The sequence below is a fragment of the Meles meles genome, chromosome 15, assembly GCF_922984935.1.
Source record: "Meles meles chromosome 15, mMelMel3.1 paternal haplotype, whole genome shotgun sequence".
Lineage (NCBI taxonomy): Eukaryota > Metazoa > Chordata > Mammalia > Carnivora > Mustelidae > Meles > Meles meles.
Genome location: NC_060080.1, coordinates 21,060,957 through 21,188,833, shown reverse-complemented (window position 1 = coordinate 21,188,833; position 127,877 = coordinate 21,060,957). Strand labels below are relative to the sequence as shown.

Below are 127,877 nucleotides of genomic sequence, written 5' to 3'. Positions count from 1 at the left end.
TCCTATCCAAGGTAGCTCTCTGAAAGGAGAGAGTTCCTTGTAGAGGATAATTCCCAGGACAAATCAAAGGGTTAGAGAGTGAAAATCCAGGCTATACTTTTTGCTAGCCACAGAGTTGGAGAACAGAAGCTGTTCCTAACTGTTTCCACAGGGGGTCTGGGTGCTATAAAGACAATGGAAAAATTCAGATTCTGTTTATTTTGCTTCCCCATTCTGAAGTTCCAGCTCAGGTCCATGGTTATAGGTATAGACCTGGGTAGTATAGACTGCCCTGAGTAATCCGGAGAAGAGATTCTGTCCTTCGCTACATATGGGATAGAGGACCACTTTACAAAGAGTCCCAGCATACCCTTCACCCAGATTCTCCACATTAACATTTTACAATGTGCCAGTTATCTATTGCTACAAAACAAACTCCAACTTAGTGGTTTAAAACAATAACCATTTCGTCCTCTCCATTTCTGTGGGATGGGGATTCAAAGAGAGCTCAGCTGGGTGATTCTGGCTGAGGGTTTCTCTTTGAGTCCAGACAGACGTTGGCAGCAGCTTAAACAGCAGGGGGCCAGCTAGACCACCGGCTCTGCTCTCATCCTGCTGTCTCAGAGCTAGCTTTCTCGCCACATGGTGGCTTCAGGGCCATCGGACTACTTACATGAGAGTCGAAGTTTTCAAGCATGAGTATAATAGTGACTAAGTGAAACGAGGCATTGCTTTTTTTTTTTTTTAAGATTTTATTTATTTATTTGACAGAGAAAGACACAACGAGAGAGGGAACACAAGCAGAGGGAGTGGGAGAGAAGCAGGCTTCCGGTGGAGCAGGGAGCCTGATGCAGGGCTCCATCCCAGGACCCTGGGATCATGACCTGAGCCGAAGACAGCCGCTTAACGACTGAGCCACCCAGCAGCGCTGATGCATCGCTTTTTATAACCTAGCCGCAGATATCGCTTTTGACATACCCTTTTGTTCGGAAAAAAAAATCACAAAAGGCTATTTAAGATCAAGGAGAGGGAGCATAGACCCCACCTCTCAATGGGAAGAATGTCCAAGTCCTATCATAAGAGCACGTGGATGGGAGAGACTGTTGAAGTCATCTTTGGAAAAGACAATCTGCCACACCCTATACTCTGAGGATGACAATCCTCATCCCATTCAATGCAGAATATATTCATCCCCTCCCCCAAGACCCCAAGTCTTAATCCATGACAGCACCAGCTTACCGTCCAGGATCCCATCAGCTAAATCAGGTCCCTGTGTGGGTATGGCTCTTCAGATCCAGTTCCTTGGGCACAGCTCCTTGAGTATCAATCGTCTTGATCTGAAGACCTTGCAAAGTAAGGAAACACACATGTGCCTCACGTACACCTAGCATACACTCACGGCCCGGGCTGGGATTATTTCTGCGGGCATTATCATCTCCAAAAGGAGAAAAGCAGAAGGCAAACACATCAGTGACAGTTCATGGCAATTCTGAAATTCAGTCAGGCAAATGTTGCCAGTTCCTGGTTTAGGGCTCAGACCCATTCCCATTTACTTACATTAGCATCGACATGGATCTTTTTCTCCCAGTGCATTATAATCCTGTCCTATGATGATTTGTTTTGATGAGCAATTTGTCACAGATTTGGCCAGTGGAAGAAATTCCAAGTCGGCTCTTGTGCCCTTTGGATTTGTTTTCATCATTCTTTGAACATTTCCTTGCTTTCTTACACAAGAGGTTCTAGGCTCATCTTGTACCTTTCCTGCCCCACCCCTGGAAATGGCCATTCACCAGGGAACCATGGGTCCTCCTGACTTCTTTTTTTTTTTAAAAAGATTTTATTTATTTATTTGGCAGAGAGAGATCACAAGTTGGCAGAGAGGCAGGCAGAGAGAGAGAGAGAGAGGGAAGCAGGCTCCCTGCTGAGCAGAGAGCCCGATGCGGGACTCGATGTGGGACTCAGGTCCCAGGACCCTGAGATCATGACCTGAGCCGAAGGCAGTGGCTTAACCCACTGAGCCACCCAGGCACCCCACCTGACTTCTTGATGTTCCTTTTTCCATTCTCCCTTGCTCCCTAAATCTGCCCTTAGACACTGGGCAGTGATTCCCTGGGATCCCATCTCATTTTTCTCTCTCCTTCCTTTATACATACTCCCTGAGTGGCCTAATTTATTTTTGCGACTTCTGGGGCTGTATCTCCAACCCAGGCAGCTCTCCCAGCTATCAGACCTGTAAATCTAATTGCCTTCTAGATATCTCCATCCCTAGGTTCCATAGGCACCTCAAAGTCAGTGGGCTTAAATTAAACTTATTTACCCTTCCCCCACCAAACCCACCCTTCCTATATTTCCTATTATTGTTAATGGCATCACTAAGAAAAACCCCAGGATGATTTGATCCCACATTCTTCTCCCCAACTCCTTATACCAGAATAGTTTCCCAATCTTACGAGTTCCATTTCTGAATGTCTTTCAGCTATGACCCTTCTTTATCTGTGTTACTTTTATCATCTCTTGCCTGGGTGATTGCAGAGTCTCCCTGCTGGTGTCTCTCCTTCCAACGTCTCCTACCTCTGATCCATCCTCAACACCTCTGCTGAAGGCTCTTTCTAGAATAACAATCTTACCACATACTTTTTCCTGCCTAAATCCCCCTGGTCGCCCTTCTCAAACTGGCTAAGTCAACTTCTGGCCATGGGGGGGTTCATGTAGGGAAACGGGAGGGGAGCAACTATAGAATGGTTTACAGCTGCCTGGAGTTTAATTTTTATTTGGAGATTCAGTAAAAAAAAAAAAAAAATTTAAATGTGAAGACAAATAGACATATGATGAACGAGAATATGAGAATCACATGATCTTATTTTATTTTTAGGAGATTTTATTTATTTGTTTGCTAGAGAGCACGTGTGCAGGAGTGTGCAAGACGTGGTAGGGGGCAGAGGGAGAGGGAGAAGCAGGAAGCAGACTCCCCATTGAGCAGGAAGGCACGCTGTTGAACTCCATCCCAGGATCCTGGCATCATGACCTAAGATGCACAGGTTCCATCCCACACCCCTGGGATCATGACCTGAGTGGAAGGCAGATGCTTAACCGACTGAGCCACCCAGGTGTCCCCAAGACAAGTATTTGAACTCAAGACACCTTCACCAGTGGCCAATTTAAGAAACACTGGCTAGGATAGAAGGATAAAATTCAGTCTCCTCTACAGGGTGGGCAAGCTGTATTAGAATCTGGTCTTTAACAGCCTTTTCTACTTCACCTGCCTCTCCTTTTATGCCTCCCAGCCTCATCACCTCTTGCCGTATATGTCAGCTGCAAAGAGCAAAGACTTGCAGTAAACCGAGCAAGGAGTTATTCTTTGTGGCCAAGCCTGTGTGATGAGGTTCGGCCTGCTTGGAGCCCCTCCTTTCTCTTTATTAGGCAAAGTCTTATTCTCCCAGACCAGCTTCACTCAGCATCATCCCCTCTGGGACACCAGGACCTCTCCCAGAGAGCTGACCCGTTCTCCTTGGTACCAGGCACATTCTTCATCACGGCCACGCCTCTCACCTTGTATTACCACGTTCTTCTCTCCTTGCCCCCACTGATGGTCCTCACGCTCAAGAACCATGTTTTATTTACCTTTGTGTTCTTAGCAACTAAGACAAAACTAAAAACATCCAAGCAAGCTAAAAACAATCTGACCCTTCTGCCCTTCTTCCAGGGTGACTGGGAAGCCAAGTGGTGGCAGCAATCTAAGTAAATGGGTTAACTGGGGCTGGTGGGGGGCTAGATGTTGGGGGGAACATGCAGGGCTTTTCTGCCTGGTGGTGAGGTGGGGGCAGGGAGTTGTGATGCTGGTCAGTGTCACAAACAGTATTCGTGATTCATTTGAAACTGGTTAGAAGTGGAACAGGCTCTCAAATGGGACCGATTCCCACATATAGGAAAACTTTGACATGCTTTTGAGATTTACAACTGTGTAAAGCAATATGTAATTTTGCTGAGGGATGAATTCTAATCACATGCCGTGAAGCAGTTGAGTCCTTATCTAGAGAGTGACTAAGCCTTCGACCCTGGGGGCGTTGCATAAGCACCAGGGCTGATCCTCCCTGGCTGTGTGACTCTGGGCCTTGGTTTTCCTCATCTATTGTTGTGATGGTTCCATGAGATAATGTACGAAAAATGGCTAGCAGTGCGGCACACACAGTGAATACCCAAATAAATGGTAACTATGGGTAATAACCAAACTTCCACGAGGGTCACGAGGTCACCCGATCACCCCCTCAGTTACAGCCTATTAAGTCATATAGAAGCCAATACGCAAGTGTAGAATTTGCAAAGGTCTTAAGACAGACCTCCTGCAAACATTAGTGACACGTTGTAGCCAGAAGGAACAGGAACTCTAGACCAGTGGCTTCGATTGCAAGATGTTATCCTGTGTTTTGTGGAAAATGCCCACCATGATCAGGTGGGTAATCAAGGCTGGGTTTCATTGGATTAACTTCCTAGAACCTCCCTGATCGCCTCCTGAAGTTGGTATCATTCCCATTTTCACAACAACAGCTGAGGCCCAGAGAGGTTAATGAACTTGCGTCAGATCACACAGCTAGTGAACATCGGAAGCGTCGTTTGAACCTAAAGCCAACACCCAAACCCGAACTTCTTCCATTACCCCGCTGCTTCTTACACTTTTTGTACTATAATTATTTGCCAGTATGTCTTTTCCCCAAACTAATCTGTAAATGCAAGAGCCACACTTGCTTCCTTTTGGTATCTAACACATACCTGGCACGTATTCATAAGCATGCATGACGTGGAAGGTGGAAAATGGTAGGTTAACCTAAACTAGAGTTGTCAGAAGAATATGCAAGATGCCTCGTTAAATTTGAATTTCAGTTGAACAATAAATACTTTTTCTGGTATAAGTATGCCACACACACTTCTTGAAACACATCCACATGAAGGAAAACCTAAAAACGATTTGTTATCTGAAATTCAAATTTAATTGAGCATCCTGTATTTTTAGTTGCTAAATCTGGCAACCTTAACCTAAACCCTGAGACTGGCCCCAGGGGTCCTCCCTCACACTCAAGACTGACCTGATCCCCAGCTGCTCTGGGTTTGAGGACTGGGATTGAGGCCATGGTAACCTGCACGGGTCTGCCTCTCCCAGGCCATATCTGTTCCCCTAGGTTAGGTCAGTTTGGCGCCTTTAAGAGGAAAAAGCCGCCACTGATGAGCTTAACGCGCCACCTGGAGGCCATTCGGGGTACTACTACCGTGGTCAGGGGTATTCCCGTGGACCCAGGATTTTAGGGAGCTGGTAAAGGCGGAACAAGGCAGAGACAGGGTAGAAGGAGGCCAGTCTAGCAATGCAGAGGGGCAGGTGAAGGTATACTCTCCTGTCATTTTCAGTTTACAGCTGCTGCTCTGGCTGCCTAGGAACTGAAGGCACTTGCCCTCCGAAGGAGGTCATTGCTTGGAGATTCACTTTCCCACCACCCTCTGCCTTTCCAACTGTTCCTTGCTCCTCCCCAGGCTGCAAGTCATTGGTTTATGAGAAGAATCATAACCTCATTCTAGAGGCGTGGTGCCACGTTTTAAGATGAGGGTAAGCAGCATGGAGAAACTGCCATGGGAGGAGAGCCGAGGAAAGGGAGCTGTTTGCTTAGACGTGGTTCTCAGCACACCTGAAAACTTTTTTTTAAGAGTTTGTGATTTTATTTTATTTATTTCTTTATATTTCTAAAGATTTTATTTATTTATTTGACAGAGAAAGGGAAGAGGAGCAGGGGGAGTGGGAGAGAGAGAAGCAGACTCCTCACTGAGCAGGGAGCCCGATGCGGGGCTCGATCCCACGATCCCAAGACTCTGGGATCATGACCTGAGCCGAAGGCAGACGCTTAATGACTGAGCCAGCTGGGTGCCACCCAGGCGCCCCAGCACACCTGAAAACTTGTTAGAAATGCACATTCTCGGCCCCACACCAAACCTACTGAGTAAGAAACTCTGGGGGTGAAGCCTGGCAAGCTGTGTTTAAATAAAGCCTCCAGATGATTCTGGCACAGGCTGACGTTTGAGAATACTTAGAGGAAAGATGTGTGCGGAGACAGAGGAGAAGCCCACAAAAATGTGCAAATATGAATGAGATGGCTACTTGTTCTGTGTGCCCCCGGACAGAAAAGCGAGGGGAGAGGAGTACAAGTTGCAGAGAGACAGAACTCATTTCTTTCTTTCTTTTTTCTTTCTTTCTTTCTTTTTTTTTAAGATTTTACTTATTTATTTGACAGAGAGAAAGAGAGAGGAAATACAAGTAGGGTTAGAGGGAGAGGGAGAAGCAGGCTCCCACTGAGCAGGGAATCCTGACATGGAACTCGATCCCAGAACCCTAGAATCATGACCTGAGCTGAAGGCACATGCTTAACCCACTGAGCCACCCAGGCGCCCCAGAACTTGGTTTTACCTAAGGAGGTACTACTGAACAAATAGAACTTCTGGGGTGTGTGATGTGTGCCTGGTAAAGGCCCTGCTCTATCACTGGGCCTGATAGTCAATCAGGAATGTGGTAGAAATCTTCGCAGACTATAACTTAGATGTCGGGAATCTCCAAACTGTGAGAATCCACCAGGAATTCTTGCACATCTTCTCTTCTTCAGCTCTCTTTTATCAAGAGTGAGAGCAAGGCTTTCTGGTTGTTCCGCCATTTCTGACAACGGCTTCCCACTAAGTATTTACAGCACACGGTTACAAAAGAGCAAATGTGAGGGCAAACGGCTTTTCATGTTTCCTATTCGGGATTTTCTCAGGATGGCTCTGTCCGGACCGGTTGTTCTCTAGGCTGCGGCACATCCATTTTCTGGAGGTTTCCCTCTACCACCATTCCTTACCCTCCTACCCAGGCACAATCTGCTATTTCCTCCATCCCATATTTTTCTATTTTTTATTATTAGTTTAATATGTTAAGGCACACCGTCAGGGACATTCCCAAGACAGATTACAAGTGAAGTCACTCTTTTCAATCTTGCATGTCTGAAAGTGACTTTTCATTGACACTTGGTTGACAGATTGTTTGGGTATAGAACTCCAGGATGGAAATTATTTTTCCCTCAGAATGTGGAAAGCATGCACCATGATCTTCCATCTCCTAATCGTTTCCTTGTTAAGTCAGGTGACATTCAGTTTCCAATTCGTTGTATGCAACTAGTGTTTCCTTCTCTTGCTAGCTCTCAAAGCATTGTTTTCATTGTTTAGAAGTGTCATGATGATGTCTCTTCAATCTGGAAACTCATACCTTTCAGAAAACCTGGAAATTTTCTTCTATTATTTCTTCGATAAACTCCCTTTCTTTGATTTTTCTGTACTCCTATTTCTGGAACTGGTGTTAGACTGATTGATTGTCTAATCTTCTTGCCTTTCCAAATATTTTTTTCCTGGTCTCTTTTTATAAGTCTGTACTCTCTGGAAGATTCATAGAATTGGATTTTTTCCCCAATTCTAAAGAATTCCAAAAATTCTTGGAATTTTTCATTTACCCCTTGATTTACCTCATTTTCCTCTGAGATCTTTCCCCTTCCTGGGTTTTAAGAAGCCTCCTTCCTTTACTGGCCATAAGGCAACTTCTGGAGAGGGTCTTAGTTTATTCCTAATGGATCAGAGAAAGCCTATACTTTTGATTGTTAAGGAATTGAGATATGATCGTCACCAAGCTGTCACCTGGTGAGTGCTTAACCTCCTTCCTTCCGGCATGCAGAGTCTCAGTAAATGACAAAACCTAATTTTCAATTCTGTCTTTTATTTTCTGCAACATTTTAACATCAGTCATGGTGGGATCTGAAACAACATGGCTCTGGATAGTGGTGGCAGGGGGTTGCCGGATGAGGCCCGGGAGTACGCGTAGTAAAGCCCCATTGATGGCTTACTCTGTAGGCATCTTTCTTACCTTCCCTCTGCTGTGCTTCAGCTCCACTCCTGGGGTGTTTTTAGTTAAAAAACTTTGCCATACAAGGTAAACATCATAAATGAAGTTACTTCTCCCTTTTCTTAAGATTTTCTCACATGATTTAAAAAAAAAAAATGATTGAATGCCTGTTTTCACCCTTAGGCTAGACCAGGGTTTTTTAAGTTTGGTGCTAGTGACATTTTGGGTTGGACAATTCTTTCATGTGGGGGGCTGTTCTGTGCACTGTAGGATATTTAGCAATATCCCTGACCTCTACCCACCGGAATCTCTCACCCGCCCAGTTTTGACAAACCCCAAATGGTGTCCAGACATGGCCAGATGTCTCTTGGGGGACGAAATTGCCCTTGGTTGACAACCACTGAGCTGGACTGACATAATGGGTTACTTCAGCCGAGCTTGGAAGGGAGCCCCGCCCCTGCTCAGATCATGTTAAACCATTATAAACCCCAGCCTACCCAATCTGTTTAACAGCAGAGATGCCCCAAAGTTCATTTTGTCTTGATAGTTCCTGTGGTCATGATTCCCAGTGGAGGTGTGATGGCTATGAAAAGGGGAGTTTCAAAAAGAAAGTCCAAATCCTTTCATAGCTCTCCATCCAGATACCCAGGAGAAATTATAAAACCATATTATGGACATCAAGTAAAAACTATAAAGTGCTCCTAAGGTATAAGCTTAAGCCCTCACAACCTAGATAAAGGACAGGCCCTGACTGTCCAACAGCCCACAGTGGGAAAAATATAACTCTAAAAGCTTGGCCATTGGAAAAGTGAGTGAATAGCCTTTAGCAACATCATGCATGGTGCTTTGTCCTAAAACACTCTTGACAGAGCTTCCAGAACTCTCTGCAGGGATCTGGAATTCTGCTGTTATACAGCTGAGTCTCTAGGGGTCCGGCCACTGACATCTCCTTTCCTTTGGGGCTCGGAGGGCCAGTGGTCCTCCTGGAAGACGTTGTTCCCCAGCAACTTCTGCTCCCACAGCAGTAAAGGCATCAAAGACTAACAGCGGACGTCCAGTTCACTGGAAGGGGCTGCCCCACTACCTTGAAACTTGGTGTCTTTTGGAACTGATCAAAAGGAAACAACTCCCCTCAAGGTAAAGGGACTGAAAAGCTTTAGAGGACAGTTTAAAACCAAGAATTCTAGCAAAGCAAGAGGCACTGAGTAGCCGATGAAATTTAAACATGCATCAAGGTAAGCAATTGTTTTCCATTTTGAGGCAATCTTTAATTTACAGGTGGAGAATCTGTCTTCTCCCAAAGGGGCTTGGAGGGTTGTAATTCACATAACGGGTTGTCAGAAAGAAAATTGTGTTCAGAAATCTCAGGGTCTCAAGAACCATCATTTACTTCTAATAGTAAAAATGTGAAGAATTTGCATTTCCAGGAAAATATTCAATGCATTTGTATGATTCGAGCCAGAAAGGCAATAGGACAGCGTGCCCGTTATTGAGTAAAGCTAAAAACTATGAAAATTAAGATTTTTTAAACCAAATTTTTAGCATAGTCTTAAGCTCAAAAAGAAAAATTCCTCATAAGAACAGGTCATAGGGCAAAGAAGAAAAGGCAAAGACTTTTCTAGAAAGTTGGTAGCCGACCCAGTGATTTCCACTCCCTTCGTTGTTAAGAGGATCATTTATAACTCTTACTGCTGTTTTAAAATGCAATTTCAAGAGGCGCCTGGGTGGCTCAGTCGTTAAGCGTCTGCTTTCGGCTCAGGTCATGATCCCAGGGTCCTGGGATTGGGCCCTGCATGGAGCCCTGCATGGAGCTTTGCATGGAGCCTTGCATGGAGCCCTGCATCGGGCCCTGCATCAGGCTCCCTGCTCCTCAGGAAGCCTGCTTCTCCCTCTCCTGCTCCCTCTGCTTGTGTTCCCTCTCTCTGTTAAATAAATAAATAAAATCTTTTTAAAAATGCGGTTTCAAATTTGGGAATTCAGGATTAACTGCCTCTCAGATTTAAAAGGCATTTAAAACATACTGTATTATGTTTCAGCTGGGAAATTCAATGAGTTCGGTTTTTTTTAAATGTAATTTTGCTTCCCCACCCCTTGAGGTGATAATCTACAATGCGAAATCAGGGATTTTGAATATGGCATAACTGATTTCAACATGAATTTGAATTTTTTCTCTAAAATGAAACAGCTAAAGCATTTTTTGTAAATATGATGCAAGACACCCAGTTTTGATAGTAATGAAAGATATTAAGACTGAAATGTGCTACAAGTGGAAAAACGTCTTTTACCAATTCATTCGCTAAAACTCAGATAATCTAGGGGCGCCTAGGTGGCTCGGTGAGTTAAGCCTCTGCCTTCAGCTCAGGTCATAATCTCAGCGTCCTGGGATCGAGCCCCACGTCGGGCTCTCTGCTTGGTGGGAAGCCTGCTTCCTCCTCTCTCTGCCTGTCTCTCTGCCTACTTGTGATCTCTCTCTCTGTGTCAAATAAATAAATAAGTAAAAATCTTAAAAAAAAAAAAAACCCTCAGATAATCCAAAGTTAAATAAATCCATAGAAAAGTGTCAACTTCCTGTATAGCATTAAAAGGTTAACATATGTTGGGGTGCCTGGATGGCTCAGTCCATTAAGCATCTGACTCCTGGTTTTGGCCCAGGTCATGATCTCAAAGGTCGCGAGTTCAAACCCTGTGGCAAGCTCCCCACTCAGTGGGGAATCTGCTCGATTCTCTTTCTCCTCCTTGCCCCTCCCCTCTCTTCTAAAAAAAAAGAAAAGGATAATATGTTTCCCCAACATTAGCTTATTAAATTCATCTGGTTACTGTCCTAGAATTTCTCACTGGGTTTTTGGAAGTTTGAATTCAAACATTAAGATAATAGATACGTTGTATTTATCCAAAAGTATTTATCCAATGACCTCATGAAATTGGGGTTATAGAATGAAAATAAAAATAGGGGGGACTGGGTGGCTCAGTGGGTTAAAGCCTGAGCTTCGGCTCAGGTCATGATCCCAGGGTCCTGGGATGGAGCCCCACATTGGGCTCTCTGCTCAGCAGGGAGCCTGCTTCCTCCTCTCTCTCTGACTGCTCCTCTGCCTGCTTGTGATCTCTGTCTGTCAAATAAATAAATAAAATCTTAAAAGAAAAATGTGTGTGGGTGTGCGTGCATGCATGCAATCGTATGTGCGTAAATGTCTACATTTTGGCGCAGGAGTCAAGAGTTCAGATAAAACCTCAAGAGCTTGTGTTTAATGTGAAGATGTCTTGCTAATTGTGTGCTGTTCTAAGACACCAGTGTCTTCTGGATCTCCCAGAGTCAAATTAAAGACTTTGCAACTGATACTGAATAAAAAAGAAGTCACAGCTAGGAGAGTCATTTAGCAAATGCCTACAAAATTTAGTACAATACATAGTGTGCCATATGTATTTAGTTGCTTAAGAAAGTTGCGTTTAAAAAAATATTTTATTTATTAAAAGTTCTTTTTTTTTTTTTTAAAGATTTTATTTATTTATTTGACAGAGAGAGATCACAAGTAGGCAGAGAGGCAGGCAGAAGAGAGAGGAGGAAGCAGGTTCCCTGCTGAGCAGAGAGCCCGATGTGGGGCTCGATCCCAGGACCCTGAGATCATGACCTGAGCCGAAGACAGAGGCTTTAACCCACTGAGCCACCCAGGCACCCCGAAAGTTGTATTTTTTAAAAAAGATTTACTTATTTATGTGTGACAGAGAGAGAGTGTGTGCACAATCACGGGGAGTGGCAGGGAGAGGCGGAGGGAGAAGCAGGCTCTCTGCTGAGCAGGAAGCTGGATGCGGGACTCAGTCCCAGGGCTCTGGGATCATGACCTGAGCCAAAGTCAGATGCTTAACTGGCTTAGCCACCCAGGCACCCCCGAAAGATGCATTTTATAAAAAGAGGAGCTTGGAGGTCTTAAAAGGGAATGGTGTACATTTAAAAGGCAAAGCCAGACTTTATGCTGGTGATCGAGGTCACCACCAATAGCAATAAATCATGCTTCCAGTACTGCCTTCAATACGACGTGGTAAAAAACAACACGATTTATTTCTGTGGTCCTTCTCCTAAAAACCCTTAATACCAGACTAACCATTTATTTGAGGAAAAACAGCAGACCAATTCTAATGGGGGAGCATTCTACAAAACACCTTGACCAATACTCCACAAAACTATCGAGATCATCAAAAACAAGGAAAGCCTGAGAAAGTGTCACAGCCAAAAGGACCCCAAGGAGACGGGACAGCTAAATTATTGCGGTTTCCTGGGGGGGTTTTGAAACAGAATTAGGACGATAGATAAAAACTAAGGAAATCTGAATAAAATATGGGTTTTATTTTTTTTAAGATTTTATTTATTTATTTGAGAGAGAGAGTGTGTGCACTGGGAGGGTGGGGCAGAAGGAGAGGGAGAAGCAGACTCCCCGCTGAGCAGGAAGCCACCTTGGGACCCGATACTAGGACTCCAGGATGATGACAGAAGTGGATGGCAGATGCTTACCCAACTGAACCACCCAGGCGCCCCTAAATGTATGGGTTTTAGTGAATGAGAATGCATCGATACTGGTTCATTAATTGTAACCAAAGTGCCACGTGAATGTGAAATGTTGGTAGGGAAAGCTGCGTGGAGGGTATGCAGGAACTCTCTGTACTATCTTTTCAATTTTTCTGCAAATCAAAAACCGTTCTAAAAAAAACGAAGCCTATTTTTAAAAGATAGCTCTACAAGGCCAGAATTTGTTAAGTTAAAACGTAAGGAAATCTTAAAATACAAAGGATCTAATGTATTCCAAAAAATGTGAAAGGAGGCAGAATTCATTTGGCTGGAACTTACATGGAAATCTCGCACTAATAACTCTGTGGTTGGTGTAGATGGACCGGAGAGAGGTAAAGTGAAAATCTGGAACATCACTTTGGAAATCTGAGCTACGTGAGTGGGGCGAGGAAGTAGGCCCTCCTCCCACCCTCTTAGGAGCCAGGACTTCCAGCCAAAGCCCAGTGAGAACTTAGATTTGGCACAAGGATACAACTGAGAAAAGGAAGATTTAACGAACCCAAACCATAGTATTGATAATTTTGTGTTGAGAGAATCTGTACATATTAGGTATTTTGCATACTTGTAAAAATAATGGGGGCCTGTTAAGAGTGAGTACCTCATAACTAAAATGTGTACCTTAAGATTTAGGATTTTGCGAGATGAAATCTGTTTAAGTTTGGCTGTGAAACATCTAATGAACCTCTAAGCTCACATATTTATGGGCTTCATTGATTAGATTGGCAATAATCATTTAGCACTTAGATTTTTTTTTTAAAGATTTTATTTATTTATTTGACGGAGAGACCACAAGTAGGCAGAGAGGCAGGCAGAGAGGAGGAAGCAGGCTCCCTGCTGAGCAGAGAGCCTGATGTGGGGCTCGATCCCAGGACCCTGAGATCATGACCTGAGCTGAAGGCAGAGGCTTAACCCACTGAGCCACCCAGGTGCCCCTTAGATTTTTTTTTTAAAGATTTTATTTATTTATTTGGCAGACAGAGATCACAAGGAGGCAGAGAGGCAGGCAGTGAAAGAGAGAGAAAGGAAAGGAAGCAGGCTCCCCGCTGAGCAGAAAGCCGGATGTGGGGCTTGATCCCAGGACCCCGAGATCATGACCTGGGCTGAAGGCAGAGGCTTTAATCCACTGAGCCACTCAGGCGCCCCTAGCATTTAGATTCTTAAAAGGAAGTAGAATTTCAAAGGTAGTTAGAAATGTAAAGTGTTCAATTAAGGGGATCAATGGGATCAAAGTCCCTTTTAAAGTTAATGGTAGGGGTGCCTGGGTGGCTCAGTCGTTAAGCGTCTACCTTCAGCTCAGGTCATGATCCCGGGGTCCTGGGATTGAGTGCCATGTTGGGCTCCCTGCTCAATGGGAAGTCTGCTTCTCCCTCTCCGCCTGCTGTGTTCCCTCTCTTGCTGTCTCTCTCTGTCATATAAATAAATAAAATTTTTTAAAAAAGTAAATGGTAAAAGTTGATAGACTGGCCATTTTTAATGCAACAGAAAATTTATAAGCTAAAGTGAAGAGTTTAGGGAAGTGGCCCTGACCTTCACCACTCGGATGTATCCACAGCCACTGAGACCTCCTGAAACTTCCCAGAGCTGTGAAGACTCAGGGCTTGTCACAAGATACCCTTGTCCCTACTCACTGCAGAAGAACCCATTTTCCCCACCTCCCATGATGCCCTGCCCCTCATCCTTCAGCCGTGGGAAACTTTTTACCTCTGGGACAGGCATATGAATGGCCAGGTGAATACACAGGTCTGTATGAGGTGGCCGTGCAATTTACTGCCCAAAGCACGACATATGTGAAAGGGGGGGGCATGATTCATAATTATTCTGGAGCAATAGACTTAACCCAGAACTGTCCTGGGACAACCAGGACAAGATCCCTGCAGGTATAAATGTGTGGTTCATAAATAAACCAGGGGAGGAAATGAAGAAATGGGCTTTCATTGTAAGACAGTTATCAGTTCGATCCTTTCATGTTTTAGTGGGGAAGGACTAAAATCCTTTCAAATGTGTTATCAGCAACACTATCAAATCATCTTTTATTAATCTAGTACTATAAGGTCTCCCTTTGTATCATGAGCTTTGTTCTTTATACCTGGGGTGTCATGAGACCCTCCTGTCTCCACCAACTGCAAGGCAATTCTTTTTTTTTTTTTTTTTTTTTATTTGACAGACAGAGATCACAAGTAGGCGGAGAGGCAGGCAGAGAGAGAGAGAGGAGGAAGCAGGCTCCCTGCTGAGCAGAGAGCCCGATGCGGGGCTCGATCCCAGGACCCTGGGATCATGACCTGAGCCAAAGGCAGAGGCTTTGCCCCTGCAAGGCAATTCTTAGTGTTAGGTTATACTTTTGCAAAAACGTCCTCCTGGGGGCACCTGGATGGCTCAGTCCGTTAAGTGGTTGTATTTGGTTCAGGTCATGATCCCGGGGTCCAGGATGGAGCCCTGCATCAGGCTCCCCTGCTCAGCGGAGAGTCTGCTTCTCCCTCTCCCTCTGCCCCTCCCCTGCTTGTGCTTGGCTTTCTCTTTCCATCTCTTTCTCCAACAAATCTTAAAAAAAAGTCCTCCCGTAATTCTGAGTAGAGACTTGAAAGTGAAATTTGCCTAGCGGTTGGCTGGTGAGGTTTCCCTGAATGCAGATAATCCTATAAATGGTCTTAATAAGTTGCCTTATTTTAAAGTCTGTGGTCTTTTATTTTCTCACAACTACATACACACAAAGGCCTGCTGTGTCTTTCTGGGTAGCTTTTATTTTTTTCTCTATCAACCACCCCATACGGTACACATGGCCTGGCAAACATATGGCCACGTTATTTCTCATCCAAAGGCTTGAAACCGTAGATTTTTGGCAGTTGATCAAATTCTGGTGTGTTCTCACGTTATGGGAAATCAGGGTAACAGACACTTTGGCCCAGTCCCATCCCAGGGCCTCGGCATCCTTCGCAAGCCAGGTAACAGTGTTTCCGTCTGGCTCAGAGAGCCCCTGGCCCCCCACCCTGCCCTGGAGCTAGCACAAACAGCTCATTTCATGAAAGCCAAGTGTTTTGCCCCAAATGCAGCACCCAGGTGTTACTTTCAGTCATGGCCTTATTTGCAGGGTGGTTTATTTGGTGAAAGCTGGGAAAATTCCCTTGCCGCCCACGATTTTATACATTTGCCTAAAATTCCCTCATTAGGGTTTTGATCTTTGGGGCCTAAGAAATAAGGACAAGTGACTCTATAGTACTTGGAAACAACAATTTCACTCTTCGGTATGGGCGAGTTTGACCCAGTAATGCCTTCCAACATCAGGCTGAGATCTAGAGAGAAGGCCGTCTTGGTGCAAGTGGAAGGGGTTGGAGGGTCCAGTAGGCCAATCCAAAATGGGGGGGGGCGGTGCTTCTGGAGAACCAGAGAGCAGCCTGAAGGTCCTGCAAAGACACACTGGCCTTGCGACGGCCCTCTGTCCTGCGATCTTGTGAGGCCACAGCTCCATCGGCCAAGAGTTCCACTGTGTGAAGAGGGGTCTATGGGTTTCCAAAATGGTAGCCAAGAACAGAGAACAAAGGGTAAGTGGGGAAAGCCCTTTTCCCCCCAACCTTTTGTAAGTAATGCTTTCCCCCAGTTACCCCTGTTTCTGTTAACTCAGCAGCCTTGTCCTGGTTATGTGACCCTAAAAGCCTTGGTTTTGCTCCCACCAGGAGGAGGACTAAGCCCTGAGTGCTGGGCACGGAGGCTCCCACCTCTCAGCTGTTTTTCTCTGCAGACTCTGCTCTGACCTCCCCATAAGAGGCTACCTGCCACCCAGCACGAGTGAAGAACCAAAGCTGAGTTTTCTTAGCAACCGAAGCCTCGCCCCTGGGACCGGGGCGGGGGGTGTGTGTGTGTAGTGCCCCCTGCCAGACTCCCTCTTCTTTGAAGAAACACAACTGAGACCAAGTGAGAAGTAGCTACAGTTTAATACAAACCTGCACCAGAACACAATGTGTCGGGCTGTTTTGTCTTTGCCTCAAACAGGTGGCCAAAGCACAGGACCATGTGTCGTCTTGGGGTTGACACGGTCGTAGCACCATGACATTTACAGAGTGAGAAGTCACTTGGGTGCTGGAGGCCCCGACCCGACCCCAGGCTGTGCCTGCCGCCCGGGCAGCTGGAGGGGTTTGGGTTTTCGCGTGCTTCTGTGGTTTCTGGGTGAGTACTGGAAAAGCCCTCCTCACGGCATTGGCTTGACAGAGACCTACTGTGGACTCCTAGCACTACACACACGCACACACACGCACACACGGGAGCACAATTTTCTGGTAACTTAATCCCACAAACCTAGAGAGCAGCTAAGGCAAGAACAACAGTATTTATTCAGCAAGTACAAGACCAGTTTGAGAGCTGCATTCAGTGCAACCAAAGACCCTTGGCATTCCAACCAGGAGCAGGGGGACCGCAGAGGAGCTCGCTGGAGCTCTGCACGGGGGCAAGGAGTGGGGCCACAGAGGGGAGGGGGCTGACCGTTCCTTTGGTCCCTTGAACCTCCTTCTGATTTTCATCTAGAAGCTCCTGGGCAAGGGCGGGGTCTGTGGAAGGATCGGGGGGGTCTATGTGTGTGTGTGGCGGTGGGGGGGGGTAAGATGAGCTGGAAGGCCTATGGGGGACCGCTCCAAGATGCGGTCTCCCAGAGCCATCCCATGGACCATGCATCACTCGGGCGGAGGCACTCAGAAAATGTAAAGCTTTCTTAGCCCAAGCAAGGATGCTGTGCCTGCTGGCTGCCACCACTGCTCGGCTCTTTGGCATCTGCCCAAGGCCCATGACCCAGCAAAGGGCTGGGATGAAGATGATGACGTGCATTGTACCGAGGGGTCAGTGTCACGGCTTCCGAGGCCCAGATCCCTACCTATTGTCCCCGTGGTTGCCACCCGCCCCACGAGTGCCTTTGTTGCCTCTGCTCCCTGGGGTGCCGCCTCTGTCCTTTCAGCTCCTAAGTGAGAAAGACGAGCAAGAAGGATCAAGTCATGTGGTGGCAGTTCAAGCCATGTGGCAAGCCCCCAATATTTAACAGGTTCTGGCTCCGACTGAACAGGCGTTAGCGGGTTTATAAGAAAGGTGAAAGGTCGATCTACCTGTGCAAAACAAAGCAGAATGCCTACCAAGGGAGTTAAGTCTTCTGGATGGTTCCATTCCCGGGTGGGATCTACAAGAGACGCCACCCCACTCTTCCTTTCCACAGCTGGGGTAGACAGCCAAGCTCTTAAGGGTCGGCATGGACACTCGTGGGGTCAGAAGGCCTGAACTTTCTGGGCCTCGTCTGTGAAATGGGGAGAACAACACATGTTCTGCAGTCGTGCGGGGCATTGGAGAGCTCGTATACGGAAGTGCTTTGAAAGCATGTGACGTAGTGAAGACATGGGCAGGGCAGACCACTAGCCCGAGGCCCCAGCGCAAGCCCGGGGGTGCGCAAAGCGAATGTGCAACATGAAATCACCTCCCTGACCGGAGGGCGAGGCTTAAGAAGGGCGGGTGGCTGGGATGCCCCCGGCTCACTCGGTGTGGATGGAGATCACCCAGCCTCTAGCGTTTCCTTGGAAACCTCCCCAGCCTTCCGAGGCAGGGAGAGCCCAACCAGACGTGGGAGGAGACGGAGGCCACGGGCAGAGGACAGGGAGGTGCGGACCCCGGGAGGCCACAGCACCCGTGCAGCAATGTGGGTTTTCGGCCTGGTCTCCTTCCCTGGCATCTAGCCTGCTCACTCCTGAGTCCCGCTCTCCCTCTCTTAGCAGGCATGAGGCCTCTTGCCAATCACACGGGAGGAGCGGCTGGGCCTCGGTCCAGCAGGGGGAGTTTACGGGAAACAGGGGGTCTGGGGGTGTGAGTGCTGGGAGTGCCCGGAGCCAGAGAGGGGAAGGCTGACTCTTGCTCCCGGAGATCCCCAGGCCTGGCGTACCAGGCGCCACCTCAGAAGGTAGGAAACTACCCCAGGAGGGGAGGGGACAGGAGGAGGGCCTGGGACAGGGCCGCGGCAGCCTGGAAGATTCCAGGCGGGAGAGAAGAAGGGCCCGTGAGTCCAGCACCCCACCCCGCTCCTGGTCTGTGCCCTAGGCTATCTGGTCGGCGTCGAGTGCAGCGTCTCTTAGGTCCACATCTACTCCTGTTTCTATGCTATGCTAGTGACACGAAGCACCGTTATTGTTCACAGGGTGCACAAACAAGTCAAACCAAACCACTGCGCAAACCAAACGTGCAAAACAAAATCATGTACACGCGCCTGGCACCAGCCCCATGCCCCGCCCAGCGAGCCCCTCGGAGCCCGTGCCCTCTGACCCGAGGCTGGGGTGGGAGGAGGAAGAAGTGTCCCTGCCACACCCACACAGGGGCCAGCGCAGAGTCGGGAGAAACAGGACACCCTGGGCATGGCTGGGAAGCCAACACCTGTCTGACTTGGGAGAAGTGACTACAGGGTCTCCTTAGGGGGAGGGGGTCCTTTTCCTCCAACACGCATCTGCTAAAGTGCTCCGGACAGCTGGCGGGTGGGCCAGGGGGCGGGGCACTCAAGGCCGGGCTTTCCCAAGGCCAGCAGGTGGAGGCTGGTGTGAGAGGAGGGGCTGGGCCGGGCTCTATGCATCAGGCTCTGTGCATAGTGTGGGTTTGCTGGGCCCCCAAAAGCCTGCCGGGGCCAAGGCAGGAAAGGACTGCAGCGGGAGGAACACATCTCAAAGTGCCTGTTAGGGGTTGGCTCGAAGCACAGTGAATCACGTGTCAGACATGGGGAGGGCCCCCCCCCGCCCCGGGTCCCATGGCCCCCCTCAGGTGGTGCGCCGCCCAGCCCAGCCTCTCCCGCCCCCTGCAGCCGTGGCCAGAGGGTGTGCGGGCTGGTGGCAGCGGTGCGTCCTCACTTGGGGGGCTGATCGGTGCCTTTACCAAATGCCGCTTGACCTGCCTCCAGGGGGAGCGAGGATCCGAGCCGAAGCTCGCTTTGGAACATGGTCATCGATTTGAGAACCTGCGGGGAAGGACACAGAGGGTGAGCTTGGGGGGGCTCTCGTCTGGGCTGTAAAGGCACAGCCACCATCTAGCGGGGGGAGCTGGTTAGCCCTCCGTGGGTGTGATCTAACTGAACCTCACAGCTCCATCCCATTTTCCAGATGAGGAAACTGAGGCTCAGGGAAGTCGAGTGGCTTGCCCAGGGTTGCAGAGTGTGTACGCGGTAGAGCCTGGATTTCAACCCGGGTCTTTCTGCTTCAGGGCCTCTGTGCTGAACTGCTCTACTATGCTCTAGCCTGGGCACGTGGGCTCTTGTGGTGCACACAGACCACAGACCACGAATCAGCCCATCAGCACGTGGACCTTTGCAGACACGCCTTGCTGAGTAAGACGGGGAGAAGGCTGGGCATTCCAATTGTTCTGGAAAACCAAAGAACCACACCCCAAAGGCCCGGCATCTTGAAATCCCAAGACTTAGAAAAAGAGGCTTGGTGTCTCGGGGAGGGAGTGGGACATTCTTCAGTCCAGCGCATCCAGAACAGACAAGGTTGGGAGGAAGGAAAGTGGGAGGACGCCTGCTATTTGCTGAGTCTGAGAGGAGTGGTGCCCTGAGACGTGCTGGAAGCAGAAGCCACTTGCCAGCGGGCCCAGAGTTCTGGGTGCCCTGAGGCTTCCCGTGGGGCTGGCTGCTGCGGGAAGGGCCGTGCCCAGGCAGCCGTGGGAACCGATGGCTCCCGGGAAGGCATTCTACACCGCAGATAGGGTGCTGACTCCCAGCACACGTCTTGTCACTGGTGCAAGCAGCCGTGGCCCTCAGGGTGGGCAATAAGACTGGCTCTGAGGATGGAGAGGACCCCCTCCCCGACTACAAGGTCCTCAGAACAGGAAGCATATGTCCTTTGACCTGAGCTGCCTCCAGCACATGGCGGGCACAGGGGAAGCTCAGTGGGCAGCCCTGCTCCCTGGGTACCCCTTGGCCCCTCGTATTAGGACAGCCTGTAGGCGCTGATAAATGCTACACCCTGTGTGGAAAGTTCTGGATCTTGCTCCTTTCTCTGTTCAGGCCCCAGTGTGGCCCTCACAGAGTGATGCCAGGCCTCCACCTGGTCTGGTTCTGAAGGCCGCTCAGCGTGTTTGAGGAGAGTCCCTCCCACCTTCAAGCGGGGCTCCCAGCGTCCATCAGAGCTGCCCGCAGGACTAGGCCACATCACAGCCTCGCTCATTCCCCGGTGGGGGCGGGGGGGCGCTACCGTTTTCGTGGCAACGACCCCCACCTTTCACTGCTGCAGAGCTCCTGGGATAAACAAAGTCCCAGAGCACAGACACACCCATGTACCATATGTGATACTACATATACTAAAACTGCTGGCAGAAAAGGGGGCAAACATGGGTCTGAGGTGAGGGAGGAAAGGGAAAAAGGGAAACACCTCTTTCAGAGGCTGTTGGGGAGCAGGGATGGGGATGGAGAGAATGCAGTGGGGGTGCAGAGCCCTCAAGAGGTTTCAAGGGAAAAAAAAAAAAAACCCATCTGGACTTAGAAGCCATGGGGAGAGCACCCGACCAGCCATGGCCTCTTGGGGTGGCTGGTGCCCAGGGACCGGGAGAACCCTCCCGCCCCTCCTAATGTTGGTGTGTCTGGACTGCGGGACACGGCACTCATCTCTAGACAAGGCGTGGGGGTTGAAGATGGAGAGGAGAAGCTGCGGAGAGCCCCTGCCTGTGGGGGCCTCTGCTCCCACTACCCCACTGGGGGAGAGACGCAGGTCCCTGGCAGAGCAGCCCCTGTTCTTACCAGAGAGGCTGAAGCTGGACTCGTGAAGGTCTCTCATGCCCCCGTGTCGGGTAACAGGCCGGGTGGGAGTGTCTGCGAGGGGTGTTCCCATCTCCTTCTTCCCAGGATGCACGACGATGGCGACATCTCCCAGGTAGGGAGTACGGTCCACTCCCTTAACCTTTAAGGTCTAGTGAAGGATGGAGAAGGAGAGAACGTGGAAAAAGGACACCGTCAGAGCCCGGATGCCAGGGCCACCAGAGCCCCCTCCACAGCTGACAGGAGGCTGGATGTCGCCACTCTGCTTAGGGTCCAGATGACAGGCTGTGATGAAAACGCCCTACCTACATCTGGAGCTCAGGGAGTGGAGAACCCTCTTACCTCCTCAACAATGTGTGTGGGTATGTGTGTGTGAGTACATGCGTGTATGCTTGCACACGGGGGCCCCTGCCTGCTCCCTCTCAGTGTTGGTAGGGTAACAGGGTAGCAGGCAGATTTCTGGCGTACCGCCCTCGCCTGGAACAATGCTATCCCCTCACTCGCCAGGCTCTCCAGAAACCATGCCTTTTACCGTGACCCGACCACTTTGTGGGGAACGAAGCAAAATAAAGCTGATTTGGAGATGAGACACCCTCCCACCCGCCCGCCCCGACGACACTACTGGTCGGTTTCATGCTCACAAAGGCAGTCACGCTAAGAGCCTACGTTCTGCGTCCAGACCGTACGGGCTCCAATCCCAGCTTTGCTACGTGGAAGCTCTGAGACCTTATGCAAGTTACCTAATCTCTGTGTCTGTTTCCTCTGTGTCAAATTAGGATGATGACAACACCTATTACATATAGAACTGTTATGCGGTCACACGGATTAATACACACGGGCTCTCGGAACTGCTCTGGCCCGATGCAAGGGACATAAGGACCAGCAGCCCTAATCATGGCAGATGTCCTTTCCGTGCGGTTGTGCACGTTAAAAGGTGCTACTGTGAGGGGACCGAGGGAGTTGGAGTGTGCACACAGGGTCTGAAGCAACACTGTAGATGGTCTACACCCCAGGCACCCACCAGGGACACAACTTCCACCTCCTTGCTGCTGGCTGCTTACTGGAAATCTTGTTGCAACATACAGAGAATTTCTCAAAGGAACTTCAGCCTACGTATGTATTCTACGGGCTTCACTTTGGCATCCTGGCTTTTGGAGGCCAGGGTCACGGGGGTGGGGGGTGGGGGGTGGGGGGTGGGGGGTGGGGGCGGCGGGGAAGAGTGGCAGCTCGGGCTGGCTGAATCCTGAGTGAGTGACCCTGGCAGGCTACACCCCGGCTTCCGGCAACCCCCTCGGTGCGGGCTGCACACCCAACCCTCACCCGGAGATGCCTTTTTTTTCCCCCTGAGGGCCCAAGCTCTTTAGGAGCCCATCATTTGGGGAAAGGAGATTTTTTTGTTGGTTTCCTTTTTCTGCATGCATGCATTCTTTTATAGAAAGGCTGTGACAACAGGCAACAGAACAGGCTTTCACTTGGGAACCTTACATTGTCATTGTAATAAGTGCTTCAGATAAAGAGACTCCGGGGTTGAATTTACATCAGTTCTGGAAGCTGGCTCTCCTCCAGGGCCGCTGGCCCAAGGATCGGAATGCTGTGAACTGGTGTTCATCTTACGTCTTTGTGAGCTTGGCTTTTAGAGGGCCTTACAGTACTTCCTCTGCCCTCTGTTGACCGTATTTCCTGACTCAAGTATCCTTTTTTGGAAAGACCACAAAACTGTCATCAAATATTCTCCCCCACACCCCCAAACTGCAACATAATTCATCAACTATGAAACTTGTCATTTTAAAGTATTCAGGAGTGTGTGCGTGGCTCAGTCAGTTAAGTGTCCAACTCTTGATTTTGGCTCAGGTCCTGATCTCTGGGGTCATGAGATCGAGCCCCATGTCGGGCTTGTTGCTCAACACCAAGTCGGCCTGTGATTCTCTCCCAATCTCTCTGACTCCCCCTGCCACTCACACACACTCTCTCTCTTCCTCAAAAACAAACAAACAAAGTAGACAATTCAGTGGTGTTTCGGTGGCGTATATTCCCAACATTGGGCTGCCCCCACAACCATCTCATTCCCAAACATTTTCATCACCCCAAAAGCAATCCCACACCCCCTCCCCAACCCTCAGCCCTAAGTAACCACTGATAAGATTTTCTGGCTACGGATTTCCTTCTTCTGGATATTTCATATAAATGGAATCCTAAAATATGTGGTCTTCCGTGACTCGATCCTTTCACGTAGCATTAGGTTTTTAAGGCTTCGGTAGTAGGGTGGACTATCTGTTAGTACTGTTTCCTGTTCTGGCTCAGGAACACGGATGGATATACCTCACTCTGTTTATCCATTCAACAACTGTTGAATGTATCCACTTCTTGGGCTCTACAAATAAAATTTCGTGTACATATATATTTTATTTCCCTTGAGGACATACTCAGGAGTAGAACTGCTGGCTTATTTGGTAACTCTATTATCTAACTTTTGGGGAACTGCCAGTCTGTTTCCAAAGTGCCTGCGCCATTTTACATTCCCGCCAGCAAAGGATAAGCGTTCCAATTTCTCCACGGCCTAACCAACACATTATTTTCCAGTTTCCTTCTTAAAATGACAGCCACCCTTTGTCAGACATTCCAGGGTATGAATGCCTCCCTCTTCCTGCTCTTGCCAGTACACTCTCCAGAGACTGGCTGAGGCCTCCGCCATTATCCACATCCAAGGAGCAGAATGGAGATGGGACCATTCACCTCCTGACAGACCCTGAGTTTGCTTTTGGACTGAACACTGTGATAACTGAGGTCACTCTTACTTCATCGAGACTGGGAAGGAATTAGGCAATGGTGGAACCCTGAAGGCCTGACAGCCAGCAAATCAAGAGGAACCCAGAGGTCACGGACACACTCTTGGGCCTTTAGGAACCTGGAACTTCCGGTTTGCCTGATCACTTAAAATTCTATCTGGAGGGGCGCCTGGGTAGCTCAGTGGGTTAAAGCCTCTGCCTTCGGCTCAGGTCATGATCTCAGGGTCCTGGGATCGAGCCCCGCATCAGGCTCTCTGCTCCGCAGGGAGCCTACTTCCTCCTCTCTCTCTGCCTGCCTCTCTGCCGAGTTGTGATTTCTCTCTGTCAAATAAATAAAATATTAAAAAAAAAAAATCTATCTGGAAATCAGGGGTGCCTGGCTGGCTCGGTCAAAGGAACATGTGACTCTTAATCTTGGGGATGTGAGTTTGAACCCCACGTGGGGTGCAGAGGTTACTTAAATAAATAAAGCTAAAGAAAAAGAGAAAAAAAACACACAAAACTTCTGATAATCAAAGATGGGGAATGGAAACTTGCACTACCCTGTTCTGTCTGGCATTTCCCTTGTCCCCTCACACACATCCCTCCCAGCCCGTGAGGGCGGCACCATAGTTTGTGAAAGAAAGCTGTGGTTTTTGTGAATGAACTTGTACAGACAGCCTCTACTGAATAAGGAAGTCTTGGTGAGGGCTCTGAGAGTTCGGGAAGGCCTACTGGCCTCCCATCCCACCTGGTGGAACCTTCCTTCCCGGGCTGGGGCCTCGCGGGCCAGCTGGAGGAGTGGGTGTCCAGGGAACAGCTGGGAGGGCACAGGCTGTGGCAGCTGCTCCTGGAAGCCTCCAGGTGGTTCCAGGAAGGAATGAGAAGGGGAGCAAGGAGGGGAGGCCTGAGGCACCAGATAAAGAAGCTTGGCTTTTGCATAAAGGACTAGAGAACCAAGAGACTAAGAGTTCGGCTGAAGGGGAGAGGTCATACCATCATTTCATGGCAACTGCGCCAAGCCCCAGGCGGCTCTTCAAAGGCCTGTTCCTGAGACACTATGGACTGGAAGCCAAAGCTGATGATGAGTGGAGAGCACGGGGCCTGTGAGTAGGAAGCTGATGCTGGTCTGGGACAGTGACCACAATGTGGGGGGGCAGGGTGGAGATGGGGAGGTCACCTGGAAGGGTCCAGAAAAGGCACCCTCACCAGTGGCTACTTAGGGCCTCTGGCTGAAAAACACACAGACCATTTCACTGGGTCTCACCCCTGCACAGACCAGCGGCTGACGGACAAGGCTGAGCTGGGCAGTTTACCAGAAATCTGCAGGGAACTACCTTCAGAACACACAGCGAGCACCTGCTGTGTACAGAGGACTGTGTACAGAACAGAAGAAGCTGGGTGAAGAAATTAAAAAAAAAAAAAAAAATCACCATCTTTCAAGTGTGCCATGATTCCAACCCCGGCATCCCAGAGTCTAGGCAGGAGAGCTGCTGGACCCTCAGTCGTGAGAGAATGCTCGCCCTATCTAGACAGCAGCCTCTGAGGCCACACTAATGCTGCCTTAGGCCACAGGAAGGGGAGAGGAAACCGCACGACGCTTTCAGCTGTCACAGCGTCAGAGCTGTTCTCTCCTGAGGATCTGCGATCTCCGCCCAGAGGCCAGATCCTGCCTCCCAGGACCTGGAGCGGTCAGCAAGAATTTGGGCCAGATTCTCCAGGCCAGCTCTCAAACATAAGGCTGCACAGTCAACCCTTGAGCAATCAGCGTACAGCCAGTCTTCCTTAGGGTGACTGTGTCTACTCAGAGGACAGAACCCCTGGGGACGAGGAGAAGCCCAAAATTTTGGTGAACAAAATTTTGGACTCCAAGGACTGGCCGGGACCCTTGAGATATGAACTGTTCCAGACCTGGCCTGACCATTAGCAGTGTTGGCGGGGCGGTGGGGTGGGGCAGTCCAAACTACCTGCAAATCCCACCCTCCTTACTAACAGTCACAGGGAGGGGGAGGTTTCAGGGAAAGAGCGACTCTAGTAACCCAGGCTGAGCCAGGAATCCCATCGGAGGATGGGCAAGAATCTTCCAGACGCTAGATGTTGCGGACATCTGTGAGCACCTTGCAATAAGTACTCCCTTAGCTCCAGGGGAATCAGCGACTGTGCTCTTTCCGTTGTTCCCACGTGACCGTTCCAGGCACTAGGACTCAGTGGGAGAAGAGAGTGAGAACATCTCTGAGATTTAATACAGTCATTATAGAATTCCTCAACAGGGGACTTCTACCTTGTCCCATACCCTTCTTCTCCTTCCCTCATCTTACCTTTTCTCTCTGGACTAGCTTCTTGTAGACAGTGTCCGGGAAGGACCTCAGGGGATAGAACTTGCCAGTGCCCTCCGCACACATGAAGACACCGTTCTCGTACACGACTCGCCCCCGGCTGATGGTGACCAGGGGGACGCCATGGCAGCGCATGTTCTCATACAGGTTGAAGTCTCCTCCCTGCACCTGGGTGCTGGCTGAGATGGTCCTGGGGGAGAGGCAGCGGTGGGAGAGAAAGCTTTGAGAAGATGTAAAGAGGTCTTGGCTCAGTGGGAGGGGGCGATGCTCCATGGGAAGGAATAACCCCCAAAGCTGGTGGTTGCAGGCTGAATTGTGTTACCCCCCAAATTTATACGCCGAAGTCCTCACCCCCAGTCTCCGAATGTGCCTGCATTTTACAGACATGGCTCTAAAAGAGCTAATTAAAGTAAAATGAGATCATACGGGTGGACCCTAAACCAATCTGACTGATGTCTTTATAAGAAGAAATTCAGACAGCAGACATGGCCACTCAGAGCAACGACCATATGAAGACAGAAGGGAAAGACAGTCATTTACAACCCAAGGGGAGAGGCCTTAGATGAAAGCAACTCTCCTGAACCCGGCAGACACCTTGATCTTGGACTTCAAGCCTCCAGAACTGTGAGAATATTAATTTTTTGTGTGAGCCACCCCCTCACCCGTCCTGCCCTATCTGTGGTAGGGTTAGGGCAGTCCCAGGAAATTAATCAACTGGGCTAGACTCTAGCATTGTTTTGTTTTTGCTTTCAGATTTATCTATTTCTGAGAGAGAAGGAGAGTGAGAGCGTGAGCAGGAGGGGCAGGGGGAGAGGGAGAATCTCAAGCAAACTCCATGCTGAGCACAGAGCCCAATGTGGGGCTCAATCTCACGACCCTGAGATCATAACCTGAGCTGAAACCAAGAGTCTGACACTTAACTGATTGCCCCATCCAGGCGCCCCTAAACTCTAGGGATTTTTCTGCCAATAGCGATCAATGGCCACACCTCTACAGCAGCAGGGACCTGCCCCCCCCCCCCCCCCCCGGGCGTCAGGATGCAGAACACGGCTTCTCGAATGCTCTTTGGAGAAGAGGGTGTGGGTATCCTGGCACCAGGGCGGGTGGTGGTACACAGGGGGGACCTTCTTTTCAATTCAACTTTTTATTTTCAGAATTCCATTCAGTGTTTGCCTGTCTTGCTCACTTCTGGCTTCTGCCCCTGGCAAAGTGCCTGGCAAAAGGGGCACTTAAACAAAAAGTTGAGTGACTGAGTGAAATTTAATATGAAAAAACAGTTTCCATCTCCCCTGCCTGGATCTCTGAGTAAAAACCACGCTCTGTATCCCAGGGCATGGTGACTCCCGACACACTTCGTATTATCACTCGGCTCGTGGTCGCTAGTGTGTGGCTGTCGAGCACCGGGCTCTCTGGAGTACCCAACACCCTCCCAGAGGGAAGCAGGGGGCGGGTGGGAGAGCCCGGAACGTCAGGGTATCTGTCCTGTTCAGCTGCTTCTTAGCTCTGTGATTGGGGGGGTGGGGTGCTCGCTACTCTCTGGTGTTAGTTTCTTCCATAGGAAAATGGAAATAAAAACTCCAGCACGAGTGTTTCTTGGGGATGGATATCAAATGAGCTCATTGACGTGAAGATGCTTTGAAACGCCATGCTGGACCCACAGGGAGGCTCTGTAGCCGGTCTTAAGACTGTCTTGTTCGGAGCGCCTGGGGGCCTCAGTTAATCATCTGACTCTTGATTTGGCTCCGGTCAGGATCTCAGGGTCATAAGATCGAGCCCTGCGTGGGGCTCTGCGCTGTGTGGGGAGTCTAAGATCGTCTCTCTCCTTCTCCCTCTGCCCCTCCCTGCTCGCTCCCTCCCTCTCTCTCTCCCACAAAAAAAAGAGGGTCTTGTTCATTGCCATGTTCATTGTTCCTAGTGCCCAGACCATGGCAGGTCCTTGAATAGCTGTTGAACGGAGCCACACCTCAGGGGCGGACTTCTCTATGCTAGACGAGGGCAAAGACGAGAAGCTTGCAGAGTTTGGTAACATAAGTTCCTTCAAACCCCATATCCCTCCAGGGCTGGAAGCTAGCTGCGGGTTTTACTTTGTGGCTTCGGGGTCCCACACCACCACGTCGGCGTCGGCTCCGGGGATGATGCGGCCTTTGCGGGGATACAGGTTGAGAAGCTTCGCTGCATTGGAACTGGTGACGGCCACGAAACGGTTCTCGTCCATCTTTCCGCCAACCTGAAACATTGCAGAAGTGCCAAGTCAAGCCAACACTGCCTGTGCCTCAAACCCCCGGTCACCCTTCCCTCTGGCCAGTGGACTTTTAGTTGGTCAGCGCAATGGAGCCAAGGACAATGACGCGGGCACCATGGCAGACGAGCCAACCTAGGTGACTCGGTCCCCTTGCTCACTCCTTGCTCCTTCATCCAGCAACAACGGTGAGTGGGCCCTTTGCACAAGGCTGTCTAACCCGGTGGAAACCGACCTCCTGTTATACAACCAGCTCTGCTCACGGGCTCACTACAGAGGGGTGGGTAGCTTCCCTGCCCCCAGGAAGGGACATATATTCTGTTCTCTCCAAAAACATCCTCCTGCCTCAGCCACCAGTGAGAACACCCTGGACTCTCTTCAAGGGGGATTCCTCGGCCACTCCTGCGTCCCCCTGAGCTGGTGGCCTCATCTTGAGAAGGTCAAATCTCCTTCGGCTCCTACTTTGCTGTAGCTACTCTGTGATAGGTCAAGACCAAAAATACTTATCCTTCATGGGGAGAACGGGTGCTATTTAAATGAAGTTCTAGTCCCTATCTTTTCTGAAAAGCAATTAGGCAAAATATATGAAGAGCCTTAAAAATGTTCATATCCTTTGGGCCAGAAATCTGCTTCTAGGAACCTATCCCAAGGAAATAATTAGAAATGCTGACAATATATATACTTATGAACAAAGAAATTCTCTGCATCATTCTTTGGGAGTACAAAGATTTGAAATAAGCTCAAAGTTCCAAACCTCAGAGAAGGATGAACAAATGTGGTACTTTCATTGGAGGAAATGTTATTTAGCTGTTCAAAAAGATGTTTTATTATTTGTTTATTTACTTACTTATTTTTAAAGATTTTATTTTTTTATTTGACAGAGAAAGATCACAAGTAGGCAGAGAGGCAGGCAGAGAAAGAGAGAGGGGGAAGCAGGCTCCCCACTGAGCTGAGAGCCTGATGTGGGGCTCGATCCCAGGACCTTGCGATCATGACCTGAGCTGAAGGCAGAGGCTTAACCCACTGAGCCACCCAGGTGCCCTTCAAAAAGATGTTTTAAAAAGAATTTTTACCGATACAGGGAAAGACTCTAGACTGTCACATAAAAAGAAAATGAACCCAGTTATTAAAATAATATGTAGCACACACAGAACTGGGAAGAAATATATCAAAATATTAATCATTTAATTTCTCAGTATGGAATTATGGGGATTTTCCCCCTTATACTTTTCTGTATTTTCCAAATTTCTAGAATAGGCTGCACCACCTTTCTGTCTGGGGGAGTGGGTGGGGGGTGGGAAGACCTTTTTGGTTTTGTTTTTGAATGAAACAGGGAGCCATTGATTCAGCCCTCCATAGAGTGAAAACTCTTGCTAGGACTGGAGCGGAGACGGGTCCCCAGAACATACCACTCCTCTCTCCCAGATGACGCTCATGCGGTCTTGCACGCCACTCACTCCATGCGGGATCTTGGTGAAGTCCTCCTTGCCCATAGCTTTCTGCTTCGTAGTGAAAGGCCGGTGATCCGATGCCACAATGTTCAGAGTATCACTGGAGAGAGAGAAGGATGTGACCGCTAAGGGAGGGAGGCTAGGGTCCCGGACGGTGGGGACAGATGCAGGGGAAAAGCCTTCCCCTGGGACCCACGCAAAGCTGATCTCTGAAGTATGATCTCTAACAAGTTACTTAACCTGTGTGAACCTCAGTTGACTCATCTGCAGAATGGGAACATGGGTGGAGTGTGACACCAACTGTCAGCGTCACAGGAGACGCGGAGGAGAGCTTTTGGGACATCATCTTTTAAAAATGAAGACTGCAGGTGAAGAAAGACTGAACTTAGCATTTTGCTCATGTAAGGCCCAGATGCCAGCTTCCTCTCATCGCCTTCCTCAAGCCCTACCAGTCCCTGCTGGCAACAAGCCTGTGCTGGGCAAAACATTTACAGGTTCAATGCTCAGCTTTGCTAAACAACTTGCAGCCGTCGCCTTTCTTGGATGTGGGGCTCTAACAGCACCGAAGGGGAAAGGAGGGACGAGACAGAAGAGAAGTCTGCCTTCATAAACCAGTCACGATGCACAAGTCAACCCGTTCGTCACCCCTGCCCTCCATGAGCATCAGAGGGTTACTGAGGCTGGCCTCCATGCGAGGCTGCGGGAGGCTACGGTGTGGTGGGGGTCTCCGGGGGTTCTGGGCTCACTGGGAACTCCGGGCAGAGACTCAGGATGGTGAGACGCCAGACTCTGCCAAATGAGGGTGGCAGAGCCGGGCCACATTCTGAGATCTCTGCAGCCGAGGGCTCAGAGGTGGTGAGGGGCGGAGGGGGAAGGGTGCCCACATTGCACAGGCTGGGGCAGCCTTAGGAAGAAACACTGTTGGAGGGCAGGCAGGGTCCGAGCTGGAGGACGGAAGTCATGTGAGAGAGGGGGACAACCGCTGGGACCACACAGCAGGAGGCCTGAGAATCTCGTCTATTTGTAAGAGGTGATAAAGCCTTGGGAGTACCTGTAGGCTGCCCGTGTCAGAAGGGGGACCTGGGAGCAGAAGGCATTCTCTGGCTTGGTGACCTGATCTGTAAGGCCCCCAGACGACGCGGGGTCAGGCAGCACACGGGGCACTGGGCTGCACACTGAGCCCTGGCAGGGCTCATCGGTCACAGCTGCTGCCAAATGACTACTGTCCTTGGCCAGATCCCCAGTGAGATGACTTAGCTCTTCCTGAGTCAAAGCTGCTGCTCCGGGCCTCCTTAGAGCCTGCAGGAGGGACTCCCCACACAGTGGATGGTTTGTTCGAGGGCCCTGGGGCTGCCCACATTCCCTGGGCCTGCAGAACCCAACAGAGTTTCACCTTCTCCTTAGGGGCCTTCCAGACACCCAGACAGGGATCAGATCAGAAGAGGGAAATGTTAGGGTCACCCGCAGAGGGTTAGGGACCTCAACTCCCATTCTTTAACCAGGTCTTACTGAGCACCCACTTCAAAAAAAGACTCCTACACAAGTAGGTGCCCCTGGGGCAGGTGTGAATGAATGTGGTGACATTCCAGAAGGGCTTTTTTTTTTTTTTTAAGATTTCTTCTGTATTTATTTGAGAGAGCAGGGGTTGGGGGAGAAGGGGCAGAAGGAGAGGGAGAAGCAGGCTTCCCGCTGAGCAGGGAGCCCGAGGACACAGGGCTCCATCCCAGGGCCCTGGGATCATGACCTGAGGTGAAGGCAGACTGAGCCACCCAGGCGCCCCCTCCAGAAAGGCTTTTGAGGTCCCCTAAGTGTCTAGGAGATAGGACACACCCAACCGTAAAGTTTAAAACATGACTGGCTTTGTGAAGTCCTTTAAAATTTTCCATAGTCAAATGAAAAAAAAAAACAAAAAAAACCCTTCTGGCCCCTTTAAGAAATTAGATTTTGCACAGAGAACAAACTGGTGGTTGCCAGAAGGGAGGGGGGTGGCGGGGCGGGCACAATGGGTGAAGGGGAGGGGGCGGTACAGGCTTCCAGTTCTGGAATGAGTAAGTCACCCGGACGGAAGGCACAGCACAGGGGGTCTAGTCCGTGGCACTGCGACAGTGTTGTAGGGTGACAGATCGCAACTACACCTGTGAGCCCAGCGTAACCCACAGAGCTGTCGACTCGCTGTGACACACCCCAAAGTAATGTCACCTTCTGCATCAACTATATTTCAATAAAAAAAGAAAAAAGAAAAGAAATTAGATGTTAAATAAGGGATAAATCCTTCCACCCATAGATTGTGCTTTTTACCCTGACATATAAGAAATCAGATCCTAGGGGCACCTGGGTGGCTCAGTGGGTTAAAGCCTCTGCCTTCGGCTCAGGTCATGATCCCAGGGTCCTGGGATCGAGCCCCACATCGGCCTCTCTGCTCCGTGGGGAGCCTGCTTCCTCCTCTCTCTCTGCCTGCCTCTCTGCCTAGTTGTGATTTCTCTCTGTCAAATAAATAAAATACTAAAAAAAATTAAACAAACAAAAAAAAAAGAAATCAGATCCTAAAGTAGATCGCGAGGAAGCTGCACGGATTCGCTTATAGGAATGTGATAATCGGTGTCTGAGTTTCCAATCAAATATTTTGTATAATGTCAGTTAGCACCAGCAAGGCCTCCTAAAGACAAAAAGTAACCATAAATTCCGCAAATCAGGGAAATGTTAAAACAATGCTCCAAATTCTATAAAATTGCACATTTTTACAATACGCGCTGATTTTAAAAAAGGATTCGAACTACTCTCATAATAGTTCCCATGAAATTACAATTCGACTTAAGTGAATTTATTTACATAATTGAAATTAAAAATAGGCTAGACATAAAAACTTACATTATTCAATTAATAATACTCTTTTACCCCCAGCCTATTTGGATTTGGGTGCGTGGGGGGGAATTACCACCTTTCTGTTCTTTCAGTAAAATTGTCTGTGGCAAGCAGAGGTGTTTTGAAAGATTCTTTGACCTTGGAACTGGGCTCGAAGTATTTTAGTGGGCCCTTGATACTTGTTTGTTTTTGTTGTGTTGATAATGTTGAAAAGGAGGCTGGTTTTTCCCAATGAAAAGCTTTTTTTTTTTTTTTTTTTTTAAAACTAGGCTCTACGCCCAGTATGGAGTCCAATGCGGGGCTTGAACTCATACAACTCTGAGATCAAGAGTAGGACGCTTAACCGACTGAACCACCCAGGCGCCCCTGAAAAGCACTGCTAGAAGTATGAGCTAATCCGGCATTTCTCCTCCCTTGTGCTCCCTACTTTATATCAGGGATGGAAAATAATCACTGTACAGTGCTGAGCACAGACCGCCCCTCCAGGGGCCTCCTTCCCCCTGAGACCTTACCGACTGTACCCCACGCACATCTTTAAGGTGTTATTAACACAGCAGGATGTTGAATGGGAATTTTCCAATTGTTGGCAACCAGGATGGAAAAAGTAAGGATGTGGATAAAATAAGGGTCCCATTATCTAAAGACGGCCACCTTTGGTCGGGGCTGGCCATGTCCCTCAATCATCCAACCATCACCCTAGAAGAGAAGAGGCTTATCACCACCCCCCCCCCCCCACCACCATCACCAGGTGTATAAAACCAGAGGACAACAGGCAGGGAGACTGAGGTGTTACAGAATGGAGAGTCTGTCATCTTTCCTCCCTCCTTCTTTTCATGGTTTGAGTGGGCTTCCCTACTCTCTCTCCCAGCAGTCAAGGGGGGCACATCTCAACAGGCTCACCCACGGAGAACAGAGGCGATCGCAGTGGGCCTTTGCCTGGGAGGTGGATTAGTGGATGTGCCAGAGCCTCTGGGTCAGGAGAGCCCGTGGGATGGGGACAACCTTCCCTCCCACCGTGGAGAGTGGCAAAGCTGGGTGAGCTTTTGCTGGGCCCCAGACATTATAGAAGGTGGCCAGGCTTGAGCGGACTTCCAGGGTCCCAGTCTGCAGAGACACCGCTAGCTCTGGAAGCTAGAAAGGTGCAGGAGGAAGAGGTCAGGCTGGGCTCCATCTCCTGGAGCAGGGGATTGTTGGAGGGGGGCACAAGAGAGCCCGCACTGGGCATATGCCCTGCCCAGGGAAGGCCCCAAAGGCCAGTTGCTTTCTGCCTGAGAAGCAGAAGTACAGGCTGGTGCTTGGGAATGGAGACGAATCCCCAACCTGAACTGGGCGTGGGGAAGGAAGGAGATGGACATTTAAATTAGACTGGATTTCAGTAACTAAAAGAGAGAGAAAGTAATGGACTCTACCCAAGATGTTACTAAAGGAAAGAAAGAAGCTGCAAAAAGTTTGGGATGAAACAAAAGCTTTTCGTGTTTGTGTCCCTCTGAATTCAGCCTGTTGGTTAAAGCCTTGCCTTTAGATTCGGATCACATGCGAAAAGGTGTTAGAAAAAGAGGAGCTGGAGGAAAGGGCATCTGGAAGGGTAGGATGAGGAGAAAGAGGGGGAGAGGCGAGAAGGCAGAGGGAGAAGAGGAAAGAAAGGGAGACACATGGCGGGGAGAAGAACCAAATGCAAAACAATGAGAGGAGGGAGAGGTGAAGAACAAAGAGACAGAAAGGCCCACGTATATTGTAGGTCCTGTCAGAGGACACATTCCACAGCCCCGCCATGGTCTTCAGCATAAAGAAGCAATGTCCCTTGAAATTCTGAATCACCACTGTTCACACTTTTCCATAAGTTCCTGCTCTCACTCTTCAGAAACTCTCACTGCAAATCGAGTGGTCAGAGAAGCCCCAGGGGATGGCAATTATCTGACAGGCTCCAGAGAAAGTCACCAAAGCCAAGTCATCCCACAGACACAGCAAAATTAGGTCAGGTCCGGGGCCACTAGGACATCACCATGAGGACGTGTAAATTCCCGGGAAGGTGCTTATTATGAGTTAATGGTGCGCTCTGGGGCCATGGGGTTCCGCTGAAGCGCCTTACTTGGCCAGCAGGCTCATGAGGTAGGTTGAGGTGTTGGTGTCCAGTCTCAGCGGAGGCACCGTGACGTAGGCGGCCGCGTGGGACCAGTCCTGGTGGTAGTAGTGTAAGCCGGTCAGCGTGGCGTGCGCTGTGGTGGTCTCGGCCAACACAACCTTCCCTGCAAGCAGAAAGGCCAGACCTTAAAGTAGGAAGTCACTGACCTGAGAGACCATTGGTCCGAATGGCCCTAGGTGAAGGAGCTGAAGTCAGAGAGAGGAAGGGACTTGCCCGAGCTCATGAGGACGTTTGAGAGCACAGTTGGGTTTAAGGTCAGAACGCTGCCTCTCGCCAGGCTGGCTCCAGGCAAGAAGAAAAGGGCAGGGGCACCGAGGGGAGGCGGGCAGCGGGGTGCAGCGCTTGGGCTCGGCTGGGCCACAGGCTCTGTGCTGCGGGACACTGATGGCAGGAAGGAGGGGCAGCAGTACAGGTGAGACATGCCGGGGCTCCCGCGAGAGCAGAGGCGGGATCCCGGAAGCCTGGCGGCCCTTGCTCTGATTTATACTCCCAGGTCAGTGACCATGCCTTTGTTTCTCCTGTCAGCAGGACCTCACTGGCACCTTGAGCCAGCCGAGACCACAAGCACATATAGAATCCTCCAGACGCTGCCTGGTGCTCAGCCACAGCAGACACACAGGTGCCCCGGGGCTCGTACACCAGGGGGCTGGGAGGGAAGTTGGGCTCAGATGCTGTTATCCCTCCAGGGACTTCCCAAGCATCCCCTGAAAGGTCCATTGGAACTGGTCCAGGATTTTATGTCGGTTACTAAGGCAACCGCTAGTAAAATGCAAGAGGCCAAAAAAGACAGCAATTAATGAGTTGCCTGAAAACTTGGAAAATTTCACCAGACCCAGGGGAGGTGACAGACACTTCCGTAAAGCTGTTACGCAGACAAAGGAGCAGAGGAAAACACTGGTTCTAAGGCACTGAACCGATGTCAGAGCGGGGCGCTTCCAAGGGTGCCAGGAGAGAACAGCGCATACACAGCGCTAGCGGCCCTGTAGGGCGGCAATCCCACCACGCATGCGCACTGTCCATTCCGGCCCCAGAACTCACCTTGCATCTTAGCAGCTGCAATAACATCACCGGCCGAGATGCTGGACACGTTGACCAGGTAGATCGGGCAGTGAGTCTAGATAAGGAAACCCAGCGGGAAGGAGAGCGCATCAATCCCGTGAACCAGCCAAGAACGAGCACGATCCCCGCCACACCAGCGCTGGCCCCAGCACCTCCCCCGCACCTCTCAGCCCCACTCTCAAGGTGAAGGTCTTCCACCAGGAACATGGGGCTGGAGAGAGTGGCCAGTGGCTCTCGCCAGAGCCAGAGTGTGTGAAGCGGGGAGGAGGCGGGGAGCACCCAGCCCCAGAGCCAGTGGGAATATCAGGGTAAGATGTCAACTGACATCAAGAGATTTATAACCTAAAATGAGGGGCTGTTTTCTGTTTGCGAGTGTGATGACCTAAAACAGTCGTGGATTATACTCCGTATCAAAAACGACAAAGCCTGGGTGAGGGCTGCTTTATCAGTAGACGGAAGGCATCCTGGACAAGAAACAGAATACAGGAGGTTCAGGGCTCAGAGTCTATGTCAGACAGGACTGGCCTTGCAAACAGACACCTGGACTATAGTCGATGAGCTTCTCCTCCACGGAGCTGGACTACAAAGGTTCACAGCTTTGCCTCTCTGGGCATATGTTTGAGCTAAAAAATAGGAAGCCGGCCTTGTGTTGTTCAGATCTCTCCTCACTATGGAGTAAGTTTCCATCAGGAAGTAATTAATATCATAAGTATCATTATGTCAGTAAAACAATGTCCCAGACTTGTAAACTGCTAATGGGAGGCCTTCCTCAAATGTTTTTCTGATTCTCTGAGAGGACAGAGAGCTTAGGAATGGGCCTGATTTGTCATGTGCCTGGCACAACTTTACTGTTTAATTCTGAGATCCACTGGACCTCCAACCTGTGTGTTTTCCCTGGTGTTCCTAACACCACCCTTCAGGTTTACACCCTTAGAGGCAGTCCACGTCTTTCCAGAGGAGAGGTTCTGGAGCATGAGCGCCCTCTGGAATCAGTGGTGGGCTTTTTAAAACAGATGGCTAGGGGTGCCTGGGTGGCTCAGTGGGTTAAGCCTCTGCCTTCGGCTCAGGTCATGATCTCAGGGTCCTGGGATTGAGTCCTGCATCAGGCTCTCTACTCAGCAGGGAGCCTGCTTCCTCCTCTCTCTGCCTGCCTCTCTGCCTACTTGTGATCTCTCTCTGTCAAATAAATAAATAAAATCTTTAAAAACAAAAAATAAAATAAAACAGATGGCTGGGTATCATCCACCATTTCTGATTCCACAGGTCTGCATGGGCCCGAGAATCTGCATTTCTAAACTTCCAACAGATGTTCCTGCTGCTGGTCCAGGCATTGCACTGAGAAAACGGCTGCGCTAGAGGCGACGGTTCAGATTCTCTGAGCTAATCGAACTTTCTACCGATTGTTTATGGGAAAGAACCTTGGTCTAGTGCTCTGCGGTTTATAAAGTGCCTTTCCTTCTCTGTCTCCTTAGCTTCACAACCGTGCGGTGAGGAGTGCTATTACCACTCCAATTCCAGATAACAAAAGAGTGGATCAGAGCGGTTGAGTGACTTGCATATGCGGAGCTTGTATTTGGTCAAGGCCTCACATGCCTTGCTCGGTTCCCATCAGCACACGGCACCTGCACCCCAGACCCTGAGCGGTACCAAGGAAAACTTCTAAGGGGTCCAGAGGCAGAGGTTTAAGCAAACACCTACCCAGTTCCTCTACAGGAAACAGAGTTCAATTTCAGGGAGGCTCTGTGGCCCCCGGACCCACCTGACTCCCATGGGAGCCATTTCCACTTGAGCAGTGAAGGCAGGCTCAGCAAGCTCAAGGCGGGGGACAGAGAGCTGGCAGCAAGGATTCCGCCAGGTCTGTGGGAATACCAACATTCACCCAGCAGACGGTTCTGGGGTCCTGTGAAGTCAGGCATGGGGTTGGCAGCCAGGGCAGAATGGGACCCTGCTGTGTAGATGGCAGAGTCTGACTTCTGATCCCGGAGTCCAGAATGGGTTGCAGGCAAGCCGGGGTCTACTTACTCTGTTTGCAATGGTGATAACTCGGTGAGTGGCTTCAGCTTCCAGCTGTTGGTAACAAAGGACAGAAAGAAAACAAGCTTCACCCTCTTTCCCAAGCAAGCCCACATCTGCTCAAGAGCCCACTCTGTAGAGAATGCTGGAATATCCAACACAGAGCCGGAAGGGTCCACTGTACCCCTAGGGGCTGCCTCCCGGGAGCACCAAGCTCCAACCACTCTGCTCCCCAAGAGAATCTGAGCACTTAGGACGCCAGGCATAGCCTTATGGGATGCTCCTCAGGCCTTCAAGAAAAGGCAACAAAACAAAAGCTAATGGAAACCTAGAGTCCCATCTCTCTGTGTTTTCCGGTGTAGTCTCTCCACAGCCACCTCAGCATGGTAGCGAAGGAACGATACTCACTAACATCAAACAGGAAATGACCCCAGACCAGGATTTCCGAACCTCGGCACTGTGGACATTCTAAGGTAATTCTTCGCGGTGGGGGCTGCTGGGCACCACAGGGTCCTGAAGCAGCCTCTGTCACCTCCGCCCATGAGATGACAGCACCACCCCCCGATGTGGGACAACCAAAAACATCGCTACACATTGCTGACGTTCTTCCAGAGAGCAAAATCTCCCTTGGTGTGGAGACTTTCACTGCTAGACAATGATGGTGATGACTCACCAATGTGGTCCCTCCAGAGCAGAATTCCTTAGCAGGGAGGGGGACTACCGGGGATGTGTGGATGCCATGCAACACTGAGCAAGGATAGAACCAAAGGGCAAGGATGGCATGGCCTTTCATCACTGTCAGCAGGGGTCACAGGGTAGTAAAGGGCGGAGAGCGGAGACATGGGTGTGCCTCCGATTTCTGGTGGGAAGGGTCCAAATTTTCCTCAGATGCTGAAAGGGATCTCGTTCTGAAAATGCTTAATCACTGACATACAGTCTGGAATTTCTTCTAACTCCTGAAGGCCCTTTCACTCTGCTTCCCCGTCCCCCCACCCCCATTCAATTCTGGGGAAAGCAATTCCCACTATTCTCACATTGTCTCCCTCGGATCCCTGAAATCAGAATTAAATCGTGGGTCTGGTTTCCCCCAAATTGTCTTTCCCAAGGAAGCTCAAGGCTGTGTTAGCCTCAGCAGTGAGGAGGCCATTCCCTGAAAAGTTTCCAGATGTGAATTTCACCCATGGAGAAAGTGATAATATACAACTTCTATTTACTGATGTCTCTTCCATTCTAAAGATCCTGTGAATCTATAGGAAAGAAGCTAACAAGAGTCAGGGAAAGTTTTCCTCACCTCCTCTGGGCGGCTGATCTCGATTCCTTCTGGGCCTGTGATACCCAAATCTAGTGCTTCCTTGGCACCCTGAATAAAAGACAGAAAATTGAGAGAACCATGCAGATACAAGCAAATCACCCAGGGACACTAAAATATGCTGGACACAGCCCCCCTCGTAGGCTTGCTAATTTTTCCACTTCTGCAGCATTCTCCCAGAGAGGGCAAAATCAGCACAGGGCTCCCTTGCAATAGGGCTCTCTCAAGCCTCACTTCATAAGGACTGGACATATTTTTTTCCTCTTAAAATTGTAGTTCTTTAACTAGCCAAGAGGCTTGGGACATCCAAGACAATTGGTCTGAAAGTCTGAAAGTCAGAATTGCCCCCACTCAAAGTCTAGTCCAATCTCTAGCTTCCAGAAACACCTAGATGAAGCCTTCCAAAATATCCTATTTAATTTCCAGGAGTGCAAAGGGGCTCATCGGTCAGGGAGGAGATTGCTAATAATATCTCGGCTCCTCTGGCAGGGTGTGGGGGGGTAACAGGAAAGCAGAGATGACTCTCATTTATTCTGATGTCAAATCTCATTAAACATATTTCTTAGAAGTGCTCCAAATTCTTTCGCTGTAATGGAATTGAAATATCCTATCATTAGGACCAAGACATCATTATCTAAGACTCAGAAACCATTTTGGACTGTAAAGAGATTTTTGTTTCACAGCCAGTAGACAAGTTTGGATTTTCTGGATTTTCATCTGGGGTGTCAACATATCATACTTTCTTTTATAACTTATTTTATCTGAACAAAATCGTGGGATGGGTGATGGGGGTGGGTCGGGGATCCCCCTGAGAGTTGCCTGTACCGGCGCCCCAGCCTCCCTCCCACCAATATTCTCTATCGCCTTGCCTCGGCCACGAGCTCCCCGTTCTCGGCATGGACTCGGGGGATTGCTCCAATGTCCTTGCAAGCGTGCAACACCTGGTACAGCTCACTGTCCCGAAGCATATACAAGTCTTTGTAGGTCGTGAACATCTGGAACGAGTTGACACCCTTCTCCCTTACCAGTGTCTCCATTTCTGCTTTCACCTGGAGGACAAAATGCAAAATGCAAAGGCAATGCCACGTGAGTACAGATGTTCGAGAGGCTTGCTGGCGGGTGCCGGCCGAGGTCAGCGAGTGACCTTATGACCACCTGCCACCTTGCAGAATCTCACTTTCCCATAGGCTGGTGGGAGGTCACGTGAGCAAACGGAGGCAGAAGTACTTGGAAAACTGTCAAGCGTGACACAAATATAGGCTATACGGTTACCGTCCAGGTGTGTTTCTGCTACCCCAGAGGCCTGTCCTGTGTTTCTGACTCCGAGTCAGCCTTCTCGGTAAAAGCATTAACAGCTTTTACTCCCAGGGCTTGTGCCCCTGCTTCCCTAACGAAAGTAGCATTACAAAGAAGGTACAGTAGTGCTAAAAATCCTGAGCACGGCGGTGCCTGGCTGGCTCAGTCAGTGGAGCACCTGACTCTTATTATTGGGGTTGTGGGTTTGAGCCCCAGGTTGGGCATGGAGGTTACCTAAAAATAAAATTTAAAATAAAATAAAATAAAATATCCCAAGGACCTGGGGAAAATCCAATTTCAGAATATGAACAAAGCTATGTGAATAAGGAGTTTTATCCCAACATTATTTATATCTCAAAAACAACCTGAGGTTTTGAAGGGGTGGGGGGGGTGGGAGGTTGGGGAACCAGGTGGTGGGTAATAGGGAGGGCACGTATTGCATGGAGCACTGGGTGTGGTGCAAAAACAATGAATACTGTTACGCTAAAAATAAATAAATAAATAAACAAATAAATATATTCTCTGGTTTAAAAAAAAAAAAAAGAAAAGAAAAAAGAAAATGGAAGCAACATTGGTCTGACAATAGGAAAATAAATTGAAGTTTATCTCCATGAAGACCATGTAGCCAAATCAAAAATCTTCTCACTTAAATGAAAGAGTTACTATGTCAAAAGCACTTATGAAAAAAAGACTGGAAGGAAATAAGCTAAAACAACAGTGGCTGTGTTGGGGGTGGGTGGTGACCAGATGGGCTTCTTTCCTACTTTTAAAATCCACAGTGAGAAAGAAATGATTTGATACTAACAAAAAAGAATTTGAGAAGCGTGGAGGTCCCCACAACTTCCAGGGACCTAGAGATGGCTGGCCTGGCCTCAGTGTGGCTGAGAATTGGAATGGACACTCTATTCCAGGTCAGCTCCCATGGGAGGGGAGAGAGAGAGGCTCGGGTTAGGGTCTTCCATCCAGAAGGGTGTCCAACACAAAACCCCCACTTGCGGTAATGACTGGCTGACCTTCAGGGTGGTCTGCGCCTTTACCCAAGAGCAGGAGGGAGGGTTCTATGGTGTGAGGCTTGGGGGGCTCCAAGGCCTTTCCTGACGGCCGGGTCGGAAATAATGGAGGAGAATGGGTGACCCCCATGCTCCCAGCTAAAACCCAAGAGCAGAAGTGCAGGAGGCTTTTAATTCCATCTGAGAAGGGAGTTAGGCCCTTTAGGCCAGGCTCCACAGCTGAAGAACTTTGTGAAATGTCTTAATGCTTGTCGTTTTGTTTTGTTTTGCTTTAGAGTAGACTCCATGCCCAATGCGAGTCTGATCTCATGGCTTTGAGATCAAGAGTTGCGTGCTCCTCCAATGGGGCCAGCCCGGCGCCCTAATGCTTGTTCATTTTCATGACTCTAGGCACTCACACAAGTACTGACACACAGTGGTTAATACGGAATTGATGAAAGAACGAACGCCCAGCCTGCTTCCCTGGGGTAATAAGCACTAAAACTCTAGAAACAAGCAAAATCTGAAGGCTTATCTATCTGTTTTTAGGAAGAGCCAGGAGGTGGGAATCCAGGACCTGGGGCAGTGGGAGGATGAGAAAGCCATGAGTGAGGGCCAGCCTCTGAGCTCTCAGAATGGGGGGCTGGACCCCCAGAGGGAAGAAGGGACCCTGTTCATTTGTTCCAGGCAGCACCGAGTCAAGATAGCAACCTCTATTCTGTTCTGAGCCCGCAGGGCCCTGCTGTCTCTTCCATTGTGAAAACTACACGACCCCTGGAACGTGACTCTTGTCAACCCCACTACTCAGGGCTCCCCCCACACCTCTGCCTTAGGTCCTCTCTGTCTGCTGGAAAACTGGTCCTTTAAATTAAGCAGAACAAGCCTTCTCATCCCCTTGTGGAATCATGTGATTTTTTTTCTTTTAGCATTTTGGGGGAGGCTAGGATGGCATGGGATGGGGGTGTCCTTAACCCTAGCCGACTCTGACCAAATGACCAATCTGCCTCAAAGAGCATTCATTCTTTTTGGGGGATTCCAGCCAGCCCCGTTACCTTGGGTGCCCACCAGGTGATCCCCACGTGCAGGGCGTAGTCACAGCAGACCTTGGGATCGGCCAGACCCCGGCACTTCTCATACGCCTCCACGAGGGAAGTCTCCTTATCGGGCAGGACGTGGCCAATGACCATGGTGGTGCCTCCAACGAGGGCCGCCTGTGGGGGACAGGAAGAGCAGTCTTGTCACATCCCTTCCCATAGCCGAGTCCCCGATGCAGGGAGACATTGGGTAGACATTTGGGCCAACCACAGACTCTATCAAGCAATAGGCTGTGAATCCTCAGTGCGGCAACACACGGGAAGCTGGAAGGAGCTGGACACGCAGGGGCCGGTGGGTAACTCATCACCATTGCGGGTCTAGTGCATGAACTTGCTTCTTCCTCATCTGGGGTTGTGGTTTGGCGCTTTGGAAAAACCACTTGGCATTACCTGAGCCCGAGGCTAACCTCTCCTTTCCAAAGAGCAGAGTCCCTCCACCCCCAACGATTCTGGCCAACTTGAATCTATAGATGACACAACCAAATGTTTCATGTCATATGTCTATTTATAATATTTATTTAGTCACCAGACGTATTTAAATACTACTGAAGGAAAGCTTAATTTGGATATATCATTTTGTTTTATTCTCTCATATTTCATGAAACAATTTTATTTATTTATTTAAAATATTTTTTATTTAAATAGAGAGCGCCAAGCAGCAGGGAAGGGGGAGAGGGAGAAACAGACTCCCCCACTGAACAGGAAGCTCCACGTGGGGCTCGATCCCAGGACCCCGGGATCATGACCTGAGCCGAAGGCCGATGCTTAACTGACTGAGCCACCCAGGTGCCCCTTCATAAAACAATTTTATCCAAAGTTTTCATATGCACCTTCCACATGGGGGTTTTGTCTTCAGTTTTTCAAGCACACTGAGTTCATTTCCATTTCTCTTGTTTGAGATAAGGCAGTTTCTAGGTTCCTGTATGACTTACCAATGAAAAATTACTCTATCCACAACCTCCACAAGGTACCACTTAAAGAGAAATCGTTAGAAAGCCTCACTTGTAATAATAATAATAATAATTTAAAAACGCATACCTCCAGAAATAATTACTAAATCTGTATTCAAGATCCACCTTCCCCGCATATGCTTTTTTAAAAAACCAGTTTGGTCGGGTGACCTGCACAAGCTTCCAGAACTAGCACTGACCAAAGGCTGTTCCAGGCTAATGTGTTGTTCCCAAACAAAACTTCATCAAAATAGAATAATTAAGAGAGGGCTCCACCACTCTGTGAGTGCTCTGATAGAAGATGACCCTCTCTTTCCAATGAGTAAAACCCGTCCTATTTGGGCCCAAATTTGAGCCCAAATAGGAAACATTAGAAAATAGGAAAATAGAAACATTGCTGGGGAATGGGGAACTGAAAAAAAAAAATTAGTTCAGTGGCCAAACAACAATTAAAATGAAAACTCTTGCAACACAGATTTCCCACGCTGACCCTGGCAGGGCCAGGGAGACAACTCATGTTTTGAAAAGTCAGGGGTCCCAGTTTTTGCACGGCTTAAAGCAACCAATAGAGGGCGGTAGTTTTGCAGTACACAAAGGGGGAACAGGGATGGGGGGGCAGGGAAATGAGAAAAGGGGATGAGCAGCAGATTGTAGCTTTACTAGTTGGCTTCTATTTGTGATCCGGCTGGGTCTGCCAGGCTGATTCACCCTTAAAGCAGCTGGTTGTATTCTATTCTGCCCTGAAATGAATTTCTTGTCTTTGCACGTGGACATGAGGTGTGTCGAATATTGGGATTTCATATACTAAATTGTTTTATTTTATACACTTAATTATCTTATTGGTTCTAGATTCCTTTCCTTTGCACTTCCCTCAGTATGTCTGTGGCCTTGAATAGAAAAAGGGGGACCTGGAGGGGTGCCTGGGTGGCTCAGTGGGTTAAGCCGCTGCCTTCGGCTCAGGTCATGATCTCAGGGTCCTGGGATCGAGTCCCGCATCGGGCTCTCCACTCAGCAGGGAGCCTGCTTCCCTCTCTCTCTCTCTCTGCCTGCCTCTCTGTCTACTTGTGATCTCTCTGTCAAATAAATAAATAAAAATTAAAAAAAAAAAAAGAAAGAAAAAGGGGGACCTGGAAACAGCACTGTCTAATAAGAGAGCCAAGACTCTTCCTAAGATCTGTGGGTCCCACACCGAGAGTAGAAAAGGAGGTCCATGTGCTGAACCTCTAAACAGTTGAAAGATACAGATTCAAGCTGTTACGCGGAATATATTCTATCCTCCTACTACTGACAAATATACAGCCGAGAAGGCCAGGTCTGAATTTAGAGCTCTTGGGAGTCCTTGCAGCTCTGAGCTACACTGTAGGGGATGTTGGCCTTCAGCCTTTGCACCTGCCTGCAGCTCACACCCGTGACCCTGGGTTCATCCTGCAGCCTGTGGGTCGAAGGTCTGCTCACTCCCTGCAAAATGCTGCCCTTGGACCAAACACGTCTAGCCCCCAGGAGGACAGAGTCAAGCTTGGCCCTCAAAGTGCTCAGGACCATTCGTTAGGGAATCCCAGGGACCCTGAGTCTAGAAGAGGCCAGTGGGCTCTGGGCAGACACAGCCCCTCTTGCCTGAGTCTAAGGATAGTAACTGAAGGGTTCTGGTAGGTGTCTCTGGACGGTGGTGCTGACTTTCCCACTTACTGGCTGGAATCCCGGGCCAGCTGTGCACCCGTGCTGCACCTCACCTCGTGGGGGCCCAGAGACGATCTGGGGGCAATGGTGTGAGAGCATCTGCAAGCTGGGAAGGGGCACATAAATATCTGAAGTAATTATTTCTGCTAAAACCTCCGGTCTGAAAACACAAGCTTAACAGGATCAGCAAATACTCCCCCAGCTGCAGGCTCAGGAGTCCAGCCCAGATGCTGGATGTACCAGGATGTACGAGCACTTGTTTCCTCCCAGGCAAGACAGACACAGAGCTGGCTTTGAAAATATGTACAGTTCCAACCCACGGGATGAACGCCCACAAGCTCCGATTCCTGGGAGTGTGGTGTCACAGATGTGACAGACCTTTTTACTGTCATCCCACACAAAACAGCCTTGTAGAAATCAACAGAGAGCACGACTCACTCCTGTTCCTGAGCCTTTCAAAGGGATTATGTTTATGAATACGGGGCTGTGTGACTGCTGAACGTTCCTGGTTTGAGGCAAAAAATGGTGTTGGTTAAGCAAGCTGTGGATGATGCTTAATGGAAGTCAACAGAAATGACGTTCATGGAGTCTAAGTCATAACATGGAAAAAGGGTGATACTATAATGAGCGAAAAAGGCAGAATTCAATATGTGTACCCAAGATGCTGAGAAGTATGTTTAAACACACAGGCACCCACACAAGGAAAAACATGGGAGGAAATAGACCAAAACATTAACAAGGACTGTTTTTGAGTGATGAGAGTCTGAGTTACTTATTTTTTCTAGTTTTCTCAAATCTACTTAATAGATTATATTATGTTAGTTATAATATCTTTTTTTAAACATAAATTTGGGGGAAGCTAAAAATTATTTAAAATTTAGTTAACCACATGGGGCGCCTGGGTGGCTCAGTCGTTTAGGTGTCTGACTCTTGGTTTCGGCTCAGGTCATGATCTCGGGGGCCTGGGATCAAACCTCATGGGGCTCCCTGCTCGGTGGGGAGTCTGCTTGAGATTCTCTCTCTTCCTCTCCCTGTCCCTTCCAGACTCCCCTCCAAGCTCTCTCCCTCTCAAATAAATAAATCCTTAAAAAAATTTAGTTAACCATGCTTCTGTGTTCAAAATACTTTCTTCTAAAATTACAAAACATTTCAAATGTACAGTAAAAGTATAGAAAATAATACAACACCCAGGCATGAGCCTGCTAGTCAAATGTAACAGATTTAACACTTTTTGCTGTTTTATTTATTTTTTTTTAAAGATTTTATTTATTTATTTGACAGAGAGAGATACAAGTAGGCAGAGAGGCAGGCAGAGAGAGTGAGAGGGAAGCAGGCTCCCTGCCAAGCAGAGAGCCCGATGCGGGACTCGATCCCAGGACCCTGAGATCATGACCCGAACCGAAGGCAGAGGCTTTAACCCACTGAGCCACCCAGGTGCCCCTTTGCAACTTGCTTTTTAAAAACTCAACATCTTTAAGATCTATTTCATTCCCTTCAATGAATGGTATGAATACTCCTCCAGGGCAGTATTCAATTCCGAGTTCACGGACATTTACAACGCTTGAGTATTTCCGCTCACGCGGGAACAGTTCCCACGGTCAGTGTGGACATTACCCGGAAGTGGTGGTGTAGCTTTGCGGCGCATGCGCACCTCCAATTCTACTGGCCTGGCCCAGGGACCAGCCCTCTCATTGCCGTGTCCTGGAGCCTCGTGGCTGACCAAAACTGCACATTTACCTACACCGGTCCTTGAGTTTTTACCTAAACTGCTCTCTAGCCAAGCAGCCTTACCGAGTCTGTGACAAATGTTTTTATTGTGAATGTGAGACTTCACATCTCTCACTGTTAAGTTAATATGGATATTGGGACTATTTGTTTAACCGACAGACACAGCATCATGATACACATTTGGCAGGAGAGGAAACATAGCTTGAGTATTTCACAGGGTTACGGTGATTTTATTTTTAATTAAAAAAAATGTTTTAATGATTTTTATTTATTTACTTGAGAGAGAGCATGAGCACGGGGGAGGGGCAGCGACAGAGGGAGCTGCAGACTCCCACTGAGCAAGGAGCCCCATGTGGGGCTTAATCCCAGGACCCTGAAATCATGACCTGAGCCAAAGGCAGCACTTAACCAACTGAGTCACCCAGGCACCGCCGTGATTTGTTTCCGACATTTGTGATACCTTGCGGGGTAAATCTGGAATTATTTGATGCTCAGTAATGTCAGTTCCATTTGTTTCCTAATAAAACCCAATATACTTAATGGTAATCCATTTTATGACCCACTTTCCCGGCACACACTGGGCCAGACCTTGTACTGAAACTCGAACTAAACCTGATAGAAATGTCATCTTTATGCTTCAGAAGTTCATCAGATGACTATGGGACATGCAGAGTCTCCATGTGGACCAGAGTCATGCTCAGCGAGTTGGAAAGAAATTTCAGAAAAAATACGATTCATTTGCTGGCATCACAGCATTGGAGAGAACAGTGTATTGGCCCTTCCTGCCTCTCCCAGGACAAAGCTCTTTGGAGAGTCACTCTCTTACTGTCTTCTGCATTGCTGCAACTCGAATCATGTTTTTCTGGGATCCCAGTAGCAATGGTTTTTTTTTTTTTTTTTTTTTTTTTTTTTCCAATTCCACACTCCTCCCTGCCCCCACCCCATAACCTTTCCCCCAAAGAAAGAGCTTGTTCCAAGGCTGAACCAGTAGGTCAAGGCACAACCTTTGTGCTCTGCTGTTGAGAAGGCACTTGGGGCCAGAGGTAATCTGTGGGGTTTTTCACTGAGGAAGGGTGAAGGGCTCCCAGGAGGGTATAGAACATTCTATATAGTGCATAGAAAAGGGGGTTTGTTTTCAGGGAGGTGACTGGAATCAGAAAAAGAGGATCTGCTACTGCCTAGACCTGTAAGATCAAGGGCAACACAGTCTTTGAGGGAATGCTCCAGCACGGAGAGTCAAATAACAAGTATCTGGATGTGTTTTGTTGACTGGCGAGCGCGATGCACACATTTCTACATTTCCTGATGCAGCTGGAAAAGGCAGCATCGGTTCAGCTAGATCTCCTCTTGGAATTGCTGAACCAGTTCTTTTTCTTTGCACATTAAAATGATCTTCTATCTTTTACTCACAATCTCCCAAAGTACAAGAGAAAAAAAAAATCACTAGCTTGGTGGTTTCTCTCTTGCTCTGAGTAACTTCCTTCACCATCAGGAATCTGTTGGGGGCTTACGGGCCCCTGGAAGGCCAGCTCTTACGCACCACGTGTTGGGACTTGAGAAACTCTCCAAAAGAAGGACCTGAGCATTTCATCAAGTGAGATGACACATGTACGGTCCTTAGAACGATAGCCGGCGGCACTCCGTCCAAACCTTTCGTGGCCTAAGCGGTCCCACAGTGCCTTGCACGTAGAGAGGCTCTCTACTTGGGATTTAAATGTTTGCTCTCATCATCTTAAAATTCTTCCTAATGTTAGAACAAGGAGTCCCACATTTTTATTAGCTATACTCACCTGATGGGGGTTATCTGGCTCTTATGGATTTACACTAAGCTTCACCACCAACTCAGCCAGCTCACACTGGGGTCTCAGGACATGGATTCTTGATCTGACAATTCCCTTCCAGGCCACTTGAGGGCTGACCACTGCTCTAGTCTCTTTGGCGGTGACCCCAACCCCTTTCTATCAAATGCCTCCTTTCTCTGAAAAAACCAAACCGAACCAAAACCCCCTAGCTTTTCTGCAGGTCACCCAATTGACGTGTGATCAGTTCCCTGGGGCTACCCTTTCTGTTCCCATGGCTGCAGACAGCTCTCAAGCCTTTTCTTGACCCGTAATTTACAGCCTGTGGAGCTCATCCTGCAGCTGACTGGTTTTCTCTAAATTGTATATTTGCAATTAATTGCACTCCCAAACTCCTTTTACTTTCCACTCCTACCTTTGTCCACAGCCTCTCCCACACCTTCTGGGTGGGGGTTGGGGGCAGCTGGTCCCACGTCTGACCTTGCAATGCTCTTACTCTAAGCATTACCCTAAAACTCACATTTTATCCTTTGAATTTTCTGCAGAAGAAGCAGGCAACCTTCAATCCACAACATATTTTGGGAAAAGGACATTCTCCCCCACACTTACTCTGCCTGCCGTTTACAGGCATTTTAATGTTATATTTAGAGGCAAATAGTATAGTGACAAGAATCGGACTTTAAGGCAGGCAGATCCAGGTTTAAATCCTAGCTCCATCACTTACTTGTAAGAACTTGGGCAAGCTGTTTAATCTCTGAGCTCCTTTTCCTCAATTGTAAAATGAAGATAATATATACCCATGGGGTTACTCTAATTAGATGAGAAAATGCATAGAAAACTCTTAGCACAGTGTCTGCACATAGTGGGAGCCCAATAAATAGTGTTTATGGCCAGTAAGTATAATTTGCAGATAGCATTAATAATCACACTACGTGCCCTCTATGACACGTATGAGATGATCCAGAAGGAGCAAGAAAGGTAAGCAAGAAATGTGGTTGGCAAACAGGACAAGAAAAAGGTTCACTAGTAATAGAGATGACTTCGAAGTACTTTGAGAGTACAAGGCATCAAAACAAAAGTAACATTCCTCTTGGGGCACCTGGGTGGCTCAGGCAGTTAAACATCTGCCTTTGGCTCAGGTCATGATCCTGGGCCCTGGGCAGGCTCCTTGCTCATCGGAGAGTCTGCTTTTCCCCCCTCCCTCTGCCCCTTCCCTGGCTCATGCTCTCTCTCAAATAAATAAATAAAATCTTAAAAAAAAAAAAAAAAAAAGGAACATTCTTCTTGGCGGCAGCATCAGGTACAAAAGGCCAAAGGAAGGGAAGGATATATTGGATAGGCAGGCTAAGAGCTGGAAGGTGGGCATGACAGCGTGGGCAAAGTCGGGCACAGCCAGAGGACAGACGGTAGACCTGTCTGGTTTGGGCCGAGGCAGGTCTGGTTAGGACCAGACTGGATTCCATGAGGTCAGCGAAGTTTAGCAACTTGTGTGCTGCAGAGGCAGTGGCCCTGAGGGCGTTGATGAGAGCACATTTACAGAGAGGACGCTGTCACGCCCCAGCCCCGGATAGGTCTGTAGTCATAGCGGGCTGCGGGGCAGGGGGAGATGATGAGGGTTCACTGCCGATACCCTGGCTGTGGAGTGCCAGCTGCAGGGTCATGGTCCTGAATTGGGGGCCGGGGATGGAAGGGACAAATGTGAAAGCTGTTTCTTGGAAGAAGCGGCCGCAGCCAAGTTTGATGCTAGAAGGGGCAGTGATATCAATGATGAGGGAGGTTTCATGCTTGTGCGGCTGAAAAAACAGTACGAGGAGAGGGAAGGGATCTTTTGTTCCTCGTATGAGAGATCTGATTGAAGGACATCCAAGTGGAGATGAACATCACTAACGATAACCAACGCCCCCAAGCATGTGCCCCTTTAACTCTCACAACGACCCTCCGAAAGAGGGACATTACCGTCCCCATTGCTTCGATGAAGAAACTGAGGGTTGATCTTTATATCTATTAGGCTGGGAGGGACCCCTCTTCCCAACCATTCAAGAGGGGTGGGGAATCGAGAAAGGAGGAGATGATCAGAGGGTGCCTGGACCCTTGATCCCAGACCGCTTAGCAAAACAGGAAATGGAGTCAAATTCCCAGGGGCAAGGTTTGGAAAAATTAGAGGAGGGTGGCACTGAGCCAACACTCCTAAGGGAGTTGCCTGCAGAATCATGCATGAGGGGCCGGGGGAAGCTGGCAGCAAGGGCAGAGCAAGCAGCCCCAGAGAACTGAGGCAGTGAGGAGCCTGGGGTAGGGGGTCGGGGGGAGGGATGGCCCACAAAAGGGTCCAGGCAGAGAGCCAGCATGGCAATAAAGGGGAGGCATCTCAGGCTGGCCCAGAGTTTGGCTGGGGCTTAGGGCTACATTTGCATTTTTAGCTTGTTAGCAGAGTGTGCAGGCAGGCAGGCTCTCGGGTGGGAGAAGCCTGAACTCTGGAGCCCCGCAGACCTGGATCCGACTTCTGGCTGTATTGCTGAGTCCTATGGTCTCGGGTGAGCGAGCTCCTGCCTAAGAGGATGGGGATGCCATTCCCAAAAGGCGGGATCCCTGATAGGGGAGCAGGGTTGCGGCGGGCATGCTGAGTTTGGGGGAGACACACAGAGAGGATGAAGATGGAGACAAGACCAGGAAGGACACTGGGAAGACAGCCAAGAGGAAGGAAGTAGCCCAGGCTGGCCCGGGGTCGGGGAAGCCCAGCAAACCCTCTTACCAAAGCACGAAACTCCTCTGGTCAACAGCTCCAAGAGGGCGCTGGCCTAGAGGTTATGATCCCTCCCACCCCCAGAGGCCTAAGCACCCCCTCCCCAGCAGTGAACAAACCAGAGCAGTTTTAGGGTCTCAGGGACAGTGAACAGACACACCTGCTCCCGAAGCCCTGCTGTAAGCCTGTCTGGGGCTCACTCAACAGGTGGACTCAGGACACACACAGCACCCCCGGAGCGGCCCTGCAGAGAAGGCCGAGAAGCGTCTGAGCCTCCGTGTACGCCAAGTCCTCGTCCCCCTCCTCCCATCAGCCCGACGGCTCTGCTCGGAGCAAGTTGGGGACGCACAGGTCAGGAGGCTGGCAAGAGCTCGCCTCCTCCTTTCCTTCTGTCTCAAATTCCTAAGTACAAAGGGGTGCTTGCTGAGTCTCTCGGGTGGCTGCTCGCTCAGAGAACCCTGCAGGGAAGGATGGTTCCTGAGCTCTGGGGTCCTCACCCCTGGAGGCACACCAGGCAGCACAGAGTCACCGCTATGCTAGGGACTCTGCATGAAACGAGACCCAAAGAGAATCTCCTGGAGAGCTGCACCCCAGTCCAGGGACCTCTCTGCCTCAATGCACAGAGTGCTCCAGGAGTGGGTCAGTCTTCATGACCACCACGTGGGACAGTGGTCTGCCTACCTCAGTGTCTTAGAGCGGGGCCAAGACTGGGGGCTGGATAGATTTACTCCAAATCCCATTCTCTTCTGTTAATGCTAAGAACACATCTGATACCTATGAAATGGTAACTAAGCCCAGAACCTCATTGCCTGCGGCGATCTCGCCCAGCTTCAGGGGCTCCTGCATGGAATACTTAAAATAGACAACTGACAAGGAAGTATATACATCAGCCCTAACATTCTCTGGCTTCTGGAACGAGGAAGACATGCATACCAACTGGAGGGAGAACGTTAAAGCATGCATGAGACGGTGCACATTTTCACGGTTAAGACGTTTCCTTTAAATCCTGGAATGAATTGTGTTAATTCCCAGGCCTGGCAGATGGGTGTGCTGCAGGGACGGAGAAGCAGCTCGCTCAGAAGAAAGTGACATCACTGTCACTGAAGCCAGCCGAGGCCGCTGGGGCAGTTCGCTCCCGGGCTGAACGCAATGTCACGACAGGGAAATCACATTCGCTGATGGCCTACTACGTACGGGTCGTGTTCTTAACATTTCCTATCTTGTTTGATGCTCAAACTGAGTCTGTAATTGAAGAAGGATTCAGACAGATATGTGTGTCCTTAGCAGCATTATTCCTAACAGCCACCCCGGGGATCCAGGGATGCACAGATAGGTAAATAAACTGTGGCTTATACGCACATTATCCGGCCTTAAAAACAAAGGAAATTCTGACCTATGTGACCACGTAGTTGAAACTTGAGAACATTATGCTCAATGAAATAAGCCAGTCACGAATGAACAAATACTGTATGAATCCACATAGATGAGGTTCCTAGGGAGGTCAAGTTCAGTGACAAAAGATGGAGTGGTGATTGCCAAGGGTAGGGGGAGGGGGGAAAGGGGAATGGGGACGTCCTATTTAATGGGTACTGAGTTTCAGCTGGTTAAGATGAAAAAATTCTGGAGATGGATTTTTAAAAGATTTTTTTAAATTTGAGAGAGAATGAGCAGGGGGAGGGGGAGAGGGAGAAGCAGACTGCTGGCTGAGTGCAGAGCCTGACGTGGGACTTGATCCCAGGATCCCCGAGATCATGACCTGAGCCGAAGACAGATGCCTAACGACTGAGCCACCCAGGTGCCCCTGGAGTTGGATTACTGCAGCGACAACATTGCATATGTACTTACTGTCATCGATCTATACACTTAAAAATGGTTCAAATGGCAAATGTTATGTTATATTTTAGTCCACTGAATTTTTTTTAAAAAATATGATTCTATAGGGTGGAGGTTACTCTGCTCCTTTTATAGATAAGAAAAGGGACTCAGAAGAAATCGCACAGCCAGACTGAAAAAGGGTCCATCTGCTTCTAGAGCCCCCACGTCTCCTTCACAGTATATGCTGCCCTTTCTAGAGCTCAGGATAGTCCTGGCCTGACAGAGGCGCTCCCTGTTTCCAAGATGCCACCGTGAAACGATGGAGAAAAGCCCCAGTGAAATTGGACCTAACTGCAGTTTGGAAACAGGGGGGTAGGTATGACTTGAGCTTGAATTACAGGGCTAAATCTGAGAATTGTGCCAACATCCAAAATTATGAAATGAGGAGCTCCAGGCTTCTCTCTAATCCAGAATGATTATCTTTGCTGCCGAGCATCCAATTTAAATTCATTGTGTTTAATACAAAGCCACAGTAGAGAGCAGGCTGTCTCCCGACATGCAGTTACCATGGAGACCGGAGATGATCCTCAAAGGGGGTTATGTGGCGGAGAGAACGTGGCTGCCAGCTTCTAAGAAGCCAAGGGGCCTGGGGAAACCATTCTAAAACAGAGTCGCACAGAGGGGCCCTTTGTCATCGTGCTCCTTAGCAAAGCCCCTTCCAAGCCCAAAGCGGAAAAGTCTACAGGCGAGCGGGGCAGGACCGTATTTATTAAAAGTCCAGGCTGCCCACGGATGCCAGCGAGGAGGGATTTATCAACCATCCAGAAATAAACCCTGTGTAACCCGACTTGCCCTCCTGTCTACCCTGCCGTGGGCGAGTCCTCATGTTCGTCCCAAAGCTAAGTGATAACAATACCACCAAACTGCCGAGGGACGGGGCCCTGGGGTCTCCCTGGATACAAGGAACTCAGGAATGGGCTGGAGTCAAGGCCGGGAGGCAGGCAGACCTGTGCCCGCACTGATTAGAGCATGGCAAGTATTTCACTTCTTTCCCTACCTGGAAAGAAAAGATAATAAGAGAACAGAAAAACCTGTCCGAGGGGGATGGTTTAAAGATAAGAATAAATGAATGATGGATATGTAGGTGCTCTGACCAGTGGGCCTGGACAGCTCCACACACCGCGCTTGTAGGAGGCAGGGGACAGAAACTCCTCTGTGGTCCCGTGCAGAGCCACTGCGCCGGGAGGAGCCGCCTGGGGGACTGGGATCCCAGAAGCCGTCAGAGGCTCAATATGCTCCATTCTGAACCCTGTACTTTCCACGCGGCAGGAAAAACATACTCTTTGATGGGCCACTGAGTCTAGCAAGTAGAGCTTTGGAACTAGCGTGCGCTCTCAAACATGGGTTCTAGAGAATCTTAAGCCTGTCAAGTGACTCGGGGCACCAGCCTGGGAGAGATGCTATAGCCCAAGCCTGGTGGTAACAGGGGATACTGGAAAAAAAAAAAAAAAAAAAAAGGAAACCTGACAGAGGAGCCAGGAGAGGATGGCAATGGCTCAGCGGTTAGAATTCCAGTCCACAAAACCTTTATCATCCTCTAGGTCCATCAGCTCGCCCAGGCCACCCCCTATTCGCCAGGGACGAAGTGTTGTAGAAACGGAGCAGGTGGGCTCTTCCCCATGACGTTCTCACAGTTTACTATAGAGTGAGGCACAGGCCCCATGAAGACAGAACAGTCACATCAGTCTGCAGCCTGGCACTGTGCAGAACAATATCCTCAAGGACCCCCCCCCGAACCCCCAACACCCACCAAAGTTTCTTTTAACACACACACTCATACCTTTTATTCCCTCGCTCCAAATAACTTGAGAAAATTTTAAAGAAAAGTCTTAACTTTTATGTAGCAGAAAGGGACCATGCTAAGGGCAGAGAATATTTATCAAGGGTTCGGTTCATGCACTCAGTTGACAGTTTCCATAAAAGTTTCTAGCTAATAGCCTGCACTAAAAAAAAGTTTGCTCCCAAAGACGAAATAGCCAAAACAACGTTGAAAAAGATGAACAGGGTTGTGAGATCGAGTCCTGCCTCACGCTCTGTCCTTGGCATGGATTTGGCTTGAGATGTTGTCTCTTCTCTCCCTCTGCCCCTCCCCACTGCTCACCGCCTCTCCCTCCCCGGGCCAAGTAAATAAATAAAATCTTTTTTAAAAAGGAAGAACAGGGGCGCCTGGGTGGCTCAGTGAGTTAAGCCTCTGTCTTCAGCTCAGGTCATGATCCCAGGGTCCTGGGATCGAGCCCTATGTCTGACTCTCTGCTCAGCAGGGAGCCTGCTTCCTCCTCTCTCTCTGCCTACTTGTGCTCTCTCTCTCTCTGTCAAATTAAAAAAAAAAAAAAAAAGGAAGAACAAAGCTAGAGAGGGCTTATACTACCTTCTTTCAAGTCTATTGTAAAGCTATGAAAATCAAGACATGGTGGTATTGGTGTGAAGACAGACAAATAGACCAAAAGAAAAGCGAGTCCAGAAATAGACCCACGCATAGACAGCGAACAGCTTTTCTACAAGGGATAATCTTGTCAACAAATGGGGCTGACAACTGGACGGCCTTACACAAAAAACCTGACCCTCAACCCTTACCATACACTATATACAAAAACTAACTTAAACGGATCACAGACCTGCATGTAAGGACTAACTAAGATCATAAAACTTGTAAAGGAAAATATAGCCGTAAATCTCAGTGACATTGGATTTCAAAAAAATTTCTTGGTCCTGGCACAAAAAACAAATTATGAAAGAAAAAAAATCAATAAACTGGACATCAAAATTTTAAACTGTTGCTCTTCAAAAAACACTGTTAAGAAAATGAAGAGGTAAATCACAGACTGTGGGGAAAATATTTGCAAAACATTTACACAATAAATGACTTATAACTAGAATATATAAACAGTAACTTTGATGACCCATTAAAAGGACTAACAACTTGGGGTACAGATACCTTGCTTGAGTCTTAGTCCATGAAACATGCAACTCTTTGGGTGCCTGGGTGGCTCAGTGGGTTAGGTCTCTGCCTTTGGCTCAGGTCAAGATCTTAGGGTCCTGGGATCAAGCCCCCCATCAGGCTCTCTGTTCAGGAGGGAGCCTGCTTCCCCCCACCTCACTGCCTACTTGTGATCTCTCTGTCAAATAAATAAGTTAATTTAATTAAATTAAAAAAAAAAAAAAACAGAAACATGCAACTCTTTGATCTCAGGGTTGTGAGTTCAAGCCCCGTGCTGGGTGTAGAGATTACTTAAAAAATAAATTAAAAAAGACTTAACAACTCAATTAAAAAATGGACGGAAGATGTGAACACTTCACCAAAGATATACAGGGTCTATATACATAAAGACATTCAGCGTTAGCCATTAAGGGAAATTCAAATGAAAACCACAACAGAGAGCTTCCGGGTTGGTGAGCACGTGGAGACGGGGGCGGGGGGCAGTGGTGCATCTGGAGGGGGCATGCAGGCTCCACTTCACCCCGCCTCGCCCTGTGCATCTCTTCCATCTGCTTGTTCCTGAATCATATCCTTTATAGTAAACCAGTGGTCTAGTAAAAAAACCCAAAACCAAACACACACACACAGTGAGGTGCCTCTACACACCTGTTAGAATGGCTAAAATTAAAAAGACTGATCCTAACAAGTGATGGTAAAGGTGTGGAACCTGGAAGGAACATAAAATATGACAACCACTTTGGAAACCGGCTTGGCAATTTCTTAAAAAGCTCAATATATATCTGCCATGTGACCTAGACATTCCATTCTTAGGTAATTATGTAAGGGAAATAAACATACGTCTGCACAAAGGCTTGTACCCAAGTGTTCATAGTAGCTTTATCTGCAATAACCAAAAACTTAATAATGCTGAGTGGAAGAAACCGGGCCATAAAAGGAATACATACTAGATTATTCCATTTATGTAAAAATGTCGGAAAATGCAAACTAATCTATTGCGACAGAAAATACATCAGGGGCGCCTGAGTGGCTCAGTGGGTTGGAGCCTCTGCCTTCGGCTCAGGTCATGATCCCAGGGTCCTGGGATCAAGCCCCACATTGGGCTCTCTGCTCTGCAGGGAGCCTGCTTCCCCCTCTCTCTGCCTGCCTCTCTGCCTACTTGTGATCTCTCTGTCAAATAAATAAATTAAAAAAAAAATAAAAAATAGGGGCGCCTGGGTGGCTCAGTGGATTAAGCCGCTGCCTTCGGCTCAGGTCATGATCTCAGTGTACTGGGATCGAGCCCCGCATCGGGCTCTCTGCTCCGCAGGGAGCCTGCTTCCTCCTCTCTCTCTGCCTGCCTCTCTGTCTGCCTCTCTGCCTACTTGTGATCTCTCTCTCTGTCAAATAAATAAATAAAATATTTAAAAAAAAATAAAAAATAAAAAAGTCTTAAAAAAAAGAAAGAAAATAGATCAGTGATTATCAGGCATAGAGAAGGATAAGGGACACAAAAAAACTTTTGGGGGTGATGAATATGGTTGTTAATGATGATGGCTTCACAGTGTATACATAGGTCAAGACGGATCAAACCATACACTTTAAGATTTTATTTTATTTTATTTTTAAAAAGATTTTATTTATTTATTTGAGAGAGAAAGAGACAGAGATAGCAAGAGAGAACACAGGTGGGGAGGAAAGGGAGAAGCAGTCTCCCCGCCAAGCAGGGAGCCCAATGTAGTGCTCGATCCCAGGACCCTGAGATCAAGATCTGAGCCGAAGGCAGACGCTTAACTGAGCTACCCAGATGCCCAACATTTTATTTTTTTAAGTAATCTCTACACCCAATGTGGGCCTCCAACTTACAACCCTGAGATCAAAAGTCAGTCGCACACTCCACCACCTGAGCCAGCCAGGCGCCCCTCAAACTATATGCCGTAAATACTCACGATTTACTCTATGTCAACTACACCGTCATCAATTTGTTGAGAAAGAAAAATTACATGGATTAAAACAAAAAAGGTGGTTTCCTAGATTATCTAATCACGACCTTCTTCATTCCATTCATACTCCTCCCCCAAAACAAAGATTACTGACATATATTGTTTAATTTTTTTTTAGTTATTTATTTGAGAGGGAGACAGAGAGAGAACAAGCAGGGCGAGGGAGAAGTAGGCTCCCGGCCGAGCGGGGAGCTGGACCTGGGACTTGATCCCGGGACCTTGGGATCACAACCTGAACCAAAGACAGATGCTTAACTGACTGAGCCACCAAGGTGCCCCTAATTTTATTTCTAAATATTAATTGAGAATACTGTGGAGAGTTCGAAAGCTATTTATAGATTAGGAGTTGGATTCATTAATCTTTAGTGGTACTTCCAGCTCTAAAATTGTGTGTGTGGTTGAGCACGTGTGAGTGTGAGAATGTGAAAGTGTGTGAATGTGTGTGAGTATGAGAGACAAAAACTCATCAGTGAGCAAGTTCTTACTATAGTTGGCCCATAGTTTTGCTTCATGTAGTCACTAATTAAGGATCATTATAGCTCCTAATTTTTAATTAACAAGAAGTATAAAAGGATCCGAAGGAGAAAAAAAAATGTGCTTGGCCATGCTGATCACTTGAGGGAGTCACAAGGCTGAAACCACCAGGGGGAAAAGATTCGGCTTCTATACACATTCCTACCTGTCCGACTGGACGTCATTCTAAGACATGTGCCTTACACTCAACACAAGACTATGACAACTTCACATCAGAGGCAACTGAAGCAAGGTTTGAGAAAAGAGATATTCACAATTAAGATTTTTGAGGCATTTCACACGGTTATGTTCAAATATTTCTTGAACTATTAAAAAAGACTTTTTTTAAGAAAAGAAAAAGGTTAAAGGAAGAAGGATCCATCATTCATGTACTATATGTATCACTGAAATATACATGCAGTACATGTGTTTTTTCTTCTTTATTTTCTCTTTTTAAATCCCAAAGGACGACAGTATGAAAGCAGAACTTCTTATATGAGGTATGAAAGGTTTCCAGTATGTCTGGGATCACAGAGGGGGCGTTCCTTTCTATTCTTTTTTTTTTTTTTTAAAGATTTTCTTTATTTGACAGACAGAGATCACAAGCAGGCAGAGAGGCAGGCAGAGAGAGAGGAGGGATGCAGGCTCCCTGCGGAGCAGAGAGCCCGATGCCGGGCTCGATCCCAGGACCCTGAGATCATGATCCAAACCGAAGGCAGATGTTTAACCCACTGAGTCACCCAGGCACCCCCCCTTTTTTTTTTTTTAAAGATTTTCTTTATCGTTCCTTTCTATTCTTGAACCAAAGGTTTTAAGAAGCAATAATCTCTGCAGAGGTGAATTTTTTGCAAACACTCTTCTAGAAATTGGCAAGCTACTTGGTCACCATAGGAGATTTTTTTCCAATACTAGATGTAAAATTTATAAGAAACAATTGATCTCCTCTTACATTTGTTCTAAGAAGGGTCAACCTGGCCTACATTTTGACTGGCCAATTAATGTAAGTGTAGAATGAAAGTTGCTGGCAAGGTATTGTTAAGGTAACTGATTTGAAGCGGGACATCTTTAAATAGCTCCTGGTGCCTGCAGAGTTTATGACTGGCTATTTCTGCTTTTAAGGGAAAGAGAGAGGAGAGAAAATTATCTAGAAATCATCAGCATTACTATTAGACTCCGTTTGAAATCCAAAACACATATAGTCGACTTAACAGTAGGAAGAGAATCCAACTTTTTGGTTCCTATTTGATGCCCAACAGTTTAATATGTAGTCATGAGGAAATGGTACAAATGTGTTTTCTAGGGCTTGGGAGGATGATCAAGTGATTGATTGATTTAATGGACCCTCATACAGGGCTTGGTAAGCACCAAGTATGATTTTAAGTTCTTTACAAACAGTAACTTGATGAAACACATAAGATACTATTATAATCTCCATTTCCCAGAGAAGAAATTGAGAGACAGAGAGAGATTAATTTGTCCAAATCATACAGTCAATATAGAGCTAAATTCAGATTCTATAATGGTCTCCTCTGGTCTGTGCCCATCACCACCACACTGTGCTGACATCCACCTGCTTCCTGAACATCTACTCTATGTTTCAAGCTATGTGGGTCTGTGGTGGGTCACGAGTTAAATGTAAATCATGGTCTGTGCTTCACAAATACTCTTCAGTTTGGCCGAAAGACAAACTATGCAAGAAACAATCCGAAAGCCCCAAGAAGACAAATTATTTCAGCTGGGGAAGAGAAAGCAGGATCCTGGATTTGAATTAGCTGCAGGGAGAACATGGCGTGGGCTCGGTAGGGTAGCCTTGAAGGGTGCCCTTGGATGGTGGGAAGGGATGGCCACAGGAGCGGGGGGGGGGGGGGTGGCGTTCACAGGGAGAGAAAACCCCCTTGCGGATGCCTGTGCAAGGGTTAGGAATGAGGACTGGAGGGAGAGGCAAGGTCGGCTGGGGAGCTGTCCAGGGTGATGACCCAGAAATCCCAACTTGACATCTTAAACAACAGGGAGTTCCAACAGGTTCTCAGTCAGGAAAATGACAGGTGTGGAGAGCTGTGAAGTGTGGCCAGGGTGATTTTGAATTTAAAAAAATGTAAATATGGAGCCTTCAAAAGATTTAAGTAGTTGAAGCAAAATTGGTGGAGTGGAGACAGACCAGGGCAAAATGTCTATACACTGGCCATAGTTTTAGCACGGATGCCCCCAGCCCAATGGTAGGCACATGACTCCCAGGGAACCACGCCCTGTACAGTCCCCTCCCATGAGTGTGGAAGGGGCCCTGTGAATATGATGGGGCATCATCACCCATGTGTTTTGTTATACGGAACAGGTGACTTTAAGAAAGGGAGATGATCTCCGTAGAGCTGAGGCTCATCAGGTGAGCACTTAAAGGGACAGGGTTCTTTCTTTCTGGCAAAAGAGATTCTAAGTCCAAGGGATTTGAAACAGAAGAGGGGTTCAAAGTGAAAGAGCCTCTGTAGTGGCTTTGACGATGGAGGGGGCACATGGCAAGGAACTGTGACAGCCTCAGGAGCTGAGATGGGCTCTCAGCAGATAGCCAGCAGGGACTAGGGGACCTCAGCACTCCAGCGGCCAGCAATTGAATTCTGCCATGAGCATATGAGCTTTGCAGAGGACTGTGAACTCCATGAGAAAGCAGTCCAGCCAACACCTTGACTGTAGACCTTGTGAGACCCTGAGCAGAGAACCTAGCTAGCACGTGGGTATCGTCTTAATTTGTACGGAAGCAGCAGAAGACGAAAACAGCCCTGCACAGGTGTTGGGTCCCCCTGGGTGAGGCAGGAGAAGGGACAACCTCCAGGGAAGCCACTCCATGAGGAGCCCATGGACATCTTCAGTGGGACTGTGGTGATTCCGAAAGGGGAGAGGAGCCTAGCTGTCGGATCCCCGCGAGCACCACCGTGCAGGAAGGGTGGCGGATCTGCGGGACGGGCAGGCATGGTGTGGCAGCAGCCGGTCCAGGAAAACAAGCTGGGAGGAGGGTAGATTCTGAGAGAAGGTGCATCAGGGTGGCCTGCTGGCAAAGCCAGGGACACAGGCAGCACAGGCACTAGATGGACAGTAGAACAATTTCGTTGCAAAGCCAAGGTGGGTGGATCTAAGAGCCTACAGACAGAGCCACAGGTGGGCCCAGGGTGGACGCGGGTCATCACAGCCTGGGGACCGACACAGATCGTAGGCATACGCTGTGCTGGGCATAGTGGGAAATGTTTTTCATGTATCCTTATTTAATCCCACAACACCCATTTATAAATGGCAAAAACTGTCAACATCTAAGAAGGATGTTATTCCTCCTGGGAAAAGCGGTCTCTGCTAACACCACCATTTCAGGGAGGCAAAGAGCTCGCTCTACTGTCTGCCCAGTGCATGTCAGTTCTGGGATGACTTCACCTGGTCCAGGCAAGTGTAGAGCTGTGGTGTCCAGGAGACCCCGCATGCAGCCCACCAGAGGTCATAGGCTGTCTGAAAGGGGTGACTGTCCTGCTCTGGGTTTTCAGGAGAACCCCTGAGGGGCATGGCGAAAAGACCCTCAGACAGAGAAACCTGCATTCAGGTCCAATTATCACTGGGACCTGGGGCAAATCATTCATTTTCCATCAGTGGGAGGGTGGAACTCGATTTCTAAGGTCCCTTCCAGCTTTTTACAGGAATGAAGGCACAAGTGAACTTGAGAACATTGGTTAATAAGCAAGACCGCAGAGGCGCCCGAGTGGCTCAGTCGGTTAAGCATCCGACTCTTGGTCTTGGCTCAGGTCATGATCTCAGGACCTGATCTCCATGCTGGGCATGGAGACTACTTAAAAAAAAAAAAAGTAAGACCATATGAGTCTGAGTCCTGAAAATTTTTGGAGACCTAAAAGACTGTAAAGACATTTTGGCCAGAATTAAACAGAAATGTACAGAGTACTAGAGTCAAAAAAAAAAAAAAGAAAAAAAAAAGGGAAGTGAGCAACATTTAAAGGGTTAATTCCAAAAGAGCCAATTTCAAAGGCAAAGTAGAAAAACAATCTGCGCAATGGATAAATGGGTTCCTTGGTACGGATGTTGGCAGGCTGGACAGCGAAGGGAATTTATTTATGTCCCAGGCTGTCCTATCTCAGGACTCTGCCAGACAGGACCCAGTCCTCTGCAGTGAGAGAAGGAAGGGAGGGTCAGGACCCTCCACTGGGGGTGGGATGGGGTGGGATGCGGCGGGCTATCCAAACCCATGCCACAGAACAGCCCCTGGGCTTGATCTCATGCTGGCCAAGCACTCCTCTTGGATTTGGCTTCCCTTGTAGGGAGGAATAGATGTCCTGCTGATGCTGATTTTGAGTTAATGGGCGGCTGTCTCTGTGACAGATGGCCCTGGCACAGATGAGAGGGGAGTCTTTGGGCCCTCAATGAAGAGGGACAGACCCAGCCGGACTTCCGTTTAATGACACCTCTACCATGGCCAACTTTTCACTCCCTGATGATGTCACTGGGATACAGACAGGAGGGGAGAACACAGGGCCAGGGAAATCTAGCAAGTACAGGGGCTCTTGGACCCAGGCTGGGATCTGGGAGCCCGTTGATCGGATCCTGGACTGTGAATAGAAGGAGAGAAGCAAATAAATAAGACTGGCGCAAGGACAAGGCAAAGTAGCCCAAGCTTTCAAAAGGGATTCAGATGCCAGCCTGACACACAAGGCGAGGGTCAGGCCTGCAGGAGTCACAGCCAGGACAACGTGATTTTAGGAGTGAATAAAGTTCCTTATTAATCCACCTGCCCGGGTTAGAATCAGCAGGGATGCTTTCTAAAAAAAAAAAAATGACGGAGGGGCACCTGGGTGGTTCAGTTGGTTGGGCAGCCAGCTCTGCATTTCAGCTCAAGTCAGGATCTCAGGGTCATGGGATCGACCCCCTGTCGGGCTCTGCACTCAGCAGGGAATCTGCTTGGGTTTCTCTCTCTCCCTCAGCCCCTCCCCATTTGCACCCTCTCTCTCTAAAATAAATAAATCTTAAGAAAAACAATATCAATGGGGGAAGAGGCAGACCCACAGACACAGATTTCACCGATCTGGCATGGGTCTTGGACACTGGTGTCTTAAAAAAAGAAAAAATCCCCCAAGTCATTATTATTTTTCTAAGATTGAAAGAGAGAGAGAGAGAGAGAGAACCCAAGGAGGGGGAGGAACAGAGGGAGAGGGAGAAGCAGACTCCCCACTTAGGAGGGAGCCCCATGCGGCACTCAATCCCAGGACTCTGGGATCATGACCTAAGCTGAAAAGGCAGATGCTTAACAGACTGAGCCACCCAGGCGCCCATCCCCGCGTTGTTCTTCCTTTTTTTTTTTTTTTTTTTTTAAAGATTTTAATTATTTATTTGACAGACAGAGATCACAAGTAGACAGAGAGGCAGGCCAAGAGAGAGGAGGAAGCAGGCTCCCTGCTGAGCAGAGAGCCCAATGCAGGGCTGATCCCAGGACCCTGAGGTCATGACCCAAGCCGAAGGCAGAGGCTTTAACCCACTGAAACACCCAGGCGCCCCTCCCCGTGTTGTTCTAATGTAGTTTGTTTCCAAGGGTTGAAAACCACTGGCCTAGACAGTGGTTCTTAATATATTTTTGGAGGAACAGGAGGCAGAAAAGGCATCTGGGAAGCTTTTCCCCATTGCCCGTGCCTGCCCCCTCTATCAGCGTCTTAGTGAAGGGGCTGTACCTATAGGTTAAAAAGCCTGATTCTGATCTTCCCACCTCGCTGCGGAGAGCCATTGGTGTGGTGGAGCTCCAGGGCGGGCATTAACATTCTTTATTATGTAACATCAGCTCCACACAAGAGAATAAATGTAACTTATAAGTATCTTAAGCAGAATAATAATAAAAGACCTCATGACCCCACTGAAATCCTGGACCTTTATAGACACAGTTGGTGTTACTTGGCCTCCCTCCTCCTTCCCGCCCCCTGCCTCCCCCGACGGGAGATAAACGCCTTCTTCAATGGGGTCTGCGTTATTAACAAGCAGGTGGTCTTGACACTTTGCTTCCAGGAAACGCAGGTTGGGGGGGGGGGAGGGCAGGGCCTGCAGGTTGGGAGGGTGTGAGGAGGCGGGGAAGAGGATCAAGGGCCCGGCTATGAGCACGGAGTGCAGAGCCCCAGAGCCCGGGGAACCAGGCAGAGCCTGCCACAGCCTCTGAAAGCAGGCAAGGCGTTTGTTAAAGTGCTAGAGAAATCCCTTTAGACCCAGTACAATGGAGACCCAGATGCTCTCGGAAGAGCCAGGCTTTCAACTGTTTTGTTTTCCCAGCCTCGGCTGCCGCTGCCAAATTGACAGGCACGCAATAGCTCAGGGGGTGCAGGGTTCAAGGCCCCGCAGATCTGTCGGACAAGAACAAAAAGATGCAACTTGATCTCTCTTTCTCTCTAGGCTAATCACTAGGGTGAGCCGTTCCTTCGGATTAATATTCTATTATAAACCCAGATGCTTAAAGTGAATCAACCGCTACCTTCCTTCTAACGTATACAAAGTAGGTCAGCGTCAGTCCAGCAGGGAGCACAGCCTCTGAACGAGCGCCACAGGCTGTGTGAATAATTAAATGGACACGGGCCCCTGGAGCGGCACTGCAACAGGAGCATGTTTTCTGTCCCCAGGAGACTGTGGGTGCCCCGAGGAAAGAGGGTGCCCAAGTGCCCGGCTGTGGGAGCACCAGGGGAAGGGGAGATCGGGAGTGGAGGGGTGGGAGTACCAGAGCAGGAAACCAGCTCTTGGGAGACCAGGAGACAGAGGCAGAACTTGGGGCAGGGTCTATGGATGGGATCCAGGGGAAACTGAGTCCAGGGGAAACTGCGGGAGGAACCACGCTCAGTCTGAGGGCTGGGGCACAAGGACATCACGATCCAGTCTTGCTTGGAGGATGGAGATAACAAAGGATGGGTTTAAGTGACACCGGTGTCCAGGGGCGTGGCTTGGGACCCATGAGCCCTTAAACACTCCACAACTAGAGCCTGATATGCACTTGGAAGGGGCTAAAACCGCACAGGGGCTTTTCTGAGTTTTCCGGAGGCTGCCGCTCCCGGGGATGAGAACCCTGAAAAAGATCAAGAGTTACCCACCACCTTGAACAGAGATGCACGTGCTGAGGTTTCCATCAGCTGTAAAGAGCTAAAGACTCTCTGGGGAAAAGCTGTCACTGCTGGCTAATGAGGTCCCAGCAGATGACAATGGGAAAAAATAAGACGAAGAAGGCCAGTGTGCCCAATGAGAAGCTGGTAGACAGCATGGTGACAGCGTGGCATCTGACCTTGGACTAAAGGTCTCCCAGGCAGGGACAAAGCCACAATTTAGGGTGCCAGGTCTGAGCGCACTACAGAATAGCTCCCAGGTGCCTGAGGGGCTCAGTTGGTTAAGCAACTGCCTTCGGCTCAGGTCATGATCCCGGAGTCCCAGTATCGAGTGCCACTTCCGAGCTCTAAGCTTCACGGGGAATCTGCTTCTCCCTCTGACCCTCTCCTTGCTCATGTTCTCTCTCAAATAAATAAATAAAATCTTAAAAAAAAATAAATAAAAGAATAGACCCCAGGAGGGACCCGAGGGGTAATCAGAGTGATATTGCTGGTAAATACCGTGGCCTCTCTTACTTTTCTCCTGGGAGTAGACCTGTGACCAGTTTGGAAAACAGTTTGGTGGGATCTCTTAAAGCTGAGCACACGTGTACCCTAGGGCCCAGCAATTCCACTCCCGGGAATGCCCCCCACACCGAAATGGGTGCATCCATTTGCTGGAAGAAGGAAGGAACATTCACAGCAATGGTGACTAGCAACCCCCAACACGCATTGGTAAGTACCATGTGGACATCAAGCTGCAAAACACTAAAAGCGAGTAAAATACAACATGAATGAATTGCACAAAAAATAACGTTGAGCTAAGGAAGCTAATGCAAAGGTACAAACCACTTAATTTCATTTACATAAAGTAAACAGTCAGAACCCATCTATGTTGAATATACCAAAAACCATTGACTTCTACACTTTAAATGGGTAAATTGTATGGTGTGTGAATTATAGCTCAACGAAGCTGTTTTGGTTTCTGCTTTTTAAACTGTGATATTACAAGTCAGGGTAGTAGTTATCCTTGATAGGGTGCAGTGACTGGGAGAGGAGCCTGTAAAAGTTGATGGGGATGGGATGCCCCATTTCATCAGTGAAGCATTACCCACAGGTCCTGGGGAATTCTCAGAAGAGAAAGTAGGAAGGGTTTGCCTATGGCCTCTCTTCTCTGGGCTCCGCCAGAGCAGGTGGATTGGCCCCACATGCTACAGTACTAGTCCGGGGAGCATCTTTGTCTCAGAACAGGCTAGGTCAAGGCCACTGTGACTCCTCCCAGCCCAGCCATTCAAGGATCTGGTCTGTTGCTCTTGGACTAGGAAGGAAGGATGTCTTCAGGGAGATCTAAGTGGCTACCTGCCTGAGGTGGGCCAGCCCTAGAACAGTGACCCCAAGGCCAGCATCTGCTTGCCCCAGCCAAGCTCCCCAAGGGTGGGTTTGGAGAGCCTTGTCAGTCACTGGAAACTGAACCCCCAGGAAAATGGATCCTAGCAGGAGACACCTGAGCATGGGAGAAGGGCTCCCTGAGAACTCCAGATAGAACAGAGGTGGGATTTTTAGGTGCAGAGCCACTGGGGATTTGAGGCTGTGGACCAAAGTAGGAGAGAGGACTAACTATAGTATAGTTAGTCTCAGGGAGTGTTAGAGGCCAAAGCCTTTGGAAGTCAGACAGTGTAAGGGGCTGCCTCCAGGGTCAGGGACTTGTAGTCCTTGAGATTCTAATTTAATTCTGCATTTTGCATTTAACTGACTTAGTGGCTCAGTCCGTTGACTCTCTGACTTCGGCTTGGGTCATGATCTTGGGGTCTGGGCTCGAGCCTCATGTCAGGCTCCCTGCTTGGCAGGGAGTCTGCTTGTCCCTCTCCGTCTGCCTCTTCCCCAGCTCATGCTCTCTCAGTCTTGGACTCTCTCTCAAATAAATAAACTCTTTAAAAAGAAATGTTTGTAGTGACTCTGACGCATAGCTGCGCACAGAGACCCAAATAGATAAGCATCATTCACTTATTCACTCAACAAACATTTACCGCGTAGCTACTCCGGTTCCTGGTCAGGGCCAGGCTCTGGGAAGGCAGAACAATATTGTCAGGTCTTAAGAAGCCCACAGTCCAGTGTTCATGGAGAGTCTGGCATGGGACAGATAATCACAACGCAGAGGAATGGCAGTGATAACAGAGGTTATGGGCACAGAAGAAGGATAAACGAACCCATGTGTGACTCTTTTTGCAAATTGTAATTTCCTCCTAATTCATTTGTTTCACAGGCCTGAATTTTTGTGTTTCGCATTCAGGAAAGTCCAGCAGCTCAATAATTGTAAATATTGGTCCATGGCCACTCCCCCGAAAGAGGCCCACCACCAGTTTCGGGGTTTTTTTCCAGCTGTTTTTAAAAATAATGAACAAGCTAGGAGAGATAATACAAGATAGCTCGCTATGTCTGTTTCATAATTAACTGCCACTAAAATCGTCTAGAAGAGGCATATCTCTTTGTCTCCATCTTTGGGGAATTCATTTAGCTTATCACACATATGGGAGTCCATCAGATCCATACCTCACTCCCGCCATACACATGCACAATAACAAACACCAGTGAATTCTCTTCTTCTCAGCCAGCATTACATGACACAGAAACGTAAACATAAAATCAGCGTCCGGCCTCAGTTCATAGGTAGTAAGTGATGGGATCAGTAAAACAGACCCGCATTTTTCGGCCTGACTCCTTTTCGGTAGTCATGGAGATCTAGGATATCTAGCCTGGAATTTCCATGTCAGTTGCCACAGTGGCCCCGGGAGAGCACCCTTCTCCTCTTAGCAACACAGAGGGGGGCCATCCTGTTCACATGCGTCTTAGGCTGGAGCAGCCCCACAAACGGAAGAAGTCAAAGGGAAGGCACCTTCAGCAAACAGGAGCATTACCTTGGTCCCATGGTAGAAGTCGTCCACACACGTAGCATTCATGAAGGTCTGATGGAAGTGGGTGCTGGTGTCAATGCCTCCAGGGATCACCAGCTTCCCAGTGGCATCGATCACCTTGGCCCCACCAGGGATCATGAGCTCACGGCCCACCTGCTGGATGATGCCATTCTCTATGTAGACATCAGCCTCATGGGTGCAGTCATCATTCACCACCTTGCCTCCCTTGATGAGAATCCTCACGCTGCCTGAATTGGCAAGCATGTTCCTACGAAAGGTAAGAGGAAGGCACTGGTCAAGGTCAGAGTCCCTTTTCACTGTAACCAAGGTCCCACTTCTTCCTTTCAGAGCCCAACTCCATGGGCAGAGTAAGTGAGCAGGGAAGGGGAGGAAATTTCTCCACGGCCTAAGAACATTGGTCCTACAACTGGATGGGGTCCCAAGTCTCCCGCTGGGATTTACTGGGAAGCATGACACAGTGGCAGTGAGGAAGAATCTTGGGCCCAAAGAAACATCAATGTAGGTTCAAAAGCATTTCCATACCCACTGGGTTGTTTTATTCTCGAAACAACCTGAGGAGCTGCATTTTACCAATGAGAAAGTGAAAATTGCTAAGTAAGGAATCAATGGCTTCTAAGCAGCCAAGTCAACCCAGATGCTTTGTATGACCAATGTCCCCATTATACCATATGGTCCCAAAGATAGCAGGGGCTCCTGAAGGATGCCTCTGTGAGCCAAATTCTCTAAGCCTTCCCGTTGTTTAATTCATGTCATTCTTCAAATGGATTCTGCTTCAGCTCATCCTCCCATCCTTCCTCAAGGCTACTACCACACCAAACCCCACAGCTGGCTGCACACTTAATTAGCTCATCTGTAGAGCTTTGGAAAAGCACCTTCACTCAAGCCCCATTCCCCAGAGATTCAGCTTTACTTGCTCCAGATTGGAACCCCCAGAACCACTATTTTTAAAAAAGCTAGAGAACTTTACCATATGCTTAAAGAATGAATGCCAATCTCTTGCAGAAAGGAGAAGGAAACATTCCCAACTCATTTTGCAAAACCAGTATTACTCTGATACCAAAGCTAGACAAAGACAGTACCCAAAAAAGAAAACTATAGAGTAATATCCCTCATGAATATAGATACAGAAATTCTTAACGACATATTGGCAAGTGGAGTTCAGCAATATGTATAAAGAATTCTACACCATGCAAATGGGGTTTATTCCAGGCATGCAGTGTCGGTTCAATATTTGAAAATTTAATCAATGTAATCCACCACATTAACAGGCTAAAGAAGAAAAATCACATAATCGCATTGCTTGATGCAGAAAAAGCATTTGACAAAATTCAAACATCTATCATGATAAAAGCTCTCAGAAAAGGAGGAATAAAAGTTAACTTCCTCAACTTAATAAAGAACATCCATGATGTTCTTACCTAGTTAGCTAACATCAGACTTAATGCTTAAAAACTGAATGCTTTCCCCTTACAACTGGGAACAAGGCAAGGATGTCCACTGTTTTCACTGCTGTTCAACAAAGGGAGTTTTAGCCAGCTATTAAAAAATGAAATGAGGGTGCCTGGTTGGCTCAGTCTGTTAAATGTCTGCCTTCAGCTCAGGTCATGATCCCAGAGTCCCCGTATCAAGTCCCACATCGGGCTCCCTGCTCAATGGGGTGTCTGCTTCTCCCTTTGACCCTCTCCCCTCTCATGCTCTCTCTCACTCACTCTCTCTCTCTCAAATTAAAAAAAAAAAAATGAAATTAAATAAAAGGCATAAAGATCAAAAAGGGGGAAAAAAAACTGTCCCTGTTTGCAGATGACATGATCATCTTTGGAGAAAATTCCAAAGAATCTACCAAAAAAAAAAAAAAAATTCTCTTAGAACAAATAAATGAGTTCGTCCAGAATGCAAGATACAAGACTAACATACAAAAAGTTAGTTTTTCTATATACTAGCAATGAATACATGTGCATGCAAAAAAATTAAAATGCTTAGACATAAATCTAAGAAAACATATACAGGATTTATATGCTAAAAACCACAAAATGCTGATGAAAGAAATCAAAGATCTAAGTGGAAAGACATACCATATTCATAGATTAGAACATCCCACAGAGTAAAGATGTCAGTTTTCCCTAAATTGATATATACTGCTTAATGCAAAAATCTTTTGTAGATAGAGGCAAGTTTATTGTCAAAGTTTATGTGAAATGACAAAGCTAAAATAATTTTGACAGAGGTGGTTCAGTTGGTTAAGTGTAAGCCTTCAGCTCAAGTCATGATCTTTGGGCCCATGTCTGGCTCCTTGCTCAGTGGGGAGTCTGCTTCTCCCTCTCTCTCTGCCTCTCCCTCTGCGGGGTGTCTTTCTCTCTCTCGCAAATAAATAAAAATTAAACAATTTTGACAAAGAAGAATAAAATGGGAGGAATTTGTCTACTACACGGCTACAGTAATCAAAGCTGGTTGGTACAATGGGGGATAGATACAAAAGCACCGGAACAGAATAAAGATCCAGAAATAGCTCACGTGAGTATGGGCAACTGATTTTTGACAAAGGTGCAAAAAAATTCAACGGAGGAGAGAGTCTTTTCAGCAAATGATGTTTATCTTACGCAAAAATCAACTCAAAATGGATCATCCCCTAAGTGGACCTCTTTGACCAGTAACTATCTCTTGGAGCTGATTCTCCAGGACCTAATCCAATTATCCCCCTTTCTAAGAAGCCTTCCCTGACTCTCTGACCTTCACAGACTTCGTGGTCCTGGAGTCTCTCTGCACCTCTGCGCTAAGGTTCTCAAGGTCAAAAGCCTTATTAGTGATCATTGTTTCTGCTCCCTCTTCAGTCCCAGCCTCCAGTACAGGATACTCGAAACCAGTGAACAAATGAAAGAACGGCCTCATCTACTTGTTGTACCCCAACACGATCGAAAGGCTTCAAGCAATGAGTAGTAGGCCGTTCCGTATTCGTTTTCTGGGTATGTCTGGGACAATGCTCAGCTTTCATCCCTTTTCCAGAAATTACTGTGGACAGAGCAGTGGACCCAACAGAGTTCCTCTTATTCTTGTCATTTCATTTGCCTGCCACCAGGCAAGCTGTGAGGAGGCTGTTTCCCAGGATGAAAAGGCCTTAGAACCTGTTGAAGGAATATCTCTTTTTTTTTTTTTAAAGATTTTATTTATTTAATTGACAGAGAGAGAGAGATCACAAGTAGGCAGAGAGGCAGGCAGAGAGAGAGGAGGGAAGCAGGTTCCCCGCGGAGCAGAGAGCCCGATGCGGGGCTCGATCCCAGGACCCTGAGATCATGACCTGAGCCGAAGGCAGCGGCTTAATCCACTGAGCCACCCAGGCGCCCCGAAGGAATATCTCTTGTAAGGAGGTGGGTCAGCTACCTGGTGATCTTAGCCTGCTCTCCTGGATACACCTGGTTAAGCAATTTTTGTCAAGCTGACCAGCTGGAATGCATGGAAGTCCTGACACCAAGAAAGTTGGCTGTGCCCATGCAGGGTAGACCCTGAGGCTCTCCTGCTGTTAGGAGAGGCCGGTCCCTTGTGGGGCTGTTGCTGGGGAACAGGACAGGTGGTGGGAGTGAACCCTGTTCCCTTACACAGCAACAGCTGTTTCCCAGGAACACCTGCTCCCCTCCCCACAGGTGTCAGTCCAACCTCTGGGGAGAAGGGGCCCCTCCCCTAGTGAGGAAGGTGGTGAACAAAGAGGCAGTGGGGAGGAGTCAGGTGACAGAGACAGTCACTGCCACAAGCTCATTGTCCGAAGTCCTAAAATCTGAAAACTGGAGTTTTAATTTAATACGCAATTAGGAAATGAATTTCTTCACAGGTGAGGGACACAACCACCCTGGCCAAAGGAAGCCCAGAAAGGCTGACAGATGCAATCTCCCTCTCTCCCATTACACAGCCAAGGCCAAGGGTGACCGTGAAAGGAGACTTCTCAGTTTGCACTAGAGGGAAGTGATGGTGGAGGTAGGGGTGGCCGAAAGAAGACAGCCCCCAACTCCCAGCCCCTGTGCAAATACATAATCCTCACCTTTTAAAGCTGCTCTAGGGCAAGAGGAAAAATAGCAGTATTCATGCTGGGAAACCGCTTATTGTTTATGTCAGTGTTGTAAAGGGAATATTGATTTGCTTTAGAGCGCACACCTGAAGGGGGGGTGTCCTTGAAGGGTGATGTGATAATGAATTACTGGGAATTCCCATCTGAGCTTTGATGCTGGTATCAAACGCGGAGGGTGTCTTCTTCAGTAGAAATGAGAGCAATCGCTCTTAGTAAGCTAACACCCTGTGCCTGGCACTTCACTCGCGTTCAGCCACACACCGACTAACTCCGAGAAGTAGGGACCTTAGTCTCCTTTTTAAAGAGGCGGAAACAGAAGTTTTGGAAATGAAAGACCACGTAACTCCGCAAGAAGGATCAGATTCATATTCAGGTCTGAGTTAACAGAAAGGTTATCAGAGTTGGTTCTGGGTAGAAGAATTACAGGGATTTTTATCTTCATGGTTTTCTGTATTTTCAAACTATATAGGATAAAATTGGGTCCCCCACCCAAACTATCTTTTTCTTCTTTCTTGTAGAAATCCCTGACAGTTAACCTAGCTCTGAAGAGACTAGATCCCCCGGATAACCTCAGAGGGAACTCCTTCTCAGAACTTACGGGACCCTATTAATGTTAAAAATCAGTGCACACCTACTGTATACTGGGGTCCTCATTAAACCCATCATTTGCCTTATCTTCTTTGATCCTTACAATGCCCTGGGATGCGCAGCATGATTGTGCCAATATCGTCCTGGGATCGCTGAGGCTTAGAAAAGTTAAAGGAACCATCCTCAAGGTCACACAGCAAGTTTGCAACACAGTAGGGACTGAAAGCCAGATGATGCCTAGAGCTATTGTGAACTGAATGTTTTGTTCTTCCAAAATCACACCTGAAGAGCCCTTACCTCAGGCGGTGGCATTTGGAGGTGGGCTGCTGAGGAAGTCTCTCAGGTTAAATGAGGACATGGGGTGGGGCCCGGATCCCACAGGATTAGTGTCCTTATAAGGAGAGATGCCAAAGGGCTCAGTCCCTCACCCACCACCACCAGACCTTTGCGTAAGAACTGAAAAAAGGCCAAGTGAGAAAGGAGCCATCTACCAGCCAGGAAGAGAGATCCCCCAGGAAACGGACCACAATGACACCCTCATGTCAGACTGCCAGCCTCAGAACGGTGAGAAAATACATTGTTTTATCAGCGCCCAAGTCTGTGGCATTTTGTTATGGCAGCCCTAGCGGACAAGAGCTTACGCTCCTGGCCACCGGCCATATTGCCAACACGGAGGGGCGCCGCCTGGTGGAGCCAGTTCTGAGGGTGCTGGGAGCTCCAGCCCCACCCTCTGGCAGACGTCTAGCTTCAGAACACGCTAGAGTTACGTGTGAACGAAAATGAACATCTGTGTGCCCTAAAATAGTCTGGAACCTCACTCTCATCCAGTGGCAAGCACCAGACCCAGCCCTGAGGAAGACACAGGCCTTGCTCTCAAGAGCTTCAGTCTAGTGGGTGACAGAGACCCAAACTGTGTTACAAAGTGACTAACGGGTAATGGGACGCTTCTTGCCTAAAAACTAAGTTACCAGGGATTGTTTTAAACCGGGTGTGTCTCACGTAGTACCAGACACCAGAGCGGAGAGTGAGCGGAGTAGTTTGGTGATGATGGTCATGCTACACCAGTATACCTGCCCCCACGCTTCTCTAGATTTCCAGATTGTCTGGCTGGCCAAGAAATCTCATTCTGCCCACTCCCCCTCACCAGTGACGTTGGCTCTCATTACGCTTCTCACCTCCCCCAGTAACCTCATTAGCACACAGTCCTCCAGCTCTCCGTTAGTCTTTGCTAAACTAGATGAAGAAAAGAGGTTCCTGGCATCTTTTTCTGCAGCGAGCCTTCTGTCTGTGCACGTACGTTTGTGAACATAATGCGGTGAGGGGGTGGGTGAGTGGGGAAGACACCTTGGCCCTGTTAGAGAGTCCCTCGGGAGGGAAAAGATTTGAACACATTGTTGAAATACACGAAATACATACTCGTGAGCTCCGCAAATGCCACTAGCTATGACTGTCTTTCCCTCCATATTCAGAAAACATTCTTGTCAGGTGGTCACCGTTGGTATCTGTTTTACTAATTTACGGTGCTTCAAATCACTCATCTATTCCAAACACAGGTACCGTGTAGACAGAGCCAGTATCGGCCCCTTGGTTTACTACATAGGCTGTGAACTGAACGTTCGTATCAGCCCCAAAATTCCTATGTGGAAGCCCCAGTCACAGTGTGATGGTATTTGGAGCTGGGTCTTGGGAGGGAACTAGGTCATGAGGGCAGAGTCCTCAGAAGTGGGATTAGCGCCCTTGGAAGAAGTGACAGGTGATCTCTCTCACCACCCCCCTCACCTCCTTCTCTCCCCTCTCCATCCCGCTCCCCAGACCTCCCACCCCTGCGAGGATACAGAGAGAAGGCAGTTGTCTGCAAGGCAGTTGTCTGCAAGCCAGGCGGAGAGTCCTCACCAACAAGTGAATTGGCCAGAGTCTTGATCTTGGACTTCTCAGCCTTCAGAGCTGTGAGGAGTAATTTTCTTTTTTTTTTTTTAAAGATTTTATTTATTTGACAGAGAGAAACCACAAGAGAGGCAGGCAGAGAGAGAGGAAGGGAAGCAGGCTCTCCGCCGAGCAGAGAGCCCGACGCGGGACTCGATCCCAGGATCCCGAGATCATGACCCGAGCCGAAGGCAGCGGCCCAACCCACTGAGCCACCCAGGCGCCCCGAGGAGTAATTTTCTATGGTTTAAGTCACCCCGTCTATGGTATTTTTATTACAGCAGCGTGAGCTGACTAAGATACTACATTAGACAGAAGTGAACATTATAATCAAATCATCATTAAGTAACCACTGTGCCTTAAAATAAATGTCACCTCCTTTAAGGACTTCTGGCTGTATCCCACATCCCCATTTGTCGAATCCGAAACTTTGATCACCCAGCTATTTCGTCTATGCAAATGAAAGAATTCAAACCACATGGCTGTCCTCCCAGGCAGAAATGGAAGCATGCCAGGGAGTTAAATGGTATTAGAAGGAATAACTCAGAACTATGGAATTCTAGAGCTGCGGAGATTCCTCAAGTCTACCCTGACCACTCCTTCAGTCCTTGGTCTCCACCAACAGGGACCCTGAAAAGGAGAGGCAGGCCAGGACCGAGAGGATGCAGGTACATTGCAAATGTGCAGATCTTAAGAATTCTACAGTTTATGTGGGGAAGCAATGATGCCTTCCACAGCGAGATGGATATCTTTGATACGCCAAGATTTAGCCAACTGTACGCGGTGTATATCCCCCAATTTCCTAATTCTGTGGCATGCAGTCTTTATGCTCCCAAACCCCTGCTGGGTGAAAGCCAAGGTGATGCGCGAGTTGCGGGAGCAGCACTGTATGACCTGGGAGCGCAGTGTCTCCCGAGAAAGCCTCTTTATGTTTAAAACAGTGACAGTGACTGCTGTTTGCTATCTAATAACTGTTTTGCTGGATAAAGGACAATTTCCCGTACTGCCCACCCTCCTGCTTCTTACCGCAGTGAGCCGCTCCAATGCAAAACTGCACAGGGGGCACCTTGCCGGCTGGAGGGTCAAGGTCATGGCAGCTGCTGCTTCTCATTCGTGAAACGCACACAAGCCCAGGCTCCTAGAAGGTGCGCAGCGTGGTCCTGCCAAGGAAATGCCAACCCGAACACTGCCTCTTGCATTTGCATTTGCCTGCTTCTGTCATCACCTTCCCCAGCTCCCCTGTGCCTGCAGTGAGGTGTGAGATGCAGAGAGCCTGCAGTCTGGCCCGCACAGTTGCCTCCTGCCATCAGCTCAGCTGGAGGGGGCCCGGGGGACTCAGGGGCTCCACAAAGACTCATGGGGCCAGAATGGTGCAAAAGGGATGCTTCCTGCAGAGAGACCTTAAAACGAACTTGATAGGAATCGGTTTGTATGGGACAGATTTCCTTTTGAATAGGCATTGATTTAAGACTCTCATTTCCTCATCTGGTCCAGCCCCGCAGAAGGTGTGATTTTACAGACAATCGGTCATTGTGATATCAAGGCACACACAAGGCAAGCGCACACGACGGATCCACGCCCTTGGGCACGAAGGATCCACAGCGGGTAAGCCAACCCTAATGGCTGATGGGCTGCTAACTGGTGGGGCAGGGGAAGCCGGCTCTGGTCACTGGGGACACACTGAATGGTGTGGCTTTTCCTTTGCTCCAAGCAGGTAACGTTTGCCAAAGGACCAAAAGGCAATATTGGCAGCAGTTAGTAAAAGAAAAGCAAAACATGCAGCTATTTTTCTTCCTCTGATCCATACATAGGAAAGGGTAACAGAACGGGGCTGGGAGAGCCGACCCTAAAAGGGGGTTGTGGGAGCGGGGGAGATGGGAGTGCTTGTCCTTGTACTTGTAGCATCCTCGATGACTCCCCCGAGATGAAAAATGAGAACAGATGAAAGGTTGGCCAGAACACAAGAGCCAAGAAGGGAAGTTTGAGGTGAGTGGGCTGCAGTGAAGGCTTTAAGTTAATACATATAATTTCTTAATAAAGTGAACTGCCTTTCTAAACAGTAAAGCACTAAACAGTTCTTAACTAATATTAAGGCAAATACAATTTCATACTTCTGAATTGGCTTTATCAACTCTTGAGTCGATTTAAAATGGTATTTATAACATCCATGTCGGGTATAAAGCAAAATGACAGATACCCGTGAACTCGCCATCGTCACTACCCTTGCCGTCCCGCACCTCTTTCGTTCCAGCCCATCCCCACCGGCAGACACAACCACTGCCCTAGTCAATTTGTATGAACTCATGAAAATAACAATTAGGTGTCAAGTAAAAATTAAAAAAAGAAGCTCACAGTCATTTCTGCCGCACGACCTCTATCTAGCCATGTCCCTGTCACACTTTACCTGCCTTATGACTGACTTCTTCAGTACCTGGGTCCCTGCTTTCGAGGGTAAGCAGGAATCCAGGAACTATTCTATGCCAATGAGGGTGTGAGGGCATTTCACATCCAAATGCCCATGGACCATTCCACGGGAATGTTCCACGGGCACAAACATGCAGCCTGTCCAAAACCAGCTGCGCCATCCCTTATCACCCCACCTGGAAGCCTGAGACTCTTCCTCGTGTCCTCTCCAACCAGGCCAGCATTGGCATTGAGGGCTGATCTGAGTGGTGGGCCTGGTTTGGGTCACACAGGAGTTCTGTGCAAAATGCTTTGAGAGATCCCGGAGGTAGAACCCAGCTGTGAGGAGAGAACTGGGGAGGGAAAAAGGGCAGGTCTGTCCTTCATGTGGGGCTCGGGCGTCTTCTGGAGATCCAGAGGCAGAAAAAAGGGCCTGTCAAGCCAAGGGTCCTCCATGAGGGGGCAGACGCTCCACGGGCTGGGGTCGATGTTACATCCCCAAGAGATACCCTGGACCCTTCGTCCTGCAGCCATAAGCCACAAGAGCCCAGCACCGAGCCCAGCACCGAGCCCACACTAAGAGGACAGGCCTGCAAAGGTGACCCGATCTGGCCGTCAATGTGGAGAACAAGGGATTGTTCTTGAAGAAGCATAAAAAAACAAGGACAAAGGAGCTACTATCAGTAAAGCCCGAGATGCGGATAGGCCTGGCTTCCGGGAAGACGTCTATGGACCCAAGTAGGCCAAGTCCTTAGGCTAAGATGGAGTAAGAAGTCTTAATCCCATGGCTTCACCGGGCCTGGCCTGGCCCAGCCTGGTGGGACTCCACCAACAGGGCACAGAGAGCAAGAGTGAAATTCCAAGGGATTAGCCCAAGAGAGTGGTAAGAAATGGAGCTGTAGACCATCTGTTCGAGATTAGCCGTGAGAGAAACCGACCGCTGTGGGAAGGCCAGGCGGACAGTAAGGGCGAGCATGTGTGGCGTCGAGATCGAAGAGGCCGGCTGCGTGGTGACACGTGTGTGCACTCAGCGCGTCACGGCCCCTGCGTGCAGCCTTTGGGTCTGGCCAGAAACCTTGCTCCTTTCAAGTGCTCCCTGGCCCTGGAGGCTTTACGTTTGAGGCTGGGGGAGACTGAGTACCAGCCAAAACCAGTAAAGGGGAGTAAATCCCTTTCTGTGAGCCCAGGGCAGGGAGGTGTAAGCACAGCGGAGATGAGAATCCCAGCCTGCAACCGAGTCCTCAGCCAGAAGACACCAGGCTTCTGTGACTGGTCGTCACCATCACCACCATAACCCTTCCCCGGGCGGACCTTCTGGCGGATTCCTCAGCCCCGCTGTGCTTTCCCCGCTCTCGCCAGCTGTCTGCAGGCCCCAGAAATAATTCCGTCAGCTCTCTTGGAAGGACCGCAGCTGCAGCTCCAGGACTCCAGCGGCCCAGAGTGGCTGCTTCGTAGAATGCCAGCCAAAGGGTGGAGGGGCCAGCGCCCACTGCAAGCAAGAGGGAGGGGCAGCGATGCTTCTCGATCTGAGGATCTGAGACCCATCCCCCACCCTGTCCCACCCCACCCCATTCTCAGGTCGGGGGTGGGAAAAGTCATAAGTAGGGGAACAGAACGCATTTTCTAACTATAGAAGCGTCCCAGGGGCGCTTGTCTGGCTCAGTCATGGAGCATGTGACTCTTGATCTCAGGGTTGTGAGTCTGAGTCCCACATTGGGTATAGAGGTTACTTAAAAATAAAATCAGGGCGCCTGGGTGGCTCAGTGGTTTAAGCCGCTGCCTTCGGCTCAGGTCATGATCTCAGGGTCCTGGGATCGAGTCCCGCATCGGGCTCTCTGCTTGGCAGGGAGCCTGCTTCCCTCTCACTCTCTCTGCCTGCCTCTCTGCCTACTTGTGATCTCTCTCTGTCAAATAAATAAAATAAAATAAAATCAAAAGAAAAGTGTCTCAAACCTGGGCTACCTGATAAGGTCGAGATTTGGGATAGAAACTGAGTGGAAATACATAAAAATTCCACATTTTTTCTTTTAAACTAAAAATGAGTATGAACTAACGACAGCTACATACAACATCTCACAAAAAACTGAAGCCACAAAATAGTAAATACAGGACAGGTCCAGAGAACATTCAAAACCAGGCAAAACTGAACTACAGTGTTTAGGAGGTATATAGTCATAGGAAGAAAAAACCCAAGAGAATCAGGAAAGTCAGGGTGACTGGTTATCTGTGGGAGGCCAAGGCGGGGCTGTGTTTGGAAAGGGGCACATGGTGGGAAGCTTCTTGAGAAAGGCAAATACCCAAGTCTCTTCCTTGAAAAGGATGGGAGTTACACAGGTATTTGCTTTAAATTACTCTTTAAATTAGACCTACTTTCTGTACTCTTCTGTATGTATCTCATAAAACACTAAAAAATTTTAAAAGAAGAATCACATGTCACTACACGGAAATGATATGCTACGTGTTGCTATAATTATGTAAAAACATCGCACACAAAAACCAGACCAGGTGGGAATAAATAATGAGGTCTGTGTTGATGGGGATAATAGGTGATTTCACTCCTCTAATTTTTCAAATTTTCTGTATCATATTATATTGATTTTATAATGTAAAATAACTGTAGTAATTTAAAGCCACCCAAATAGCTTTATCCTGTTTGGGAAAAAAAAAGAGAAATAAGGTGGAAAACGTTCCATCTTCTTTTTAGGAAATCTTGCTGTCCTCCTGCCATCTCCTGGAAAATTTCCTAAAAGGACTGGGCTTTAGGACAAACCAATTTCCTTCCTTATTTTGACTCAAATAGATTTCAGAAAGACACAGACTCTTCTCCCCTGTGATGTAAGACTCCTTCAAAGAGGTACTGGACACTTCATCTTGGGCTAAAAATGTGTTTCCACCTCTCCCTCCCAGATGCAGTGTTTTTACCTGCCATTGACTTTTATACCCAAAATGCTTCCGCCTGGTCAATGTCATCCCCTTTCCTGTGCCTGCATCTGCCAGCTGCCTTCTTATGAACCTGGCACACCTCCATCACTAAAGCAAATAGGTATTTTCACTTTAACCCAGAATTCTGGAGCCTGAAGAGCAAATCTCACCAGTGTTGGCAACAATACATGACTGATGGGATCCAGCTTTGGGGAGCTGGGCACCAAGTGGGGGAGCACGGTGAGCTCTGTCACCTCCTACAGGAGACACATTCTCATGGGCGACACCCCCAGGCACATGTGAGAAGCACGGTGCCCACCGGGAGTGGCAGATCAAGTGGACACTCTCCGGAGACTTGAAGGCAGGCCTGGGGTGAAAATGGGCAGCTTCCTCCACCTGGGCAGTGAGGCTACTAGCCTGACTGTGTCTGTGTATTCCAGCGGCCCGTTTTAGAACAGCAGATGGGGCAGGAAAGGGTGCGAGGGGGTAAGAGGAGGATATGGAGCTGCCGAGGGGAGGAGCGGTGCCCTGAGCACTGAACTTGGCTTTGCCCCTCTAGCCACATGACTGACTGCCCCACGCAGCGTGTTCTCAGCTGTCAAGTGGATGTCAACACCATCAACACCACGTTGTCATCACTGAGCTGTGTGTGTGACAGACTCAGACGCAGTTTCGAAGAAAGCTTAGAGCACCCCAGTGAAGTAGTTCGATAGGATAATCCCCATTTTATGGATGAGGAAACTGTGTTGGAATCCCTCCATATTAGACTGGGGCTCCTCGACGGCAGAGGCTAGGCTTCATTTTACCCTCGTAAGTCCCTGGCACACAGAGGGGCTCACTACATGCTAGCTGAAGGAAGCGAGGACTGGCCGAAGGAGATAGTGGGCTGAGCGTGTACAAGAGTGTTAGCCACAGTAATGGGCTGTGAGCCATGGGATGGAAGGCTTCTCCAAAGAGAGTTCCATGCGGGCTGTGAGAGGGTCTGGTGCAAAGCCTAGGGCAGAGGATCCAAGCTGGCATTGTCTGGGTTAAAAAAAAAAAAAAAAAAAAAGTGGCAGAATAAGCAGGTACAGGCTGGGAAAGGCCAAGAGGCTAGAATGGACTGAGCAAGCAGCTTGGGGAGCCAGGAGATGAGGTCTAGGGGTGCAGGGCAAGAGGCCCAGCCCTCTGAATGAGACCCACTGGGCACAGGATGAGCTGGAGCACTCAGAGAGGGACCCCGAGGCTGGTCAGGGGATGGGCACGGGATCTGGGGGCTGGGCTTCCTGCCTACAGCCACGGTGGTAATCCAGGCAGGAGGCTGCAGTGGGTTAAACGGGTGGTGCCAACGGAACAGAAGAGGAAGGCGCAGGGCCGAGAAAGGGCTGAATGCTGGTAGGCTGTCTGGAGGCAGGGGAAAACAGACTGGGAAAGACAGGAAGAATGGAAGCACGAGTGAGCAGAGCAGAGAGCTGGCGGGGACAGATGGAGACCAGCTGTCAGGGCATGCCTGGCGTTGACAGAAACCCAGTGATGAAAGCCGATTTCAGCTTCTCTCTCGAGGAACCCTTCAGATCAGCCAGACGACGGCAACTGACCCAGTCACCCACGGAAGGGGATGGCAGGACCGGAGAGAGAACACCTACTAAATGGTAGTAGGCGCCAGGGGCCGTGAAGGCTCTTATCACCGTGACATTCAATTGAAACAACCTCACCATTGCCCTTGGAGATGCTGGGCCAACTCTACTTGACAGACGATGACTGGAGGTCATGACCAGCCAAGGTCATACAGCTTCGTGGGAAGGAATAGCAGCAGACGTTTATTTAAACACCAAATAATACAAAAATCAAAAGGTCTGGACTGTGCTGATGGGCTGACATTCTGATTTTGTGTGCTGAACACTTAGGAGATGCCTCAGACAAAACATTGTACTCGAGCACTATCTGTCCTACTTACTAAATCTGTTTCTTATCCATCCTCTTTTCTCCAAACCGACTGCCTCAGTTTGGGCCTTACCATCTACCTGCATTTAGCTATCACTCTTGCCTGGAGACTTCTAACTGGTCTCCCAGATTCCACACTGTTAGCACATTGAATTTGCTAAGATGCCAGTCGGATCACAGAGGCGGGCTTGGCACCCACACTATGTGAAGTGCCAGATACCGTACCACGCCCTAGAGAGCTCACAGGGTTGGAGTGGAAAGACAGGCATAAACCAAAATCTGTGAGTTAAGGAGAAGCCTGTGTCAGGATCAGGAAGGGGGGCGGGGGCGGCACTTAACACAGACCAGGATGGAGGACTGCTTCTCAGAGCAAGTGCCTTTGAGAAGAGCCCTTACGGTTGTCTAGGAGTTTACTAGGAGTTTACCTTGCTGGAGAGAGGGAAGACACACCTGAGCATTCCAGCCGGAAGGAGAGCGGTGTGGTCTAGCTGGGGGCATTCAGGATGGCTGGTGTGTCTGATGAGCTGAAGGGAGCCCAAGCCATTCAAGGCCTGGAGGGACGTGCTCCCAGTGGGGACCAGAAGGATTGCAGGTAGGGCAAGCCAAGAAGTGACATCATTAGATTTGCATTTTACATAAAAATTCAAAGGGTAAAGTACTAGAAGAAAACATAGAAAGATATGTTTATAAATTTGGATGGGTTAAGGCTTTTAAGGCATAATCCAAAGCCAGAAACCAGAAAAGAAAAGATCGGTACGGGCAGGACTACATAACAAAGAAAAACTGTAATATACCCAAAGATGCTGCAAAATACATTTAATAAAGACAAAAGCTGGTTAGGACATGCTTGCAGCATCCAACCAGGGATGAGTATCTATAGTATGTAACAACGTTTAAAAATCTTAAGAGAAAGACAAGGACTCCAGAAAAAATAGGCAAAGGATGTAAACAGGCAACCCCGGGGATGGGGAGGACATAAACAGCTAGGACGCAAATGAAAAGATGTTTGTCTTTATTAATAATCAAAGAAACGCAAATGAAAACAATGAGATTACATGTTTCACCTATCACAATGGCACAGAAAAAGAGAAGAACAATGCCCAGAGGGAGAAAAGCAAGCCTCCCATACCCTGTTCCTAGGAGTTCGAACTGATGCAAGCTCAGCGGGAGGAAATCTACAAATCTACACGAAAACTTAAAATCTGGGTTTTACATCTAAGAATTTCTTCTAGGAAATAATTGGACCATCGCCCAAAAATGTATCATGAGGGTATTTTGTTGCAGTGTTGTTTATAATAGCAAATACTTTGAGAACAAGCTTAAGGTGTGTCAATGCGAGGGCTGTTTAAATAAATAACGGTATATTCACACAATAGAAGGCTATGCAGCCATTGAAAAAGTAGATCTTTACTTTTGAAAAAGATTTTTTATTTACTCATTTGAGAGAGACAGAGAGCACGAACAGGGGAGAGGGGCAGGAGGAGAAGCAGACTCCCTGCCGAGTGGGGACTGGACTTACGGCTTTGATTCCAGAACCTGGAGAAGACGACCTGAACCAACCTGACCCGAGCCTGAGCCCGAGGCAGATGCTTGACCATCTGAGCCACCCAGAGGCCCCTCACATAGATCTTTAAGTACTGACATGGGACGTTATCCACGACACAGTACTAAGTGAAGAAAACAGATTACAGAACGGGACCCGTGGTATGTGTTGTGTATCTACTTCTGTATACATAAGTGAGATATATATAGCTGAATATATATGAATATGAAATCTCACTTATATATAAACCTTCATCTATATATGAAAACTCACTTATATATAAAAACGAGCCTTGGCATAAAACACTGGGAAGGTTATTCGCCAAACTGTTAACCACAGTTGTCTCGAAGAATTGTAAATTGCAGCAGGAATCAATCTCTCTGCAGGGTTCGACTGTAAAAAATATGCATACAGTAGACCAGCTGTGATGTCCACGGTAGCTCTGGTCAGGGGGCAGGAGCACCAGAGTACACAGGGTGGGCTCTGAGGAAGCCCGCCCCAGCGCAGGCAATTTACTAGCAAGTCAACATCACTTGGGCATTTATTTAACCATCAATGTGTATATCTAATAGCCTATTAGATCCTTCTCCTTTAACGTCTCACTGGCCCTTCAAAATGATCACATCTAAAACTGAGCTCATAACACTCCGTCTCCACTCAGCTCCTCTTCTAGTGTCCCCCATCTCAGTGGAAGACACACTACCTCCCATGCCAGGACCAAGCATCATTTTCTTTCTTTCTTTCTTCTTCTTTCCTCCTTCCTTCCTTTTTCAAAAGAGTTTATTTATTTATTTATTTGAGAGAAAGAATGGGAGCAAGGGGAGCAGTACGGGGGGAAGGGGAGGGTGGGGGAAAGAATCTCAACCTGACAGGGGGCTCGATCCCACGACCCTGAGATCACGACCTGAGCTGACACCAGGAGTTGGACACTTAACCTACTGCACCACCCAGGTGCCCTGCTAGGGCATCATTTCTGATGAGGAGCAAAAGAGATAGCTCCCCTGGCGATAGGATAGAGCCCCCTTCCTCCTCTTTGTCCCCTGGTGCTCCAGACCAGGCAGCGTCTTCTCAAATGGCTGCATAAAGGGGCAGAACACCCCCTTTACCACGGCCCATCTGGTTGCTGCCTTCCTTGAATAAATGATTGGAGACAAGGAGCAATTGACTGATTGGGCTCAAAAGGCTCTTCCTGGCAGCTGAGTCTAAAAACGTGGAGGTAATTCATTCACTTAAACAAAAAGAGGTAATGAGCCCTTCCCTGGAGCCCTCGCTAGGCAGGGAGCATTTGCTGAGTGACTGCCAAGAAAAGGGACGAGGTCAACATCTCTGAAAACAAGTAAATGGGAGTAAATGTCGTCTGCCCACCTGGTTCATCCCGGAAGCCAGCATTTCCTTTTCTTCTTGTTCACCTGCTTCTGCTAGAAGAGAAGCGGGGTTGGAACTGACGACAGACACCAATGACTCTGATAAATACAGTTTCTTCCCCTTCTACTTTTCAGAAGAGCTGGCCAGATTCCCTTGGTTCCCAGTCCCTGGCAGCCTCGTCCCAACCCCAGCCCAGGCCAGGGACCTAACCCCGAAGGCAAATCTAAAGACTAGAGTCCCACATGCTGAAGCTGGAGGTTAGGACCCCGGACCCCACATCGGGGACTGACGCCCTGCGCCCACACCTTGTTTGGTCAAGGGCCTACTATCTCATTGCCAGGAGGCTGGCACACGCTTCCTGGTCGTGGAGGCCTGCCTGTCCACATCTGAGGCCTCTCCACCTGCTGACACATTCTCCTGACAGCAGCTGCCTCCTCTTACCCACACTCCCATCTGGACTACTCGGGTATGTAAGTATGTCCAAACCCTTTGAGCTGTGCACGGAAATCCACGCGTCTACTGTAGGTAAACTGCACCCCAACAAGGCTGGCTTAATAACAAATAAAAAAGGGTACGTGGCGGGCTCAGTCCATAGAGCATGCAACTCTTGATCTGGGGGTGGTGAGTTCAAGCCCCACACTGGGTATAGAGCTTACTTTAAAAAAAACAAAACAACAACAACAACAACAAAAAACAAAGCACATTTAAAAAGGAGGATTGCTAGGGCACCCGGGTGGCTCAATTGGTTGAGCATCTGCCTTCCGCTAGAGTCATGATCCCAGAGTCTTGGGATCGGGACCCCCACTGGGCTCTCTGCTCAGTGGGGAGCCTGGTTCTCCCTCCGCCTGCTTGTGCTCGCTCTCTATGCCAAATAAATAAATAAAATCTTAACAACAACAACAAAAAAGAATTGCTAAAGGTAGACCAGAGAAAAACGAGATAGAACTTAGTAGGAATTACATTTAGCACTAAGCTTCCTGGCAATCCAAGCAGAAAAGTAAATGGTTTGGGAAGGAAAACTTCCTATTGCTGGATAAAAGGGAAGCTCTGATTACCCAGGAAAAGCCTTTTAAATTCCAAATAATTCATTACTCCCCTCCATCCAACTGACCATTTAAGAGAAGGCATCAGTCTGAATGTTTTAGAAAAAGCAGGTTTGCTCTCTAAGTAGGTAATTCCAGAAGGAATTTACTAGATTACTTTTTAAGGAGTAAGAAACATGCCAGATATATTTGACTGCAATTTTGCAGAAGGTGCAGAAATATTCTCCAGTGACTATTTTTAATATAGAGCGATCAACAATAAAGGGTTGAGGAAATAACACTAAATTTTTACTTAGTGATGACATTTCTACAGGGTGTTAAAGTAATATAGTCCAATTATCGGTTTATATTTGGTGCTCTAACCTGTACTATAAAGAGAGTGCAAATATGTCTTGTCCATCCTTTAACTGGTAATGGTTAGAAAGGTATCTCACTATTAGTCCACTAGAGGCACCTGGCTGGCTCAGGCGGTAGAACGTGTGACTCTCGATCTCAGGGTTGTGGGTACGAGTCCCACGTTGGGTGTAGAGGTTATTTAAAAATAAAACCTTAGGGGCGCCTGGGTGGCTCAGTGGGTTAAAGCCTCTGCCTTCGGCTCAGGTCATGGTCTCAGGGTCCTGGGATCAAGCCCCGCATCAGGCTCCCTGCTCGGCAGGGAGCCTGCTTCCCCCTCTCTCTCTCTGCCTGCCTCTCTGCCTACTTGTGATCTCTGTCTGTCAAATACATAAATAAAATCTTAAAAAAAAAAAAAAAATAAAACCTTAAGAAAAAGTATTACCCCTCTAGTGGGGCCACCGCAACTCAGCCACCACCTAAGCCAAATTCAAGTTCCTCCTTGATTTCTTCTTCCCTTAGCCTCGTATTCCAAAACTGAGGAAAATGTGTACAGGTGACTTTAAGAGGTATATTACTTGGACATAAGTGGCACTGAATCACAAGCTCTCTTTCTGTACTTCTGATTACATTGAGGAAAACCTCTCAGGGGATGGGTGTGTATCTGCCAATACTTAGCACTTGTTTTCTTCTTCTTTTTTTTTTTTAAAGATTTTATTTATTTATTTGACAGAGATCACAAGTAAAGAAAATTGGTAAGGTAGTAAATGTAATAAAATTAGTATTTTTTCTCCTATACTAGCAGTCAGCCAGCCAGAAATAGAAACAGGAAAAAAAAATGTGTTCACAATAGTGAAAAACACTGTGTAACACTTAAGCATAAACAGTAAAACACTAAGAAGGGTTCAGAAAAGGCAAATCTAAATATAAAATATTTTCTCTATTTTGATAGATTTTGTGTAGTGGCTGCTCGGAACTGGGGTTGGGAATGGGAATGACTGCAAATGGGCTTAAGTTTTCTTTTTGGGGTAGTGGAAATTTTCTAAAATTAAATTGCATGATTAAATTGCACAACTCCTTAAATAATACCAGTGAATTGTATGAAGTGGGTGAATTTCATTGTATGTAAATCAATACAGCTTCATAGGGGCGCCTGGGGTGTTCAGTTGGTTAAGCATCTGCCTTCAAGCTCAGATCATGATTCCAGGGTCCTGGGATCCAGCCTCTCCACTGAGCTTCCACGTCAGGTTCCCTGCTTAGTGGGAAGCCTGCTTCTTCCTCTCCTGTTCCCTCTGCTTGTGTTCTCTGTCAAATACGTAAAATCTTAAAAAAAAATACATATATATATACATATATATGTAGGGGCGCTGGGGTGGCTCAGTGGGTTAAAGCCTCTGCCTTCAGCTAGGTCATGATCCCAGGGTCCTGGCTCTCTCTCTGCTCGGCGGGGAGCCTGCTTCCCCCCTCCCTTCTCTGCCTGTCTCTCTGCCTACTTGTGATCTCTGTCAAGTAAATAAATAAAATCTTAAAAAAAAATACATATATAGCATCTCTCTCTCTCACACACACACACACACACACACACACACACACACACAGCAAAGGAAGGCATAGATTCCTCTAGAGTTTCTCACAGTACATAAAATAGCGGGGCTCGATCCCAGGACCTCGAGACCATGACCTGAGCCGAAGGCAGCGGCTTAATCCACTGAGCCACCCAGGTGCCCCAAATAAATAAAATCTTAAAAAAAAATACATATATAGCATCTCTCTCTCTCACACACACACACACACACACACACACACACACACAGCAAAGGAAGGCATAGATTCCTCTAGAGTTTCTCACAGTACATAAAATAGGATCTAAACAAAACGAAATAAATATATTCCCAGATGGGAAAAGCTAATATCATAAAATGTGAATTTTCCCAAAATTAATATATAAATGTAATACAAATCTTATTAGAGTTCTTAATGTATTTATTTTGAAATGGATAATAATGGAATTAAAGAGAGTCAAGAAAATGATGAAAAGGAATACTGTGGGATGGGGAAAGGACTATCCAAGGAATATTAAAAGATGCTATATGCAATTACTATAATTAAAACTATGGTGTCAGCATATGATTAGACAAATGGATGAAAGGAGCAGAATAAGATGCTTGGTAGTGATTTCAATTAAATCTAACAAAAGTGCTACTTCAATTCAGTGAAGATGAAATGATTTACTTAATAGATGGGGCGGCATCAGTGGTAATTTGTCTGGAAGAAAATTAAGACAGCCCTCTACCTTCCAGCATGTAATCTGTAATCCATCTGGAATTTATTTAAATGTAAAATAAAAAGCAATAAAAATATTAAAAGTAAGCCCAGGAAACGACATGCACAATTTAGGATTGGGGGAGCCCTTTTAACTCAGTATGGAAACCCAAAAGTCATAAAAGAAGGATCACATTTCTGGCTTTACACACGTTAAGAATTTGGTAAAGTAAATGATACCACAGAAATAGAAAAAGTCAACAGACAAACAATAAATATCCTGAGAAGACATGCAGTGCACGTGACAGCAATGAATGCTAACAAACTGATGGGAAAAATACAACCAAGAGAAAGATGGGCTCAGGATATCACTAAGTGCTACAGAGAAGAGCACATCGAAATGACCCACAACATAGGAAAAGATGTCCAACCTTTCCTCTGACCAAGAAGATGCAAATGAAAGTCACAACCAGGTGGCCTTCCACATCCATCAGGCTGGCAACAATTCCAGGGTGACATCGGACCTTGGCAGGACTGGTGGGGGCAGGGGGGAGAAGGGTGTTGCTAATGAAAGCATGAATTATCCAAGGCTTTTAGAGAAGAGTCTGAAAAGTTCTCTATTAAAATTTTAAAAAGCTCTCTGACTTGGCCATTCCATTCCCAGGACTCTATCCATCAGAACAGAAGCAAGAGAACAAAGGAGATGGGTAGAGAGAGGTCCATGGCAGCAATGTGGATAGGACGAGAAGCCACCAAAAACCTGGAAACAAACTGAATGCCCATCAATGGGGGGAGGGGGGGGTGAATGGTACTATCTAAAGGAAGACTGCTCCTCCACCCACAACATTTCTTTTTTTTTTTTAGAAGATTTGTTTATTTATTTATTTATTTAGAGAACACGAGTTGGGGAGGCACACACAGAGGGAGAGGGAGAGAGAATCTCAAGCAGACCCCGCACTGACCGTATCGCTGAACATGGGTCTCGATCTCATGAGCCTGAGATGATGACCTGAGCTGAAATCAAGAGTCGGATGCTCGGGGCACCTGGGTGGCTCAGTGGGTTAAGCCGCTGCCTTCGGCTCAGGTCATGATCTTGGGGTCCCGGGATCGAGTCCCACATCGGGCTCTCTGCTCAGCAGGGAGCCTGCTTCCCTCTCTCTCTCTCTCTGCCTGCCTCTCTATCTACTTGTGATCTCTCTCTGTCAAATAAATAAATAAAATCTTAAAAAAAAAAAAGAGTCAGATGCTCAACCAACTGAGCCACTCAGGTGCCCCTCCCACAGCACTTCGGATGCTAACCACTGGGAGTTAGGGCAGACACCCCCCACCCCAGGCTGAGGGCTCAGTCCCTGCTGAGACTGCTTTCCCCACTGCAGACGCCAGTTGTCTGGACCAGGCTTCACCTGTACTTCTGACCACCTGATTATAAATCGGGTGTTCCCATGACTCCATCCTCAAGGTCGATAACCAGCTAGAACAGCTCACAAAGCTCAGAGAAGCACTTCATTTACTATGACTGGAAAAAAGTCAGGAACATCCAACCAGAAGAGATGCATGGGGGCCAGGGAAGGACAGAGCACGAGCATCCATGCCCTCCCTAGGGGCACCACCCACCCAGCATCCAATCTGGAAGTTCTCCAAATGCTTCTGTTTGGGTTTTTATGGGGATTCCACTACAAAGACAGAATTGATTCATTCATTGGACATTGGTGATGAACTCAATCTCCAGCTCTTCTCCCCTCCCAGGAGGAGGGGTAGGGGATGCAGGCTGAAAGTTCCAACCCTCTAATCACCTTGCGGGTGCCCATGGCAACCAGCTCCCATCCTCCACCCCAGCTGCCTCATTAGCATAACTCAGGTTTGGGGAGGGGGGCTTATTATGAATAACAAAAGATGCTCCTTTCACCCTTGTCACTCAGTAAGTTATAAGGGCTTTAGGAGCTCCAGGGCAGGAACTGGGGATGAAGACTAAATACAGATCTCCTAGGATTTCACGAGATCACATCATCCATGCCTTAAATATCATGCGACTCTTAAAAAGTCAGATCAATACCAATTGCCTTAAAGCTTCTTCCATGGGTGGGGCGCCGAGGTAGGCCCAGTGGGTTCAGTGTCCGACTGGTGGTTTCATCTCTTGGTTTTAGCTTAGCTCTTGATCTCCGGGTCCTAGGACTGAACCCCGTGTGGGGCTCCACGCCCAGCGCAGTCTGCTTGTCCCCTCTGCCCCCACCCTGCCCGCGCTCTCTCTCAAATAAATAAATAAATAATATTGAAACAAAACAAAACAAACCTAAAACCCTCTCCCAGGAGTGTGTGGCTGGCTCAGTCAGTAGAGCATGTGACTCTTGATCTTGGGGTTTTAAGTTCAAGCCCACGTTGGGTACAGAGATTACTTCAAAATCAAATCTTTAAAAGAAAAAAACACTTCTTCCAAGTTGTAATGATAAGACAAGTCTTAGAGGTAATATAATTTACCAAACTGGAACTCCAATGCATGTACCCATACACACACACACACACACACACACACACACACACACACATAATAGGATCCCATTTTGATAAAATGTACAAGGACAAAAAATATCTTTGTATCTTATACACAATAATATGTAGAGAGCAAAATACAGGTGAAAATACCCATTTGTTTATACTGATTACAAGAGGGTGAGAGGTGGCATTTAGTTGAAGAGGGTGGAAAAGAGTCGGGGGAAGAGTCTATTAAAGAAAAAAAAGAAAGAAAAAAATGTCAACAATTAAGACAGGATGTGTGTGTGTGCGTGCGTGTGTGCATGTGCGTGCGTGTGTGTGCGTGTGTGTGTGTGTATGAAGATGGTCCCCAAAACATGAACGCTGGCTGTCTTAAGGTGGTGGGACTTCAGGTGACTTTTACTTTATTTCATTTACATTTAATTATTGTTTAAATTTTTCACGGTGAATATGTATTATTTAGAAAACCAAGGGGAGAAGAAAGCAATAAAACCACCGTCACTGAAGCGGAACCTACCTATCTGACCTTCAAGGCCAGTCAAACGTACAGAGCCCCTGTTCTGTGCCCTGCACTGTACCAGACCCTTCGTGTCTAAGCCTCGCAGCCACACCTCAAGGACTCAGGACAAAGGGGCTCGGCAAGGCTGGGCAGCTTGCCTGGCATCACGTAGATCATCAGCAAGTCTGGAAGGTAAGATCCGCACCCAGATTTAACTCGCAGATGTTCTCTTACCCTCCTCTGCACTGCACTCTCACAGTGTGGGCTCTGCGGGTCACAGGATGTCTACTTTGAGTCTGGCCAACCCATGTGCCAACCCCTCTACTCCCTTGCCCCTCACTGTCCTCGAGGGCAGCTGCAACATGGGCACAACCGAATTTCTGCCTCTGAGAGTCTCAAGTCTAGCTCTGTGTTAGCATTTCAGCCTGGGGCTGTTGGAGGAACTAGGACTGGGCAATCCAATTTCCATGTGAACAGCCGGGTTCCTACTGGGCACAAGGCCCTGTCCATATTCACTACTACTTCAGAGTTGAAAAACACAAACAGAGGAGCCCTGAGCTATGTTTTCCAGGCTCTTGAAGTTCTCTTCGCCCGCAGGGTTTTTCCGCATGGGCCATACTCAGTACTTTAAATTCTCTTTTGCTTTTTTTTTTAAGTAGGCCCACACCCCCCATGGGGCTTGGATTCACGACTCTGAGACCACAAGTCTCATGCTCTACTGACCAACCCAGCCTGGCGCCCCAACCTTAAATTCTTATGCAAGGAAATACTCGGATGACTCCAAGCTTACCATAAACTTAAAGAAAAACATAAACCTATTTACACATCTTAGCTGAGAACAGAAGATTCCACAAATGGGAGGAAAGAGTGCATTTTCCGTGCTATGTACTGGCTATTTGGAGCATGAAAGACATACACAAAAGGTGGTCACAGAAAGGAGGAACAAGAGACCGGCCTTTTAGCCCAACCTTAAGAGGAGAAAAGGCGTTGCATTTATTCACATGATTTTCTTACTTTACAAACACGCGCATTAAGTGTAATGTATTTTCAACCTTGTCATTGTATTGTCACTGGTTTTCATTAGGAAAGAAAAATCTCCGAGGGTGGTCTGGAGGCCCAGGGAACTGGTCAGACTGTGTAAACTCAGGCAGATAAAGGCCTCATTTTCCACCCTCTGGGCCCCCTCTTTGACACTCCCCTGAGCACACAGGGCCCCAGAGGGGAAGAGCCGGTAAGGGACAGAAGTGTGGGGGTAGGGATGCGTTCAGTTGCCCAAACAACCTTCAGCCTGCCCCTCCCCCTGCTGCCCAAGCCTCCCCTGGGACGCAGGCCACACACATCCCCTCCACCTCCTTGGCCCCAACCTCTTCCCCAAATCCTACACCAACACCTTGTCAGAAAAGGCCTTTGATGCATCCTAACAGCCAGATCACTCTCTCAGCCAGATGGCAACGTTAGCTACACTCTGCCACTTCCGCAGACAGTACATAATCTGCAAGGCCAGGTCTCCCTCCATCTTTTTCTTCCCACAGTACTTAGCATGGTGCCTGCTGAGCGGCAGAGGCACAGAGAACGTTCATCTTCCCCTTTAACCATCTACCCAAATAATCCAACTTTGGGATTTTTATTTGCTCTAGACAGAAAGATCTAGATGAGGTCAGAATTATCTAGGCCTGCTCTTTCAGACCAGGGCCCAAAGAGAACAGCATGAGTGAGCCCCAGGGCCCTACAGGGCACCTCTTCCCGGAGCGCTTTGGTGGGACTGAACGTTTTAACACTATGTAATTTCCAAAATTCTTTATAACTTCATGTCAACACAAGGAAAAGGTATATTGTGAATTAAGAGTGTAGACACTGCATTCATTTTTCTTCAGATTAAAAAATGAGCAATCATGAAAGGCCACACATGATTCCATTCGTTTGAAACATCTGGAACGGGCCAATCTGTAGAAAGTGGATTAGCCGCTGCCAGGAGCCGGGGGTTGGAGGGAATGGGGAACGACTGCTAATGGGTAAGGGCTCCTTTCTAGGCCGATGAAAATGTTCTGAGGTTAGAGCATAGTGAGACTACAACTCTGTGAATACACTGAAAACCACTGCATTGTATCCTTTCCAGGCATGAACTTTATAGTATGTAAATTACACCTCAATAAAGCTGTCAATAAGGCTTCAAAGATTTCAAACTTGCATCCGGGTGCTTCAGGCTAAGCCCACAGGACAAGCTTTAAGAAGCAGTAATAGGGGAAGAATGGAAATTCCAGGCTGGTCTGCAAGTCAAGAAACAGGTTCCCAGGAGGGCATCTAGAGTACAGATGTCAAGAAATGTCCCCACGGCTCCTGATCAGCAGCTGGAACTGAACCAGTGTCAACCAGGACAAGGAAGCCGATCCGTAGCCTGTCAGAGCTGTGGCTTTCCAGAGCTGAGAACCAAAGGGGTGGGATGGGCCAAGGGCAATGCAGGTGGCTGGCTTGGTGTGAACGTAAAGGGACATTCAGGTGACATTTGGGAATTTGCCTTGAGCTCTCGCAGGTTGTTGACAGAATTCATTTCCTTACAGTTGTAGGCTTTCAGCTAAAGGCCACTCTAAGCTCCGAGAGGTCACCTAATTTCTTGCCAAGTGGGCTTCCCCAACAGACACACTTCATCAAGTGAGCAAAGAGAATCTCCAAAGTATGCTAGCAAGAGAGGTTCGTGTACATTACATAGTCATGGCAATGACATCATCACCTTTGCCATCTTCTATTGGTTAAAAGTGAGCTGTAGGAAGAGATTACACAAAGGTCTGGACACCAGGAGTTGGGGATCCTGGAAAGGGACACACCAAGAGTCTATCTTCACAGTCCTTACAGAGAAAACATCCCCACAAGTAACCAAAACATTAAGCAGAATGGAATGAATTCTACGGGATGATCTGGGGGCTTCTTAATCTGTCATTTGCGACCAAAGAGGGCAAAAATCACCAGATGCTTTCTCTGCACTGAAATAGCTCATGGGAAGTTAAACTGCCCTGAGGTTCTTTCTCTGTGAGATGATGAAATGCTGCCAAAATTTCTTCTCAGCCCCCAATGTCCTATGATGCCACCGGGCCCCCTGTCGGTGTTCAACAGCACCTGTGCCATAAAGGAAGGGATGAAGGAATGAGCACTCACACACACATGATGGTGGTGGGAGGTTCATGAGGCCCAGTTAGAGCTTCTCATCTTCTATGTCCTAAGATTTACACCACATTTTCCTGAATAAAAATGATGAAAAGGGGGATTATTAGAAATGTTATGTGTTAATTGCAAGAATGGGTCATCCTCACTTCCTGGTCCCAGCACCTTTCTTTTTTGAGAGGGTTACACATTCTGTCTCTTCAGTGGCTCAAAAGCCCTACTCTGCATGCTCATGTCTTATTTTGGGGGGCTCCTCCACATGGGGGGCCCATTTGAGAACAGAAGCCATGAGCATGGGGCCGAGAACTAAACCTTTTTCACGTTTTCGTGAGTCCCTAACAGGGTGAGCCAGAGCCAGCAAGGGCTGCCAAATTATTGTTATTATTGTTTGAACAGGTAAAAAATATATGACAAATATTTAAGACCATATAAACAGTCCCCTCCTCTAGAGATCAGCACCATCATAGGTTTCTTTGCACGGACAATCTATACATATTTAAGCATCTATGTATCTATTTTGTTTGCACAAAGAGCAGCATGCATTAAATACTGCCCTGCTTGCTTTCTTTCCATCACGATATAAATTGGAGGTTGCTGTTTATCAGAACAGAAATATCTGCCTTGTTTTCTTAATGGCTGCATAATAACTTCTTTGTAAGGATGTATCAGAATGTATTTAACTAGCTCTCTAGTGATGGAAATCGAGGTTTGGTCTAATTTCTCGCTAGTACAAATAATGTTGCAATAATAGTCCTCTGTATTTCTCATCCTGCACGTATCCTTATAGATCTTTGGGATAAATTCCTAGAAGTGGTCTCGCTGGGTGAAAGAGTATGTGCTGTTTTAATTCTGCTGGATAGTGCCCAACCACAGCCAGCAGGTTTCAGCTGGTAAGACATCGTGACATTCCCCACAGAGACACAGTACGGCTGTCACAGAACATCAAAGCTGTCGGTCAGCATCTAAGCTCCATTTCCTCACTGTACATTGGGAACAAAACCATTTTGACGGGATTTTCTATGTGGTCTCTTGTACCTCTGTATCCGTGATCACATCGTCCAGCCCGTTCATTTGACAATCCTAGAGCTTTGAGCATGTTTTCACATATCGCAGAGCACCGAACCCAGCACCTAGAGACTTCCAGTAGCTCTGCTTACTGAGTGCTCACCACGCACCCACCAGGCTCCAGGCACGTAAGCTCTAGTCCTCCTCACAAACACACGCTCTTTTAAATCACGAGAAAATCGAAGCTTGGGGAGGTGGACCGTCCTAGGACTCTCACCCGAAGAAGGCAGCAGAGCTGCGATTCAGACACACCTCTCTCCCAAGGGCGAGCTCCTTCCGGGAAATCGCTCTGCGCCTCGCGGGCACCCAGGAAATAACGCGAGATCAGAGGTCGGCGCTTCATCCGGAATAACACCTTCAGCGCAAGTCCAGTCCGGTTGTCGCAGGTTAGTAAACCTCCCAATTGCCTGACTGCTCCAACATTCATTTCCGGTTCCTGGCTCTTTGCGTTCTACTCCCGAATATTTAGAATTTAACTAAGTACGGAGTGCTCCCTATAACTTTGGATCTCTCCACGACTTGGAGACCATGTCCTGTCTTTCACAATGGCCAACTATGGGTGCTATTTGCTATTAAGAAACAGCACTGTTTTATAGGATTTATTGATAAAAATCGGCTTTACTTGGGGTCCTTTGCCCTCCAAATTTGTGAAGTCCTGCTTTTTTTTTTTTTTTAAGATTTTATTTATTTGACAGATCACAAGTAGGCAGAGAGAGGAAGGGAAGCAGGCTCCCTGCAGAGCAGAGAGGGACCTGAGCCAAAAACAGAGGCTTTAACCCACTGAGCCACCCAAGGGCTCCCAGAAGTCCTGTTTTTCAATCATCTCAGACGATTTCCTGCCTACATTTACACAAATTCTTTGACTGACTCACTAACTAAGACTGATTACAAAGCAATCAGGGAACTTTGTGAAGTTGGTCCTGGAATCAAGGGGTTTGCATACGTTTATGCATTTGTCTTTAAGGGCAAACTATCAGGTACTATGATTAAAATTGTATTATTAATATCGCACACCAAAAACTCTTTAAGAGAATTTCAGTTCTCAAAAACATATCAACTGGGTGATAAAATCATGTATGTGATTTCACAAAGATGTGAACAGTATTTAAAATAATAGAAAAGAATTAGACATAATCTAAATGTTTATTAATAAGTAAATGTTTAAATACAATAGTGTACCCAGGCGCCTGAGTGCCTCAGTTGGTTAAGTGTCTGCCTTCAGCTCAGGTCATGATCCCGGGCTCCTGGGATGAATTTCCGTATCTTGCTCCCTGCTTAGTGGGGAGCATGCATCTCCCTCTACCTCTGCCTGCCACTCCCCCTGCTTGTGCTCTCTCTGTCCATCAAATAAATAAGATCTTAAAAAAATAATAATACAATAGTGAACCTTCTAATGGAATGGTAGGCAGCCATTTAAAAGTTTACATTTCTAAATTAGAAACATAAAAAAGTTCTTTTTTAATGTCAAATGAAGAAACAATATGAAATAATATCCATGTTGCGTTACAGCTCTGTAAAAATTATGTGAACATATGGACGAAGGTTTGATGGAACTAGCAATCATTACAGTAGCTTTTTAGCAAAATGGTCTATAGGTGATTTATAATTGATTAAATATTGGAATATTGTGCATTTTATTTATTTTTAAAGATTTTATTTATTTATTTACTTATATCTTTAGGAGAGCACGAGCAGGGGGGTAGAGGCAGAGTCTGGAGAGGGAGAAGCAGGCTCCCCGCTGAACAGGAAGCCCTACGGGAGGCTTGATCCCAGGACCCTGAGATCATGACCTGAGCCAAAGGAAGATGCTTAGTCAACTGAGCCTCCAGGTGCCCCAGAATATTATACATTTTTAAAATACAAATTAAATCCTGTATTATATCTATGAGGTTTTTTTTTAAAGATTTTATTTATTTGACAGAGATCACAAGTAGGCAGAGAGAGGAGGAAGCAGGCTCCCCGCTGAGCAGAGAGCCCGATGCGGGGCTCGATCCTAGGACCCTGGGATCATGACCTGAGCTGAAGGCAGAAGCTTTAACCCACTGAGCCACCCAGGCGCCCCATATCTAAGAGCTTAAAGGACTTAAGAGTCCAAGCAGTAAATCTAGGTTTTAAAGCAATGATGAATTTTGTCACGTTCACTTGCTTGTGTAAGAACCCATACAAACACGGTGGGTCACATGACAGGAAAAAAGTCTTTCTTAGGGACAACTTGGGCTCTGAATGGGTTCCGTATGGAAAAACCTGCGGAGTTAGGAATTCATGACTGCCTTGTCCTGCTCCTTTGGTGGTCCAGGCTTCATTATCATCATCCCGCAGTCACACCTGAACTGCTGCCCGTGATCTACACGGGCCATGTTTACCGCTGCCATCTTCCCTAGATCTTTGTTGATGAGATGGGTTTGCCCTATCTCCACAATCTGAAGGCTACTGCTCTTTGTGCCTCATCTCTATTGGTTTTCAGTAGTTGCAGAGGCTTTTTTCCATTATAGTCCAGTTGTAAAAAATCATGTCCATTTAAAATCTTTTTAGAAACCCGCAAAAAAAAAAAAAAAAAGATATATGCCATAATTCTAATTCCCCAAATAAGAAATCTAAACTCTGTGATTCCAAGCTGCTGCCTTTTGAGAGATTTTTGTAAGCCACAGAAATGACAGGATGCAAAATTGCATGTATTTGACTCGATACAATATATTTGACTCAATACAAGAAACCCAAAATAGTTAACAGAGAAAAAAATCACTTGTTAATCTTGCTCAAGGCTGATAGGGCATCTCTGGAATGATCTTTGGACCCATGCTGCAATTATAATCTGATTCTCATCTTTTCCTTAAGGAACAGGAGTAAGGGGGCGCCTGGGTGGCTCAGTGGTTTGGGCCACTGCTTTCGGCTCAGGTCATGATCTCAGGGTCCTGGGATCGAGTCCCGCATCGGGCTCTCTGCTCGGCAGGGAGCCTGCTTCCCTCTCACTCTCTCTGCTTGCCTCTCTGCCTACTTGTGAGCTCTCTCTGTCAAATAAATAAATAAAATCTTAAAAAAAAAAAAAAAAAAGGAACAGGAGTAAGGAAATTGCTGTAGCAAGACTATGGCTGAACCACAATCATTAGTTTAAAAATGTTCATTTCAGCTACTGTGGAATCAGACACAGCTTCAAGTTCTATTTTTTGCTGAAGAATAAGAATTGGAAACCAAACTCTGATCAAGCCACGACATGATGCCAGCCTCTTGGGTTTCTAAAAATGGTTTAATCACAGCAGTGCATCTCTAAGAGTGTCTTTTTAAAAAAATCTTTTAAAAAATGTTTTTAAGTCACCATTAATCTTACTTATTTGGCACAGTCTACTAAAAAATAGCATATGCAGGGCACCTGGGTGGCTCAGTTGGTTGAGCAACTGCCTTTGGCTCAGGTCTTGATCCCGGAGTCCTAGGATCGAGTCCCGCATCGGGCTCCCAGCTCCACGGGAACTCTGCTTTTCCCTCTGACCTTCTCCCCTCTCATGTCCTCTCTCACGGTCTCTCTCTCAAATAAATAAACAAAATCTTAAAAAAAAAAAATAACAGGGGCGCCTGGGTGGCTCAACGGGTTAAAGCCTCTGCCTTCCGCTTGGGTCATGATTCCAGGGTCCTGGGATCAAGCCCCGCATCGGGTTCTCTGCTCAGCGGGGAGCCTGCTTCCTCCTCTCTCTCTGCCTGCCTCTCTGCCTACTTGTGATCTCTCTCTGTCAAATAAATAAAATCTTTAAAAAAAAAATAACATATGCAAACCCTTGACCCAGCAATTCCACCCCTAAGGCTATACCCAACAGAAACATACATATGTTTGCGAACAAAACATGTACTAGAATATTCACAACAGCACTATTCAGGATAGCCCCAAACTGGAAACGACCCAAACACCCATGAACAACATAATGGGTAAAGGAACTATGGCACAATGGAACAATACATAGGAATGAAAATGAGCAGATGAAATCCAACAAACGTAACATTGAGCAAAAGTAGCCACTCATGAAAGAGCATCCGCTATGATTCCATCTGTGAAAAGTTCAAGAACAGGCAAGACTTATCAAGTCAGGATGGTGATTACTGATACCGGAGGAAGATCAGTGACTGGGAGGGGACTGAAGGGGGTTGCTCTGGGAGCGCGCCTGGCTGGCTCAGTAGGTGGAGCATTCGACTCTTGATCTCCCGGTTGTAGATTTGAGCCCCATGTTGGGTGCAGAGATTGAAGGGGGGAGAGGGGTACTGGTAATCTGTTTCTTAGTCTGGTGCTGATTACATGGATATGTTTAGTTGCAAAAATTCATTAAGTTACACACGTATGATTTGTATATTTTCTTTATTTCCGTTATATTTCACTAAAGAGTTTAAAAATAAAAATATTTTAAAAATACACCCTCACCTATCCCCCCCACCCCCCGCAAAGTCACCGTCTTATGCATATGTATTGCTCACACACTTGGTAATAGGCAACCTTAGAATAATCCAAGTAACTTCATTAAAATTGAGTTTCACATGTGTTGGAAACAGAGCTTAAGAAACATTCAATGAAAAAATCAGAGGCTGTGTTTGAATTTTATATGACAGAATGAACCTATCAATCTGCAAAGACAGAAATCTAGATGAAGTAGTAAAAATGAGAAAGGAGAGGGCTTCTCCATCAATGGTGGGTCATGCCCTGCAGAGGGACAAAGGCAAGGACAGGACCAGACAAAAGCAGGGAGAATAAAGACCCAAAGCCTGAGAAATTAGAGGGAGCCCATAGTGGATTTGAAATCAACAAAGGGCTGCCTGTCAATGGACACGGAGGGGACAGAAAGATGGTGTGGCTGAGTACGGAGCACTGCTGATGTGTGGGAGACACATTCACAGGGAGCTAAGGCAGCGACAGATTTGAAAAACTTTGCCGAGCCGATGAGAATGCACAGGTGTTGGGCGTGGGGAGTGACACCCTGCTCAATGCTGAATGCAGAATCTCTTTTTTTCCCAAGAGAATCTAGTCATTCATAAAACTTCAACTGCACTTGAGCCAAGTAATTTTAAATGTAAATGGGTAGCCAGAGGTCTCAATGACTGAAAAATCCTGTAAAATATCCTCAAAATCATCTAGTTATTCTATAAATATTATTGAATGCTTACTGTGAGCAGTACTCCGTGCTGGGAGCTACATGGACCAAAAAACAGGTCCAAATATTATTTGAAACAAGATGAGGAGAGCCATTTTATAATGGAATAGCCCATTAAAAGTTCTTTCATTTACCGGAAACTGTACACTCACTAGGTAAGGTTCTTAGCTTGGAGTCATGTTCAAAAGCATAGGGGTCCCTGGGTAGCTCAGTCATTAAGCGTCTGCCTTTGGCTCAGGTCATGATCCCAGAGTCCTGGGATCGAGCCCCACATCAGGTTCCCTGCTCAACAGGAAGTCTGCTTCTCCCTTTCCCACTCCCCCTGCTTGTGTTCCCTCTCTCCCTGTGTCTCTGTCAAATAAACACATAAAATCTTAAAAAAAAAAAATTAAAAAAAGAAAAGCATAGACTCTGTGATGGTTGTTTTTTATGTCACGTTGGCTCAGCTATAATGCCTGGTTATTCAATCAAACACATCTATCGATGTCGCCGGGAAGGTATTTTGTAGATGTGGTTAACATCCATAATCAGTTGACTTTAAGTAAAGGAGATTTTTCTTACAATTATGGGTGGGCCTCATACAATCAGTTGAAAGGCCTTAAGAGAAAAACTGAGGTTTCACTGAAGAAGAAGAAATTCTGCCTTGAGACCTCAACATCAGGGGCACCTGGATGGCTCAGTCAGTGACGAGCCCAACTCTTGATTTCAGCTCAGGTCATGATCTCAGGGTCGTGAGATGGAGCCCCACATCAGGCTCCGTGCTCAGTGTGGAACCTATTTAGGATTCTCTCTCTCCCTCTGCCCCTCCCCTCCTTCTAAAAAAAAAGACCTCAACATCAGCTCCTGGCTGAGAGTTTCCAGCTGGCTGATCTACCGTGTATGTAACAGATTTGCCAGACTCCACAATCGCATAGGCCAATCCTTATTGGTTCTGTTTCTCTGGAGAGCCCCGACTTACGCAGTCTAAGCAGACTCCCCGGGTTTGAAACTTGGCTCTGCCACTTCTCTAGCTGGGTCCTTTCTGCACCTCTGTTATTTCAACTGTAAACTGGGGATAATAATAGCACTGAACTCATAGGAACTAGAACAACCCCTAACACGGAGTAAATGCTTTGAAAGTGTTTGTTAAATAAGTGATGCTGTGGTGCCGAGTTTGTTTCTTAGCTGAAAAACCTGAGCTATTTTAATTCCCAACAAATTGCCATCAACCTTAGAGTGCTCCTTCCCACATGAAAACCAGAACAACCTCGAGGCAGCAGCACCCGACCAGTTACAGATTCTTTTAGATGGTGTAGGAGCAGGTGAGATGCCAGGCCAGCCCCACACATGGTGATGATTTGGCAAAGCCAGAATCAGAGCACTTCTGGAACATTCTTAACTGCAGGTTCTCAGCTGCTGACAACAGCTGTGCTTAAAGAGGCTCAGATTCAGCACAGAGCTATTCCTACTATTTGCAAGGGTGGGAGTTCATAAAGGGGTTCTAATCATTCTTTCGGTTCCCACTGTTGATACCCTACAGCAGCCTGTCTGGCCCCTTGCAATTAAAGATTAAATGGAGAAAAAAAGTAACAAAAAAAGGGGCGCCTGGTTGGCTCAGTCAGTAGAGCATGCAACTCTTGATCTCAGAATTGTGATTTGAGCTCCCGTGGGTACAGAGATTACTTTAAAAAAAAAAAAAAAATCAGGGCACCTGGGTGGCTCAGTGGGTTGAGCTGCTGCCTTCGGCTCGGGTCATGATTCCAGGGTCCTGGGATCGAGTCCCACATCTGGCTCCTTGCTCAGCGGGGAACCTGCTTCTCTCTCTGCCTCTCCCTGCCACTCTGCCTGCTTGTGCACTCTCTCTGACAAATAAATAAATAAAATCTTAAAAAAAAAAAAAATCAACCATATATTTTGAAAAAAGAGATTAAATGGGGAATCAAAATGTTGTTTTTGTGGGCATATTCTGGGGGAGATTGTGATAACAATGTTCACTTGGTAGGTGCTGGGCACTCCCAGTGCTAAGTAAACACTAACTCGTATAATGCTTGTTGTATAGACGATGATACTGAGTCCCAGGAGAAAAGTAATTCGCCTAAGGATAGACAGACAAAAAGTGGCAGAGTGGGGATCTGACCCCTGCCTTTCTGGCTCAGGCCCAGGCTCTTCCTCCTGGGCACACTGCCTCTGAGTCTGGACTGCAAGGAGGGGATCCAGGCAGGAACACAGGAGCAAGCACCAAATTAGGCTGATTGATGGGAGGGCATGAGGGGGCACCTGAGTGGCTCAGTCTGACTTCTGTTCAGGTCCCCATCTCAAGGTCCTGGGATCCAGCCTGGCTTTGGGCCTCCAAGCTCAGTGGAGAGTCTACTCGTCCCTCCCACCTCCCCGCTCCTATGCACGGGAGCGCTCTCTTTCTCTCCCTCTCTCAAATAAATAAATACAATCTTTTTTAAAAATGGGAGGGCATGAGGGCTCAGGGGATTCTACAGTTAAATTTATTTAAGTTAAACAAGTTCCAAAGACTGAAATAGAAGAAATCGTAAATATCCCTTCATGAATTTCTCTTGTTAAAGTCTATAATGTGTTTGCTTTATACACAAATACCAAACTTCATTAAAGATTCTTATAACAGTATTTGAACCTTTCTTTCATCTTCATATAAAAACCTTAAGGCAGCTGTGCCGAGGTGGTGGCTCCGTCAGTTAAGTGACCAGCTCTTGGTTTCGGCTCACGTCATGGTCATGATCTCAGGGTTGTGAGATCAGCCCTGCCTGGGGCTCTGAGCTCAGCACAGACTCTGCTTGAGATTCTCTCCCTCTGCCTCTTCCCCCACTCAACCTCAAGCTCTCTCGGATATAAATTAATTGATAAAAACCAAACAAACAGGGGCTCCTGGATGGCTCAGTGGGTTAAGACTCTGCCTTCAGCTCAGGTCCTGATCCCAGGGTCCTGGGATCGAGCCCCGCATCAGGCTCTCTGCTCAGCAGGGAGCCTGCTTCCTCCTCTCTCTGCCTGCCTCTCTGCCTACTTGTGGTCTCTGTCTCTGTCAAATAAATAAATAAAATCTTAAAAAACAAACAAACACATTTAAGGCAAAGTGATCCTGAAGTTATTACTCATTTATTCACTAGCAGTGCAAAATCAAACACCTTACTTGTTATTCTCACTTGATTTTTTGTTACGTCGACTTCTTCCTACAGGTTTTCACCCTGCCAGAGATTTTCTGTATTATTGTTTTCCTATAGGATCCTGTGAACTAAGTCTTAGAAGACTTTTCTGAAATTCTTTTCTTATAGTTCAGAAAACAAAAAAGAACAGGATCAGATTCTATCAGAATTTGGTTAATTTTGGGTGCCTGGGTGGCTCAGTGGGTTAAAGCCTCTGTCTTTGGCTCAGGTCATGATCACAGGGTCCTGGGATGGAGCCCCACATTGGGCTCTCTGCTCCGCGGGGAGCCTGCTTCCTCCTCTCTCTCTGCCTCTCTGCCTACTTGTGATCTCTATCTGTCAAGTAAATAAATACAATTAAAAAAAAAAGAATTTGGTTAATTTTTACAGCAGATAGAATCTAAGATTTTTTAATGTAATTAAATTTACATTTAAAAATTTAAAAATTACATTTTTTAATTACACCCAAAGTGGGCCTTGAACTCCTCATCCCAAGATCAAGAGTCACAGGCTCTACTGACTGAGCCATCCAGACATCCTAGGGTCTTAAATACTTTTTTCTAAGAGTACTTTATTACTACTTCTTAGATACTTTTTTCCTAATAATACTGACTTCTCTGGCTCTGTATAATTATCTAAATCCTGATTTACCCCAGAGAGGTATCCACTTGTGATGGCCTTTGGCCTACAGTTCTCTGGAGCTAATGTAGGATCATGTTGATTCCTGGGTCAGAGGAGCTGTTATGGAGGGAAAATTCCCAGACATCCACGGTAGCAGAACAGAGAGAGGTGGAAATACCACAGATGAAGCCTACATTAAGTCCCCAAACTTAACTGTGGCCAGTTGTGTATGCTTGCCTTGCTGCAGAGCTGTTCCCGTAGGTGGAAACACCCAGTGCATTCAGCATATTGAAACTATCCTGGCTTACGTCTCCATTTTGGAGAGGCTATGCTGAAACAGCCAGGTCTTCATGTCCTATGAGCAATTTTTTTTAAGATTTTATTTATTTTACAGAGAGAGAGAGAAAACACACGCGCAGGCAGGAGATGGAAGAGGGGGAGGAAAAGGGTGTGGGAAAGAATCTCAAGCAGACTCGTGCTGAGCCTGGGGCCTGATGCTGGACTTGATCCCATGAACTGGAGAGCATGATCTGAGCAAAACCAGAAGTCAGATGCTCAACCAACTGAGCCACCCAAGCGCCCCTATGAACATCTTGTATACTTGATCTTGTATACACCTAGCTGAGGTCTCCAAGGTCAGGGAGATGGGAGTTAACAATGGCACCCCAGAATTCTGGGGTCACCTGCCTCTCCCTTCTGGGCTGTCTCCCAGACATTTTCAGAGGAGCTAGGAGGGATTCTGCTTTCTCTCCATCTTCCCTGTAGGAAAGGCGTGATCATACTGGCATTCCACATCTCTGGACTCCCCAGGAGGAAAACATTGGGATGGATGTTCACACCGGGCTCGACAGGATCCCACCCTTAAACAAATCCATAAAATTCATTCAAAAAGAATAAACCAACAAAACATTCCTTTCTGAAACTTTCCCCTCTTGGTTAATAACAGAAAAACATTTCCAACTGGAGTTTTGTCATAAGAAAAAGCCCTTCATGTCGGATTTTGGATTTTCTAATACTGAGATCCCTGGTTTGCATCTAGAGATAGGCTAGTCTATTAACTTAGCTTCAAACATCCAATGAACAACATCTCAGCTAATCCTCTCAGACCAGTTTTGTAAATTCTGAGAGGCACCGCCTCAAAGCAACATCCCTGAAAACCAGCAAGATAGTCAGTCTACTTGCCTTTCTGTGGCCACTCAATATAGCCCAGATAGGAGGACTTGAGGTTGGCAACTATCAAACGTTCTGGGCAAGAGCCAACAGTGACATCACAGCCTTATGCATCAACCTGGTTAAGAAAGAAAATCCTGGGTTTCAATGCTAGACAGAGCCAAAGGCTCATCCAGTTAACTTACTGGCAAATAATAAGTTACAATGATTAGTCCTGTGATGCTGTCTTTTATCCACGCTTCCTTCACTCTTGGAATAAAAACGCTCTGCCTTGCCCTCCCTCCCCACCTTTCCGTTAAATGAAAAGTATAAACCTTATGCTGAAGAGTCACCTTTAATATAACCCAAACAATGATGAAAGAAAACCTCGAAAACTAAATTTTAGTATTAGGCAGTCTTTTCGCATGTCAAGATGCTGGAGGCCAGCATGAAAGATGCTTACACTCCAGCAAGTGCATGGAGAGCTCTGCTGAGTCCCTGTTTTGTGCTTCCATTTCTGTTCATCTGCTTTCCCACCGGCAAGCAGCCACCTCCTATCACAGAGCCATCCCCATCTTAGGTCAGCAGACAATATGGGCAAAATCGGCAAAGGATGGACATGCTGGCTTGGGTGTGGTCACCAGCAACGGGAAGCTTTGGTCCCCGGGCTGTCAGCTCTAAAAGCCAGAAGCCGCACCCTTGGAGGGTAATCTCCAAACCACTTCTCTGGATTTTAGTACACAATCCGCACCAACCCTGACTGCTCCCTCTATGAACACACAGCAGCCCTTAGAGCGGCCAGCCTCGGCAGACAAAGCCGACTGCTCAGGGAGCCACTCTGCACCGAGACAACCTCCAGGTCGCCTCCAGGCCACCATGCCTCGTCTGGGCTGCTTGATGGTCAACAGCAAGGGGCGGGAGGCGGGCGGCCCCGAGGCCACCAGGCACCAAAGCCGGTGTCGGCGGCTTTCTGCCCGCCCCCCAATCTGGGGGGACGCGCGACTCACACTAGGGAAATAACAGCGGGCCTTGATGCCCCAACACAGACCTCAAAAGACGAGAACATGCCCCAAGATTTCTACGGAAGCTTTTTCTGCACCAGAAAACTACACACTTGAGTTCTGGGGGCGGCCCTATTTCGGGGTCGGGTGGCTACCAGACCGGCTATTGTTCTCCGGGTCTCTCCGGCGGGAGACGTCCCCCATCCCGCCTCTCAGCCAGCATCTGCCACTGGACCAAGCCTTTCAGCTCCGAGAAGAAAGGGGTGTGCCTGCGGCGCTGCGGATTATCGCAAAACCTGAAGCGAGTCCCTAAAGGCTGTGTCAGGCCGGGAGACAAAGCTCCTGGTGGGGACAGCTCAGCCCGGTCTCGGATCCGCCTCCCCGGGTCTGTCGCCTGTCCCGAGGGCCACGCCCAGCTGGCCACCTGGACCGCCACGCTCCAGGTCCAGGAGCCGAGGGTCTTCAGGCCCCAGACCCGCCTCCCAGCCGCCCGCCCCTCCCTTCCCTGGAGACCTTCCTCCCCTGGGAGACCTCCCTCCCCAGAGAGACCCTCCCCCAACCCGCGCGGGTCTCCTCCTCCCAGGCGTCTACCCTCCTCAAACCCCGACGGTCTCCACCCTCCAGCATCTCTCCTCCCATCCTCATTCTTCATCAGCCCCAGACTCGCCCCGCCTCGCGCCACCTGCACCGCACTCCTTCCCTCCCTCCTCAGACCCGCCCCCCGCCCCCTCTCTTTCCTCCACAAACCCTGTTCTCCACTTCCCCCTCCACCCAGACCCCAGTCCACCTGTCCCCACCCAGCTTCCCCATCTCCCCCCATCTTTGCTCAGACGGAGGCCTCGCGTCCGCCTCTCTCTATCCCAGCTTCTCTCTGGCTCGGGCTCTTGCCCCTCCCCAGTCCTGGGGCGTCAGTGTATGTCGCCCGCCAAGATCTACGCGGCGGGGAGAGCTCCCGCACTGGGCTCCAGCGAAGGGACCCAGTTCGGCGCTCGCTCTGGGCCGGGCAGCCACAAGCGGCCTTTGTGGTTTAGGCAGGTGCCTCGGAGGCGGCAGGCGAATCGTCCTTAGGCGACGGCTGCGTTAGCCAGGCGGGTGGAACGGGCCGTCGGGTCCGGTCCAAGCTGAGCAAATCCCAACCCGAAGCCGAGACGGACTCAGGGTGTGTGTACTGGTGGGAGTGGGAGGCCAGAGGCAGCGATGATCTAAGGACTCGGGGAGGACGGGCCCTGAGCCAGAGAAACCCCCGCCCAACCTTCCAGCCATTCACTGCACCTCGACAAGCCAGGTCGGGCGCCTGCTGTGTGCCGAGAATGAACCCCCTTCGACCAAGCCAGCCGTCTCCTCACTCCAGTTCTTTGCAATCCCACGAGCACACCTGAAACGCCTACTATGAGCAAGGCACTGCACGGCGCTCTGTGGGCGTACAAAGAGCACCGGATTCGGGCTCCAGTTTAGCCCCGATGGCCGCCCCAATCCCAAACCACACCTCCCGCCGCGTCCCCTGAGGCCGGGCCCCTGGGCTCAACCCCATCCCTGCCCTTTTGTGCGCCTCCCAGAGAAACAGAGGCCGTGAGAACGATGTCCCAGCCCGGGGAGAATAAGCCCACCGCCCGCCCCGCCATCACGCACTCCTCCGGGATGCTGCGGCTGCGAGGGTCCGTCGGTCGATCCGTCTCTCCTCGATCTCGCCGCGGCGCGGGAGCTGCGGGTGCTCGGGGCGGCGGCGGCTTCACGCGCGCTCGCTCGATCGCCGCCTTGGCGCGCGGGGCGCTGGAGTCGGAAGCCGGGAGCTGGGGAGGGGACGTGGGTGGGGGCTAGAGGCGGCCTCGGCCAATCACCGACCCGACACCTCCTCCCCAGTGCTCCCCACCTCGCGCGAGCAGGTTAGGGGGAGGCGGGGACAGGCGGCGCCCCGCATCTTCGCAGCCGCGCGCGGCCGCCGCCTTGGGACTACAACTCCCGACAGGCCTTGCTGCAGGGCTGGGGTCCGAGAGGGGAAGGAGAGTGAGGCCAGAGAACCCGCCGACCCCCCTAGCGTCCTTCTCCGCGTTCCTTTGGGTTTCCCTGGTGACTGACGACCCTTCACAAAGGCCCGGCGCTGGGACGCGCGGATGCAGGAGTCCCCTGGGAGGGCTACGGGGCGGGTCCCGAGGACATACCGCCTCCCCTCCCCCTGCAGGACCCCACCCGAGGGGCTGAAACAATGCCCCGGCCGCCTTACCCGGCTGCTCCCCGGCCTGCCCTTTGCCGCCTGGTTCCCTCTGAGACCCAGTACGACGCCTTCGAAGTGGCGCTCGGCGGGACCGCAGGATGGAGGGCGGGTTGGTCGTTACAGCAAAATGTTCTGACGTACGGTACACAGTGGACGGCCACTCAGGGCCGATTAAGTTCGCAACTGTCCCTTCTGGGACCCCTCAATGAACCCGGACTTCATTCTCTGGGCTGCTGTGAGCTAGAGCTGCTCTATCCGGAGCCCTCAGACCCAGCTGCCTGCCCTATTTCTGACACCACCTTTCAGGACATGGCGAAATCTCTGGAAATGTTTTAGAACTCAATTTACACTCACCTTTTTTTTTCTTCACGTTTTAAACACAATTTAAATCAACAAATCTAAAAGAGGAGAGGGAGGATCTTCAGGCCTTTGTACCACTTACCCAAAACGCTCTCAAGCCTTTACTGTAATATTTTATGTAGTGGCAATAATAGCTCAGATACGGTCAGTAATTTGCCTCTTGTCTCTTAATGTCACTTCAAAGGCGTTCCTATTGATTAAAATGCACCACTGAGTCCTCACCTTCAACCCCATCCCGGGGTCCTTCTAGGGAAACTCTTAGGGGTTACCGCAGAAACCCTTCTCTGAGAGAAGGGGCCAAGGGGATGGAATTCCCAGCTGTCTCCGCTGCACAGCCATGGCCAGAGAGGTAGTTCACACATCTACACAAGTTATTTTCAACCAAAATGGTGCTTCACTCCTCCCCCAGGATGCCCCCCTCCTCCTCTTAGCAAAACCAATCCGGGTGGCAGGCCCACAGAACCTGCCAAAGTGAGGTGTCATTGGACCACGTTCATTGCCATCCTTTCTGGTGGGCTCAGGGTCTGGACAGGCCAGGCTGGCAGTTGGAGAAGGCGCTGCTGGATTACCCTGGAGTCTCTGCTTCTCCCAGGAGGAAAGTTTACTATTCTGCCCTCTGCCCTACACATCCTGAACTTATGCAGGGAGCCCCTAAATGAGCCTAGGACCAACACCAAAGCATCCCTAATCCGGGGAGCCCAAGATGCGCCTGTGAAAACTTCGCGAGGGAGTGTCTTGTCCCTCCCACTGCTCCAGCTTGGGGCACTGCCCTAGGGATTCACAAAGTGTCCACGCTCTGTAGGGACCCAGGGATTTAGGCAAAATGGATTGAGCCTCAGGGAGGTGGCCTGAAGCCCCCTACAGGCTGGCAATAGCGGATCCCTGGCTACCACCTTCCTTGGAAGCTGCACTTTTTGCCTAAGGGGGAGGGAGTCCTCTAGTGGAGGAAACGTTTTCTGCAGTATTTAGGGGACCTCAAACTTGGACTCCTGTTATTTCCTTTCCTGGGCCTACCTCCCCTGATAAGAGAAAGAGCCTGGGACATTGATGAAAGTCTCACCCAAACCTGAGGTTTCACAAATGTGCCCACTATGTGATTTTAGCTTTATTCGTTTATGTTCAATCTAGGTTGTCTCTCCTGGGAAGCAGAAAGGGCATAGGGCAGGGAATCATACATCTCTACGCTGGAATCATTACTCTGTTTTCTGGGTAACTGACTTTGGGAAAGTTACTTATGCCATCTGAGCTTTAGCCCTCTACAGAACACAAGGATCATAATACATCTTCTAAAAAACGTTGCCTTGTTGATTACATAAGGAAATACCTGTAAAGGGCATAGCACACTGCCTGGCATACAGCACACACTCAACAAATGGAGCTGTGATGATTCATTTATTCAACAACAAACTTTTATGGGACAGTGTGAGGGATATAAGAATATGACATTGCTAGGACATCTAGGTGGCTCAGTCGGTTAAATGTCCATCTCTTGATTTCGGCCAGGTCATGATCTCTGGGTCTTGAGATGGAGCCCAACCTTTGGCTCTGTGCCGGGCATGGAGCCTGCTTCAGATTCTCCCTCTCCCTCTGCTTCCCTCTACTGCCCCCCACCCCCGCTCACATGTGCAGAAGTTCTCTCTCTTAAAAAAAAAATAATAATAATAAAATAACGTTCTCGTTATAACAACTACAAAAAACAGTTTGTTGTGACTTTTATTATAAAGCTCATATGACCAGCTTAGATGAAGTAGACGAGAAATTCAGATGAGAGAGAAGTTAGTTCTGAACAGATCCTCATGGAACAGAGAAGCTTGATTTGGATTTCACCTGGATATTGATTTGCTGGATGATTCTAAGTGGAGGTTTGAGATTCCAGGATGAAGGAGTGAAAGTTTGTGGGTAGGGAAGATGGGAAGTGTTTGGAAGGCAGTAGAGGCACCCATCATGACTTGAAAGTCAAGTCCGTGAATGGGAATGGTGGGAAGAGAAAGCAGATAGTAGATAGGCTGGTGCTGGGGCCACTCTTTTAAAGCTGAGGGCTTCTGGCTTTTATCAGTAAATGTGTTTGGGGTACCAAATTGCCTTAACCACAAGCTTCTGAATAATGGGCAAGTAAAGGGATATCAAAGGGGGGAGGGAAGGGGAGTAGGACTAGTAGGTGTTTTGGGAAGACATTAGATCCTTACACCACATGGCAGATAGCTTTCCTTATTTCTTATAGACGAGGAGGTCGAGACTTAGAGAAGTCAAGTCATTTGCCCAGAAAGTCACCAGGCGACAGTGGCATCACCAGGGCTCCAAACCACATCTGCCTGATGCAGAGCACAGCCCTTCCTGCCCTCAGCATGCCCTATCCTCCAAGTCTTCCAGAAGGCTGACTTTCCAGTGCAGGGACTGTGCTGTCCATGAATGACTCACAAGGAGTCATTTTCCTTCCTCTGCAGTTTCACCCTGTTACTCCTCGAGGTGTCTTCAGAGAAAGGATGTTCTCCAACATTGCCTAGGTGGTTTGTATTAGATTTCTTCCTCGACCTTCTCTTCACCTTCCCCATCTCCCAGAAGTCAATGACAATGGTAGCGGAAGCATAGCATGGAGAACACATTGTGAAGTCTGCTTAGCCTTAAAACAATTGTGATGGGGCGCCTGGGTGGCTCAGTGGGTTAAGCCTCTGCCTTCAGCTCAGGTCATGATCTCAGGGTTCTGGGATCGAGCCCCGCATCGGGCTTTCTGCTCGGCGGGGAGCCTGCTTCCTCCTCTCTCTCTGCCTGCCTCTCTGGCTACTTGTGATCTCTGTCAAATAAATAAATAAAATCTTAAAAAAAAAAAAATTGTGAGCCAGCAGTCAAACTTCTGTATCCAGGTCAGTGCCCCAGGGCAGGAACCAAAAGGGAGTCAGAGAGATAGACAAACGGACATAGAGAGAAAGACAAGAAAGGAGGCCCATAGGAGACCTAAAGGAGTAGAGCTAGGCGCACCTGGCTGGCTTAGCTGGTAGAGCATGCAACACTTGATTTCAGGGTTCTGGGGTTGAGCCCCATGTTGGGCATAGAGATCACTTAAAAATAAAATCTTAAAAAATAATAATTAAAAAAAATAAAAGCATAGGGTTAAATAGATACACAAACCGGGGCAGTGGGGAATAAGAGTAAGAGAGTGGCACATTCCAGAGCTGTAGCACTGAGACACAGGGGAGGGGACCTCATCCTCAGACTGGAGTGGCTGTGTTTGAGCTGAAAACATCAAAGTAAATTCCAGTGGCTTATCACTGCTCTTGAAATGCTGATGAGCTCGCTAAAAATTTAAATCATTCCTTTTGGTCTAGGAAACTTATTCTTTTCTGCTTTTATTTTTAAATTTCAAAGTTTAATTTTAAAATAAAAGTGTGTCTTGTCTTGGAACTAGAATAGCCACAAGCCAACATAAAGCAAGAATTGCTGGGTGACTCCAGCTACCCTAGCCCCACAGCGGAAATCTACAATGTGAAATTTACATTTATTTCACACCCCATAGAGAGTATTCAAACCAGAAGGAATCTCTGAATGGCAAGGTCTCACAGTGCCAACGTTATACAGAGAAGGATAAGGAGGTTTTGTTTTAAGCCATATTCTCCCTTAACAAATCAACTTCATCTGGGCATTAACAAGAATAATAGTGACAACATGGAACGACTTAAATATATAGAACCACCTTCAGAGAATAAAACAGTTACTCTAAGAGCCAGATCTTTTTGTTCCCCACCTGTCACACTCCACAGCACAATGCTTTATTAAACCCCTGATGAATGCTGAAGAGCTGAGAATATTGGAAAGAATCCCCACACCCTGCCACCAAGCTGGATTTTCATTTACAAAATGAGTCCAAAGAAATACAACACTGAGGGGTGCCTGGGTGGCTCAGTGGGTTAAAGCCTCTGGCTCAGGTCATGATCCCAGAGTCCTGGGATGGAGCTCTGCATTGGGCTCTCTGCTCAGCAGGGAGCCTGCTTCCTCCTCTCTCTCTACCTGCCTCTCTGCCTGCTTGTGATCTCTGTCTGTCAAATAAATAAAATCTCTCAAAAAAAAAAAAAAAAGAAAGAAATACAAGACTGAAAATTACCCATCACTGCTTTTACCTGATTTTTTTCTCATATTATTTTATGAAGACAACCCTACAGTTCAGCTAATTTTTTCCTCTTTAGTTGCATTACTCAGAATTTATCTCAATAAGAATCAAAGCAAGTATTTATTGAGCATTTCCTGCATACTTTACGTACATGATTCAATTAATGCCTGCGGCAGACATGTGAGAAAGTTATCATAATAGCCACTTTATGAATGAGGGAAACAAGATCTCAAAAGGCAAGTAACTTGCCCAAGGTCAAAAAGCTCCAAGGGGCAGAGCCCAGATCAAAACCCAAGTCTGACTCCAGAATCTGTATTTGTTCATTTAGACCACACTGCCCGTTCTTGAACATTATACTATTTACATTTGCCCTTTTCCCAAATCTACAGTTGTTTTGGGGGATTCATAGCATAATTTTCAGAGCGGCGGCCATCCCGTCCAGCTTGGTGATTGACTTTGAGTAGTTTCCCTTCTTCCTTTCCCAATGAAAATCCCATGTGGGAGTGCTATGAGGGACCCAGAGATCCATGTGTCAAAGTTAGAGTCTCCGAGCACTTGGAATTGTCCCACATGCTTGCATATTCTGTTTTGTTTGTTCTTTTTTTTTCTCTTTGCATTTAGTTTGAGAAATTGCTATTGGTATATTTTCAAGCACACTGATTTTTCCTCAGCTGTGTTAGGTTTGCTGATGAGCCCATCAAAGATATTCTTCACTTCTGTTACACTGTTTGTTCCTAGTACTTCTTTTTGATTCTTAGAATTTCCATCTTTCTACTTGCAGCCCCCATCTGTTCCTGCAGGTTTACTTTTTCCTTTAGAGTCCTAACATCACAATCATTGTTATTTTAAACTCCCTAGCTCATCATTCCACATGTATGCCATAGCTGATTGCAGTTCGGATGCTTGCTTTGTTTCCTCAGACAATATTCTTCCATCCTTTTTTAAAAAAGTTTTATTTATTTAAGTAATCTTTGCACCCATCATGGGGCTTGAACTCATAACCTCAAGATCAAGAGTCACATGCTCCACCAACAGAGCCAGCCAGGCATCCTTCTTTTGTGCTTTTTAAACATGCCTTGTAAATTTTGTTGAAAGCCAGACATGATGGATTAGGTAAGAGAAACTGAGGCAAGCAGGTTTCTAGTATAAGGCTTTGTGTTCATCTGGGTGGCAGCTGGGCTATATTTAATAATTGGTATGGCTGTGAGTGCCAAAGTCTTGTTTCCTCTAATTTCCTTGTTTTTCCTTCCTTTGTTATCTTTGGGTTTCCCTAAGAATTCCTTCTTAAATAGACTCTCTGATTTGCAGCTTTCCCAGTTATAATCCGCTGTTACTATCTTGGAGCCTATTGATGTGGTGGAAAGATGTTGGGAAGGGAAGTGTTCCATAATCTTGTGATTAAATCTTATTTTTTTAGCAGCCCCGTGTCCCTGGGCTGTGACCTTTAGAAGCATTTCTCAATCTTTTTTCTCCCTTCTCTTACATCAGACACAGAGGCGAGACAGTGTCAGAACAGGCTAATAGCTCTTCCTTCAGGTAAGAAGAGACCCCCTGGAGGGCCCTTATTTTGGAGAACCCTCTGGACTTATTTCAAAGTGGTTACCATGCCAGAAACTTAAGGGGAATCCTCTCTAGTCTTTACCATTGAGAACCTGGTGGGGTTCCTGGAGAGAAAGCCCATGAAATGATAAGGGCCCTTCTAAGACTGGGCTCTGCTATAGGCTGAATGTTTGTTCCAAATTCATATTATGAAGTCCTAATGCCCAATGTGATGGTGTTAGGAGGTGTGGTCTTTGGGAGGTGATTAAGTCTTCAGGTCAGAGCCTTCATGAATGAGATTACTATCTTGTAAAAGAGGCCCAGGAGAGTGGGACAAAGACCATGACTATACTGGCACATTGATCTTGGACTTCCATCTCCAGAACAGTGAGAAATAGGAACTTTGCAGATTTAGTCAAATTAAGAAGAGGCCATTAGGTCAGGCTTTAATCCAATATGACTGGTGTCCTCCTATGAAGAGAGAAATTTAGGCACAGATACACAGGGAGAATGCCATGTGATAATGGAGGCTGAGTGATGTCTACAAGCCAATGACCTCCAAGGCTTGCCAGGAGCAAGAAGCGGGAAGAGGCAAGGAAGGATTCTTTGCTAGCAGCTTCAGAGAGAACATAGCCCTGCAGACAACTTGATCTGGACCTTTAGCTTCAAAACTGGGAAAATATCCATTTCCATTATTTTATTTTATAACACCCATTTAGTGTTGTGGTCCTTAACCCTAGGAGAGGAATACGGTACTCTTCCTGTGGAAGACCAGGCTTGCACCTTCCTGGGCTTACCTGATCTCTATTCTGTCTGTGTCTTTCATCATCTTTAATCATGTTCTAACGCTCTAGAATAAAATGTAATGTGGAGAATTGATGGTAATTGTAAATGATTCCTGTTTACAGACATGTAAATGCATTTTCTCCAGTAAAGAAGCAATTAATTTCATCTGGTGAAAGAGACCAGTCTTGCCTCTATGATCAGCAAATTCATCTCAGTATCCTGAGTGTCTGTATATGTGTTTGTTATTTGGATTCTCCTTGTTAATAATTTTTATATCTTACTGGTTCTCTCAGTAATAAATGAGTTAAATAAAACTTTTAACATGTCTTTATTTTATATTAGCATGTCATGGATTTTACATTTCTTTCCTTCTTTCTTTGTTTTTTTTTTTTTTTACAATTTTATTTATTTATTTTACAGAGAGAGAGACAGTGAGGGAGGGAACACAAGCAGGGGAAGTAGGTGAGGGGGAAGCAGACTTCCCATTGAGAAGGGAGCCCACTGTGGGGCTGGAGCCCGACATGGGGGTCAATCCCATGATGCTGGAATCATGACCTGAGCCGAAAGCAGACCCTTAACAACTGAGCCATCCAGGCACCCCTATCTATCTATCTTTCTTTCTTTCTTTCTTTTTTAAGATTTTATCTATTTATTTGACAGAGATCACAAGTAGGCAGAGAGGCAGGCAGAGAGAGAGGGGGAAGCAGTCTCCCCGCTGAGCAGAGAGCGCGATGCTGGGCTCGATCCCAGGACTCTGGGATCATGACCTGAGCGGAAGGCAGAGACTTAACCCACTAAGCCACCCAGGAGACCCTATTTATTTATTTCTAAGATCTTATTTTTAAGATCTCTACACCCACCATGGGGCTTGAACTTCAAACCTTAACTTTACTATTCTGAAAAACATATCACCTAGGTACAGGGTGTAAGGGGATAATATTTTGAAATGTCTACTGATATTTCTCCATTTTCCCTTGGTTCTTTCTCCATTCAGTCAGCTAGGGTATTCATCATTCACTGCCTCAGGAGAGGCAGAAAGCAGAGAGAAAAGGGAGTTGATTCCTCTCTTCAGTGTTTCCAAAGCCTAACCCTCAGGGAGAGCTGAAGGAACTCAAGCATAATCCATAGATTTGGAAGAATATAGGAATCTGAATTGTCTTTTTTTTTTTTTTTTTCAGATTTTATTTGTTTATTCAACAGAGAGAGAGATAGTGAGACAGCAGGAACACAATCAGGGGCAGTGGGAGAGGAAGAAGCAGACCTCCCCCGTAGCAGGGAGTTGGACCTAGGACTCAGTCCCAGGACCCTGGAATCATGAGCTGAGCCAAAGGCAGACGCTTAATGACTGAGCCACCCAGGTGCCCCTGAGAAAGTCTTTTGATGCGCTGGAGGTCAGATTAATATTTCCAGACTTGGGCCCAATAGAGTGACAGAGGGTGGGGTGAGGAGGGCTGAACACAGCTGTGTCCATTCCCCCTTCCCCGAGCCAAACTGTGGTGGGCGGGACGATAGACTGCCCAAACGACATAGAAATCTAGAGCAGAGTGTTTGCTGTTACTCTAGGTAGCCCCCTCCCCACCCCCGGAATTTAGATACACCCCACAGGAGAGGAACCACAAATTCTCTGAGATTAATTTACCACTGCTTCTCCTTCCCCCCCACCCCACCTCCGGCTGAATGAGCACTTGGGGTAAGAATCAAGTTCAGCTAGGAAAATCAGGTTCATAGATTCAGATTCAGCCCCCTTACAAGAGCATCCCACTTTTATTCAGGTATCATCATTTATTTTACCTATTTCCTAATCTGGTGCACATTTGACAATCTTTTTGGCCTCTCAGCATCCAAATTCCCTTCCAGCACAAGGAGAAGCAGAGCCAGCCTCCCTCTATAGAAACCAAAAGTCCCCAACTGGTTCCTGGGCTCCCTTGATGGTGGGGCACAGGCCCCGCACACCTCACGTTTCCAGCTAGGAGCTGGTGGCCCAAAAGCAGAGAAACCCTGGAGGCCCTCTGGTAGAGGCAGCCGGTTCAGCAAGATGGCGCACTGCTAGAGCAACCCACAGCCGGGCGGAGCTGGTGGTGATGACTAGTGCTGGGCACTGGTGGGGTTGAAGGGCACACCGATGCAGTGGTGAGCCCATTGCACTGGTCCTTCCCATGGCCCAGGTACCCTCCACTCCCAGCTGCAAAACTAAAGCTATATGATATGATATCCTTCTAATAAATGCCTTTCCCACCTAGATCAGTCAGAAATGCTTTCTGTTGCTTGCAACTAGGGACCCTACCCGTAGACTAGACTATTTTCAAACTTCCAGATTGTTTGTGGGTTTCAGTTATTATAAACGGTCCAGAACAAACACATCTAAAGAGCTAACTTGGTATCCTTGTCTAATCATCTCATTAAGGAAAACCAAATGGTAGAATTGTTGGGGGACTCATACTTTTAAGGGTTTTGATACAGAAAATATTAAATAATGTAAGGGACGGGAGATTATCCTCTACTCTCTGGGTCTCTGGCTGGGTCCAAGGATTAAACTGATAACCAGACGAACAGGAGAAAAGCACACAAATTTGAAGTTTTAGGTGAACATGCGGGTCTTCACAAGAGAATGAAGACCCTAAGATGTGACCAGAGCAGGCAGCTCTTATACCTTTGGAGACAAAGAAACAAGAAATTTGAAGTATTGGCAAGACGGAGGGGTTGGGGGTAGGGGTAATAGGTGGTGAAGACATTATCACTAACCATTTCCTTACACCACACATGAAAATAGACTCAAAATGGATGAAGGACCTCAATGTGAGAAAGGAATCCATCAAAATCCTTGAGGAGAACACAGGCAGCAATCTCTTCAACCTCAGCCGCAGCAACATCTTCTTAGGAACATCACCAAAGGCAAGGGAAGCAAGGGCAAAAATGAACTATTGGGATTTCATCAAGATCAAAAGCTTTTGCACAGCAAAGGAAACAGTTAACAAAACCAAAAGACAACTGACAGAATGGGAGAAGATATTTGCAAACGACATATCAGATAAAGGGCTAGTGTCCAAAATCTATAAGGAACTTAGCAAACTCAACACCCAAAGAACAAATAATCCAATCAAGAAATGGGCAGAAGACATGAACAGACATTTCTACAAAGAAGACATCCAGATGGCCAACAGACACATGAAAAAGTGCTCCACATCACTCAGCATCAGGGAAATACAAATCAAAACCACAATGAGATATCACCTCACACCAGTCAGAATGGCTAAAACTAACAAGTCAGGAAATGACAGATGCTGGCAAGGATGTGGAGAAAGGGGAACCCTCCTACACTGTTGGTGGGAATGCAAGCTGGTGCAACCACTCTGGAAAACAGCATGGAGTTTCCTCAAAATGTTGAAAATAGAACTACCCTATGACCCAGCAATTGCACTACTGGGTATTTACCCTAAAGATACAAACGTAGTGATCCGAAGGGGCACGTGCACCCGAATGTTTATAGCAGCAATGTCTACAATAGCCAAACTATGGAAAGAACCTAGATGTCCATCAACAGGTGAATGGATAAAGAAGATGTGGTATATATACGCAGGAATACTATGCAGTCATCAAAAGAAATGAAATCTTGCCATTTGTGATGACGTGGATGGAACTAGAGGTTATCATGCTTAGTGAAATAAGTCAATCAGAGAAAGACAACTATCATATGATCTCCCTGATATGAGGACGTGGAGATGAAACATGGGGGGGTTAGGGGGGTAGGAGAAGAATAAATGAAACAAGATGGGATTGGGAGGGAGACAAACCATAAGTGACTCTTAATCTCACAAAACAAACTGAGGGTTGCTGGGGGGAGGGGGGTTGGGATAGGGGGAGTGGGGTTATGGACATTGGAGAGGGTATGTGCTATGGTGAGTGCTGTGAAGTGTGTAAACCTGGTGATTCACAGACCTGTACCCCTGGGGATAAAAATACATTATATGTTTATTAAAAAAAAAAAAAAAAAGACGTTGGGCGCCTGGGTAGCTCAGTGGGTTAAAGCCTCTGCCTTCAGCTCAGGGCATGATCCCAGGGTCCTGGGATCGAGCCCCGCATTGGGCTCTCTGCTCAGCAGGGAGCCTGCTTCCTCCTCTCTCTCTCTGTCTGCCTCTCTGCCTACTTGAAATCTCTGTCTGTCAAATAAATAAATAAAATATTTAAAAAAAAAGACGTTATCACTAGCCCTTAATCAATGGTGTTGCCAGGAGAGAAGTAAAAAAGATACAAGTTCCCTGGTTAAGTGTCAATAAATGACCAACCCAAAAAGCTCTCAGTGGCCCCCCGTCAGGACCCCTCTCATTCCTGAGAGCTTTTCTTTCTGTATCCTTGGTTAATAAAAACTCAATCGCTTTACTCACAAGAATGAATGACTGTGAGATTCATTCTTTGACTCCACGAGACAAGAACCTAGCTCTCTCGCTTCAGTTGGAGCAGTAAATGTCCCAAGAAGGGCTCTCCCCCTGGGCCATGTCCAGCATGTAAAAAAGAAGAATGTTGGAAGAGAGACTGTCCTCATCTCCAGAGAGAGAGGAGATCAGACACTCATGTCCTGCCAGAGAGGAAGCAGAACTGGAGGGTCCTCCATGACGAGCCCCTGAGGCTGGTTGGTCTGGTTCCTTTGATGTCAAGATGATAGAGTCCCGGGTTGCCCTAGAAGTGGGAGTTGAGTTTATCAATTTTCTTATAGATACAGGTGCCACTTACTCTGTCCTTGTTCAGCCCTCCGGCCCTGCTTGTCTTTCTGGCCATAGAGTTGTCCGTGTAGAAGGGGAAACTGAAATGCGCCATCAGACTGTGACTCTAATTTGTAAATACAAAAGCTAATTGCTTACTCATGGTTCTCTGGCCCTTCTGTCTCGTCCCACTCCATTACTCGAGCAAGGCTTGACTTATAAATTAGGAAGCAGTTTTGCTCTTACGAAAGAAGAGGATGGTATGTTCTCTTTAACACTTGGAGAACAAAACACTTACCCTGATATCCCTTTTGATATTTCGAAGGAAGCTAACCCACAGGTCTGGGATTGTGATGTCCCCAGAAGGGCTCTTAAAGCACAACAAGTTAAAGTGACCTTAAAAGACGCAGGGAGTCTCATATCAGGGAGATCATATGATAGTTGTCTTTCTCTGATTGACTTATTTCACAAAGCGTGATAACATCTAGTTCCATCCACGTCATCGCAAATGGCAAGATTTCATTTCTTTTGATGACTGCATAGTATTCTCTATGCCTTAGAGAAGACAATATGCCTCAAAGGCTGAGACAAAGGCTGGATTACAACCACTTATTGATATATTTCTCACACATGGTATTTTAAAACCATTTCACTATCTTTATAACACTCCAATTTTACCAGTAAAAAAGCCAATGGGAGGGCTCAGGTGGTTAAGTGTTGTCTGCCTTTGGATCGGCAGATGAAGTCCCACATCTGGCTCCTTGCTCAGTGGGGAGGCTGCTTCTCCCTCTGCCCTTCTCCCCTGCTCATGATGGCTCTCTGTCTCTCTCTGTCTCTTAATCTCGTTCTCTCTCAAATAAATAAATGATTTCTTTAAAAAAGAAAAGAAAAATCAAAAGGAGAATATCGAGTGGTACAAGACTGAAGGGCCATAAATGAAACAATCATACGTATTCATCCCAGAATGCCAAACCCATATACTATTCTCACCCTGGTCCCTGGGGATGCCAACTGATTTACTGTACTTGATTTAAAAGACACCTTCTTGGGGCGCCTGGGTGGCTCAGTGGGTTAAAGCCTCTGCCTTCGGCTCAGGTCATGATCCCAGTGTCCTGGGATCGAGCCCCACATCGGGCTCTCTGCTCAGCAGGGAGCCTGCTTCCTCCTCTCTCTCTCTGCCTGCCTCTCTGCCTACTTGTGATCTCTGTCTGTCAAATAAATAAATAAAATCTTAAAAAAAAAAAGACGCCTTCTTTTGCACCCCTTTGAATGGGCCTCCCCTTCCAGCCTGCTGAATGAACCTCACAGTCTCGCCATGGGGATTTTTTTTTTTTTTTTTTTTTTTTTTTTAAGATTTTTTATTTATTTATTTGACAGAGAGAGATCACAAGTAGGCAGAGAGGCAAGCAGAGAGAGTGAGAGGGAAGCAGGCTCCCCGCCGAGCAGAGAGCCCGACGCGGGACTCGATCCCAGGACCCTGAGATCATGACCTGAGCCGAAGGCAGTGGCCTAAACCACTGAGCCACCCAGGCGCCCTCGCCATGGGGATTTAAAGACACTCCTCACTTATTCTGGGCTGCACTTAGCAAAGACCTCCGTGATATCACTCTGCCTCAAGGGCCTATAATTCAGTATGTGGGGGATATTTTAATCTGTGGTCCAACAAAGGAAATCTGTTAAAAATTCTATAACCTTACTTAATTTCTTGGCAGACAGAGGGTATCATGTCTCTCCTAAAAAGATGCAAATATCTGAGCAGAAAGCACGATATTTGGGATATGAACTAACACCACATTACTATATCTACTGATAGAAAAAACGCTCTGTTAGATCTTGAGCCCCCACTAATGAGAAACAACTCTGAACATTCCTCGGCCTGGCAGGCATTTGCTGCGTAGGGAATCCCCGGATTGGGGCTCATAGCCAAGCCCTTGTAGGATTCAATTAAAGGTCTTGATGAAGAGCCTTTACTCTGGACCAAAGCCCAGCAGACATCCTTCAGAACGTTAAAAACTAAACTCCTATCAGTCCCAGCCTTGGTTCTACCAAATTTAGAAAAACATTTTACTTTATACATGCAGAGAAATGGGGCCAGGCTTTGGGAGTTATCACCCAAAAATAGGAGATGAAACAAGACCAGTGGGCTATTTTTCTAAGTCACTTGACAGTGTAGCACGAGGGTGGCCGGCTCGTCTCTGAGCGGTGGCTGCGACTGCCCTCCTGGTAGAGGAAGCCTCAAACCTTAGTATGGGACAGTCCGGAACTGTGAAGACCTCACACCAGGTCCACAGTGTTTTAGGAACTAAAGGTTACCAATGAATGACCGGGACAGTGGGGGATGGGGGTGGTGTGCAACTTACTAAACACCAGGCTGTGCTTTTAAATATACCTGAAGTGGTCCTTAAGACCTGTCAGACTTAAGAGCTCCTGGGTGGCTCAGTGGGTTAAAGCCTCTGCCTTTGGCTCAGGTCATGATCCCAGGGCTGTCTGCTCAGCGGAGAGCCTGCTTCCTCCCTCTCTGTCTCTCTCTGCCTGCCTCTCTGCCTACTTGTGATCTCTGTCTGTCAAAAAAGTAAAATAAAATCTTAAAAAAAAAAAAAAAAAGACCTGTCAGACTTAGGGGCTCCTGGGTGGCTCAGTCAGTTAAGCATCTACCTTTGGCTCAGGTCATGGGATCAAGCCCGGCATTAGGCTCTCTGCTCAGTGGGCAGTCGGCTTTTACTTCTCCCTCTGCTGCTACTCCCCCTGCTTGTTATCTCTTTCTCTCTCAAATATATAAATACAATCTTAAAAGAAAAAACAAAAAGAAACTTGTCATTATGTCTAGACCTGACCATTGTACTTCTATAGAACATAACTGTTCTGAGGTTATTGATCTTGTATCTCGTTCATTCTAACCAATCAGACTTAAAATATTCTCTTATTGATAAAGCGGATGACAGTGTTTAGTGGTGACGGTAGTTTTATGGAAAAGAGGATAAGAAAAGCTGGGTATGCAATCGTCAGTCTAACTCAGACTATTGAAGCCAAAGCTCTCCCAGCAAATACATCTGCCCCCAAAACAGTTCGTAGCATTCACTTGTGCTTTACCATTGGCAAAGGACCTCAGAATCAGTATCTATACTGACTATTAAATATGCCTTCCTGGTCCTACAGGTGCATGGGGCAACCTGGAAAGAGAGGGGGCTATTATCAAGTCCTAACCCTCTCATTAAATATGGACCTGAAATAACAGATCTCCTAGAGGCTGTGCATGAACCCAAAGAGGTGGCTGTAATTCATCGTAGGCCACATCAAAAGGACAGGTCCCTGGAATCAGAAGGGAATAACACAGCAGACATGCAGCCCGGGAGGCTGCTCAAAGCCTGCTAGTACCGAGTCTCCTACCAGTCCTGCCGCCAACAAATGTATATCCCCAGTCTATTCAGATCAAGAAACCTGAGTAGCCCTGGAATGGGGATTTTCAAAAAATGCACAGGACTAGTTTATAACTGACAGAGGAAAAGTTTTTATACTCAAAGGCAACCAATGTAAATTAATGCAGACTGCAATTAATGCAGTATACATCAGACTACTCCTTTGGGTAGAAAGGCCTGGAACAAATGGTTAAAAACACCTTTGATGGGATTCGCTTAATCACTACCATTGAACAGGTTTCTCAATCCTGTGCTATTTGCGTACAACCAAATCCAGACAGAGCTATTAGTTCCTCCTCCTGCCCCCTGGCTTTTAAGGCCAGTCCAAAGGTGGGGGACATATCCTGGGGAGGACTGGCAATTAGATTTTATGCAGATGCCATCATGGAAAGGATATAAATACCTGGTTTAAACAGACACCTTTACCAGATGGGTAGAGGCCTTTCCTTGTAGAACAGAAAAGGCTACTAAGGTAACAAAAACTTTGCTAAAGGAAATTATCCCTAGATTTGGGATCCCTTGGTCCCTTCAGAGACAACAGGCCATCTTTTATTGTACAAATAACTCAGCAAATAGCTTGGGCCTTAAAGATTAATTACTGTTGCGAGACAAACCATAAGGGACTCTTAACTCTAGGAAACAAACGGAGGATTGCTGGAGGGGAGGGGGATGGGTTGGTGTAACTGGTGATGGGCCTTAAGGAGGGCACGTGATGTATTGAGCACTGGGTGTTACATGCAACTGATGAATCACTAAACTCTACCTCTGAAACTGATAATACACTGTATGTTAATTAATTGATTTTAAATTTAAAAAATTAATTACTATTTGCATTCAGCCTAGCATCCACCATCCTCTGGGAAGGTGGAAAAGGCTAACCACGTCTTAAAGTGGGATTTTAACCAACTGAGCATTGAGACTCAAGAAGACTGGATTACTCTTACCGGTAGGGCTTCCCCAGATGCGGATTGCCCCAGAACAACCAACAGGGTTGAGGACCTTTGAGTTACTACATGGAAAACCTTTTCTCAATGCAGACCTATTAATAGACGGAGACTATAATGCTCTGTTAAATTATTCCGTTGAGGCCGGGTTAATTCATAAATCTCTAAATGAATATGCAAACCATATCCACCCCAAACCTGATCCGACGCTAGCAATCCACTACACATAAACCCTAGAGACATGGTTTATTTAAAGGATTGGAAGTCTTATACAGCAGGGGATTTAACTCCAAAACGGAAAGGCCCCTACTGGGTCATAGTATGTACTCTCACTGCAGTAAAATTAGAGGGATGTTTTTCATGGGCTCGTATATCTAGAATAAAATCCGGATTTCCTTCACAGGAAACCGATGAGCAGACTATTGTGTCTTCTTATTCCTGTGCCTTATACCCATGGAAGATCTCAAATTTCTCTTCATATGACAATACAGGACCGGAAGAAAATTTCAGTTAACTCTCAAAGGTCTTCTTTTTTTTTTTAAGATTTTATTTTTTTTTAAATTTATTTTATTTTATTTATTTTTTTTAAGGTTTTATTTATTTATTTGACAGACAGAGATCACAAGTAGGCAGAGAAGCCGAAAGCAGAGGGGACAGGATTGAGAATACAGGAGGAAATTGGGGGCACCCTGGGAAGGAGAAAATAGCAGACATGGCAAGAATGTACGGACTGGCTGGGGTCCCAGAGCCCTGTGGCCAGGACAGCCCAGGCCCTCATCCCCACCTGCACTGCCAAGCACTGCTTCCTTGGTATTCGGCGAGGGCTCCTTGGGTTTCAGAGAGCGGGTGCTTCTCCCACTGGCATGGGCTGCTTGATACGAAGGGCTTCCGGGGACCTGGCCTTGCCTGGCGTCTGCGTGGAACTTAATACCACTGTGCAACAATGTGTGCACGGCTGCCCTCGCTTTGGAGAGGCACTCAAGATCCTTGGGCTCCCACTTACCCATCTGTAAAATGGGGTCAGTCTCACCTGTCTGCTGCCTAGAGTGCCACGGGGGGTTTATGCAAAAGCCTTTTGTAAATCATAAAGAATGATAAAATTTCAGAGATTATGACTGATGTCAAGCATAGCCCCTAGGTGAAATGGTTTTTTTCCCCCACTGGTTTCTCTCTCAGAAAAGTTTAGCAGAAATATTTTGAAGTGCTTTGATCTCCTTGGTGGAAAAGCACTGAATAAATTTGAGATGTCACGGCAGATTCATTTCTCTGCTGTGGAACAGAGGGTGACCAATTTTATTCAATAGCTGATAACAACCTTTCAGAATTGCTTAAAACCCCTGAGCCCCACCAAGTCCTCCCCCCTCCCCCAGACTGCTGTCCTCTGAGCCCCCCTCACGTAGCCTTCTGGAAATAGGGCCCAGGGCTACCTGGGAAGACCTTTCCAAGGCAGCACCCTGTTTCTGTGTGCTCTTTGCTTGGTGATGTGAAGAGAGACAAAAGGAAATGCAGACAAAATTAAATTTCCTGACAACTTGCAGCCTGTTGACAAATAACTTGGGACAGGCAGAGTGACTTTCCTCCAGGAACTCCCAACTGTCTTCATGCTGATGCTTTGCTCCAGCCAAAAAAACCTGAGCTTGACAATAGCCCAGGCCGGGATCCTATAAGTCTTCTTTAAAATATGAAAATCTTGGGGCGCCTGGGTGGCTCAGTGGGTTAAAACCTCTGCCTTCGGCTTGGGTCATGATCCCAGGGTCCTCGGATCTTTCTGCATCGGGCTCTCCGCTCCTCAGGGAGCCTGCTTCCTCCTCTCTCTCTGCCTGCCTCTCTGCCTGCTTGTGCTCTCTGTCTCTCAAATGGATAAATAAAATCTTTAAAAAATAAAATAAAATATGAAAATCTTTTTGGAAACTTTCTTCATCTCTACTCACCCCTCCCCCAACTTAAAAATACAAAACCAAGGGCTCCTCACTATCCCAGTGCAGCCTTTTCTCCCCACCAGGCCTGTCCCCATGCTTTCATAAAACCATCTTTTTTTTTTTTTTTTAAAGATTTTATTTATTTATTTGACAAACAGAGATCACAGGTAGGCAGAGAGGCAGCCAGAGAGAGAGGAAGGGAAGCAGGCTCTCCGCCGAGCAGAGAGCCCGACGCGGGGCTCGATCCCAGGACCCCGGGATCATGACCTGAGCCGAAGGCAGAGGCTTTAACCCACTGAGCCACCCAGGCACCCCAAAACCATCCTTT

General features: G+C 47.7%; 1 protein-coding gene across 1 annotated transcript; it reads right to left on the bottom strand.

Moving 5' to 3' along the window:
- Positions 1–16,371: 16,371 nt before the first annotated feature.
- Positions 16,372–109,366, bottom strand: DPYSL5 (dihydropyrimidinase like 5). Its single transcript, XM_045978628.1, has 13 exons — positions 109,204–109,366; positions 68,942–69,206; positions 42,701–42,859; positions 40,233–40,412; positions 39,346–39,414; positions 38,064–38,108; positions 36,021–36,096; positions 34,929–35,085; positions 29,936–30,077; positions 28,372–28,514; positions 26,270–26,477; positions 21,169–21,337; positions 16,372–19,395 (listed from the first exon to the last, which is right to left on the bottom strand). The coding sequence occupies exons 2-13, from the start codon at positions 69,200–69,202 to the stop codon at positions 19,310–19,312; spliced, it is 1,695 nt and encodes a 564-aa protein (XP_045834584.1). The 5' UTR covers positions 69,203–69,206; positions 109,204–109,366; the 3' UTR covers positions 16,372–19,309.
- Between the last annotated feature and the right edge of the window lie 18,511 nt (positions 109,367–127,877).

What these genes read in the sequence shown, in the direction of transcription:
- DPYSL5 (XM_045978628.1), bottom strand. Translation starts at nt 69,202, where the DNA reads ATGCTTGCCAATTCAGGCAGCGTGAGGATTCTCATCAAGGGAGGCAAG. An exon ending in AGATCAGCCGCCCAGAGGAG is followed by an intron (nt 38,109 to 39,345) that starts GTGAGGAAAACT and finishes TGTTACCAACAG; the next exon opens with CTGGAAGCTGAAGCCACTCA. An exon ending in TGGGACCCCGAAGCCACAAA is followed by an intron (nt 26,478 to 28,371) that starts GTAAAACCCGCA and finishes CCTCTCCCCCAG; the next exon opens with GACCATCTCAGCCAGCACCC.